Source organism: Chiloscyllium punctatum, chromosome 42 (genome assembly GCF_047496795.1).
Source record: "Chiloscyllium punctatum isolate Juve2018m chromosome 42, sChiPun1.3, whole genome shotgun sequence".
Classification (NCBI taxonomy): Eukaryota; Metazoa; Chordata; class Chondrichthyes; order Orectolobiformes; family Hemiscylliidae; genus Chiloscyllium; species Chiloscyllium punctatum.
In genome coordinates, this window is record NC_092780.1 from 28,905,885 (window position 1) to 29,050,063 (window position 144,179).

Below are 144,179 nucleotides of genomic sequence, written 5' to 3' on the forward strand. Positions count from 1 at the left end.
AAGAAACGGGGGGTGGGGAGAGGGAAGAAACGGGGGGTGGGGAGAGGGAAGAAACGGGGGTGGGGAGAGGGAAGAAACGGGGGGTGGGGAGGGGGGGGGGGAAGAGGAGAAACGGGGGGGGGAGAAACGGGGGGGGGGAGGGGAGGGGAGAAACAGGGGGGAGGGGAGAAACAGGGGGGGAGGGGAGGGGAGGAACGGGAGGAACGGGGGGAACGGGAGGAACGGGAGGAACGGGGGAAACGGGGGGGAGGGGGAAACTGGGGGGGGGGAGGGGAGAAACAGATGGGGGGGGAGGGGAGAAACAGATGGGGGGGGGAGGGGAGAACAGATGGGGGGGGGAGGGGAGAAACAGATGGGGGGGGGAGGGGAGAAACAGATGGGGGGGGAGGGGAGAAACAGATGGGGGGGGAGGGGAGAAACAGATGGGGGGGGAGGGAGAAACAGATGGGGGGGGAGGGGAGAAACAGATGGGGGGGGAGGGGAGAAACAGATGGGGGGGGAGGGGAGAAGAAACAGATGGGGGGAGGGGAGAAGAAACAGATGGGGGGGGGAGGGGAGAAGAAACAGATGGGGGGGGGAGGGGAGAAGAAACAGATGGGGGGGAGGGGAGAAGAAACAGATGGGGGGGAGGGAAGAAACAGATGGGGGGGAGGGGGGGAGAAACAGATGGGGGGGGAGGGGGGGAGAAACAGATGGGGGGGAGGGGGGGAGAAACAGATGGGGGGGAGGGGGGGAGAAACAGATGGGGGGGAGGGGGGGAGAACAGATGGGGGGGAGGGGGGGAGAAACAGATGGGGGGGAGGGGGGGAGAAACAGATGGGGGGGAGGGGGGAGAAACAGATGGGGGGGAGGGGGGAAACAGATGGGGGGAGGGGGGGAGAAACAGATGGGGGGGAGAAACAGATGGGGGGGGAGGGGAGAAAAAACAGATGGGGGGGGAGGGGAGAAGAAACAGATGGGGGGGGGAGGGGAGAAGAAACAGATGGGGGGGAGGGAAGAAACAGATGGGGGGGCGGGGGAGAAACAGATGGGGGGGCGGGGAGAAACAGATGGGGGGGGAGGGGAGAAACAGATGGGGGGGGAGGGGAGAAACAGATGGGGGGGGAGGGGAGAAACAGATGGGGGGGGAGGGGAGAAACAGATGGGGGGGAGGGGAGAAACAGATGGGGGGGGAGGGGAGAAACAGATGGGGGGGGAGGGGAGAAACAGATGGGGGGGGAGGGGAGAAACAGATGGGGGGGGAGGGGGAGAAACAGATGGGGGGGGAGGGGAGAAACAGATGGGGGGGGAGGGGAGAAACAGATGGGGGGGGAGGGGAGAAACAGATGGGGGGGGGAGGGGAGAAACAGATGGGGGGGGGAGGGGAGAAACAGATGGGGGGGGGAGGGGAGAAACAGATGGGGGGGGGGAGGGGAGAAACAGATGGGGGGGGGAGGGGAGAAACAGATGGGGGGGGAGGGGAGAAACAGATGGGGGGGGGAGGGGAGAAACAGATGGGGGGGGGGAGAAACAGATGGGGGGGGAGAAACAGATGGGGGGGGGGAGAAACAGATGGGGGGGGGAGAAACAGATGGGGGGGGGGGGAGAAACAGATGGGGGGGGGAGAAACAGATGGGGGGGAGAAACAGATGGGGGGGAGAAACAGATGGGGGGGGAGAAACAGATGGGGGGGGGGAGAAACAGATGGGGGGGGGAGAAACAGATGGGGGGGGGAGAAACAGATGGGGGGGGGGAGAAACAGATGGGGGGGGGGGAGAAACAGATGGGGGGGGGAGAAACAGATGGGGGGGGGGAGAAACAGATGGGGGGGGGAGAAACAGATGGGGGGGGGGAGAAACAGATGGGGGGGGGGGAGAAACAGATTGGGGGGGGGGAGAAACAGATGGGGGGGGGAGAAACAGATGGGGGGGGGGAGAAACAGATGGGGGGGGGAGAGAAACAGATGGGGGGGGGAGAGAAACAGATGGGGGGGGGAGAGAAACAGATGGGGGGGGGGGGAGAAACAGATGGGGGGGGGAGAAACAGATGGGGGGGGGGGAGAAACAGATGGGGGGGGGGGAGAAACAGATGGGGGGGGGGGGAGAAACAGATGGGGGGGGGAGAAACAGATGGGGGGGGGGGGAGAAACAGATGGGGGGGGGGGGAGAAACAGATGGGGGGGGGGGGGGAGAAACAGATGGGGGGGGGGGGGGGAGAAACAGATGGGGGGGGGGGGAGAAACAGGGAGAGGGAGGGACAGGGAAGAGAGAGAGAGAAAGGGGAAGGCAGAGGGCGGGGAGTTGGCTGAGCGAACAAGGAGCCGAGGGCTGGAAAGAGAAGAGCGAACTGAGAACGTAGCGCCATTATTGCAGCGCCCTGAAGCAGGAGCACCACCTCCGGGAAAGGCACGAAGGAGGGAGGGGGATGAAAGAGCCGTAGACGGCAGGCAAGAGCGACACCCCCCCAAACCTCCTCCTCCTTCTCCGCGTGTGTCCTCCACCGCCCTAGCCCAGTTCTGCTCTGCAAAGAAAAACAACTCCCTCCCTCCCTGCTTCAATGCACCAGGCTGGAGGCTCCCAAGGTCAGCGGCGGCTCCCTTCAACCCCCCCACCCCCGGGGGGAGCGAGTCCCCCGCTCCCTCCCGGAGGCTCCCTTCCCGCTGCCGTGACACCGGAGCGCGGCTGCAGCCTGCGCCCAGACATGGCGCCCCAGTTCCGGCTACAGCGAGCTCGGGCACGGCCATGTTACAAAATACAAAACATCATCCTTTTTTATTATTTTTTTTAAAAAATAAGACCAAGCCGGTGCAACCAGAGCGGAAAATGCCGGGGAAAAAAAAAACATTTTTTTTAAACATATTGCATTTGATAAAATGATTTTTTAAATAAAATTCCAACACTAGCAAAAAAAAACCCAAGATTTGAAATATCTACAACGTTGAGGATTTTGTGCATGCTCCCAGTGGATTCTCTGTCCCCAGCCTTTGAGGAAGAGAGGGGGGGGGGCGATGCAGTCGTGTTCGGATTCCGATCCGCCATGTGAGTGCTGTAGCCCGGCTTAGAGCGCGGCACAAACCCCGCCACAAAAAATACAACCCTTCCCCCCACACCCCAACCAAACAAAAATGCAAACCCAACCTCACCTTTTAGAAAAGGCTTATTTTTTCCCCCGAAAAAAAAATTCTACCGCACGAGGGGCGGGCAAGGGGAAAAAAAACCCCAACACTCACCGTCCTTCTCTTCCGAAGATCTTATTTGTAAAGAAAGGGAGGAAAAAGACTTTCAAACAAAAATCTGGGCGAGCCAAAAGGAGAAGCGACTGCAGCGGGAGGATCCGCAGAGAGAAAGGAGGGGGGGGGGGGGGGAGGGGGGGGGTGGTGGAGAAGGGAAGGGGGGGTTGGAAAGAAAAGAGAGAGAGAGAGAGACAGCGAGCCAACGCCGATTGATGAGCGGTCCGAGTCGGTGGGGGCAGCCCGGGAACCTCGCACTCCGCTCGGGAGGGAGAGCGGATGGAAAATGGGAGGCGAGCGAAGGGGGGAGTGGGTTGGGAAGGGGGGTGGTGGTGGTGGAGGAGGGGAGGGGGGGGATAGAGAAGCCGCCAGAGACAAAAGGGGCCGGAACCGAGAGGCAGAGTGAATCCGAGACAGCTTTGCCCTGGCGCGGCCACTCGAACCAACCAGCTTCCTGCTGCTGGTGACAAGAGGCGGCTCCACGGCGTGACCGTGTCGGCACAGCCCCAGCGCCGAGTCCTCGCACACAGTCTGTGTCTGAGCACAGCCCCAAGCCCTCACCCTCTCTCTGTTTGAGCACAGCCCCCAGCGCCGAGTCCTCGCACACAGTCTGTGTCTGAGCACAGCCCCAAGCCCTCACCCTCTCTGTTTGATCACAGCCCCAGCGCCGAGCCCTCGCACAGTCTGTCTGAGCACAGCGCCGAGCCCTCTCTCTCTCTCTCTGTCTGAGCACAGCCCCAAGCCCTCCTCTCACTCACTGCGTGTCCGAGGACAGCCCAGCACCGAGCGCTCACTGTCTGGATACAGCCCAGCGCCGAATTTCCTCCCCCCCCCCCCTCCTCTCTCTCTCTGTATCTTGAGTACAGCCCAGCGCCGTCTCTCGCTGTGTAGGCACAGCCCCAGCGCCGAGCTCTCACTCTGTCTGGGCAGAGCCCAACGTCGTGTTTTTCTCTCTCGCTCTGTAGGCGCAGCCCAGTGCCGAGTTCCCTCTGTGTGTGTGTGTGTGTGTGGGGCTGGGCAGAGCCCAGCGCTGAGTCCACTGTCTCGCCAGAGCCCCAGCGTGGATTCTTCCCACCCCTAGTCTGTGTAGCCCAATGCAGATCCCCATCGCCCTGTGTATGTGTCAGTGCAACCCAATGCAGATCCCCTTCACCTTGTATATGTGTCGGTGCAGCCCAGTTGCAGATCCCCATCGCCCTGTGTATGTGTCGGTGTAACCCAATGCAGATCCCTTTCGCCTTGTTGTATGTGTCGGTGCAGCCCAGTAGCAGATCCCCTTCGCTCTCCCTCAGACTGTGCTCTACGGGCAGGAGCTCACGCACTCTTTTACAATGCATTTTTAAAAAGAAAAAAAATCTCCACTACCAGCCATTTCCCTTTAATAAAAGGTTTGAAAGGGGGTTAAAAATACAATGAAATGCTTTAATCGGGGGAAAAAAGAGCCCTTACCGCTCCGTCTTGCGGAAAAAAACACAAGGGAAGCTGTCTCTGAACTCTCGCCAGATCCGCGGCGCTGGCCCCGGGCGTGGACGCTTTCTAGTCCCCGTTGAGAGCCGGCATGCTTCGCGATACTTCCGACCTCTCCAATCGCCTTTTTCCGGATCAGCTCCTTCCCCCATCCCCCTGCTCGCCACCGACTTGCTCTGCTCTTGTAAGCCGCCTTACATTCAGCCCGTCTCTCGAAGCAGAAGAGGTGTCCCACTGAGAGTGGGTGTTTTGGCGAAGCCATATAGATGTCCAGCGGAGGAAGAGAAACACCATCTCCTCCTCCCTCATTTCTCCCCCCCCCCCCCCCCCGTCTTTCAAGGCAGCAGAATATCTTCTCCAACAAGACGCGAAGTTTTTTTTTTAAAAAGGGTGGAGGTGAAGTTTGCTGCTACTTTGAGTTAGCGGGGGTAAGAATTGCGGTTAAACTGAATCGAAAAAAGCCACTTCTGTTGCACCAAGAGCGACAGCAGAGAGTGTTGTTTGTTCCCCGGACTAATTGCGAGTGTTAAATAGTTAGTTGCAGTGAAGTGCGGCGCTTACACATATAACATTGAGCCCGAGCTTTCTTTGCTACATTTTTATTTAATTTCCAACTCCACCTTTTGCTGTATCGCGCGTCATCCCCAGCCCAGCCAATGGAGATGAAAATTGCCTGAAATAAATTAATGAATTTCCACAGTATGGGGCGGGAATTTTAAAGGGAAAGCTTGTTCCTGGGGGGGGGGAAGGGAAAAAGGAAAAATTAAATTGGAAGTTACCCTTTCTGTTCTGCTCACCAAGGTAATGTCAGTTCGTTGAAATGGGAAGGGTACGCTCAAGTTATCCAGGAGCTCTGAACCAGGGGTCGGGGGGAAGTTTGCACCTCCAAGCTAAACTCGGTTGTGGTAACCCCAAAACGGTTGGCTTGAGTGGACATTTTCCGACGACCGGGGGGGGGTGGGAGGGAAACACCGGATCAAATCCCAGTCGCGTTGCAGGAGTCCCCGGCGAAATCTTCCTGCTTCAGTGTAAAAGTTGGGGCAATCTTCAGTCTTGGGCGAGTGCACTGAACGCTGTGTCACATTGTAACTACATCGACATAAGTTATGTCGCAAGGGGGAGGGGGGAAGAGAGCCCAGACCAAGGGAAATATGAAACAAGGCTTGGTTGGGAATGGAGGAGTTTCCGCGTACCTGTCCATCACAGCGTTGGTGCCTCCTGTCGTGACGATTTAATGGGGAGGTTTCCACAAAGCCTTGCCCCTTTAGAAGCTGATATTTTGCATATATTTGATAAAAGCGTTTTAAGCAACGAGCAATAGCCAAGTCTCACTCATGAGTTACAACCGGGGCAAATTTACAGCGCTCGAATGAAAAAGAGACCTAATTATTTATTGATAATTTCGCACTTTCCATGTCGTCAGCAATTTCTGCCTGCGATTTTCCGTCGGGCGGAATTCTTGCAGTTGCCGTAGATTTGGAGTCAGCAACCATTAAAGTGTAGGCTGGATTGAATGGTTACTAGTTTATTCCATAAGAGGAGTGAATCACACCAGAAAATGGCTCAATGTAGCTTTGTTCGGTATTTTCTTTTGAAAATTAGCCTTCCGTTCTACCTGACCCGCTGGAAAGAAGATGCCCCACTTGCTCCCGGGGTTGCTACCAGCTGCTGAGAGTTGCAAAAGAACAGCACATAGTGGCCCCACCTACAGATTGCATTACTTCCCTCCCCGCCTTAGCTCAGCTCTCGCTGGTTGAAAAGTAGGACTAAAGGCCGAGTTCTCTTAAATCGGGCCGATAGTGCTTCTTCGGTGTCTCCCGTCGCTTTGGCTTTCCTCTGCCGAAAACTAACACCCAGTCCCGTCCAACAAGCGTTTATAATCCAGAGGCCATCCTTATATCAGTTCTGAATTCTCTCTACTGTTTTCAATGAGATTTGAGCCTGATAGAAATACAAATAGAATGGTGCCTTAGAACGTACAAACGATGAATTTATGCTCTTGATATCGTGATTTCTTCAACAGCTCCTGTAAAAGACACGGCCTTTTACCTCTATCACATCGTTTCGAATGGAAACACAAATGGTAAAGTTATGTGTATCAATTTCTATTTCGACACAAATCAACCTTTACTATCTTATGCTCCTATTCACTATATGCCTGTTTCCTGTGTTGAGATCTTTGGAGAATTGTTTTCAGTGTCACTCACACAATATCCTCTAATCCGTACACATCTTGATAGTCCTTAATAGGATACATCGCCAATGACGTTGTACCAATCAATTTGTTCCAATCAAAGTTGTGCAGAGTAAAACCATTGTTTTCCGTGCCCCAATCTAAACTAACCACGGCCTTCATTGTCGTTCGCTGTTAACACTGGGAAATAAAACCATTCTGAGCTACACAACCTGAGCTACAAACCTTGTGATAAAACCATTCTGTTTACAATTCGGGACCTTGGTCTCACATTGGCTCCGATGACCTTCCGTCCTCATAGTTACACGATTACTAAGACCGCTTATTTCCATCTTATTAATATTGCCGCGTTTTGGTTACCTCTAGAGTATTCCTGTGCAATTCTGCTCCTTGTATATTTAAGGTTGCTGAAAATTCTGACCTATCCTTATTCATATTAAGTGCTATCACCCTCTGCTTGCTGAGCGACACTGGCTGCTGGTCAAGCAACATCATTTTAAAATTCACACCCTTCATTTTCAAATCCCGTGCTAGTCTTAACCATGTCTAATTTTGATAACCACCTACAGATCTCCAAGCCACCTGTGTTTAGATTAGATTAGATTACTTACAGTGTGGAAACAGGCCCTTCGGCCCAACAAATCCACACCGACCTGCCAAAGCGCACCCACCCAGACCCCTACATTTACCCTTGTACCTAACACTACGGGCAATTTAGCATAGCCAATTTACCTAACTTGCACATTTTTGGACTGTGGAAGGAAACTGGAGTACCCGGAGGAAACCCACGCAGACACAGGGAGAATGTGCAAACTCCACACAGTCGCCTGAGGTGGGAATTAACCCGAGTCTCTAGTGCTGTGAGGCAGCAGTGCTAACCACCGTGTCGCCCAATTCTGTTCTCTATAACATCACTGATTTTAGTTGCCTCACTATTGGTGATCATGCCTTCAATTGCTCAGGATCCAAGCACTGGAGTATTTTCCCTTAATGTTTCTACTTTGCCTTCCTCCTCTAAGATAATCCTTAAATTTATCTCATTCTACCATCTAGAAGGGCAAGGGCAGCAGAATTGTGCCACATTCAACTTCCTCTACAAATGACCCACCAAACTGAATTGGAAATACATCACTGTTCCTTCACTGTCACTGGGACAAAATCCTGGAACTCCCTTCCAAGCCAAGCATTGTGGGTGTACTTGTGCCCAAATGTTCAATGAAATCCCTGATTTTGGAATGGCCATTTTATGGCTGGTGTCCATGCAGTAGTTTGGTCAAACTTCCTGGCTGGATTGCCATGCCTGCTTCACATTCTCTCTGTGTATGTATTTCTTTTTGCTAGCAGAAGAGCTACACAGGTTATTTGTGGCTTCCCTTCTATGAGTGATTTCCCTTCTCCAACAGTTTATTATTGTACACAATAGAGAAATAATACCTGAAGGATCACTGAGATATGAGACACTGTCCTTATGTTTTGGTGAATATGTGAATTCATTCCCTTGTACTAAATCCTCTCACACCAGGTCTGTTTTATTATAAGATTCTTCACAATGTCTTTAACCTTGTTTATAACTTTCTTTCACATTCTAACTGTAGTGGGAATGGGTACATCCTCTTTTTTCACATATTTTTCCAGATCTGAGTGTTCTGTTATTATTTCCAATTCTTTTTCCTTCTGGACCATTACAGGCTATGATGTTGCCCCCATTGTTTTGTGACTGTCAATTAAATTCGAAGTGGAAAATCAATTGGGTAATATTTCACTGCTAGTGCCCATCCTGGTAAGCAGTGCCCTTTGTTACACAATATTATCTTAGGCCCTTATTGTTCAGTCATTGCTCAGGGTTGGCCTACAGGCCAGTCTTTACTTCACCCTCATGTCTGAGCTCAAATCCACATTAATATCCAATTGTCAAAGCAGGAATAGGATAACACTACCATCCATAGGCCTGAGACTATCCTATTAGGTCTACTGCATATGTCTGATTTCCCCTCTGGATTGTGTACTTGACCAAAGGAGCATACTGTACCCATTCATTGTAGTATCCCACTATTCTCTATCTGGGACAATAGTTGAGCCTCCTTGTCTTGCAAATGTGGAACTGCTGCTACAACTCCCACCAAGTGCTGATTGGGTTTCTCACAAAGGGCCTTAATGGGATATAGCCTGATGACCTTTCTAATACGATAGCTGGTACTGTCTCTCTCGTATGGGTGCCAATCTTGGATAGTTCAGTATACTGGTGGATATGTCGGGTGCAATCTCCACAATGGATGGAAGAGTTTGGTTTGATAATTTGTAACCTGGTGGTGGTATGGAACTGTGAGAATTTCCATCTTGGGATGTGGGACCATTTGCTTGAATTCACAGGAAATGCTCTCAATTCGGATTTTGAATTGCAAATTAAATACCACCTTAAAAAATGGCAAAGATTTTACAACGTGGCAATTGACTGTTATGAGTGATATGGTGCTGGCCTGGGAAAGCAATGATGGTGAAAGGAAGATGAAAGTGGGGACACTACTCAAAGTATTTTCATTTTCCTCTGAACGTCCAGCCTTCTCTATCATCCCTTGTGCATGCCAGGCTGTAATGGGGTCAAGCTGAATGATCCTGGACGAGCTCAAACTAAGAACTATTAAGTATAGTATAGGTGGCTAAATGCTGTCAATTGCATTTTTATAGCGCATTTCATCACTTTAGTGATGATTGAGAGTAGACCAATGGATCAATAATTTTCTAGCTTGAATTTGTCTTGCTCTCTTTTTGGACAGGACATAAATGTGCAACTTCCAACTTTGTTGGGTAGGTGACAGTGTTGTAGTTGTACAAGCCAGAACCTCACACGCCATTTCTTTCTCATGACCAGATCTGCATGATTTGGCAGCCACCTCAGGAACTCTCAAATCCACAGGCCAGGTGGGTAGGGCAGGGACAGTCTCTGCTGATGTGACTTGGACTGCACGAGATAGAAATTATAATGCACCAAGTGTCTGCATGTGAGCATTTGGTAAAAATGTTAAGTTTCCTATTTTTGTTATGCCATGTGAATTAATTTCATACATGTAATGGTAAGGTCCTGGGGAATGTTGCTGAACGAAGAGACCTTGGAGTGCAGGTTCATAGTTCCTTGAAAGTAGAGTCACAGATAGATAGGATAGTGAAGAAAGTGTTTGGTATGCTTTCCTTTATTGGCCAGTGTGTTGAGTATAGGAGTTGGGAGGTCATGTTGCGGCTGTACAGGACATTAGTTAGGCCACTGTTGGAATTCTATGTGCAGTTCTGGTCTTCCTGTTATAGGAGGGATGTTGTAAAACTTGAAAGGATTCAGAAAAGATTTACAAGGATGTTGCCAAGGTTGGAGTGTTTGAGCTATAGGGAGAGGCTGAATAGGCTGGGGCTGTTTTCCCTGGAACATCAGAGACCTTATAGAAGATTATAAAATCATGAAGGGCATGGATAGGGTGAATAGAGAAGGTCTTTTCCCTGGGGTGGGGGAGTTCAAAAATAGAGAGCATAGTTTTAGCGTGAGAAGGGAAACATTTTATATAAGGGATGTAAGGCGCAATGTTTTCACACAGAGGATGGTGTGTGTGTGTGGAATGAGCTGCCAGAAGAAGTGGTACAGGCTAGTACAATTACAACATTTAAAAAGTATCTGGATGGGTTTATGAATAGGATATGGGCCAAATGCTGGCAATTGGACTAGATTAATTTAGGATATCTGGTTGGCATGGTCAAGCTGGACTGAAGGGTCTGTTTCTGTGCTGTATATCTCCATGACTCTGTGATTCTATAGTGGCATTGGCACATCTTGCCCATTATTACAATGTCCTGAATTCTTTCATTTGCTTATTGATGAATGTCAACACATGATGGGATTCATTGAGCAAATATGTAATTTGTCATTGAGGGGTTACATGACTGTTTCATGCAACATGATGTTGGGTTTTGGGTTATTGTCCTTGTGATGGGGGTGGACTAAAGGACTTCATTTGTTATGCTTCCATGGTGTTAGTGTATTCTGAGTGAAAATGGACCAGACTGATTCTGAGATGGTTGGCCCAGCTTCATCCTCCTCTTTTAAGTTCTCTTCCATTTGATAATGAACTCCTTTGCCTTCATCCACTTGCATTTCTTTCTACCATGCAATCATTAGCTTGATGCACACTACTGTTAATTCAGCAGGCCTCTTCTGAACACAGTCACCAGCCTATCTAAGTGCACCTTCAACATTCTGGTGGCTTGATCATGACATTCCTGCAGTGGTGGAGCCTGTCACATGCATCATTAAACAAATGCCTGGATTTCTTATCACTAATGATTCTGTTAAGTTTGAAAATGGATGAACTGGAGTTGGGTTGCACTCCCAGTTGAAAAATAAAAAAAAAATGAAAAGAATTAACATTTCATCTGCTTGTGTACCATGGCATTTAAAATTACACTGTGAAGGTCAGAAAGCTGTTTGATGAGTAGATTATCTGCAAATTTCCCAATCATGCCTCAAAAGAAGTAATGGTGTAATAGTGATGTGACTGGTCTAGAAACCAAAAGTGGTAGCTAATGCTCTGGTGCGCAGGTTCAAATTCTATGCTGCCAAAATGTCAATATTAAGCAAAAATATTAAGCCAAAGTATGAAGATGAGCCATGATCTCATTGAATGGCAGAACAGGCTTGAGGGCATGAATAGTCAACTTCAGTTCCTATTTCTCCAACATTTAAGTCTTGTTCAGAAAAAAATGCTTCCCATTAACTTGCCGCTAACCTTGTTCAAGTAACTGTGCAGCTCTATCTTCGATTCTTTCCATTATGATTCTGAACAAGCAGTTGTAATTACTGTCTCCAAAATGGTCACTTTAATTTCTAGAACTATATTTAGATTTTAGAATTGCTTTGTTATGCGCTGTCGAGAAAAGTGCCTTGAATGCAGGACAAGAATAATTGTGCTCTCTGTATCTTTCACACTGTTTGTATCTCAGTTCGCAAGGTAATGGGGGAAATGTCGGAGATTGGCACCAGATTATGATGCTTGCTCAAAGTGCTGGTGCAGGCACTGTGGGTCAATGGCTTCATTCTGTACTGTAACAATTCTGTGAATCTGTAATAGTTGGGCAATTGAAATCTTCAGATATTATTGCCTATTGTTTATGCACTCAGGCATTTACTTACCTATTTTTCTCCTCTGACTCTTTCCCACTATTTGTAGGTCTTATGTATTTGCTCAAAGTGTGGCTGCCCTATTCATGTTTATGAACTCAAACTTATATGGTCTCTCCTCTCCTCATAACTCTTCTGAATTCTTTAACCAACAATGCTACATTTCTATCTTCTTTATCCCCTTTTCCATCCTGCCAGAAAACTCTATATGCAGGAATATTGAGCTACCATCTTGCCCCTTTTCAAGCCAAGTTTTTGTTGGAACAATTACTTTTTTAGAATCCCTACAGTGTGGAAACAGGCCCTTCAGTCCAACAAGTCTACACCGACCCACCGAAGAGTAACCCACCCAGACCCATTCCCTCATATTTACTCCTGACTAATGCACCTAACCTACACATCTTTGGATTGTGGGAGGAAACCAGAGCACCCATAGGAAACCCACACAGACATGGGGAGAATGTGCAAACTCCCCACAGGCAGTCACCCAAAACTGAAATCGAACACAGGTTCCTGGTGCTGTTAGGCAGAAGTGCTAACTACTGAGCCACTGTGCCGCCCCCAGGCATGACTTCATGCTTCCATGTACCAATCTGTGACCTCAGCTTTATTTGATGTTCTCCATGTATTTAAATATTATACCCTTTATCCTTCCATATTCCTGCATATTACATTTTTAAATTCCTGCTTCCTCTTTTGTTAAGAGTCATAGTCATAGTCATAGAGATGTATAGCATGGAAACAGACCCTTCGGTCCAACCCGTCCATGCCGACCAGACAACCCAACCCAATCTAGTCCTACCTGCCAGCACCCAGCCCATATCCCTCCAAACTCTTCCTATTCATATACCCATCCAAATGCCTCTTAAATGTTGCAATTGTACCAGCCTCCACCATATCCTCTGGCAGCTCGTTCCATACACATACCACCCTCTGCGTGAAAAAGTTGCCCCTTAGGTCTCTTTTATATCTTTCCCCTCTCACCCTAAACCTATGCACTCTAGTTATGGACTCCCTGACCGCAGGGGAAAGACTTTGTCTATTTATCCTATGCATGCCCCTCATAATTTTGTAAACCTCTATAAGGTCACCCGTCAGCCTCCGACGCTCCAGGGAAAACAGCCCCAGCCTGTTCAGCCTCTCCCTGTAGCTCAGATCCTCCAACCCTGGCAACATCCTTGTAAATCTTTTCTGAACCCTTTCAAGTTTCACAACATCTTTCCGATAGGTCATTTGCAAAATTTCTGCTTCCTGTTCCCTGCTCTGAATTTACTTTCATGTCCCCATCCCCAAATCTCTCTGCAAGGATATTTATCTTGGTATTGTACAGTTGTCATCCATTCAGCTTATACCCCAGAATGGGTCTCAGTGCCTCAGCAATCTGATGACGAATTTGCTGCAGTAATAAATTATGAATGTAAAGGTTTAGAGTTAGTTGAAGAGGAGATAGAGACCTATACTCAAGGTACTCAGAAGTAGTTTGTTTTTGTGTTGAGTCCCGATGCCAACTCATTACAACAGACAGTATATACTTCTCAAGAGAATGCTTCAAACCTGCCAGCGGCATCCTTACAGCTCTTGTACAGGGCAACCTACAAGAACATGAGAATCATAAAACATTGTAATACAGAGACAAACTAATTGGCTTTTCAGGTAGGTGCAGTGATATGTAAATGTGAAAAAGATTCCAGTCTCTTGTTAAAATGGACTTGGCATTTGAAGATGTGAAGAAAAAAGAAGGTTGTGTGTAGGAGTGCTATTGCAGTTTAGCCGAAATTTTGGATTCAAGGAGAAGGACACTATGAAAAAAAAGGCACTTGATGTGACATTCTTGATGATGTTTCACTTTTGGCATACTTATAGAGCTGTATAGTATGGAAAAACACCCTTCGGTGCAACTTGCCCATGCCGATGAGATATCCTAAATTAATCAAGTTCCATTTGCCAGCATTCGGCCCATATTCCTCTAAACCCTTCCTATTCATGTAACCATCCAGCTATCTTTTAAATGTTGTAATTGTACCAGCCTCCATCACTTCCTCTGGCAGTTCATTCTATACACACACCACACTCTGCATGAAAACATTGCTCTTTAGGTCTCTTTTAAATTGTTTCCCTCAACCTTAAACCTATGCCCTCGAGTTTTGGACTCCTCTACCCTTGGGAAAAGATCTTGGCTATTCACTCTATCTATGCCCCTCATGATTTTATAAAACTCTAGAATGTCACCCCTCAGCCTCTGACGCTCCAGGGAAAATAGCCCCAGCCAATTCAGCCTCTCCTTACAATTCAACCCCTCCAACATCCTTGTAAATCTTTTCTGAACCCTTTCAAGTTTCACAACATCCTCCCTATAGCATGGGTACCAGAATTGAATGCAGTATCCCAAAAGTGGCCTAACCAATGTCTTGTGGAGTTGCAACATGATGTCCCAGCACTGACTAATAAGCACAAGCATACCAAATACTTTCTTCACTACCCTGTCTACCTGTGACGCTACTTTCAAGGAAGTCTGAACCTGCACTCCAAAGTGTCTGTTCAGCAACACTCTCCAGGACCTAACCATTATTAACATGTTCATATTGACAGGAAATAAAGTATTTTATTATATACCAGAACATTTAGCTAGTTTGCTACTGAGTGAAGCGGGGAAGACCACACAACATGTAATGTCATCGTTTTGTGCAAACAAAACCTTTGTGAATGTACATACCACATGTTCCATAGAGGAGGAATTACAGATAATCAATATATTCATGGGCAGTGTCAACTGATGGATGATGCTTCATATGGAATAGAATGTGGTGTAATGGAGTCCACAATCAGTTGAAGTTAATGCATTTATTTTTAATTTTTCAGGGATGCGAACATCAGTGTCAGGGCCAGCACTTATTACCCTCCATTCATTGCCCTTGAGAAGGTGGTGATGAGCCACCTTCCTGAACAGCTTCAGTCTATGTGGTGTAGACTGAGCAGGACTGAGATAAACATCAGCACTGAGAGATTTGTGAGTACTGTTGGGGATGCCTGGGGTGGTAAACTGGTAGGGAATGGGAACCTGAGGGCAAATTCAGTGCTGGGAACAGGAAGAAGAAATTTAGCAAGTGAATCTTAATTGAAGAAGTTCCAGCATTTTGACACAGTACTGGTGAAGAAATAGCAATACCTTTCCAAGGAATGGATCTGGAGGAGAACTTGCGGGTGATAGTGTCCCCATGAGTTTGCTGCCATGGTTATTCAATGTTGTAGAGGTCAGGGCATGTATGGTACTGTCAAAGGAGCCTTGGCAATTTGCAACAGTATATGACTGGTTGTGGATAGAGTGAGTGTTTAAAGTGCTGCTCAACTGGACTTTGTCCTGGGAGATGGAGGTTTATGATCTTTGGAAACATTGGGGAGAAACTGGATTTACACCCAAAATGGGTGGTAAGTCAGTGCAGTGTTTGTGCCTGAGCAGGGTTTAGGCTGAATTTGGCATTGGCCTTAACCACATTCAAACAGGAAGGTACAGACAACGAGGAGGCATTCAGAAACTCCCCATTTTTTTTATTATTCATACATGGGATGAGGATGTTGTTGGCAGGGACAGCATTTATTGTCCTTTCCTAATTGCCCAGGGGGCAGTTAAGAGTCAAGCACATTGCTGTGGGTCTGGAGTCACATGCGAGCCAGGCCAGGTAAGGATGACAGTTTCCATCGCTAAAGGACATTAGTGAACCAGATGGGTTTTTCTGACAATCAGCAATGGATTCATGGTCAACAATCGAGTCTTAATTCCAAATTTAAAAAAAATTGAATTAAATTGCACCAACTGCTATGGTGGGATTCAAATCCAGGTCCCAAGAACATTATCTGGGTCTCTCGATAAGCAGTCCAGCAATAATACTATAAGGCCCTTGCCTCCCCCAATACCAACACTTACACCAATGGTAGCAATTTAGTTAGTGCCAGCAGAGACGCTCAGATAAAGCTTCTAATCATCAAAGTGGCAATGCTGAAATCAGCAGGGAAGGTAGGAGCCAGGAGTGACAGCAGCCTGCACTTTATTTGCTGTCAATAACTTTCTCAGCCTATTTTCAGTGGCCTCCAGTTAGACATTACTGCTCAGGCAGCTCTTGATCCAAAATAACTAGATAGAGCTGACAGGACTTCATTTACACACTGAGATGCTCCAATCCACAGAACCCCTGGATTTAAATAACTAAACCTGCCAGTTTCAGGCAGAAACCCTTGGAATGTGAGTGTCAATGCACTCAGACAACAATCAAATACAAAAGATAATGACCCAACCGTACAAGTTTAAGATGGACAAAGCTATTCCCATTTCTTGCCCATTGAGTCAGGTGTTGACAACTGTGAATGAGGATTTTAGATGGTGAAATTAATTAGGAATAGAACATTACATGCAGTACAGGCCCTTCAGCCCTTGATGTTGCGCCGACCTGTGAAACCAATCTAAAGCCCATCTAACCTACACTATTCCATTATCATCCATATGTTTATCCAGTGACCATTTAAATGCCCTTAATGCTGGCGAGTCCACTACTGTTGCAGACAGGGCATTCTATGCCCTTATTGTTCTGAGTAAAGAACCTACCTCTGACATCTGTCCTATATCTACCATCCCTCAATTTAATCTAACACTCATCTTACAATATTGCTGTAATGTTGAAAAACTGCAAACAAAATGAGTTGCTAAATACATAAAATGGAAGCATTTCGGTGGTTCATTCAACAATCAATGCCACCCCATAGGGAGGGGGTGAAAAGTAATAGGGCAGTGCTGTTAAGCCAATTGTTCTTGCACTCATTCATCCAATTTCAGGTAAAGCAACAACTGACCACCTTTCTCATATTCAAAGGCAAAATTTAATGGGTTCAGCTTCACTCATTGGTAGTGGTTGCAGAGAGTGAGCAATCATGTCTGATTCATTCCGCCAACAAAAGTCAAATATTTTAGAGTTTTTTTTATTCACAGTGCGTCACTGTTTAGCCCAGCATTTATTACCCATCCCGAGCTGACCAGATGGTAATTGAGAGTCAACCACATTGCTGTGTATCAGGAGTCATATGTAGGACAGAACAGGTAAGGACAATAGTTTCCTTCCCTAAAGGGCATTAGTGAACAGGATGCATATTTCCAACAATCAACTCATAGTCATTGTTAGATTTTTAATTCCAGATGTTCATAGGATTCGGGTTCCACCACCTGCTGTAGCAAGATTCGAACCTGGATCCTGTGATGAAGCTGCTCTTTTAATAACGTTATGCTGTTCTTGGCTTTGTTTTCAGAGAGGTCGTAAATGACACAGACTCCAAAAAGTGTGGGGTTGAAGGATTTTAAGGCCAATTTGATATTAGCTAACAGACACAGCGTCAGGCAGAAGGTCTTCAAATTTTAAAATAAACACTTGTACAGTGAAAGGGGAGTGGCCAGTTCTCCTAGCTTGGCTTTTCTCTGGTTTGGTTTGGTTTTTAAAGTAGTAGAGAAAGCTGCTGGGACTCTCTCTTTGACATCTCTCCTGTAAGACCCAATGTTTGGTTTTACCTTTTGCGCTAAGCAGTGTTTATGGGGATTGTTGCAAATATTTGGAACACCATCATTAAGTTGGGATAACCTGTTGGGTTTTTGGATAGGTTAAGTTATTCTGTATTCTGGTTTCTTTTGTTTGTGTCCAATCGGTAATTTTGTAAATAAGTATTTTGTGGTTTGATCAGTGGAATCTCTCCTGGAATATCCACTTTACACCTGCTTAAAGCAACTAGCAAAGTTCGGGTTTGGGCTACCTTGAAATGTTTTGAAGGGTCTGGCCTGGTCCACAACAATCCCCAGAATGTTACTTTGGTCTCTGAGATAACAGTCCAGTGATAATAACACGAGGCCAATGCCTCCCTTATTTGGTGATGGTTGTAAAGTGGGAAGCTGGATACTAGACTGAGTGGGATTTGAAGCTCATGAGCTTGAACAGGCAGCCAGGAAGCAGAATGTGATTCGGGACCAGGACATGGGGGAATCTTTCCAACACCTGAACGACATGGACATTTGCAACAAAGTTGGGAAAATTGTGTGAGAGGGCTAATGTGGAGATTCTTGACATCAAGAATAAAAAGCTTCATTTTCCAGTTGTTAGGACCAGGCTAGATCCCCTCAAAATCTTTTGAGAAGGTAGCCCAGACCCTAACTTTTTCTTATTTTAAAGATGGTAAGTGGGTGTTCCAGGAGTGATGCATCTGGTCAAACCCCTCGGCTTTAAGCAAACAGAATTTATTCAAACACTGCGGATGAAACGTGAATGATTCAATTCCCTACAGAGTGGAAACAGGCCATTCGGCCCAACAAGTCCACACCGACCCTCCGAAGAGTAACCCACCTGGACCCATTCCCCTACATTCACCACTTATGCTATAGGCAATTTTATCATGGCCAATTCACTTAACCTGCACATCTTTGGACTGGGGAGGAAACCGGAGCACCCGGAGGAAACCCACGCAGTCACGGGGAGAATGTGCAAACTCCACACAGACGGTTGGCCAAGGCTAGAATCGAACCTGGATTCCTGACGAATCGAACTGAATCTAACCTAATCTAAAAGAAAACAGAACTTAGAATAACTTAATTGTTTGAAAATGCAACTGACTCAATGTAGCAACTTAACTAAGGAGCTGTTCAAATTCCGGTAACATCCCATAGATACACCCCTTGGCAAAAGGTAAATTCAAGCTCACGTTCTTACAGGCAGGAGAGATTTCAGAGAGAGAAGCCAGTCAGAAATCATCTGCTAAAGCTTGGAACCTTTCTCCACTGCAAGCAGCTTCTCTGCTACAACTAAACCAAACTAGAGAAACCTGAACTGGCCGCTCCCCTGCCATTGTTAAACTAGGGTCTTTCCAGATATTTTAGCACCTCTGCTTTTATGACCTCTCTTTAAAAAATACCCAAGGACAAAATAACATTCTTAAAGCGACAGCATCATCATATCAATCAAGACCTGATTCTTGTGTTTGAGCTGCAAGAGGCCTTGTATGCATGTTTGGGGACCTGTGATTCTGACGTCGGTGGTGTGTAAGGTGAGGTGATTCTGCAAGATAGGATTTACATGCATTTGGAGAGGCAAAGATGGATTAAGGATAGTCAGCATGGCTTTGTGTGAGGGAAATCATGTCTCACAAACTTGGTTAAGGTTTTTGAGGTAGTTCAAAAATATTGATGAGGGCAGCAGGGGAAATGTTTACGTGGGATTTGGAAAGCCTTTGACAAGTTTCCAATAGACTAATTAGGAAAGTTAGATCACATGGGATTCAGGGTGAGCTTGCCAATTGGATACAAAATTGGTTTGATGGTTGGAGACAGAGAGTAGTGGTGGAGAGTTGTTTTTGGATTGGAGGGTTGTGTCCAACAGTGTTCCATAGCAATCAGTGCTGGATCCATTTTTGTTTGTTATTTATATAAATGATTTGGATGAGAATTTGGGAGATAGGCTAAGTGAGTTTGTTAATGACATGGAAATTCATGGTATAGTGGATAGTGAAGAAGGTTATCTAAGATTAAAAAGAGTGACAGATGGAGTATATTTTGGGTAAATCCAAGGTATTGCATTTTGGTGAAACAAGGGCAAGACTTATACAAGGTCGGAGGTGGTGTTGTAGAACTGAAAGTCCCAGGGTTCAGGTACATAATTCTTTGAAATTTGCATCATATGAGACAAGATGGTTAAGAAGGCATTTAGCATGCTTGCCTTCATTGCTCAGGTCTTTGAATATAGAAGTTGGGATGTCACGTTGAGGTTGTACAGGACTTTGGTGAGGTCTCCTCTGGAGTACTGCATACAGTTCCGGTCACTCTGCTTTGAAAGAATATTATTAAATTGGAGAAGGTTCAGAAGAGATTTAGGTTAGATAGACTGGGACTTTTTCATTGGAGCATTGGAGGCTTATAAAATCATGAGGACTGTGGATAAGCTGAATAGCAAGGATCTTTCCCCTATGGTAGGGGAATTCAATACTAAGGGGCATATATTTAAGGAGAGAAGAGAAAGATTTAAAAAGGACCTGAGGGCAATTTCTTTTTAACAGAGTGTGGTTCTTATATGGAATGTACTGCTAGAGGAAGTACATTATTTTAATGTAGGTTAAGTGTGCTGTCTTTTAAAAATTTTATGTTGACTCATTTCTGCGGGCATTTGACCTCAAAACAAGAAGACGCTTTAGCCCCTTTCAATGTTGCTTTGCTTTCAAAGATGGATAGTCCCACCAATCATATTGCAAATGTTTAAAATGATGAAAGTGATCCTTGGAGATACTTTGACATTTTTGAATTACAAATTCTGGGATCCAGTTTGAAAAATAAACTACATGCCAGAGTGAATATACAAATTAAATTGAGGTCATTGCAGACCTCAGAACAACCATAAAGAACTGAGCACATCACAAACACACTCCGAGGGTTTAATACCAGTGCCTTGAGCCTCTGCTAGTTTAATCTAAGTCATACTTCCCTCTGGTTTGTATTTTTCAATGAGCTGTGACTGGGAGTTTCGCTCAGTTGACTGGATGGTTGGTTTGTGATACAGAGTGATGCCAATAATGCAGGTTAAAGTTCCATACCAGCTGTGTTTACCATGAAGGATTCTGCTTCTCAACTTCTCCCTTTGCCTGAAATATGGTGACCCTCAGGTTAAACCAGCAGCAGTCCTTTCTCTCTAATGACACAGTGGCTATAAGGCCTTGTAGGATTATGGTGACTTTTTTTTTCATGTTTCAACTTCTGTATTTTGTAATATTTGTCAAAGCAGTGCCTGTTCCTTCTTTCCTTCCTTCTATAAACACCTGTAACACACGACTGAAATTTCAAAAGAAAGATCAGAGATGGAATGTGGCAATTGCTTATTTATCTCAGTGCCATATAAGGGAGATTTTAAGGTACTATTGAGGAGATCATTGAGATGAAGGCTGCCAAGCAAACTGCTGTGACCTTTTCAGCCAACCTGGACTCCAGGAATCTAGGGAGTGAAAAGGTGAAAGACCAAATCCTGTTATATGGTGATCTGAATTTTCCAGGAAACCAAGTGCAAAGCTGTTGGTTTGCACTTGCAGCAGCTATTGATCAATCCAGCTTTGGTTAGTGGTGTGCAATAAACCCAGCTACATTTCTTGGTTGCAGTAAAATAGCTTGAAAGGTTATGTAACTAATCCCTAGATTATTTAAATATCCAGGCCAGGATTTTTAAATGCACTTAGCTTTCCCAACCATTCACTAAAGGCAGAATGAAACAAGGTGAGGGAACAGTAAGTATCAACGTCTCCATTCCCACAGTCTAAAAAGATCCACTTGATTCACAGTTACAGACTATTTGCATATTATGTGCATTTTGATCAATATATTGCTTTTCTATCTGAGGAAGAAATCGCCTCTCTACCAACAATATCTATACATGTAAAATTGAATGCCACATAGTGTCCTAATGACCAAATGTGCCTTCATGTTTGGAAAACACGAATAAAGTATCATTAAATCTGGATGATTCTATTTGGTAGAGCCCAATATTCAACCACATTGTCTTAATTCGGTCTCAAGTCTGTCTTCTGGTTGATGCACTGTAGCTACAAAGCTGAAAAAAAGAAATGGTTTCATTGAGAGCTTCTAACTCATTGAAGAGGTTAAGGCCAAGCTATATTCAGTAACCTGCTCTGAAAACCCTGCTCTGAAAACCCTGCTCACGTGTTAACAGCCGTGACAACTCACAACAAAACAGCTTGATCAATTCACAACGTTATTATAAAAGAAGTCATTTGCTCGTTGTTGTGGTTCTGTTCGCCAAGCTGGGAATTTGTCTTGCAAACGTTTCATCCCCTGTCTAGGTGACATCCTCAGTGCTTGGGAGCCTCCTGTGAAGCGCTTCTGTGCTGTTTCCTCCGGCATTTATAGTGGCCTGTCTCTGCCGCTTCCGGTTGTCAGTACCAGCTGTCCGCTGTCGTGGCCAGTATATTGGGACCAGGTCGATGTGTTTGTTGATAGAATCTGTGGATGAGTGCCATGCCTCTAGGAATTCCCTGGCTGTTCTCTGTTTGGCTTGTCCTATAATAGTAGTGTTGTCCCAGTCGAACTCATGTTGCTTGTCATCTGTGTGTGTGGCTACTAAGGATAGCTGGTCGTGTCATTTTGTGGTTAGTTGGTGTTCATGGATGCGGATCGTTAGCTGTCTTCCTGTTTGTCCTATGTAGTGTTTTGTGCAGTCCTTGCATGGGATTTTGTACACTACATTAGTTTTGCTCATGTTGGGTATCGGGTCCTTCGCTCTGGTGAGTTGTTGTCTGAGAGTGGCTGTTGGTTTGTGTGCTGTTATGAGTCCTAGTGGTCGCAGTAGTCTGGCTGTCAGTTCGGAAATGCTCCTGATGTATGGTAGTGTGGCTAGTCCTTTGGGTTGTGGCATGTCCTCGTTCCGTTGTCTTTCCCTTAGGCATCTGTTGATGAAATTGCGAGGGTATCCGTTTTTGGCGAATACCTTGTATATGTATTCCTCTTCTTGCAGTTCTGGTGTGCTGCAGTGTGTTGTGGCCCTTTTGAATAGTGACCTGCTGCAACTTCGTTTGTGCCAACTAGCCACGAAATGACACGACCAGCTATCCTTAGTAGCCACACACACAGATGACAAGCAACATGAATTCGACTGGGACAACACTACCATTATAGGACAAGCCAAACAGGGAACAGCCAGGGAATTCCTAGAGGCATGGCACTCATCCACAGACTCTATCAACAAACACATCGACCTGGACCCAATATACTAGCCACTACAGCGGACAGCTTGAACTGACAACCGGAAGCGGCAGAGACAGGCCACTATAAATGCCGGAGGAAACAGCACAGAAGCGCTTCACAGGAGGCTCCCAAGCACTGAGGATGTCACCTAGACAGGGGATGAAACGTTTGCAAGACAAATTCCCAGCTCAGCAAACAGAACCACAACAACGAGCACCCGAGCTACAAATCTTCTCACAAACTTTGAAAGTCATTTGCTCAGTTTTCCAGTTTTAAAAGATCCTTGGACTGCATCTTTCCCCCAAAAAAAACCTAAACACTTCTTTCTTTGGCTATACCTTACCTATCTACCAAGTATCCTTGAAATTTGGCCACTAGTTCTTGAGTTATATTGTTTACAAACAAACAGAAGGATGGGTGAAAATATTATGTTTGGCCCACCTTCAGCATCGCAGGTACTGAAGAACCAGTCAACAGTGCCCTCATGTGGTGTTTTGGTTGTTTTGAACAAATGCTGTGATGTTCCTAACTCTTAGTTACAAAAAAAAGTTTTATAAAATATATTGTAAATCTGTAAGTAGGGAACTATTTAAAACAAAACATTTTAAATCTATCGGGGTACATTGACTAAGTCAATTATGATTAGGTAATAAATTGAAGCTAGAGAAAGTAAGCAAGAATCAGAAGATTATTTGTTGTTTTTAGAGATATTGGGTGACTGGGATTCATTGTCCTTTTTATTTGTTCATGGATATGGGCATCACTGGCTAGGCCAGTACTTGGTGCCTTCTCTATTTGCTCTTGAAAAAAAAAACAAGACTGAACTATCTTATTGAGCTGCTGTGGTTGTGTTGGTTGGGTACACCCACAATGCCATTTTGGAGGGAGGTCCAGGATTTTCACCAAATGACAGTGAAGGAGAAAGAAATGACAATGAAGGGCAAAAAAGAAGACAGTTAAAGACTGTTTAAACATATATAATCTTTATTTTTAAAAAAGTCAATACAAACTGAAAGAAGTACACCACTTAGATTAGATTACTTATTGTGTGGAAACAGGCCCTTCGGCCCAACAAGTCCACACCGCCCCGCCGAAGCGCAACCCACCCATACCCCTACATCTACCCCTTACCTAACACTATGGGCAATTTAGCATGGCCAATTCACCTAACCAGCACATCTTTGGATTGTGGGAGGAAACCGGAGCACCCGGAGGAAACCCACGCAGACACGGGGAGAACGTGCAAACTCCACACAGTCAGTCGCCTGAGGCGGGAATTGAACCCAGGTCTCTGGCGCTGTGAGGCAGTAGTGCTAACCACTGTGCCACCGTACCGCCTTAGTAATCAAAGGACTATGAATTTATCAGAAAGATGTTTTCATCTCCATCCCTTCATCTCTCAGAATCACAATATATTTTCACAAATGTTCATTATTTAATATGATGCAGAAAATCCTTTTCAATGATGCCTAAGTAAAAGTTGAATAATCTTAAATTGCATTTTTAGAAAGTGTTTGTGTTTTTATGGCTTGCTTTTCCTTTCTTTGAGATATTATGCAGTTAACCTGTACATGAACATCCAAACTCAAATCAGAAAATGAAGTCCAGTTAAACACAAGGAGTTTCTCTGTTGTGTAGAGTCCAACACAGGAAACTGCTATTTCAGTCAGGCATCAACCTCCACTGTTGGGATGTAGGATTCATTAATGAGAAGTGAGGGATGAATCAACAAAGTACATTTGTCAAAGGGATCAAGAGTAAAATGTGTCAGTAAGTAAACACCCAAATAAAAATAGCACGCAAAGGAATCAGGCAACCTATCTGGAACTTGACTGAAGCTAACTGCATTTTATAAAAAAGCATCTCACTTGATTAAAATATTAGACAGAGAATATAAACTGCTTTTGTTTGGAGACGAGCCAGTCATTTAAAAAAAAGATCATTTATAATCTGTTGAATGAAGTCTTTTTAAAGTATGAACTTTCCTTTTTTAAATGGATTGAGGAACAAGTTAGTCACTGAACTGTTCCAGAGCATCACGTGATACCCTGAGAGATTAAGGGGAGGGCTTGGATGGATGCTTAACCCTCTTTCACAAACCACAAAAGTCACGAGAGGGTTGGCAAATTTACAAACTCCAACCCCAACCTTTCATGAACTTGCCTGCACTTATGTTAAAATCAATGGATTTGGGGGACATCTAAGTAATACACATTGAAGAGACAAGTTGGTGATTGTGTCCTCCATGCTTGTTACCACTCCATGAACTCCCCAATGTAAATCTCCAGTCTACAAAATGCTTAAAAGGACATTTTCCATCATACACTTGATTCAAAACTGTAAATTTCATCTGATTTCTCGTAAGTTGAATTGATAAAATAATTAGGAATAAAATAACTTACTTTACAAGGTATATTTGATTGAGTTTCTATAAAGCAATAACCCAAAACGTACAATAGAGTGAAAATTTAAATGTTCTGAGCTTACCCTGTAAAATGATAGGAGAACATATTTAAAAAATAACATTCTATAGGATTTACAATTGCACATTGGAATATAACGTAATTGACAGCAATAACTCTTCAATATCATTATCTAGAGCCACAGTAACATTACTTATGATTGAACAAAAACAGAAGTTGCCAGAGAAAATCAGCAGGTCTGGCAGCATCTGTGAGGAGAAATCAGAGTTAACATTTTCAGTCCAGTGACCATTTATCAGATGAAGGATCTGATGAAGGGTCACCACACTTGAAACGTTAACTCTGCTTTCTCCCCACTGATGCTGCCAGACCTGCTGAATGTCTCCAACAATTTCTATTTTTTGTTTCTGGTCTTCAGCATCTGCAGTTCTTTATTTTACATTATTTGGGATGCAACTGGAATCAAAATGGGAAATGGCATTAATAAGTTGGGTTAAAATGGAACCAACAATTAATGCTTAAAATTCCATTTGTGCCCTGGTTTAAACAGAGAAAACTGCAGAGTCTTTGAGCAAGTGGTATAAAGTTTTATTTCTTCTCAATGAGTCTCTGAACTTGTCTTTTAAATTTGGGGAAAGAGTGATCAGATTTCGGAATCAGTTTGCCATGATCATAATGTGTTTTCATTTAGCCCCAACTACATGCTGGTCTTGTAATTTGATACAAAAACAGAATATGCTGGAAAGGCGCAGCAGATCTGGCAGCATCTTGAAGAAAAATCAGAGTTAACATTTCAGGTCTTGTGACCTTTTCTCAGCAATCTGAGCACTTCTTTTGGTTTTTATCTTGTAATTTGATCTTTGTACATCTTTAAAGCTAAGACTAAAATAAGCATTGATTATGTAATTAGAAAATTAGACTAGAGTCATTCATCATCATCTTTGGCTATTAAGCAGATTTTCCTTAACGAACAAAGAAGAATAAGAAAGACAGAGGTGAATGTTTCTGTTGTCTTGTAAGCCACCATTTGCAAAGTTCTGTCCTTGTAAGGGCCTGACATTCTCAATTTGGCATCATTGTCTCATCATAAACGTCCTTTCCTTCCTTCTCATCAAAGGTAGGTTCTGCTTCATCACTATCCAGCTACAAGTCAAACAAATCAAAGCATTGTTACTTCATTGAATTCCAAGTTGGGTATAGATGCTGCCATCTTGATGCACCTGTGGGTCCCACCATTTTATTGAAAGACATGTTATCAACTTGCTTTCCACATTGAAAAACATAAAAGCTCAAAATCAGACAGCATCAAACAGGAATTGACATCTCAAGTGTTCGACCTGATGTCAATTTTGGAAGCTACTATAAATGAAGAGCTTTTTAAAAAGAATGCAAAAATAGGGAAGAAAAATGCATTTGTAGTAAAATGAAAATATACTATCAGAAAATTAGCCAAAGAAATATAACTTTAAGACATTAGGTGACAAAGCAGAAATCTTGAAAAGGCAGCAGTTATATTAATTGGGGACAAAAAAAGCATAGAGAGAAATCAAAAACAAAATGACACATACAAAATACAAGGAATGTGTGAGTTAAAGGAGTTTAGGCAGAAAGGAAAGAAAGATAATTTGGTGGAGGAAGGAAAGCAGGTTCTTACAAGGCTGTGACCACAGTATCTGTGATGTTCCAATAAGGTCCCAAACTAAGCATCAGCATGCTGTCTACCTGTCTTTAGAAACACTGTCACCCCTTTCCCTATTATTAGCACCTATTGCTAGAGGAAATATAAGAGCAATAATTAGGGTCTGAGAGAATCAATGTAAATAATGCTGACAGAGGCTAGAAAGATAATAAGTTCATGAACTTATACAGAGCTTCATTGGAACAGTGTAAAACTGCAAGGATAGAGGAGTCAGACAATGAGAGGGATGGAAAATTTAAATAGTAAGTCAACTGGGAGCTTGGACTGTGTGGGAATATGAACAGAATGAAAATGCTCAACAAAGCCATAATCTGGTTTGTTTACTCCTGTGTTAAAAGGAAGCGTATGATGAGGATATGAATAAGTATCTCAGGATGTCATTTAAAAAAGCAATAAATGTGGGTGACTTTAATCTTATATTGATTGGGGTTAATCAAACTGGAAAGGCTCCATACTATTTCATTTACAGCAATAAGTTCATAGACTGCATTGGAAATAATTCTGTAGAGCATGGAAACAGGCTATCTTTGATCTGATAATGGTTAATGAGACAGGTTTAATAAATGACCTTAAAATAAAAGATCCCTTGGGAAGTAGTCATCATTACATGATATAATTTAATATTCAGTTCAAGAGTGAGAAACCTGGGTTGGAAACAACTGTGTCTAACTTAAATACGGGGAATTTCAATGAAATGAGGATAGAGTTAGCTCAAGTCAACTGTGGATTGATAATTAGGAATGGGAGTAAACAAGACTTTATAACCAATGGTTCTTAAAGGGAGTATTGCAGATCACCACTGGAAAGGAAAGTTTATTCAAATATTTAGCCAAAATTTTGTTGTTTATGATTTTGGGTCTTGTTTCAGTTTTAGTAATGTCAATGGAACATTTTGTTTTTAGGTTTGCAAATTAATTGCTAATACTGAAGCAAATTTTTCTCATAAGTCATCATAAAAATTGATATTCATAAAGTACAATGACAAATCAACATAATTTAATTTAAAAATGACCTTTATGGGTCTCAACAGAAAAACCTAAACCTAATTATCCACTACCTTTTCTGAGTTCCAGGACATGCCAGAAAGGATTTAACAAGGAGAAGGAGACTTTTTCAACCTGTAAAATTGCTTCCATTTTAAGTATGTAACCCTAATATTGAGCAGATGTCTCAATGAGAACAAACAAGAGAAGGTTGAAATTTTTTCTCCATCAAAATATATAAAAGTTCCCTCAAGCAGATAAAAAGAAAGAGTCAACATATGCCTGGTTCATAAAGAATGGACAGGAGAAACCTGTCTTCTATAGTTTATAAACAAACACTTTGATCCAACTAATCTATGCTGACCAGATATCCTAAATTAATCTAGTTCCATTTGACAGTACTTGGCCCATTTCCCTCTAAACCCTTCCTATTCATGTACCCACCCCCAGATGCCTTTTCAATGTTGTACCAGCGTCCATCACCTCCACTGGCAGCTTATTCCACACATGCACCAACTTCTGCATGAAAATGTTGCCCTTTTAAATCTTTCCCCTCTCACCTTAAATCTATGTCCTCTAGCTTTGGACTCCACTAACCTGGGGAAAAGACCTTGACTACTCACCCTATCCATGCCCCTTGAGAATTTAATAAACCACTATAAAGGTCAGCGTCAGCCTCTCACTCCAGGGAAAATGGCCTCAGCTATTCAATTGCCATTCTGTTGGACATATTCCTGGAAGTTTCATCACCTGACCATTCATTTCCAATTGTCCCACCTTCACTGATGGACCAACACACCTATTAATCAAAGTGCGCTGCCTGTCCAGGGTAATTGAAAGGTACATAAACTCTGTTACTCAATTAGATGAATTGTCAGTTCATATTATTACAGCTAGCAAACAAAATTGATCAAACACATTATTTTTAAGACTAGTATTTTCAAAGTGATTCTTCTCTTTTAGTTGTCATGGTGTCGAGAAGATTAACATTTAATTCTTCATCAGATGCCAAACTATTGTTCCTGTGGATTTTGGCACTCGAGGCTAATACCACCTGCAGAAGGAAAGTTCAGAAGGCTTTCTTACTTCGGTATTTAAATACTTACACTTTTCATCTCTACTTTTGTGAAGATCTTGTTGAGTACAAACATCCTGAAGGGAACGGTCAGGATGAGCACGAAGGGGAAAGCCAAGGCTGCAACAGACTTGTTGATTGCCCACAGAATTGCAATGCATAGAATCTGAATGAAAGTAAACAGGTGCATACGCCTGGTTCGAACCTAGAGAACAAACATTGAAATTTTGAAGTCATTTCAGGAAGAATCCAAAGCCTTTAACATTCAGTCTGTGAGAAATGATCTTGTTAAAAAAAAAAGTTACTTTCCTTTTTTGCAAGTTATTCTAGATCAGATTGTCATTGACTTTGCTGGTACCCTGGAAAGAAAGTGCAATACTCATAATGTCCTATTTTGTAAGCAATAGATGGGGCCAGCCATTCACTGCACTTGTCATTGAAAGTTCTAAGTGAGTTTGTGCTGAATATCCTGTAATTAAGAGTGATCTTGAAGCAAAAGCCTCAGAGGAGTTCTGAGATCTATGTGAAAAAGGCAAGCTTTTTTTTATAAAAATCAAGTGCTTCAGGAAGAGCATTCATTTTGAACCAGAAACAAGTTAGAATGTTTAATCTGTGCCCAATCATGTACAGAAATCAAAATAAAGAGTGAAAGGAAGATAGGATGAACAGAAACAGTGTGAAAGAAGTGACAGATAGGAAAAGTAAAAACAAATTTATTTATGTTAATTTTTAGAGATCTCAATAATTAAAATCTGAAGGAATGAAGCTTTCTATTTGTAACAGTTAATTTTCAGTTTCAAAAAGGTTGTAGGACATGAATTAAGGCCTTTTCCACACTACTAAAACATTAGTGGAATAGACAATTCCTCACTAATTCTGATGAATTTAGTGGTATCTACCCATAAGAACTGCAGCTTCAAGCTGTTCAAAGTATTTCAATACCAAGTCTCTTATTGCGATACCAGCATAATGACTAGAGAATTAGGCCAAATTAAACAACTATTTACTGACTTTGTATCTTAACTGCACATTGATGTTTGCACAAAGTTTCTGTCTACTTTACACTTGGCAGTAAGCCTTACTGTTAGATCTAAAATAATTCTGGTCCATTGTGATCAATATCTGCCTCTTCAGCAGATCACGTGTGGTGCTGGAAAAGCACGGCAGGTCAGGCAGCATCCGAGGAGCAGGAAAATTGATGTTTCAGGCAAAAACCTTCATCAGGAAGCTGAAGGAATTTTGCCTGAAACATCGATTCTCCTGCTCCTCACCTGCTGTGCTTTTCCAGCACCACACTCAACTCTAAACCCCAGCATCTGCAGTCCTCACTTTCGCCTCTTTGGTAGATCATACTGATTGAATGCAAGAACTAACCTTGCGGACATAGACGCAGTCTGGGTGGTACTTAGGTGGGACCAGGAACAGGAGTATTCGATCAAATAGCTGAATTCCATTCAAAGATGTCACTCCCATGTACAAAAAGATTCCAAACAGAACAGCAAGTGGGATCATACGCAAAACAGGTCCGATCAAAATAGACAAACCTGCAAAATTAAACCATTCAACATACTGAGAGAACATTTAATTGATTGATTTACAACCAAGTTTTATACTTGTTTGCCTAAATAGTTGATTCACAATTTGCAGTGAGTGGTCAGATGAGAGCGCTATTGGTGCAAAGTGATGGATACTATTGGTTTCTTACAGGTCTGCCAGTCAAAATAAAGTCTTTGTTATTCAGTACCTGGTCTTATACACATTGTCAGCTCATTGATGTCTGAAGACTGGCAACTTTTCCATTTTCAGAAAACTATTAATTGACCTTTTTAGAAGCTTGAAGGGGTTACAAGTGAATGTACAATGCTATTTGTGACATGTTGCCGAGTGCAAATCAAAGTAAATTCTTCATACTGTAAATTGCTTGGGACCTCTTAAGTTTGTGAAAATTATAAAAGGAATGCAAGACTTCATATTTGTTGCACAATTCAAAACAAAAGCATAACATTTCTCTGGTGCTTCAAACAACATGTGATCTTGACCCAATATCTTGTTTCTGATTTTGATGCTGTCGCTAAGTGAAAAATGGCCCCTATTTTCACCTACATAACTGTATGCTAAAGCAGTTAAGGTACTTCCCAAAAATTAGGTGACTGTGATTAGATGAGGTACTGTTGTACAATGTGCAATTATCATAGTTCCAATTGCACAACACAATACATTTTCTGTTTGCTCACAGCTACCTGACAAAACCTCTGCTCGTACTGCAATTGTCATGAATTGGAGGTATAATAGTACATATTTTGTAAAGGAAGTTAATATGGATGCAACAAATCTTAGGAATGGCTTCCAGTAGCCAATTTACCCTCCCTTATGGATTCAATAGACATTGGAACAAAGTATACTTATCTCTAGAAAAATCTCAGGACACATTGCAAATTCAATGAACATATCCAAGAGTGAATGAAAATTCACGATAATGGTTTCCCTGGAGGTGTGTGTACATCACAAAAAGCCTGAAAGATTGAGCTCCCTCTGTACTAATAGTTGAAACAGTTTAAATGGCTAATTATCTTGAATAAAAGATAACGAGTGGGACTCCACTCTAGATCTAGGCTAAACCAATACCTAATGTGGAAGCATGATACAATAGCTTGGGCATTTTAAAGTTTGGAACTCATTAAGAAATCTGGCTCTAAGTAGACATTCTGAGGAGAATTCATTATGAAAGAAAGAACCACAGCTTCTCAACAGGTAGATAAAGAAAGGTAGAGAATAGCTATACTGATCCAAGCTATCACAAACTAAAGAATTTGAATGAAAAGTCCCAGTTTCAAAATATTTACTCTGCTTTCTACCCTTGGATCTTGTTAGATCGTTTCTGCTTTTGTTTCAGATCTCCAGCATCCACAGTTCTTATTTTTATGAAGAGCTACAACCTGTACAGGTCTAAATATGAAACAAAACAACATCCACTCACTCACGAACAACAAATGTAAGCATGCACAACAAATGTTAATGTATGTATTCCAAAAATTATTAACCTTATACTGTTATTTGTCTTATAATATAAATCATCATCAATGATCCTGTGACTGATCTCTCAGGTCATAAATGCTTCTAAGCGATGTCAACTTGCAAAACAACTTACTGAGTAATGCACCTGAAAGACAGGCTTGCTGCAGTAAAGACCTAAAACAAATCCTTTGAAGAATTATCAAGAATGCAGCTGTACAACATGCACTGAGTTTAAAAAAAAAATCACTCAACACCAGATTATCGTCCAACAGCTTCCAAATAAACCTGTTGGATGATAACCTAGGGTTTAACTTTGACCACCCTAGTCCAATACCAGCTCCTCATATCACAATGTACACTGACTAATTTGTTCTTACTCACCCACTAGAATAGCAACCAGAAGTCCAGTTATTCTCTGTTCCTTTACTTCTTGAATCTGGGGTTTATCACCTGGTGCAACAGATTTGCTCATCACAGTTAAGGCATTAGCATGAGTAACTGTCCTCACGGTGGCAGCACTGAGCCAAGGGACTCCAAAAATGGCACTAATTCCTCCCATTACCACAATCAACAGCAAGTCCACATGGAATCCAGAGCCTTTCACCAGCTTACGATCTGCTTTACTAATGATAAGTCTGAAAGAGAAACAAACCAGTTGGATGGTTGCATTTTAAGAGCAATTTGGAATCACTATTCACTCAAGGAACCATTTATTTAGTGATTATAACCAGAGATAATCATTTTGAAATGGTGACCTTACTTTGTAACATATGGGGTTAATGTCTGTGCATTAGATGTGAGACTACATCATAACTGATATCAGATCACGCGGAATTGGAACCTGAGTAAAGAAGGTTATAAATGAAGGCCTACTGAACTAGTCAATGTTTATTAATATGCAGTAGTCTGGTGTCCAATTTATGCCTGTCTAAGGCTCCTCGAATCTGCTCATATTATTTATGAAAGGACAATGTGGTGTGACTATACAAGAAGATAGTAGGGAGGGTCTTCAAACTTAGACAAATTAGTAGGTTTTATAAAGAAGAGGAGAGGAAGGTCAAAAGACTTAGGGATGGATTTCCACAGCATTATCCTGGCTGGTTGAAAGGCCACCAAACGCAGCATAAAGAGAAATAAATAACACGGTAGATCAGAATGAAACAAACAGAGGTCTGTGTGATGCATGGTTATGGGGCAGTGGGGTTTACAGTGATGGAAATGTACAAAGGACTAACAAATATAAAGGAATTTAAACATAAGGATAAGCATTTTAAATTTGAATTTGGAGGGATTGAAACTAATATAGATCAATAATGAAGGGACAGGAACATAGAAACATAGAAGATAGGAGCACGAGGAGGGCATTTGGTCCTTTGAGCCTGCTCTGCCATTCATCACAATCTTGGCTGATCGAACAACTCAATATCCTAATCCTGCTTTCTCCCGATAACCTTTGGTCCCATTTGCCCCAAGTGCTATTTCTAGATGCCTCTTGAATACATCCAATGTTTTGGCATCGACTACTTCCTAAGGTAATGAATTCCACAGACTCACCACTCTTTGGGTGAAGAAATGTCTCCTCATTTCCATCCTAAATGGTCCACGCTGACCCCTGGTTCTAGCCACACCCACTATCATGAACATCCTCCCTGCATTTACCCTGTCTAGTCCTGTTAGAAATTTATAAGTCTCTATGAGATCGCCCTGTACTCATCTGAATTCCAGTGAAAAGAATCCTAACCTGATCAATCTCTCCTCATACATCAGTCCCGCCATCCCCGGAATCAGCCTGGTAAAAATTCACTGACTCCCTCAAGAGCAACAGCATCCTTCCTCAGAAAAGGAGACCAAAGCTGCACACAATATTCTAGGTGTGGCCTCACCAAGGCCGACGCAAGATGAGTGTTTAGTTCAAACCCACTGACTCCCACCCTCCCCCTGTAAAAACACGATCTCTTACTCCCAATTCCTACGCCTCCGCAGTATCTGCTCCCAGGAGGAACAATTCCACTCCTGGACATCCCAGATGGCCTCCTATTTCAAGGACCACAATTTCCCCTCCCATGTGGTCAACAATGCCCTCCAGCACATTTCCTCCATTTCCCACAGCTCTGCCCTTGAACCTTTCCAACCACAACAAAGACAGAACCCCACTGGTCCTCACCTTCTACCCCACTAATTTTCAGGTACAGCACATTATCCTCCACCATTTCTGTCACCTACAATCAGACCCTACTACCAGAGATAATTCCCCACCCCTATCAACATTTGCAGAGGCCTTTTCCCTCCATAACTCCTTTGTTAGGTCCACACCACCCACCAATCACCTCCACACCCACCACCTTCTCTTGCCACTGAAAGAAGTGTAAAACCTGTGCCCAGACCACCCTCCTTCACCTCTGTCCAAGGCCCAAAAGAATCTTTTCACATCCAGCAGAGGTTTTCCTGCACATCCAAACACCTCACCTTCTGTGTCTGTTGTTCTTGATGCAATCTCCTCTACATTGGGGAGACCAGGACTCAAACTGGCAGAATATTTCTGGGAACACGCACCAACCAATCCCATCACCCTGTGGTCGACCACTTCAACTCTCTCTCCCAGTCTCCCAAGGACATGCAAGTCCTGGGTCTCCTCCACTACCAAGTCCAAGCCAGCCAACGACTGTAGAAAGAATGCCTCATCTTCCACCTTGGGACTCTCCAACCAGATGTCATCAACATGGATTTCACCAGTTTCGTTATCTCCCCTCACCCTACCTCACCCAGATACAACTGTCCAACTCAGCATCATCCTCTTGCACTGTTCTACCTGTCCATCTTCCTTCCCACCTATCCATTCCACCCTCCCCTCTGACCTATCACTATCAACCCCCACCTGCATCTGCCTATCTCCTTCCCAGCTACCTTACCCTGCCCCCATCCTCACCTTTCTATTTATCTCTCAGCCCCCTTCCCCCACCTTCCCCCTCGTCCACATTCCTGATGAAGGGCTAATGCCCGAAATGTTGATTCTCCTGCTCGTCGGATGCTGTCTGACCTGCTGTGCTTTTCCAACACCACACTTTTGAACTCAGATCTCCAGCATCCTCACTTTCTCCTTCTCACCAAGGTTCTGTATAACTAAAACATGACATCCCTGTACTTGAAACCTCTCACAATGAAGGCCAACATACCATTTTCCTTCTTTCCGACCTGCTGCACCTGCATGCTTACCTTCAGCGACTGGTGCACAAGGACACCCAGGTCCCACTGCACACTCCCCTGTCCTGATTTACAACCATACAGGGATTAATCTGCCTTCTTGCTTTTGCTTCCAAAGTAAATAACCTCATATTTATCCAATTTATACTATATTGGTCATTGATTTGCCCACTCACCCAACCTGTTCAGATCATGCTGAAGGATCTCTGTGTCCTCGTCACAGTTCATCCTCCTACCCAACTTACTATCAACTGCAAACTTTGAGATGTTACATTTTGTTCCCTCATCCAAATGATTAATATATATTGTGAAAAGCTGGGATCCTAGCATCCATCCCTGCGGCACCCCACTAGTTACTGCCTGCCAATTTGAAAAGAACCCATTAATTCCTACTCGTCGTTTCCCCTCTGCCAACCAGTCTCCTATCCATCTCAATACACTTCCCCCAATCCCATGCACTTTAATCTTGCACAAGAATCACAACCTTTTGGGACTTTGTCAAACACTTTCTGAAAGTCCAAATATACCACATCGACTGGCTCCCCCTTGCGAATTCTACTAGTCACATCTTCATAGAATTTCAACAGATTTGTCAAGCATAATTTCCCTTTCATAAATCCATGCTGACTCTGTTTGATTCTGCCACTGTCTTCTAAATACTCCACTATAAATTCCTTGATAATGGATTAGAGAATTTTCCTCCCTACCAATATTAGGCTTACTGGTTTTTAATCCTCTGGTTTTTCTTTACCTTCCTTTTTGAATATTGAAGTAACATTGGCTACCCTCTAATTTTCAGGGATTCTTCCAGAGTCTATAGAATCCTGGAAGATGACCACCAATGCATCCATTATTTCTATAGCCACTTCCTTAAGTACTCTGGGATGTAGATTATCAGGCCTTAGGGATTTATTTGCCTTCAATCCCTTCAATTTTCCCAGCACCATTTCTCTACTAATATTGATCTTCCTCAGTTCTTCCCTCCCACTAAATCTTGCACTCTCCAACATTTCTGGTATCTGATTTGTGTCCTCTTTTGTGAAGACAGAGCCAAAGTATGTATTCAGGTGCTCAGCCATTTCTTTGTCCCCTGTTACACATTTCCCCATTTCTGTCTGTAGGGGACCTAAGTTTGTTTTCACTAATCTCTTTCTCTTCATGTACCTATAGAAACTCTTAGTGTCAGTCTTTATATTCCCTGCAAGCTTACTTTAGTACTGTATTTTCCCCTTCTTAAACAGTTCCTTGGTCCTTTTTTGTTGAATTTTAAACTGCTCCCAATTCTTAGACCTATTCTTTTTCTTGATCAATGTATATACTATCTCTTTGTAATCCATGGATTAGCCCTCTTACCCATTTTGCTTTTGTGTTAATGTTGAATTGGTGTGGACTAGGATGCAAGTAGAAGGGCTTTGGATAAATTGAAATCTGTGGGAGACTGGCCTGCTGAGCATGGGAATGGTTGAGTCTGGAGGTAGCAGATGTATAGATGAGAGAACATAAACCAGAAGTGTGACAAAGTGAAGAATTGATAAATAATGCCAGTGTTTTCAATTGTTCCAAACAATTATTAAAATAATCAATCAATAAATAAAACTAATGATCTCATCATAACTCTAATATTTTTCTGATAATTTTAGATTCAAAGATACATCCCTTTGTAGAATCATAAAATCCTTACAGTGTGGAAAGAGGCCATTCAACTGATTGAGTCTACACTGACCCTTCGAGGAGCATCCCACCCTATTCCGAAAACCTGCATTTTCCATGGTTAATTCACCTAACCTGCACTTCCTTGGACACGTTGGGACAATTTAGCATGGCCAATCCACTTAACTTGCGCATCAATGATTTTGCAGTACAAAGGAATTTGAAAGAAAAGGATAATGGACAGTGGATAATGCCATTTCTCATCCTGACTTTCAGCTGTAGTCCTTCAAACTTTGCAGGTTCTATTTTCAGACATAGCTCATTCAACATGAATGAGCGAGGGATTGAACATGACGTTGGCTTTTGAACTCAGTTTTTACTGTGAAGGAAGAAATAGAGGCTATAGAAATCAGTGAAATAAATATTGATATTTTGAATACAGGTCACATTACAGAAGAGGAATTGCTGGAGGTATTAGAAAATATAAAGGTGGATAAATCTCTGGGACCTGATCTGGGTATACCAAGAGGTTGTGGGAATTTAGTGAGGAAATTGCGAGGCCCCTTGCAGAAATATTTGTATCATCTATAAACATGGAAGGGGGGCTAGATGACTGAGGAGTGGCTTTGTTTAAGAAAGGGTGTAAGGAGAAATCTGGGAATGAGAGACCTGTGAGTCTGACATCGGTAGTGGGTAAGCTGTTGGAGAGGATTTGAAAGATCGGATTTATATGCATTAGAGAGGCAAGGAATGATTAGGGATAGTCAGCCTGGTTTTGTGCAAGGGAAATCATGTCTCACAAACTTGAATGAGTTTTTTGAGAAAATAACAAAGAAGATTGATGAGGGCAGACTGGTAGACTTTGTTTACTTGGATTTTACTAAAGGCTTTGATAAGGTTCTGCATGGTAGACTAATCAGTAAAGTTAGATCACATGGGATTTGGGGTAAGCTTGCCAATTTAGATACAAAATTGGCTTAATGGCAGGAGACAGAGAATGGTGGTGTTTTTTGGAATAGAGGGCTGTGACCAGTGGTGTTCCACATGGATCGGTGCTGGGTTCACTTTTGTTTGTCATTTATATAAATGATTTAGATGAGAATGTAGAAGGCATGTTTAGTAAGTTTGCAGATGATGCCACAATTGGTGGTATAGTGGACAGTGAGGAAGATAACAATGATATCTTGATCAATTGGGTCAATGGACTGTGGAGTGGTAGGTGAAGTTTAATTTGGATAAATGTGAGGTATTGCATTTTGGTCAAACAAACAAGGGGAGGACTTATACAATTAAAAGTAGGGCCCTGGGCAATATTGTAGAACAGAGAAACCTACTGGTTCAAGTACACAATTCTTTGAAGTTTGCATCACATTTGGACATAGTGGTTAAGAGGCATTTGGTACACTTGTCCTTATTGCTCAGACCTTTGAGTATATGAGGTGGGATAAAAGGTTGAGGTTATATAGGACATTGATGAAGCCTCTTCTGGAATACTGTGTCCAGTTCTGATTACCATGTTATAGGAAGGATATTATAAAGCTGGGGAGGGTTCAAAAAGGATTTACCAAGATGTTGCCAGGACTGGAGGGTTTGAGTTATTTGGAGAGGCTTTGATAGTTTGAGTCTTTTTCACTGGAGTGTAGGAGGTAGAGGGGTGACCTTGTAGAGGTTTGTAAAATAATGGGGGGTATAGATAAGGTGAATTGTAGGTGCCTTGGGTGGAGGAAGACCCAGAGGAATATGTTTAAGGTGAGAGGTGAAAGGTATAAAAAAGACATGAGGGGCAACATTTTACAGAGAGAGTGGTTTGTGTGTGGAATGAACTTCAAAAGGAAGTAGTGGATACAGGTACAGCCATATGTTTTAAAGACATTTGGGTAAGTACATGAATAAGAAATGTTTGGAGGCATAAGGGCCAAGTGCAGGCAGGTGGAACTAATTTAGTTTGGGATTATGGTCACCATGGACTAGTTGCACTGAAGGGTCTGTTTCTATGCTGTGTGATTCAATGACTCTATGAATATACATTTATCAATACTTCAGGACATTGAAACTGCCTTCAAAACACTTACGTTGTGATTTGAGATTCCATGAAGACAAGGATAAAAACTAACATGGCTGGAAGAGCTGCACATATCATCATCCACCAAGGAAATTGGTTAGTCAGGCTGATGACCCAACCTCTCTGGGAGGAATTTGTCACCTGAAGACCATCTGGAACATTGAGTTTCTACAATGAGAAGAATTAAATTGAGTAAATAGCTTTGTAAAATAAACAGTCATGTATATGATAACCAACATCATTGAGTGAGACAATTTTTTTGTGAGCTCAATATCAGACCTGTTCACAAGTCAATCTCATGTTTAACTACTGAGAACCAAATTACTGATTAATCCACATAAAGGCAGCTTCACTTCATATCATATGATGTTCATTTCCTCACTCTAGAGAGCCTTCCCACATTTATCCCAATTCAGCAAATATTGATCAGGTGCTTGAGTTATAAGTAGAGGTTGGATTGGCTGGGATTATTTTCCCTGGAAAGTGGGAGACTGAGGGGGTGACCTTATAGAGGCCCATAAAATAATAATTGGAATAGATAATGTAGATGGCTGACTGCCTTATTCCCATGGTAGGGGAGTCTAAAACTAGAGGGCATAGGTTAAAGGTGAGAGTGGAGAGATACAAAAGGGTCTAGAAGGACAATTTGTTTCACACAGAAGGAGGTGAGTCTCTGAAATGGGTTGCCAGAGGTAGTGGTCGAAGCAAGTACAATCTTGTCGTTTAAGAAACATTTAGACAGGTTCTTGGATGGAATAGGTATGGAAGGATATGGACTAAACATGGGCAGATGGGACTAATTTAATTATGAAAATGGCAGGGCATGGGCAAGTTAGGCCAAAGGGCCTGTTTCATTGCTGTAGACCTCTACAATTTTAACCAAAGTTTAGGATTGCCAAAATGTGCACATTTGTACTCTGGAGTGCAACTAACCAGGAATATATAACACAGCCACACGGGTGTAAAAGCTAGAAATATCCAATAACAACAGAGAATGCGGGAGATATGCAGCAGGTCTAACAGTATCTGTGGAGACAGTGTGGAGTTAGCATTTCAGGTCAATGAGCTTTTTGTCAGAACTAAAAGCAATTAGAGATGTAACACATTTTGATCAAGTACAGAAGTGCTGAAAGTAGGCAAAACAAAAGTTTAAAAGGTAAGGTGGGTAATAGGGTGGAATTCTACAATTAAAGGTCAGAGGTGTGATGGCAAAAGGTGGTGGGAATGGAACAAATAAAGAAACAGAAGATGGATCTCAAGGAGATTTAAACAGGCCAAGATAGAATTATCAGCAATGGCTGCTGTATAAAGAGAAATTAAAAGCAGGGCAACGGTTATAACCTGCAAACATTGATCTCAATATCAATACTGTAAGGCTATAAAATTTACTATTGGGAAAGACAGGTAGGTCCAGTTTTTTAAGTTTCGTGAGTTTCATTGGAACAGAATATAAACCAAGGACAGACAGGTCAAAGTGGCAGCAATAGGAGAATTTAAATGATCTGAAACTCAGGGTCACACTTTGGGAAACTGAACAGTAACTCAAGAAGAAGATCCTTATCTTTTGTTTAGGCACATAATGGCTTTCCCGATACAACAGTGACTTAATTTATTTCAGACAATACCTTTGAAGCCTCTTTATGTGTTTGGGTATTTTTGAGTGGAATTTATTGGTGATGATTCCGTGTTCCTCATTTAAACTTCCCCAATCCCAACTTTTGTTCCTTTATTTGTTCCATATCCATCTCCTTTTGGTCTTCACCATCAGCCTTTTCACAATTTAACTTTTCTACCCATGCCCATCCCAGAATCACTCCACCCCTACATTCACTGCCTCTATAATTCTTAAAGCTTGTTACAACTATAAAATTTGACAGTTCTGATGGCTTGAAACATTGGTTCTGTTTTGCTCTCTTCACAAATGCTGCAAGACTTGCAGAGAATGTCCAGGGCTTTCTGTTTCTGTTGTTACAATAGAGCACTGCTGGTCTTCCATCTGCTAGTTCAGCTGGAATAATTCGATATTTGAACCAGGGGTCCAGTGAAAGGAACGTAAGCTAACTGTAGAAAACCCACCCATCCTAATCCTATCAAAAAGCTTCTGCATACTCGGCAATAACTTCATAAAATACCACGGACCAGTCTGCTATCTGGAAGTGAATTTTGAGTCTGCCACAAAGGCAAATTCATTTCAATCTCTCACTCTAGATTAGAGTGGTGCTGGAAAAGCACAGCAGGTCAGGCAGCTGAATCATTCCTGATGAAGGGCTTTTGCCCAAAACATTGATCTTCCTGCTCCTCGGATGCTGCCTGACCCGATATGCTTTTCCAGCACCACCCTAATCTAGACTCTGATCTCCAGCATCTGCAGTGCTCACTTTTGCCCAGTTCAAACTTTCACTGTAAGCCATGTTATCTCAAAGCCAACTCGATGCCCAAAGAAATTTTGCTTACCTTCCCAGCTAAGGAAGAGTCTTAACTGACCAGACAGTCATGACTAACCATACTGACCTGTGTGTAAGTGTCTTTAATAAAGAAATCCACCAGCACCATGGCAAAGATGGCAATAGGAACACCAAAATCACCAACAATGCGACGGATCTAAAAAGAGGAGGAAATCCATTGTAAAGTTTACTATAAATTATCAAAAGCCCATTGCCCATTTGATTAACTGATGGAGCAATGAGGTGCAAATGAGAGATTTTTCTGTGAAAGTTTTCTATTGTATTATCGGGGATGCTTCTTGAATAGGAAAGTTCATACATTTGGTGGTGAGGCTATGGGTCTCATGAGATAGGTCTCAATTCATTGCAAGGTAGATATACCACATCTCAGAGTTCACAACCTTGCTACTGGAGCAGTTAGTTCATCCAATAGACAGATAGGAAGTCAAATATGACTGAGAGGATACAAACAAAGTGTTCATAAAATTCAATTACCACCAATCCTTGCTGAAGTTAGAGTGCCCCATGGACAAGGATTTCTGATTTGACTGTCAGGCAGGGCCAAGTTAGTTGCACTCTTGTTCTGAACCATGTGGTTCGTGGATTAGAACCGAAAAGTTAAGATTGACCCTCAGTACCATACTGAATGAGTGCTATGCTCTGTTGCTATTTGGATGACCATGGAGTAAAATGACAGAAAAAGAATACCTGGTCATTATCACATTACTGCTTATAGGAGTTAATTAGCCTTCCTTTCTCTCTCTTTCTCTTTTCCTTTCCCTCTCTCTTTCTTCCTGTTCATTATGAGAGTTGTGCTAAGCAATCATGACAGATGACAGACAGCAATGTGGCAATACTAAGGAAATGCATATTGTCAAGTTCAATAAGAAGGTAAACTCATCATCTAACCAAACCTTATGGCTGCTCTCTCACGAGAGAGCTATGATTGCTGGTGGTTTAACCTAAGGGTCATCACAGCTGAGGTAAGAGGAAATGTTGAGAAAGCAGATCTTTCATGGTAACTTCAGCCAGTGTAGGGTAGTTTGGGATGCCTCAGAAGTTGATTAGTTTAAGAGTATTTGGACATTCTGATTTGATTTGTAGAATTAGATTGGCTCAGCAAGGCCTGAAGGATTAGTTGAGATCAGTAGAATTTAGAATTGAGTTTGTATGGAGGCCTAATCATTTGATGTAGGTGACATAGCCTAGAGAGATTAGTCATAGAATTTTTCCAGTATGGGAAGAGGCCTTTCAGCCTATCAAGTCCATGCTGGTCATCAGACATTCATCTATTCTAATCCCATTTACCAATACTTGGACCATTGCCTTGTACACAGTGGCATTTCACATGTTTCTCTAAATTGTTCTTAAGTGTCTTGAGGGTTTCCACCTCTCTCACCTATTTATGCAGTGGGTTCTAGGTACCCAAAACTCTCTGGGTGCAAATATTTTTTCCTTAAATCCTTTCTAAACCTTAAAACTGTGCCTCCTGGTGTTGACTCCTTTGCTAAGTACCTATCTACCCTACACCTCGATCAGATTCCCTCCCTCAGCTTTGTCTGCTCTGAGGAAAACCACCTCTTTATAGGTGAATCCTGGTGCATTTCCTCTGCATCCTCTCTCATGCAATTATGTCCTTTCCATAGGGTAATGACTAGAACTGCACACAGTACTGTAGCTGGAGCCTAACTAATGTGATATACAACTTCAATCAGTGCGAGTTAAAACAAAAAATACACTCTGTGTTAGGATAAAACAATCCACTTTCATAAATCACTATCTTATAAAATATAGAGGGAATTGGTGTGGGTGGGTTCCATGTGAGGTACTTAAGACATTAACTGTACAGTATAAAACATTTATCAGTTTATCTGTAAAAAGATAACCTTTATGCACCTTAAAACATTTAATTTTTGAAAGATCAGTCTGATCATTCAGACTGATCTTGATCATATAAATAGAGTTAACTGAGCATTTCCTTAGAAATGTTTATTCTGGTCAAATAATGAAAAGTTAAATTTTTAGTAGCGTTACTTACGGTTCCTGGAAAATATTGACTGGTTTTCAACTTTCTTAGGGAAATGGCTATGAAGAAGGTTCCGAACATGAGAACAAGGGACAGCAGAGCTGTGTTGGGCTCCGGTACCTTCCCAATTTGTGTGCCATTCACTGGGGTCGTATTGTAAGTACGAAGCAAAGGGTGCGCCTTAAAAATCTGTTTAATAATAAAACCGCAATGAGTGAAGAAAACCTCTTGCCATTAAATGTATCCTTTTTTTCTGAATAAAAAATATGACATCTTTCAGGAACTTTTCTGGCCAATCTTTGAAGAAAGAATGTGTGAGTAAGTCAGCAGGGAGAGTTTTAATGATCATTGCAACTTAATATCTCATTCCTTTAAATAGAAGCCTAGACTGACATCAAGAGAGACAATCAAAACCAAAAATCAGTTGATTTTTTTTACTACTCACAGGGCCTACACAGCAATGCCATCATATTCTGTGTAGAATAAGACTGCAAGGACATCCATTAAAGTGACTTGGCTTGCGCAAGTAATTCTACCAGACTTCTCCAGCACTTCAATGGCTAATTCATATGTAACGATGAAAAATGTTCTGTACAGATTTGGTTTACCAGTCCTCAATGATTAGAAACTGAATCTCAATATTGACTGGGTGGGAATTGGATGGTTGGGACAGAGGAGAGTGATTAACTGTCATGCCATTGGTATTGTGAGATTTTAATTTTAACTTTCAAAAGCAGCAGACAGTCACAGCTATAAGGAGAGTAATATAGAACAGTATTATACACATTTTAGAGTCTCTTAGTGTCCTGACTGTTCTGCCCACTAGCTTGGCTCAACAGGAGAGGCAAATACCAGCTTAGCCTTGATGAGGTAATTCAAGGTGAATCTACATCTATTTAAAACAGGATCTTTCTTAGCTACTCAGAAGAGCAGGTTCAAATTCTAATCTGTGGGATTTGTAAAGGTGTGGCCAAATGAGTTGCCATGGGTAGTTCTGACAACGACCAGCTACTGCCAGACAGGCAAAGTTAAATTCATCCCGAAATATTTTATAAAACAATATGAAGACATATTAAGACTATTGGACCATACCACCATAAGATATTGGAACAGAATTTAGAAATTTGGCCCATCAAGTTTGCTCCACCATGGTTGATATATCTCTCAAACTCATTCCCCTGCTTTCTCCCCATAATCCTTGATCCCCTTACCAATCAAGAACCTAACTATCTCTGTTTTAAGTATATTCAGTTGTTTGACCTCCGCAGCCTTCTGCGGAATTGAGTTCCACAGATTAACCACCCTCTGGTGGAAGAAATTCCTCCTCATCTCAGTTCTAAAGGGTCATCCCTCACTTTGAGACTCTACCCTCAAGTTCTAGTCTCTCTTTCTCGTGAAAACATCTTCTCCACATCCACTGTTGCCTGGCCTTTCATTATTCTGTAAGTTTCAATAAAGTACCCCTCATCATTCCAAACCCCATCAAGTATAGACCCAGAGGCACCAACTGCTCCTTATATGACAAACTATCCATCTCATGTATCATACTTATAAGCTGAAAATGTGTTGCTGGAAAAGCGCAGCAGGTCAGGCAGTATCCAAGGAGCAGGAGAATTGACGTTTCGGGCATGAGCCCTTCTTCAGGAATGAGGAGAGTGTGCCGAGCAGGCTAAGATAAAAGGTAGGAAGGAGGGACTTGGAGGAGGGGCGTTGGAAATGCGATAGGTGGAAGGAGGTTCAGGTGAGGGTGATAGGCCGGAGTGGGGGTGGGGGCGGAGAGGTCAGGAAGAAGATTACAGGTTAGGAAGGTGGTGCTAAGTTCGAGGGTTGGGACTGAGACAAGGTGGGGAAATGAGGAAACTGGAGAAATCTGAGTTCATCCCTTGTGGTTGGAGGGTTCCTAGGCGAAAGATGAGACGCTTTTCCTCCAGCCGTTGTGTTGCTATGGTATGGCGATGGAGGAGTCCAAGGACCTGCATGTCCTTGGTGGAGTGGGAGGGGGAGTTGAAGTGTTGAGCCACAGGGTGGTTGGGTTGGTTGGTCCGGGTGTCCCAGAGGTGTTCTCTGAAACGTTCCGCAAGTAGGCGTCTCCCCAATATAGAGGAGGCCACATCGGGTGCAGCGGATGCAGTAAATGATGTGTGTGGAGGTGCAGGTGAATTTGTGGCAGATATGGAAGGATCCGTTGGGGCCTTGGAGGGAAGTAAGGGGGGAGGTGTGGGCGCAAGTTTTGCATTTCTTGCGGTTGCAGGGGAAGGTGTCGGGAGTGGAGGTTGGGTTGGTGGGGGATGTGGACCTGACAAGGGACTCACGGAGGGAGTGGTCTTTTCGGGCATCTTCTCCACTTCCCACTCCTCCGCCCTTGAGCCCCACCCCTCCAATCACCACCAGGACAGAACCCCACTGGTCCTCACCTACCAGCCCACCAACTTCCATATACAGCGTATCATCCTTCGTCATTTCCGCCATCTCCAAACGGACCCCACCACCAGGGATATATTTCACTCCCCTCCCCTATCAGCCTTCCGAAAAGACAACCTCAGCAATACATCTTGGTCTTGTATTTCACCCCTCTTAAAATGAATGCTAACACTCCATTTGCCTTCCTAATTGCCAATTAAACCTGCATATTAACCTTAAGAGAATCCTGAACTAGGACTCCCAAGTCCTTTCGTGTTTCAGAATTCCAAAGCCTATCCCCATTTAGAAAACTATCTATGCCTCTATCTTCCTGCCAAATTGTATAAAGTATTAAAAATGAAAGAAAGATGAATTGCTCTTTAGCTTCATCATATCTCCATTCTTATTTAGTCAGATTATCCTTAATTGATTCTACTCATTCATGAGATTGCTATCTGTTTTGTAGGAGGTGTACTTATCTAGGCAAGGGGAGATTTTTCCACCACTTTCCAGACTAGTGCCTTCTGGAATATGTTTTGGGGAATTAGGAAGTGAATTATTTACCACAGACTTCCCACCCTTTGTCCTCCTCTTGTAGCTGCAGTATTTAGATAGTTGCAGTCTCTTGATCAAGCAAAAAGTGCCTGTGGTAAAATGGATACCCTCCCCCTATAGCTAATAAGCTGCAAGCATGGGTTTGCTGACTGGGCAGACTGCATGGTGACACACGTCCCATGTTAACTTCAGCAGCAGTGGGTTAAGGTCCCTGATTGACAATTAAAGTGTCTCAAGTGGCAGTGGGGTAAGAAGCTTGACTATGGACCCTCTAAACTCAAACTGAAATCTGGTGGAGCTGAGAAGGTATCAGAGTTCAGGTTTCATAACCCCACAGGATTAATTGGCCATTCTGCCTCCAGAATGACCACTTACCAGAGTGCAGACTCATTTACTCAGTTCCTTCCCCTTTCATAGTTTGATTAGTTTATACATACCTTGAATAATTTGTTGAAAGTTTCATAGATGAAAATGAGGGAGATTAAGATGGAGAAAATTTCCTGTGTGAATCGGGAGATGAATCGTACCAGGAAACTGCCTTCAAAGGCAACAAGAAGTATCACGATGAGAATCAGCCAGAATCCAATCCACACTCGACCAGTCAGATAACTATAGTTCATTGTCGTAGAAAACTAGAAGACAAGCATGTAGAGTGAAGATCTGAGTGTAATACATTCTCTGACAAAATAACAACTACTTCTGACACAAAAGCTTTGTGATTAAGCATCATTCAGTGTAACACATACGATCTGAGAATTTTAATTTTAGTACCATTTGCTCAGTTTAAGAGTTAAGGTACAACTGTACTCATCATTTGGCTGTGAACCATCTTCATATTTATCCACATTCTGATGGTTTGAGACTTACATTATCCACTTGAATAGTTGGGACTTGATACGAATGAGCATTTGGAAGAAGCATGTGCGTGCATTCTTTTAACATGGAGTGGCCATTGTACACCAACTGCTACACAGTCCTGATGGTTCAAGGTCTCAGTGCATTGGCAGGGATGATCAAGATGATCAGAGACCAGGCTCCACTGTATGGAAGCGGATTAATGCACGCATGTTGTTGCCTCAAACACCACCCCAAATGCCTACCCTCACCATCCTAGGACCTGTAGCCCTGCTTGCTTCTGGGTTGGCATTAGTTTAGAGAGGTTGGTCCACATCAATCAAGGTGAACAGGGATTCACTGTGGAAGTCTGCATGCTTCTCAAATGGTTAACCAGGTTCTCCAAAGCCCCTTGTGGAAATCATGATTTAAGCTCTAGGTCCCACTCCCCTCCCTGTTTTAATTGACATGCTTGTTTGCATACAAGGCATAGCAACTGTCTGACAGATGGCGAGTTTCCATTTTAACCTTCAGGCACACCCCGTGTGTAAACCCCTGATTGTGCAAGTGTGCGGCTCAGAATAAGACTTAAAGCTTAAGGTGAACAGTTGGAATTTTAAGAATATATTCTTGGAGTGTGTGTCCAGATACAAACATTGGACTTTTGCATAAGGGTAATCTATCTGCAGGCCAAAGAGAATTCTTTTTATTTGGTTCACCACATTTCTAATGCTGTCAAGCGAGTAAAGCACTTCTGATGGTTATCTAATCAATTCAGTTTATAAATAGTTAATGGGCATGATTGTGCACTGCATGCTTTCCAGTCAGCTGGTGTGTTGGTTCAACATAGCTGCAACATGATTAAAAATTTGCTCCTAACTTTACAAAGATAAGAAACTTGAGACTTACACGATAATAAGCTTCTTCAAACACTAAGAGAGGACCCGAAAAACCCAATACAAGTAAGGGTTGAGCACCAATCAGACAGAAAATAACTCCTTGAATGGCTGTTGAGATGATCAGCTCAGAAACACCCATGCTACCATTTGTCTTCTCCTCTGGTAACAAGAGTAAGAACAGTTAGGCACAGCAACATTGAGACAATGAATCAGCCAGCAAGAAACAACACAAGTTTGACATCCATATCATATGAAGTTAGAAAATATGGGATTCAGAGTGAGCTTGCCAATTGGATACAAAATTGACTTAAGGTCAAGAGATAGCGGGTGATGGTAATAAGTTATTTTTCAGATTGAAGGCCTGTTACCAGCGGTGTTCCACATGGATCGATGCTGGGTCCACTTTTGTTTGTCATTTATATAAATGATTTCGATGAGAATATGGAAGGCATGTTTAGTAAGTTTGCACATAGCACCAAAATTGGTGTTATAGTGGATGGTGAAAAAGGTTATCTAAGGTTACAAAGAGAAGAGAAATGGGCTGAGGAGTTGCAGATGGAGTTTAATTTGGATAAATGCAAGGTATTGCATTTTGGTAAAATAAACAAGGACAGGACTTATACAATTATAAGTAGGGGCCTGGGCGGTTTTGTAGAACAGAGAGACCAAGCTATTCAGCAACATAATTCTTTGAATTTTGCATGACTTTTGGACAGAATGGTTAAGAAAGCATTTGGTACAACTGTCTTCATTGCTCAGACCTTTGAGTATATGAGTTGGGACGTCATGTTAAGGTTGTACAGGACCTTGGTGAGATCTCTTCTGGAGTACTGTGTCTAATTTTGGTCAAGCTGTTATAGGAAGGATATTATTAAACTGGAGGGGTTCAGAAAAGATTTACCAGGTTTTTTGCTGGGAATGGAAGGTTTGAGTTATAGGGGGAGGCTGGATAGGCTGGGACATTTTTCACTGGAGTGCAGGAGGTTGAGGGGTAACTATACAGATGTTTATAGAATCATGAGGGGTGTGGATAAGGTGAATGGCAGGTGTTTTTTTCCCTTTGGGTAGAGGATTTCATAATAGTGAGGCATATTTTGAAGATGAAAGGAGAAAGCTTTAAAAAACACATGAGCGGCAATTTTTTTATCCAGGAAGTGGTCCATGTATGGAAAGAAATTCCAGAGGAAGTGATGGATGGGGATACAGTTACAACATTTAAAAGAAATTTAGGTAAGTACATGAATAGGAAATGTTTGGGGAGATATGGGCCAAGTGCAGGCAAGATTAGTTGGGGATTATAGTCAGCATGGATTGGTTGGATCAAACAGTCTGTTTCCATGCTGTATGACTCTATCTATCATAGAATCATAAAGTGCCTACAGCTAGGAAGGAGGTCATTCAACCCAAGTCCACATCAACCTTCTGAAGAGCATCCCACCCAGACCCAGCCCCCTACCATATCCTGTAACCCTACATTTCTCATGGCTAATCCACCTAGCCTGCACATCTTTAAACACTGCAGACAATTTCTGCATGGACAATTCGCCTAACCTGCATATATTTGGACTGTGGGAGGAAACCGGAGCACCGAAAGGAAACCCATGCAGAGACAGGCAGAACATGCAAACTCCGCACTCAATCACCTGGGTCTGTGGTGCTGTGAGGCAACAGTGCTGACCACTGAGCCACCATGCAGTTAAGTCTAATGTATAATTTTTGACCTAAAGATGGAACAGAAGTCCGATTCATCTTATTCAGATTTCAGACTATTAAGATTTGGACAATAATTCTTGCATTTTTAGTAAGAAGTTGATCAATTTAAATTGTTAATTTTTAGCACCTGTGGTCATATCTCGATTAACTTGAACAAATAATTGGTGAAGAAATAAAACTACAAATTCACACTATTTCATGAGAGTTTGTGCTTCTGGACATATTTAGTTATGCTCCATCTGTCTATGTTTCACTTAAGACTGTGACAGTTTTTGTCAAGTGCTTCAATAAATTGAGAAACCAAGGTAAACAGCTGAAGTCCATAATGCAGAGACATGGAAACAAAGTCTTGTAAAGTCATATACATCAATAGGTAGTAATGTGTTGATGTCATGTTGTAATGGAGTCAGGAAGGATCGAGGTTAATGATGAAGAAAAGGAGATAGCTTATCATGCAATCATTTTCAGGACTAAGAATTTGAGAGGGACCTGCAAAAGAGCTTCATAGATACAGAATTCAAGTCCTTGACACATTTGGATATTATAGAGAAGTAAAATAGGTTAAGGGAAAAACAAAAAAAAGCATGAAATCTTGCATCTTAGAAGAATGAGATATTGTTGCATTCACCTTTGGCATCAGAGTTACTGTCCTTACAGTAATCCGGGACAGATATTTTAACATTTAGTAATGCTTTAAATTGTATTCTATTCTGCAATGCTATACTCCTTTGCTTCAAGAGATTCTGGGTATTCATTTCTCAATTTGAGGCTCTGATCTCAGCTGTGTTTGGCTCTTCTGCTCTGTTTAAACCTAGGCTGCATTCATCATCATCATTCTGACAGCTATTGATGACAGTGGCTGATGTGCATAGTTACTCAATCCTTCATCATTAAAGCAGTTACCAGTTGAAGACATCCACATCAGATTCTTTAGGTAAGACACTTTCAATAAACATACATTTCTTCTATGATTTAATATTTATTTGCAGAATTCCTGAAGGGACAGAGAGTAATTCTCTCAATGATTTCATACCTAGAAGACCACCAAAGGTGATTGCAGGGGTCAAAGCTGCAAAATAAATGAAAATAATGGCAGCCAGACACTGAGCATTCAGGGCATCCCTGATGTCACTCAGGTATTTGGGATAGCGTCGCTTGATATCCCGGATTACTCCTCCAAACGGTTTCCTAGTTCTTCTGAGAGGATCGTCGTCATCACTTGGCTTTGGTCTTGCAGCTGTAATGACAGATATGTTTATGTTAGAAAGGTTAGACGTAATTCCAAAATTAACCTGCTTCCCATTAGCCATTTTCACAAGGTCTTTGGGTGGATGTTTCTTGGATAATTATTCATATTATCCTGTAATATATTTAATAAGATCTTTAATTCTGTCTATGCTATCTGATGTTGTCGACCACATACTTCACTTTGCTTCACCATTCAATGGCATTTCACACAATTTATTACACATATTTCTCCAATAGTGATTGCTGTTCTGTCTCCCTCACCATCCGCAGTTTCTGGCACTGACTGCTAACTGCTCCACATTGTTTTACGCACTTTGTGGCACTGACAGAATCTTGTACATCTCAGACTGAGCTCAATCCATTCAAGCTCATATTTTCCTACATTGCTTCCTGCCATTTTAATTTTCATAATTCACTCGCCATGCTGCTCAATATCCACAGCATTTGATGTTCATGTTGTTTGGGATCTGCATTGACTATTACTCACATTGTCTGATATCCACAATGACTGCTGACCAAACTCACTTACACTGTCTTCACAGCTGTACCAACCATCCATACCACTCCGATGATAGCATTGAACTGTGGTCTCTAATCCTGGAAGTCATTTCATGCAACTTCTGTTCTCATGCATAAAGCTGCTTTGAGCTCCTGCGCTGATTTTATACTACTGCATTGATCCTTAACCTGATCTCGTCATGGGTCTGCTCCTGGGCCTGGCCAGGCTGGCCATTAACCGGTCCAGGCAGCGAGCTGTGGAGGTGGTCATTATAGCCGACTGCCTGCCCCTCTTCCGCAGTTATGTTTGGGCCCAGGTGTCCCTGGAGAAGGAGCATACGATGTCCCCCAATAGCCTTGACCCCTTTAGGGAGGGGTGGACACTGTGGGAATGGACTGCTTTATTTCTCCCTCCAATTCTGTTTGTATTTAGTCCCTACCATCCCCTTCACTTTTTTCAAGTAAACATTGCTCACTCCGGGCTTTACTTGTCATTGGTTCCTTGACCAGGCGGATGTCTTTCCTGATGGCGGAATATTACTAAAATTCTTTACACTTGATGTTTTCACTGTGTCTTGCACCTGCACACACATAACATGGATGCTGGGGACTATGAGTAGTCGGTAGTGTCGGGGTATTTAAAGAAAGAAAGAGAGAAATAAAAAAGAAAAAAAAAACTTTATCTGTCTGGAAACAGTAATGTAGAGATTAAACATCTCTTTCAAAGTGCTAAAAAGTGATTTCATGTAATCAGAATGGCAAAGCTGTATTCTAAAATAGTGCTGTTCAAAGTGAGTAAACATTGGCCACAATCTCAGCCAAATTTAAAATTGAAATTTGTTCTGAAACACCACGCAATCACACAGAGCATGCAAATAACAGCAAACAGTAAAAGACCCACTGGAAGTACAGCCTGACCCAAACAACTGCAATACCTTGTGCATCTTAATCTAACCAACTTCCAGTGAAGTTACCATGTCTCTCAGTCACTGGTTCATTTCTCATCTACTTGTATGGAGGTTTTCACTCATGATGCAATGCAAAATATAGGTCTATCCAAAATGTAACTGCTATCTTCAGAATACATTTTGTACATTATCACAGTAAAATCCACCATCTCATAGAATTCGTACAGTGTGAAAGCAGGACATTCAGCCCTTCGAGTCCACACTGACCCTCTGCGGAGCATCCTACCCAGACCCATCCCATCCCTGTAACTCTGCATTTCCCATGGCTAATCCACCTAGTCTGCACATCCCTGGACACTATGGGCAATTTAAATATGGCCAATCCACCTAACGTGCACATTTTTGGACTGTGGAAGGAAACCCACCCAGACGTGGAGGGGAACATGCAAGCTCCATGCAGATAATCGCTCAAGGATGAATCGAACCCAGGACTGTCACACAACGAGGCAGCAGTGACACCCCAATCTGGTTTCAATCGATTCTATCAGGAACCATAACTCTTTCCAACAATAATTTTATTGATATATTGACTCTCTCACTGTTTACCAATATTCAATCAAATCTACAGAGTTGGAGAGGAGGAAGACATAAATGTCCAGAATTCTGAGCAAAGATTTTCCTTTCAGGAGGAATATCCAATGGTAAGACCTCTTACCTACAATCAATTTTAGTTTATATAAGGACACTACATGAGATGATTTATGATCCAGAAACCTTGGAAATGCAGATGCTGCATGATGGTGTTCCATGTTATCAGGGATAAGGGCTCTCAATTATGTGCTGTTTTTACAAGAGAGGATTAAAGTGCGATACAAACATATAAAAAAAGATCATTGGTTAGAGTATGAGGAAGCTGCTTTCTCTATTAAAAGTGTCACAATCCAGAGGACACAAATTTATGATAATTGGCTAATCTATCAAAAGGGGAGATGAAGATTGTTATTCTAGCTGGAGTGCACTGTCTAAAAGGATGGTGAAGCAAATTCAACAGCATCACCCAAATGAAAATTAAAGATAAACCTAAAAAGGGGAAAGAAAATAAGGTTGAAGGGAAAGAACAGGGGATTGAGACCAATTGGATAGCTTTTTCAAAGTGTTAGCATGGGCAGAATGGTTTCCTTTGTGCTGTAAGATTCAATAATTTTTATTTCTGGGCCTTTAGATGTGGTGATGGGGAATTTACTTAGGAGTCTGTTCCTTGAATTTGTAAAATATGCTAGATATGTTTCTCTGCAGAGCCTAAGCTCCTTTTAGCATGCAACTTTTATTTATGTAATATTATGAATGTAAAGATACTCTCTTACCAGATTGATCAGCTCTTTCAGCCAATGTGTCTTCCAGCTGGTTCTGCCTCTTCTTCAGCATCTCACGCTGAAAGGGTATGACAGATCTTAGTAGCTCCTCATCGTGAACTTCTGTTGGGGGAATGACAATACTGCAGTCCAGGAACTCACTGATACCATTCAGCAAATCATTGCAATCCTTTGCTTCATACGCCACTTTGTGGAATGTCTGGAGAAACATGAGAATTAATCTAAAATGTCCTTAAATGTCATTGCAATGATTTCCACTATCCATACCACAATCCATTAGAAAGCTGTCTCTTTGCACTTGTTTAAGTGACCTGATAGATCCTATATGGTTTTTGAACCTCAGTCCTATGTCCACTCGATAACCTGAACTGAAATATGGTTTACATTGAGCTGTAAACAAGAAATGAAGGATTTTCACAATTTGTTTCCTTTGAGAAGGTGCACATAATTTAATTTGGACACTGTACTGTGCATCTTCAGTATTCTATGATTTTTCTTTCAGTCTTGTTTGGCAATTGCCTACAGGGATTGACATGAAGGTTGCACTGTCATTAGCCATCAACAGTTATAAAAAAATCTTGCCCGCCACCTCTCTCATTTTCATGGTGATGGTGATTGCAATATGTTAGTTTTCTAAATGATCTCTGCTGGCACTATGAGACATTTATCACTTCTATTAATATGTGATATTGGGTAAGTACCAATTCCTCCTTTGTCTTGGACATGTCTACTGATTAGTGGGAGAAGACACAGTCTTTTTAGTATCTGTAGAAAAAGTAGTGTTCTCAGATAGCAACAATTTTTTTTGCATGTTAGTAATAAGTACAACTACAGTTAATTAGGCCATAAGGAGCTGGTTCAGTTGCATCTGTTCCCTCCAAAAGCTGGAGTAGAAATCCTAAAGACTGTGTATGACATCAGTAGGAAGGGTAGAACAGGTGTAAGATGAACATAAACCCCTTCAGAAATGCAATCATATAGAATAGTATTGAAAATCACACAACACCAAGTTATAGTCCAACAGGTTTATTTGGAAGCACGAGCTTTCGGAGCGCTGTTCCTTCATCAGGTGGTTGTGAAGGTTAAGATCATGCTCACAGAATTTATAGCCAAAGAAGTCCAGTGTCATGGAGATGTGATACAGTAAACAATCTTAGATTAAAACTTTCATCTTTTATAAATGGGATATGCTGGTCTCTGTTCTTTGATGTATAATTCCCAGAACTTCTTTTAACTTACATTCTCAAGATAGTTCAGCTTTTTAGACAATAGGTATGAAGTCTGGCTGTGTCCCAATGCTATGTCAGACTGACAAACTCTCTGGATAGTTTTAAGGTAAAAGTCACACAGCATCAGGCTACAGTCCAACAGATTTATTTGGAATCACTAGCTTTCAGAACACTGCTCCTTCATCAGGTGGTTGTGGAGAATAAGATTGTAAGCCACAGAATTTATAACAAAAGTTTATAGTGTGATGTCTCTGAAATTATATATTGAAAAAGACTGGATTGTTTGTTTCGTATCTCATCTTTTAGAATGACCATGTTGGTTTCAGTTCTTTCATATGTAAATCACAAAACTTCTTTTAAAAGTTACATTCTCAAGTGAACTTTAACAATTGGTGTCATGTCCGCCCATTTTACTTTGCTCAAAAACTGCATGAATCCATTTAGATTCTGTAACTCTGTTTTTTAGATTAGAATCCGTCTGACTATTGCGGCAGAGACAGCCTCACATAGGGAAGCTCACACCTTCAATACATTATCTGGACGGACATGACACCAATTGTTAAAGTTCACCTGAGGGTGTAACTTTTAAAAAACGTTTTGCCATTTACATTTGAAAGAACTGAAACCAACATGGTAATTCTAAAAGATGAGATACGAAACAAACAATCCAGGTTTTTTTCAATATATAATTTCAGAGACATCATACTGTAAACTTTTGTTATAAATTCTGTGTCTTACAATCTTATTCTCCACAACCACCTGATGAAGGAACAGCGCTCCAAAAGCTAGTGCTTCCAAATAAACCGATTGGACTATGACCTGGTGTTGTGTGATTTTTAACTTTGTACACCCCAGTCCAACACCGGTGTCTCCAAATCATATATAGTTTGACATGGATTCATGCAGCTGTTGAGTAAAATAAAATGTAATTCTGCAAAAACAAATTCACCCCATAAGATTATATCAATGCACGTGTCAGAGTGACAGTTTGAGAGTGTACATGTGGGTGTGATTGCACGTGATAGAGTGTGTGTATATATGTGTGTGTAAGCTTAGTTAAGTGTGTGTGAGTGTGATGACGTATGTGTGAGAGGGTGCGTGTGTTGGTGTGAGTGCAGGGGGTGCTCAAAAATTGCATGAATCCGTGTTAAACTCTGTAAAACTATACAGAGGGTTTGGCAGCATTCAAGGAGCAGGAAAATCAATGTTTCAGGCAAAAGCCCTTCATCAAGAATGAGGCAAGAATGTTCCGGGGTGGAGAGGTAAATGGGAGGGGTTGGGACTGGTAGCAAAGAGTACAATGGGTGGATGGGGGTGGGGATGAAGGTGATAGGTCGGAGAGGAGGGTGGAGTGGATAGGTGGGAAGGGAGATTGGCAGGTAGGACAGATCATGAGGATGGTGCTGAGCTGGCAGGTTGGAAATGGGTTAAGGTGGGGAGAGGGGAAATGAGAAACTGGTGACGTCCACATTGATGCCCTGGGGTTGAAGTGCTCTGAGGCAGAAGATGAGGCGTTCTTCCTCCAGGTGTCCGGTGGTGAGGGAGTGGCGGTGGAGGAGGCCCAGGATCTGCATGTCATTGGCAGAGTGGGAGGGGGAGTTGAAATGTTTGGCTATGGAGTGGTGGGGTTGATTGGTGTGGGTGTCCCGGAGATGTTCCCTAAAGCTCTCCACCTCCTCTCCAACCTATTACCTTCATTCCCATCTCCATCCGCCTATTGTACTCTTGGCTATCTTCTCCCCAGCCCCTAACCCCTCCCATCTATCTCTCCACCCCGGAGGCTCCCTGCCTCATTTGTGATGAGAGGCTTTTGTCCGAAATGTTGATTTTCCTGCTCCTCAGATACTGCCTGACCTGCTGTGCTTTTCCAGTGCCACTCTAAACTAGACTCTGATCTCCGGCATCTGCAGTCCTCACTTTCACCTATACAGAGGGTTTGTCAGTCTGAAATAGCATTGGGACACAGACAGACTTCACACCAATTGTGTAAAAACCGGAGCTATCTTGAGAATGTAATTTAAAAGAAATTCTGGGATTTACATATCAAAGAACAGAAACCAGTAAATCCCATTACAAAAAAGTTTAATCTAAGATTGTTTCCTGTTTCACATCTCTATGACACTGGACTCCTTTGGCTATAGATTCTGTGAGAATGATCTTAACCTCCACAACCACCTGATGAAGGAGCAGCGCTCCGAAAGCTAGTGTTTCCAAGTAAGCCTGTTAGACTATGACCTGGTCTTATATTATGTTTAATATTGTCCACCCCAGTCCAACACCAGCACCTCCAAGTCATATAGAACAGCTAACCTTCGATACAATATTGTGTATTAGAACATGACCAACGAAATTCCAATGGGGATTGACTTACTACTAAAACATTTATCCATAAAACTAATGTTACACAGTGTGCAGTCTGATTACGTCAACTCAAAGTTGCATCTGAGTGATGTTGGTTGTGTTATTTCTGCTAACAGGGAGGAGTTTTATGTCAGTTGACAAAAAAATCTATTAATCAGTCAATGGTTGATTTCCCAGTCTGTCTTGAATCACTAAACATCGGGCTGTGTTCATGATGTATTTAAAATCTGTAGTTATAGCTATGTACTGTATATATGGAGACTGCTGTATGATTATTTTAAAGACTGAAACTTCCATCAAAACAAAATACAAATCCAATAACTGAAATTATTCCAGGATACTGTAGTACAGCCATACTTGACGTTTTCATGATAATCTGCTAACCCTGGTGCCTTATTCACATCTACCTAAGCGTCAGAAGATGGGAAGGCACCCTGACTATTAAAATCTTGTAATGTTACAGTAAATGCAAAACCATTTAATGTCTAAGCCTATAAGGCAGTTAAAACTTTCAATGAGTAGAATAGTTCTTCGCTCTGCCTAAGTTGACCAAGTTAAAAATCACACAACACTCGGTTATAGTCCCACAGGTTTATTTGAAGGCACTAGCTTTCGAAACGGTGCTTCTTCATCAGGTGGTTGTGAAGCAGGATCATAAGACACAGAATTTATAGCAAAAGATTACAGTGTCATGAATCTGGAATGATATATTGAACAAACCTAGATTAAGTCTTTCATCTTTTAGAATGGGTTTGTTAGTTTTGGTTATTTAAAATGTAAATCCCAGAACTTCTTTTAAGTCATATTCTTAAGATAGCTTAAGGTTTTATAACAAAAAGTGTCATCTCAGCTCAGACAATGTAATAAAGGTGTGAGGTCAAAATTTTGCTCAAAAAATACATAACCTACAGGCAGTCAATCCGTGTAATATCTTGTAAATCCATTTTAGAAATAGAGCCAGTCCGACTCAAGATTAGGACACAGACAGACTTTAACCTCACACCTTTAATACATTGTCTGAGCTGAGATGGCACCTTTTGTTGTAAAACCTTAAGCTATCTTGAGAATGTGACTTGAAAGAACTTCTGGTATTTACATACTAAAGAACTGAAACTAACAAACCCATTCTAAAAGATGAAAGACTTAATCTAGGTTTGTTCAATATATTATTCCAGCTGCATGACATTGTAATCTTTTGCTATAAATTCTGTGTCTTATGATCCTGCTTTACAACCACCTGAAGAAGCAGCAGTGCTCCGAAAGCTGGTGCCTCCAAATAAACCTGTTGGACAATAACCTAGTGTTGTGTGATTTTAACTTTGTACACCCCAGTCCAATACTGGCTTCTCCAAATCATAAGTTTACCTAAGTTAAGAGATGTTCATTTTCGTAGTGTCTTCTTTCATACAGGTAAACATAATATTTTATTTTTACAAATTTCTTTGTGCAACAAGTTCATTTTTGTTTTTGTGTGTTTTCATTCGTGTTTTCTCCCTTTGGGAAGTAGTGTAAAAGTAGCGGAAACGTTTCCAGGATAATTATCAGCCTGTTGAACCTTGTCATGAATGTTCCTTCCACGGCTAACAAATTCTGCTGTGCACATAAGGCACGGTGGCACAGTGGTTAGCACTGCTGCCTCACAGTGCCAGAGACCTGGGTTCATTTCCCGCTTCAGGCAACTGTCTGTGTGGAGTTTGCACATTCTCCCCGTGTCTGCATTGGTTTCCTCCAGGTGCTCTGGTTTCCTCCCACAGTCCAAAAATGTGCAGGTTAGGTGAATTGGCCATGCTAAATTGCCCGTAGTGTTAGGTGAAGGGGTAAATGTAGGGGAATGGGTCTGGGTGGGTTGCTCTTTGGAGGGTCAGTGCGGACTTGTTGGGCCTGTTTCCACACTATAAGTAATCTAATATCTAATATTGAATACACGGCCTCCGAACCAAATGTAAGGATTCTATTGCTGCATCCATACATTGTAAAAGACTCACTTAATCCAATAGAAACTAGACAATGGCCAGTAATTGGGCTCCTGTCTTGGTAAGAAATATTTGGTTCGGTTCATGGAGCTCAGAACAATATGGTGCAAATTGCACGTGTTGAAAGTCTCAAAACTTTGGGAAGTTATTGTACCTGATCTGACATTAATGTTGAAATTGAACGCCCAACTTCATGGTAGTTCATCCTGGAAGTGCTGGGTCCCAGGAGCACATAAATAAATCGGATAGGGATGGAGATTTCTAAAATTGACTCCAGTTGAACAGCTGTTGCCAGCCGCACAAAGGCCATAGTCGGGGACTTCAGAGATTCAATGCATCCTGTGAAAGGGAAAACATTGAGGTTACTTAGACTATTTCTTGGTATCTCATTTGTATACATAACTAAGCTAAATCTTGGTAACAAACTAGGTTCCAGCTTCAACAGTGGGCATTTTATCTTTCATCTGTACTGCAAGACCATCAGAATTTAATGAAAAAAATTTAATGGCATATCATTTTGTTGCAAATATTTCAACACCATTTGCATTGCTGTGACAATTGCATTTTCTTGATCTTACATTCAAGATCAGAGACATGGTGAACTCGGTCTGGACAATCTCAAAGGCCAACTCCCATCTATAGACTCCATTTACCAAGTCCATTACCAAAGAAAGGTCGCCAGCATTCTCAAAGATCCATCCCACCCTGGCAATGTTTCTCTACCATCGGCGAGAAGGTACAGAAGCCTGAACACATGCACAAGCCAGTTTCGAGACAGTTTCTACCCTAGTATTGTTAGAATACTGAATGGACTCACAAACCCTTAACATTTGACTGTACCTGTGTGTTTTTGTTTTTGCCACTGTTTACCTATTATTTACTTATCTATGTTAGTTAACTCTGTGATCTGCCTGTATTGCTTGCAAGACAAAGCTTTTCACTGTGCCTTGGTACACGTGACAATCAATTCAGTTCAATCCAATTCGATTCTTGTGTGTTGAATTTGAATTCACTGGAAAGAAATAAGTACAGGCAGATAGTGATATAAGGTGAAGATTTAAAACACCAAAACTGAGTCACTTTAAATAAATTTGGTAAACGGAAATGATCATATTGACAGTGATGCCTCTAAGGCTTGGGCGGCACGGTGGCACAGTGGTTAGCACTGTTGCCTCACAGCGCCAGAGACCTGGGTTCAATTCCCGCCTCAGGCGAGTGTCTGTGTGGAGTTTGCACGTTCTCCCCGTGTCTGCGTGGGTTTCCTCCGGGTGCTCCGGTTTCCTCCCACAGTCCAAAGATGTGCAAGTAAGGTGAATTGGCCGTGCTAAATTGCCCGTAGTGTTAGGTAAGGAGTAAATGTAGGGGTATGGGTGGGTTGCGCTTCAGCGGGTTGGTGTGGACTTGTTGGGCTGAAGGGCCTGTTTCCACACTGTAATCTAATCAAAATATAACTGCTCAGAGTCAAGAACGATACTTAAAAGCAGCAAAGTCCCACACCTAAGGAGTTGGAATGTACGATTAAAAACTTTGAATGTTGTGGACTGAGTATTAGAATCAAGATCATAAACAACTTGAAAATTGAACATATTAGAAAAATGGCTTTGAGCAGAAGATAAATAAATTAGAAAAATACTTTCCTATAATATCACATACAGTGGTTTGTTTGCATCGTCACACACCACAAATAGCAATGACAAGTTAAGTTGTTTTGGTGGCTTTAGCATGGTTTAAATATTGACCAAAGACTTCTGTGGTTTCTTTTGAAGGGCACAAACAGATTGAACCTTGCCCCCCCCCCCCCACCACCCCAAGATTTTGTCTAAAGAGTGTTGATCAATATTTCACTTGCATGTCAGCCTAGATTATGAACTCCATTTCTATAAATGGTTGGCAGAGATAGACTCAAGGGATATCTCAAAGTAGAAAGAAATTGCAGCAGGATTAGTTATGGCTTAAATCATATTTGGTAGAAATTGGACAACAAATGCATGGCAATGCAATTCCAGCTTCATTCTATGGCACAACATGTGACTTGCCCGCTGCCCAGTCAGAACACTCTCATGTGGTGCTGCAATTTTACAAGCTTATCGAAATGTTTGTAATTTTGGTTGGAATACATTCGCTCAACTTTTGTAGTCCCACTTAATTCTATCACACATCGCCCCTTCTCACTCCCAGAAGGAGGGAAGGCAGCAGTCTACATGAAAGTTTTGTGATTTATTTCAAACAATAATTTTAATTACAACAATATTATAACACGGAAGGTCATCACCACACTCACCTACAAGAACGATAGTGGCTTCTGTGTTTTCGGTAATTTTATCCATTATTTCTGAATGAATCTTCTTTTCATGGCGTACCTGCATCACATCACAAAGTATTAAAGCTTATGTAGTGACAAAGCATTTTTTAAAAAAAATTCTTGGAGCCAGAAGAAAACACTCACGAATATACATTTTCATAATCACAGAAAGGTCTGCAAAATTATTAAGGTAAGAACATCACTTGCTGGTTTTCAAACAGGATTGAAGACACGTTACACACAGAAGGCATTGTTTATATTATTTACTAATGATTGGAAGATGAAAGAGAAAGTACCGTCACCAAGTTTGTGGGTAACACAAAATTAGGTAGGAAGGCAAGTGATGAAGATGACACAAAAAGGCTACAGAGAGCTACTGATAGGTTCAGTAAATGTCTGGCAGATGGAACATAATTTTGGACATTGTGAGGTTATGCACTTTGGCAGGATAAATAGTGGGGCTGAATATTTTGTTGATGGAGAAAGACAAGACAAAACTGCAGCATTGAGAGATTTGGAAAGCATTGAGTCATAGAGATGTACAATACAGAAACAGAAGCTTCGGTCCCACTCATCCATGCCAACCAGATAGCCGAAACTAATCTAATCCCATTTGCCAACACTTCGCCCATATCCCTCTAAACCCTTCCTACCAATGTATCCATCCAGATATCTTCTGCATGTTGTAATCGTACCAACCTCCACTACTTCCTCTGGCAGCTCATTCCATATACACACCACCCTCTGCTTGCAAAAGTTGCCCCTCAGGTCCCTTTTAAATCCTTTTCCTCTTACCTTGAACCTATGCCCTCTAATCTTTGGACTCCCATAACCTAGGAAAAAGACCTTGCTAGTCACCCTATCCATGCCTTTCATGATTTTGTAAACCTCTATAATGTCACCCCTCAGCCTCTGACATGCCAGGGAAAATATCCACAGCCTAATCCTTGCTTATGAATCACAAAGAGCTGGCACCCAAGATCAGCAAGTATTATGGAAGGCAAATGGAATGCTTGCCTTTATTTAAAAGGGAATAAGGTATAAAAAGAAGGAGGTCTTGCTAAAACTGTACAAGATGCTATTCAGACCACAGCTGGAATGCTGTGAACAGTTTTGGTCCCCTTATCTATGAAAAGATACATTGGCATTGAAGGCAGTTCAGAGAAGATTCACTTGGTTGATATTGGGCATGGAAGGACTTTCTTTTGACGAGCGGTTGAGTAGTTTGGGCCTGCACTCACTGGGATTCAGAAGAATAAAGGCAACCTAATTGAAATAAATAAGGATCTTCAGGGGCTTGACAGAGTAGATGTGGAGAGGTTGCTTTCCCTGGTGAGTTGTCTAGAATGAAATGACATAATCTCAGAATAAGGGGATGCCCGATTAAGACAAGCGAGGAGAAATTTCTTCTGTTAGAGGGTAATGAATCTATGGAATTCAATACCATCAATGGTTTTGGAGGATGTGTCACTAAGTACATTCAATCATGTGTTAGACAATTTTTAAATTGGTACCATAATCAAGGATTATGGGAAGAAGACAGAAAAGTGGAGTTGAAGATTATCAGATCAGCCATGATCTCATTGAATGGTAGGTCAGACTCGATGGGCCGAATCTACTCATGCTCCTTTGTCCTATCTTATTTTATTGTACTTTCCTAAATAAGCTAACAGATTAACTTAATTCTGCCCATCACAGTTCTCCATTTCATTTCAAGCCTAATTGTTCTCATCTCGATCTGTGATTATCATTAGTCTGGACATTTTAATAGTCATTTTAATACACTCACCCTCATTTGTCAAACTGCAATCAAATCTAGAATGCTAAATAGGATTGGCATACAGCAGAATATTTTACTTCAGGCAATGTCTGAGATCCAAGATGGTTTTTGGAAAAATATGAGGAAATGGTAGAGTTTTGGCTGTATCAATGTATTAAAGAACCTTGGTGAGAGTGCCAGCCTTTTTGTGGGTACTCCTTATTAAGACATAAGTAATCAGTTTAAGTGTTTGATAAAGAGCAAATCCAACATTTACTGTTGAGAGGTGTTCAAGATTGCATGCATAATAAAGAAATATTGTAATTAAGTCAATCCTCTATAGTAGACGTAGTTTGTTAGGACCATGTATTTCATTTTTTGCTTTTAAAAAATATGGTCTGAAATAAGCATTGTTTTAAAAACCAGTGTTTGAAAGAATAGCTGCAGCTTGAAAAGCAACTAACCTGGCATTGTACACAACGTTTTGAACATGTACGAACTGAAGTTCAGATTGCAGACAATCTGGAGCTGAGAGCATGTATTGATGCTGTTCTTACTGGCAAAAAAAAATTGATTGGACTGTGGGCAAATGGCAGTTTTCAATGAGACCATAAGACCATTGCGGTAGAAATTAGGCCATTTGACCCATCAAGTGTGCTCTGCCATTCAAACATGGCTGATAGGTTTATCAACCCCATTTTCCCACTTTCTCCCCGTAACCTTCGATCCCCTTGGCAACCAAGAACCTATCTCTCTCCGTCTTAAATATACTCAATAACCTGGCCTTCACAACCCCCTATGACAATAAATTTCACAGATTGACCACTCTCTGGCTGAAGAAATTTCTCCTTATCTCCATTCTAAAGGTTCTTCCAAGGCTGGGCCCTTGGGTCCTCATCTCTCCTGCCATTAGAAACATCTTCACAATGTCTACTCTGTCCAGGCCATTCAGTATTCCGTAAGTTTCAATTAGATCCCCCCTCATCCTTCTAAACTCCATCGAGTATAGTCCCACAGTCCTTTCTGTTCCTCATATGTTAAATCTTTCATTGCTGGGATCAATTCTCGTGAACCTCCTTTGGACCTGCTCCAGGGCCAATACATCCTTCCTGAGATATGGGGCCTAAAATTGCTCACAATGTGGTCTGACCAGAACCTTATAAAGCCTCAGACGTATATCGCTGCTTTTATATTGTAGTCCTCTCGAGATGACTGACAACATTGTATTTGCCTTCCCAATTACTGACTCAACCTGCAAGTTTACTTTGAGAGAATCCTGGAGTAGAACTCCCAAGTTCTTTTGTACACCAGATTTCTGAATTTTATCCCCATTTAGAAAATAGTCCATGCCTCTATTCTTCCTACCAAAGTGCATGACATCACACTTTCCCACATTGTATTCCACTTGCCACTTCTTTGCCCACTCTCCTAACCTGTCTCAATCTTTCTGCAGTCTTCCTACCTCCTCATTACTACCTGCCCCTCCACCTATCTTTGTATCACCTGCAAACTTAGCCAGAATGCTCTCAGTTCCTTCATCCAGATCATTAATGTATAAAGTGAAAAGTTGTAGTCATAACCCTGAGCTTGTCAAACACCATTACTCACCGGCTTCTATCCTGAGAAGGACCCTTTTATCCCCACTCTCTGCTTTCTGCCTGACAGCCAATCTTCTGTCCATGCCAGTACTTTGCCTCTAACACCACGGGCCCTTATCTTACTCAGCAGCCTCCTGTGCGGCAACTTATCAAAGGCCTTTGGGAAATCCAGATAGATAACCTCCATTGACTCTCTTTGGTCTCACCTGTTCATTACCTCCTCAAAGAATTCTAACAGATTTGTCAGGCATGATGTCCCTTGATAAAACCATGCAGACTTTGCCTATTTTACCATGCACTTCCAAGTACTCAGAAATCTCATCCTTCACAATGGACTCCAAAATCTTACATACAAGTAAGGTCAGGCTAATCGGCCTATAATTTCCCATCTTTTGCCTGACTCTTTTCTTAAACAGGAGGGTTACATTAGTGATTTTCCAGTCCTCTGGGACCCTCCCTGAGTCCAGTGATACCAAAAAAAACACTACTAAAGCTTGCACTATCTCTTTAGCTATCTCCTTCAGAACTCTCAGGTGTAATCCATCTGGTCCAGGTGATTTGTCCACTTTCAGACCTTTCAGTTTTTCTAGCACCTTCTCATTGGTAATGGCCACTGTACTCATTTCTGCCCCTCCCCAACTCTCTTGAATTTTTGGATGTTAGTCCTGTCTTCCACCATGAAGACGTATGCAAAGTACTCATTCAGTTCCTCAAACATTTCTTTGTTCCCTATTACCAGTTATCCAGCATCATTTTCCAGCAGCCCAATGTCTATTTTTGCCTCCCTTTTGCCCTTTATATATCTAAAGAAACTCTTGCGATCTTCCCAAATATTACTAGCTAGTTTACCTCATATTTAATCTTCTCCTTCCTTATTTCTTTCTTCATTGTCCTCTGTTGGTCTTTGTGGCCTTCTCAATCCTCTGACTTCCCACTGCCCTTTGCCACATTATATGCTTTCTCTTTTGTTTTTATGCTGTGACTGACTTCCCTGGTCAGGCATGGTTGCCTCATCCTCCCTTTGGTATGCTTCCTTTTTCTCGGGATGAATTTCTGCTGTGTTTCCTGAATTACTCACAGAAACTCCTGCCATTGCTGTTCCACTGTCTTTCCTGCTAGGCTCCTCTCCCAGTCAATTCTGTCCAGCTCCTCCCTCATCACTTTGTAGTTGCCTTTATTCAACTGCAATACAGATACCTCTAATTCCACCCACTCCCTCTCAAACTGCAAAGTAAATTCTATCATATAATGGTCACTGCCTCCGAAGGGTCCCTTCACCTTAAGCTCCTCATCAAGCTCCGCATTGCACAGCACGAAATCCAGAATTTCCTGTTCCCTAATGGGCTCCACCACAAGCTGCTCCAAATAAAACTATAAACATTCCACAAATTTCTTTTCTTGAAATCTACTACCAACCTGATTTTCCCAGTCCACCTGCTTACTCAAAGCCCCATGATCACTGTAACCATGCCTTTCTTACACGCCTTTTCTATCTCTTATGCCCCAAATCCTAACTATTATTTGGAGGCCCACAAGGCGGCCTTTGTGTGGAGCCACAGAAAATGGGGGAGATACTTAATGAATATTTTGCATCAGTATTTACTGTGGAAAAGGATATGGAAGATATAGACTGTAGGGAAATAGATGGTGACATCTTGCAAAATGTCCAGATTACAGAGGGGAATGTGCTGGATGTCTTGAAATGGTTAAAAGTGGATAAATCCCCAGAACCTGATCAGGTGTACCTGAGAACTCTGTGGGAAGCTAGAGAAGTGATTGCTGGGCCTTTTGCTGAGATATTTGTATCATCGATAGTCACAGGTGAGGTGCCGGAAGACTGGAGGTTGGCAAATGTGGTGCCACTGTTTAAGAAGGGCGGTAAAGACAAGCCAGAGAACTATAGACCAGTGAGCCTGACCTCGGTGGTAGGCAAGTTGTTGGAGGGAATCCTGAGGGACAGGATGTTCATGTATTTGGAAAGGCAAGGACTGATTCGGGGATAGTCAACATGGATTTGTGCGTGAGAAATTATGTCTCGCAAACTTGATTGAGTTTTTTGAAGAAGTAACAAAGAAGATTGATGAGGACAGAGCAGTAGATGTGATCTATATGGACTTCAGTAAGGCGTTCGACAAGGTTCCCCATGGGAGACTGATTAGCAAGGTCAGATCTCATGGAATACAGGGAGAACTAGCCATTTTGATACAGAACTGGCTCAAAGGTGGTGGTGGAGGGTTGTTTTTCAGACTGGAGGCCTGTGACCAGTGGAGTGGCACAAGGATTGGTGCTGGGCCCTCTACTTTTTGTCATTTACAGAAATGATTTGGATGCGAGCATAAGAGGTACAGTTAATAAGTTTGCAGATGACACCAAAATTGGAGGTGTAGTGGACAGCGAAGAAGGTTACCTCAGATTACCTTGACCAGTTGATCTTAGCAGGACTTATACACTGAATGGTAAGATCCTAGAGAGTGTTGCTGAACAAAGAGACCTTGGAGTGCAGGTTCATAGCTCCTTGAAAGTGGAGTCGCAGGTAGATAGGATAGTGAAGAAGGCATTTGGTATGCTTTCCTTTATTGGTCAGAGTATTGAGTACAGGAGTTGGGAGGTCATGTTGCAGCTGTACAGTACATTGGTTAGGCCACTTTTGGAATATTGCATGCAATTCTGGTCTCCTTCCTATCGGAAAGATGTTGTGAAACTTGAAAGGGTTCAGAAAAGATTTACAAGGATGTTGCCAGGGTTGGAGGATCTGAGCTACAGGGAGAGGCTGAACAGGCTAGGGCTGTTGTCCCTGGAGTGTCGGAGGCTGAGGGGTGACCTTATAGAGGTTTACAAAATTATGAGGGGTATGGATAGGATAAATACACAAAGTCTTTTACCTGGGGTGGGGGAGTCCAGAACTAGAGGGCATAGGTTCAGTGTGAGAGGGGAAAGATATAAAAGAGACCTAAGGGGCAACTTTTTCACGCAGACGATGGTACGTGTTTGGAATGAGCTGCCAGAGGATGTGGTGAAGGTTGGTACAATTGCAACATTTAAGAGGCATTTGGATGGGTATATGAATAGGAAGGGTTTGGAGGGATATGGGCCGGGTGCTGGCAGGTGGGACTAGATTGGGTTGGGATATCTGGTTGGCGTGGACCGGTTAGACCAAAGGGTCTGTTTCCATGCTGTACATCTCTATGACTCTATGACTCTATGACCTTTGCGGTTTCTCAACTCTACCTACACAGATTCTACATCATCTGACCCTTCTTTGTTTAATTTCAGTTTTTACTAACAAGGCAACCCCACCCCCTCTGCCCATCTGCCTGTCTTTTCGATGGGTTTTATAATCCATAGATATTCAGCTCCCAATCCCGATCCCATTGCAGCCACATTTACGTGATGCTGACCACATCATTCCTGCCAATTTCGATTTGTACAATACCTTCAGTTCTGTATTAACCGTCTCTCTTCTCATTGTTACTCATTTGTCTGGTGTGTTTGAAGTTTGATTCCGAACCTTTTCCAAACACTCTGTCCTATTTAGTGTGCTGGAGACTTTAATATCCTCTCCTGAGTTCTCCTTTCTTTTCATTTTTTTTCATATTTTTCAATGGACTTGAATCCACCCCCATAGTTGTTCACTTGCAACTTTGCTTCCTATTGGTCATTATACTTTTTGGAATGTTATCCTTCCCTTCCCTGCCTGCTCAACCCTTTCTAGTTTGAAGTCCTGTTGACCACCCTATCTACCGTTTTTGCTAGTTCAGGTGGAGACTGTCCCAACAGTACAGATCCCTCCTGTCCCAAAAACTGATGCCAGTGCCCTATGAAAAGGAACCCATTTCCTGCACCACTCTTTTAGCCACATGTATATTTCCCTTATTCTTGAGTCCCTATGCAAATTTGCACATGACTCAGACAGTAATGTAGAGATTATAACTCTTGAGGACCTGTTCTTTACTTTGGTTCCTAGCCCCTGATAGTCCCTGAACAGGTCCTCTTTCCTAGTCTTACCTCTGTTGTTTGTTTTTTGTTCAGATGTGGACCACAACAATGAGAGAGACTCTTTGCTGACTAACATCTGTATGGTTGGTTCTCAACTGGCTGAGCAGATTGGAGCTGGAAACAAGTTACAAAGACAGGGAGAGAGAGAGAGAGAGAGAGAGAGAGAGAGAGAAGAGGGGGAGGGGGAGGCAAAGAGAGAGAGGAAAGGCAGCCCATAAGCTCTCTGTTCTCTGCAGTCAAAAACCCAGTTTAAACCTGAAGCAAACGTTAGTGATTGTAATGAGTTCAGCAAGGTGGACCTCATGGAATCGAACTTCCATGATCAGGGCTGTTAATCTGGTCCAATCAGGGAGCCCTGACTAACCGATAAGAACAGGGGTGTCCAGGGAGAGGTGGGCGCCGCAGGGAGTGGAGTGCATTATTTCCCCCTCCAACTCTATTTTGATTTAGTCCCTACCCTCCCCTTCACTGTTTTGATCACACAGCATTGCCCTGTGGTTTGAAGGGCAGTGCTTGTCACTGGCTACTCGGGTGTTTTCCTATCTTCCTGGTGGTGGAAATTGAATAGAGATTCGTACACCTTGTGTCTCTCACTGTGTCTCACACCTGCACACACACAACATGGGTGCTGGGGAAAAAAATTAGCACTTAAAAAAAAGAACAGGAGTGTCAGACATCCTGTTCATTCTCAGGGCTGGCTCTGAGGGAGCTGGATCAGTGTCAGTGACTTGCCACATATAAATAAAGGGTGGCTTGGTGATGGGATACCAGCTTCTGTGGAGTTATTTCACAAACCAGTTACTTTTCCTGCAATAGTTGCTATGAGTTTTGACTTCTAAATTGATAAATCAGAGTCATTTTGCAAGGGAACAAGCCACTCTTATTATTTACAAACCAGCGGGAGCATCCAGAGAAGGTAACTGAACACCAAAGGGTCTAAACAACAGAAGAAAGCTTTGTTTGTGTGTCAGGGGAGTTATAAAGGAATGAGACCTTTGTTAGTCATGGTATATGTCAATGGTTTATATCTAGCCACCTGAATCTATAGGCTAACTACTTGCAATAAATATTAATTTTTAGTTTGTACAGAAATGTGGTCTCTATTCACTTTGGGCCAAAAGTCAGGTAAATTAGGGTGTACGTTTTAAAAGAATTAATATTTGCTATGACCCTGAAAATAGTGGAGCTCAATTTACAGTGTGCTATGTCAATAAGTACAGTCAGTTCTGTGATAATATGTCTTTTGTTTAATGTGAATTGGCTGTAATGTGATTGGTGAATTGGGAACGCTGGTCCTAAAATGTGAACATGTAAAATGTGTTTTGGCTATAACATGATTAGATTGCCAACACTTTAAGTGTTATTTGTATTGCGTGATTTTTGTATAGTGCAGGGTAGCACAGGAATGAAACTCTCACATTTTTGAGGGAATGACTGTAGTAATAAGTTATCCATTGACAAAACCATGCGATTTTATCATATTCTGGGGCTGGGTTAATGACTTTGGTGTAGCTAGCCTCATTGGTAAAACCTAGAATGACCGTACTGAATGGAGTTAGGAGTCTTTCTTTTCTAATAGCTATGTAAGCCAATTCTCTAATGGACAAGCAATGGCAAGATCACCAGGTCCTGTAATCATAGAATGTAAAGTTTCTTTTGGTTAAACTGTAGATACATCATTGCCTTTGAAATTTCTTAGGTCGTGCATTTTGTAAAACTGACTATGTTTCATGAAAGTGGGTAAGTGGGCAGGTAGTTAGACAATAGCTACAAGAGTATTTATTCAGGGAGTAACTGTGACATCCTGCTGGCTTCATTCCTGTGTGATGTTCTTAGGGATTTGGTTTGCCACTGAATGTCTGTGGTTGTGTTGGATGGTCAAGACAAAGTTGATAAGTGAGTTTAACTTATTTCAAGATTTGCTGAGATTTATTCTTAATAATCTGAGTAATCTCAACCTTGGAAACTGCTGATGCTCAGTGGCAGAATTGGACTCTTCAGTTATAGCATAATCTTTTTGCACATCCAGCTAAAATTAAAAATGTGTAAATGGGAAGTTACTACATTCTCGAACAACATTCCATAGTGCTTTCCCAATTAGACTACACTAATGCTCCTGGGTGCAATAGTGCAAAATCCAAACTCATTTTGCAAATAACTCTTACTATGAAAGAAACACTACACTTAAGTCTTTTTTAGATTGTGATCTGTATTTCTATGTTGAACTTGTTGGACTATTCATTTTCACCACTGATAAACATCTCTGAATGTTTTGCTCATAGATCCAAATAAAATCCTTTAAAACAAGCTCCCTGGTAGTGAACATTATCAACCAAATTTGGAATTGAAATGCTGACTTGCCTCTTTTCTTGGGGAATGGAGTTGGGTTTCAACATCGTGTTCACTTGAAGTAAGCTGGGCTCCATCATCTTCAATCATTTGGTGCCTTTGACTATAAAACATTCAAATCATTTATTGTATGTTGATATAAAACGTTACACGTATTTCAAGAAAAAACTGGCAGTATATTTATTTAGTGAAATTGTTTTCTATTGTCTGCTATTTATACCTATTGAATTACAGAAGATGCATCAGAAAAGGGCATTCAGCCTACGATGCCTATGTTGTCTCTGTGATAGAGATGTCCAATGAGGGTCAATGGACTCAAATGGTTAACTCTAGTTTTCTCTTTACGGATGCTGCCAGATCTGCTGAGTTCCTCCAGCACTTTCTGTTTTTGTTTCGGATCTTCAGCATCTGCAGTACTTTCTTTCACTTTAATCCTACCTTTCTGCTGTTTCCCTATTACCTTGTAAATCTCTTCTCTTCAAGTATTTAGCCACGTTTTAAATGTTACTGTTGAAATTGTTTGTACCATTTTTTCAGATCGTGCATCACAACGCTCCACTGTATCAAGGTCGCTTTTATTATGTCACCTCTAGTCATTTTGTCATTCATCTTAACTTTGAATATTGGCTCTTCTTTCATTTGAGGAAAAGTTTCTCTTTTTTTACTCCATCAAAGCTACTCATTAGTCGGAATGCCTCTATCAAATATCTACTCAATTTTCTTTGCCATAAAGGACAACCCCCAGGTTTTCCACTCTCTCCATTTAATTCTAATCCTTCAACTCAGGTCCCATTCCAGTCAATCTCTTCTGCACCACCGCTAAAGCCTAGAGGTCCTCCCTAAACTATAATGGCTAGAATTGAACATAACAGTCCAGTTGAGGATTAACCAACATATTCAATGATTTAAGATAATTTTCTTGCTTTCCTCCACTCCTTTATTTGTGTGACTCTGTCAGTAGCACTGTTAATTCTGAGTCAAAAGGTGATGGGTTCCAACCCACTTCAAAGGATGGAACATAAAAGTCTTGGCTGACAGTCAGATGCAGTACATTAAAATGAGATCTTGTTTGCTTTCTTCGGTGGATTTAAAAGGTTCCATGCCAATGTTTTGAAGAAGTGTAGGAGTCCTGACCAAACATTATTCCTCCAACCTTGAGAACTTCATCAAAAACAAGTTAGACTAACACAATTTTTAACAAATCTATACTAACTTAAAGTTGTTCATCCATATTTTGTCCTACTTTTAGGGCGAAAGCAATTCAATTGTCAGCATAAGATTTTCACTCATCCCTGGTAAACATTTCAAGACTCTGGTACATTAATTGGCTCTGCTACTTTCTCTCATTTGCTGATCTCCCCTGTCTCCCCAGAGCATCAGGTATCGCACACAATTCATGTATTAAACAGAGAAAGCTGCAACAAAGCACTTGGTAAGAGCTGATTTACATTATTATTACACTTATTATAAATTTGAAAATTTGTTTTTTTTTAACCATTGTTCTACCTGTCCAACTTCCTTTAGTTTTCCTTTTCTAACATATTATATTTTTCTCTTTTTGGAATAACACTGTCAGTCTTATAACTTCAATCCAATATTCCCTCTGTCTCTTTAAAAGTGCTGTGCCTGGTATTGCAAAAATGATCAGCTTTGAGGAAAAAAAAACTGTGAAATGTGGATATTTGCTTCATGCAACAACGCCAAAGAGAACAAGTAAATTAGTTCAGACAGAATGCCCATCCTCTACGCTCCAACCCCAGAACTTCCAGATTAACATCCGAATGTATAAAATATCACAAATGCATAAATTTGTAACTCCCCCCCATCTAAGAACTGTAATTGGTTTCCAATTTCACTTCACAATTAGTTTAAGCTATTTGCCTATATGCTCATAATTCAGGATGGATTTTACCTTTTTAATAATAATGGTATCTTTTACTGAATAAATGAACAATAAAATTAACTTATTAATTTTAATTACCTCAAGATATCTACCTAGCATGTTCTTCATAATTTTAATGCATGTTTAAGTACATATTGAAATGGGGAAAACCCATCAGTTTAAAATTTCAAAACTCTTACACCAGCCTTAGGGTGGTGAAAAAGATTATTTATTTCTCTGGAATGTATAATGTTTCACTTCACATTTTCTTTTTGGCACTTACTGATACACAATCTGAAATCAGATGAGACAATTCAGTTGGGGATCAGATCCTCAGTCTAGGTGCAGTTTGGCCAATATTAGTAACACGGGGTGGGGGGGGGGAGTGTGGTGATTGCTGATTTTACTGGAGAGAGAAGGAATCATTGTGCGTCAGGGAGGGGAGTGTGTGGATGGGGAGGACAGAAAAGGAATCCACCATACTACGTACAGGCTGAGAAACTGCATTTTCAAATGATGTCTGTGCACAGTCAAGATTATTTTATGAACTGGAGAACAGAGGTTTAATTGTGGCTGCGTCACAGCGCCAGGGTGCCGGGTTCGATTCCAGTCTCGGGCAACTGTGTGGAGTTTGCACATTCTCCTTGTGTCTGCATGGGTTTCCTCCAGGTGCACAATGCAAAGATGTGCTGGTCAGGTGAATTGGCCATAGTGTTAGGTACATTAGTCAGAGGGAAGCAGGTCTGGGTGGGTTATTCTTCGGAGGATCGGTGTGGACTGGTTGGGCCGAAGGGCCTGTTTGCACACAGTAGACAATAGACAATAGGTGCAGGAGTAGGCCATTCTGCCCTTCGAGCCAGAACCACCATTTATTATAATCATGGTTGATCATCCTCAATCAGTATCCTGTTCCTGCCTTATCCCCATAACCCTTGATTCCACCATCCTTAAGAGCTCTATCTAACTCTTTCTTGAAAGTATCCAGAGACTCGGCCTCCACAGCCTCCTGGGGCAGAGCATTCCATGCACCCACCACTCTCTGGGTGAAGAAGTGTCTCCTCAACTTTGTTCTAAGTGATCTACCCCTTATTTTTAAACTGTGTCCTCCGGTTCGGGACTCATCCATCAGCGGAAACATGCTTCCTGCCTCCAGAGTGTCCAATCCTTTAATGATCTTATACATCTCAATCAGATCCCCTCTCAGCCTTCTAAACTCAAGCGTATACAAGCCCAGTCATCCCAATCTTTCAGCGTAAGATAGTCCCGCCATTTGGGGAATTGACCTCGTGAACCTACGCTGCACTCCCTCAATAGCCAGAATGTCTTACCTCAAATTTGGAGACCAAAACTGCGCACAATATTCCAGGTGCAATCTCACCAGGGCCCTGTACAGCTGCAGAAGGACCTCTTTGCTTGTATACTCAATTCCTCTTGTTATGAAGGCCAGCATGCTATTAGCTTTCTTCACTGCCTGCTGTACCTGCATGCTTGTTTTCATTGACTGATGTACAAGAACACCTAGATCTCGTTGTACTGCCCCTTTACCTAACTTGACTCCATTTAGGTAGTAATCTGCCTTCCTGTTCTTGCCACCAAAGTGGATAACCACACATTTATCCACATTAAACTGCATTTACCATGCATCTGTCCACTCACCTAGCCTGTCCAGGTCACCCTGTATTCTCCTAACATCCTCCTCACATTTCACACTGCCACCCAGCTTTGTGTCATCAGCAAATTTGCTAATATTACTTTTAACACCTTCATCTATATCATTATGGTACATTGTAAAAAGCTGCGGTCCCAGCACTGATCCCTGCAGCACACCACTGGTCACCACCTGCCACTCCGAAAGGAAGCAATTTATCACGACTCTTTGTTTCCCGTCAGCTAACCAATTTTCAATCCATGTCAATATTTTGCCTGTCATACCATGTGCCCTAATTTTGCTCACTAACCTCCTATCTGGGACTTTATCAAAGGCTTTCTGAAAGTCCAGGTATACTACATCCACTGGATCCCCCTTGTCCATCTTCAGAGTTACATCCTCAAAGAATTCCAGAAGATTAGTCAAGCATGATTTCCCCTTCATAAATCCATGCTGACTCTGACCTATCCTGTTACTGCTATCCAGATGTGTCGTAATTTCGTCCTTTATCATTGACTCCAGCATTTTTCCCACCACTGAGGTCAAACTAACTGGTCTATAATTCTCTGTTTTCTCTCTTCCTCCTTTCTTAAAAAGTGGGACAACATTAGCCACCCTCCAATCCTCAGGAACTGATCCTGAATCTATAGAACATTGGAAAATGATCACCAATGCATCCACGATTTCTAGAGCCACCTCCTTCAGTACCCTGGGATGCAGACCATCAGGTCCCGGGGACTTATCAGCCTTCAGACCTAACAGTCTCTCCAACACCATTTCCTGCCTAATATAAATTCCTTTCAGTTCAGGTCCTTCAGCCACTATTACATCTGGGAGATTGCTTGTGTCTTCCCCAGTGAAGATAGATCTAAAGTACCAATTCAACTCTTCTGTGATTGCTTTGTTCCCCGTAATAAATTCACCCGTTTCTGTCTTCAAAGGCCCAATTTTAGTCTTAACCATTTTTTTTCTTTTCACATACCTAAAAAAGCCTCTACTATCCTCCTTTATATTTTTGGCCAGTTTACTGTAGGTAATCTAATCTAATGTAATCTAATGTAATCTAATCTAATCAATTGTGATTCTCACCTGCTTCCCTCTGACAGAAATATGGATTTCAACTTTCATTTATTTGTCTATTTGATTTTTTTGTGGGATGAATTGTTGACTTTTTTGCCATCCCTAATTGCCCTTGATGATATTGATATAACTTCCTGAGGTACACGTGATGCAGGCACACTCAAAACATTGTTGAGAAGGGATGTCCAAAATTTGATCCAGCGATCATATGGTTCCAAGCCAGGTTGGTACTTAGCTGAGAGAGTGATGTTCCCATGCTTCTTCAGCTCTTGTCTTTCTATGTTGTGGAGGACATGGGTTTTGAAGAGGTGTTGTTCAGAATCCTCTACGTTGCGGCAGTGCGTCTTGTAGATGGTACAGAGCTGACCGTGTGTGTAGAGTGAATGTTGCAGATGGTGGTTGCCTACCAACTGGGCTGCACTGTGCTGTATAGCATTAAGCTTCAAGTGATGTTGGAACAGCACTCATCCAGGCAAGTGGAGAGAGCATTCCATCACACTCCTGACTTGCAACTTGAGAATGGTGGACAAGGCTTCACAAGCCAGGTGGTGAGTTAATCACTGCAGAATTTCCAGCCTGTTGGCCTCCTGTTGCAATATTTATTAGTTTCTTGTCCTTGGTAATTCTCAGGTCCTTGCTCATGGGAGATTCAGTGATGTTATTGAAACTCAAAGAAATGGTTATTTTTTTCTCCTGTTGGAGATAGCCATTGCCTGGCACTTTTGTCACGTGAATGTTACTTACACTTATTAGCCCAAACCTGAATCTTGTCCAGGGCTTTCTGCACATGGATATTTCTGCATCCCAATCTGAGGAGTTACAATTTGTCTTGAACATTGTGCAATCATCAGCAAAAGTCCCTGATCCCTGATCCTGGGGTGACGATCATTGAGAAAGCTGACGTTGGATAGGCTCCAGAGACCATCCTGAGGAGTTCCTGCAGAGATGTCCTGGAAATGAAAGGACTGACTTTCAACAATCACAGACATCTTCACATGTGCTGGGTATGATTCAAACCAGCGGAGCTTTATCCCTGATCCCCATTGACTCCAGTTTTGTTCAGGTTCCTCGATGCCACACTCAGTCAATGCTGCCTTGATGTCAAGGGCAGTCACCATTACCTTACCTTTGGAATCCAGCTCTTTTGTCCATACTTGAAATGTGCTAAAGATTGTGCGTTCATTAGGAACCAACGTCACTTCTGAATTTTTGATGTCAACAATGAAACAGTTAAATGTGTTTGACCTAGGGCACTGCCATAAGAAACTCAGTTGCAGAGCAGTGACGTCTCCTGAACTGATATGATTGGCCTCCAAAAGCCATAATCATCCTCCTTTAGACTATGCATGACTCCAACCAGTGTAGCATTTATCTGAATTTCCATTGATTCCTGACTTGACAGGGCTCCTTGATGCCACAATAGGTTAAGGGCCACCTTAATGTCACTCTCATCTCACCTCTGGAGTTCCCGTCTTTTGTCATGTACTGAGGTCAGGAGCTGACCCTAGCAGAACTCAAATTGAGTATCAATGAGTAAGTTATTGACAAGCAAGTCCCACTTGATTGCACAGTCAGCAACATTTTTCATCACTTTGCTGATGATTGTGGGCAGGGTAATGGAGCGGTAATTGGTGGAGCTGGATATGTCCTGCTTTGTGTTTCTGGACATCCCTGGAAAATCTTGCACATTATTGGGTATATGTCAGTATTGTAGCTGTGTTGGAACAGTTTAGATGGGAGTACAACATAAGTCTTCAGTTCTATTGCAGGAGTGTTTTCGATGACCAATGTCCTCTGCCTTTCCATGATATCACATGGCATGAATCAAATTGCCTGAAGGCTGGCTAACTGTGATACCTCGGGGGAAGCTGAGATGGATTATCCACTCAGTGCTTCTAACTGAAAATGCATGCAAAATCTTTTATCTTCTCTGATCCACTGATGTGCCAGGCTCCCCCATCATTGTGGTTATCTGTGGGGCCTCCCCCGCCAGTGAGTTGTTTAATTGTCCGCAACTGGGTACAGCAGGACTGCAGAGCATGGATACGATCTGTTGATTGTGAGATCACTTAGTTCTGTCTATTGTATGCTGCTTCTGTTAGTTGGCATTCAAGAAATCCTGTGCTGTAGTTTCACCAGATTGAAACCTCATTTTTATGTATACCTGGTGCTGCTCCAGGGATGCTTGCCTGCTGCATAGCATGGTTGATCCCTGGCTTGATGGTGATTACAGAGAAGGGGATATACCAAGCCATGGGGTTGCTTTTTTGTGTTTGAATACAATGCTAATGCTGCTGATAGCCTTAGTGATGCCTGGATTTGCTGTGAGAAGGATAAAAATAGAGCTCAATGCTGGTCAAGGCTGGGGATGAACTGTGTCAGAAATTACCAAAAGGCTAATCAATCCACCTGCCATTAACTTATTCGGAAATGTCATTTAACAAGGTTTCAGATGTTTGTGCCTTGCTCGTTTTGTAGATCTCATTAGCTTAATGGCTTGAAGGGGTTAATGGCACAAAGAGGGCAAATTATCAGTGTATATTGTGCAAAACCTCTTTCCTAATGTTTCTTGCAAATAAATTAAATAGAGTTGGTGAAGCCTACTAATGTCTCTAAGCAGTAATGAGGAGTCCCAGTTTAAACAATACAATTCTTTAGATTAACATGTCAGTCAGAAATGTTACTCAATAGATTGGAGGGCTTAAAACTAAGCTTCTTACCTTTATAGTAATTATTTTCTACTTTCACAGTTACCCCCTATAATGAACCTATAGGTAGCTGCAGACAGCTCACCCTGAGTATTAGGAATCGTATGGAAATGTGGTCAACTTACCTAAGTTTCTGCAGCAATACATTCAGCACACTGACTTTATTTTCTGCCCTCATCTGATCCTTGGCAATCATCTCTTCGACTATGTTAACACAAATACCAATAAATGTGATTTCCTTCAGGTCTAGTAGAACAGCACCTATGAATGAAAACAAACAACGTTTATGACTGGCTTTTGCAAACGTATCTTGTAAGTAGAACAGAAATTCATCAGATTAGCATTGGACTAGGTGATTACATTGGCAGATATACCTACCTTTGCTGATGCCCCTTTTGAGTTCCAGGAGACTCCTGAAGGTGAGAGAAGGGACATGCGCTTTACCCCATCGGTCTGTATCCTTGTCCAGATCCTCTTCATACTTTATCCATCGTCCAGTCTCTTGCCAGTATTGATGTTTGGCTTCATCCATTTTCAGTTCATCAAATTCAACAAATACCTGAGGTATCTGAGATACCGTAATAGGGATTGAAGTGACACAGAATGGTGAGCATCATCATTCTCTTTGCTGAAGGTACAGCATTCTAATTAATGCCCTCACAGTCTACTGGATATAGTAACATCCATCAGATTCAGGCTGGTTCTCAAAACTTTGCACTCCAAATCTCTCCCAGTGATGCTGTTATCGTTGCTTGGAGTAGTATACAACATGGATGTGCTTTACATTTTTCCTACCATTAAGGTTGTAGAATTTAGGCAATTTAAAAGCAGGGGTATAAGTGATTGTTATCATAAATTGTGCAAGTTTTCACAGGTGGAGGTGTGCAGAGTACTTTCGAGTCACCGTGATTAACCTCAGTGAAAACGATCTTATCCTCTTGCGCAGATATACTTTGCAAATTCAGAGACCAGAAGTTCATTGTAATAATGGATTCAGGAACTCTCCTCACTGGGAGACAGAAATACACAAGGCAACTCCTTCAATGAGATAAACAATTAAATGGAGAAACAGGAAAATGCTGCTTTTTGGAGATAATGGTGAATAATGGTACAAATAATAAATAATTAAAGGAGCCTTGCTAATTGGGAGATAACAGGATTCCTGCAATGAAAGAACAGGAGAATATCCTCATTGAGGAAAATTTAAACACTGTTATGATTGTCAGGAAAATGGATGATAAATATTTAACTTCTATCATTTGGCTTTAATACTTGAGTCTCTCAGGGACTAAAACATGGCTTTAAAAAAGACAAATGTTCACCTAAAATGGTTGCTATGATTGCCTGACCAGGCTAAGGTCATTGAAATGCTCAATAAACAAGGATCTAGTCTGAGCCAAAATTGGTATCGTCTAAAAAGGTCAATGAAACTAAAATCTGTAGCTCCCGATTATTCCAAATGTTTCTGGAAGTTACATGTTGTGATGAAAGATCATAATATATAGGAGTAGAATTAGTCATTTGGCCCATCAAGCCTGCTCAGTCATTCAATCATGGCTGATATATTTCTCAACCTCATTCTCCTGCCTTCACCCTATAATCCTTGATCCCCTTACCAATCAAGAATGTCTATCTCTGTCTTAAATACACTTGGTGACTTGGCTTCCACAGCCTTGTACGGCAATGAATTCCACAGATTAACTACCTTCCGGCTGAAGAAATTTCACCTCATCTCAGTTCTAAAGTTCCTTCACTTTGAGGCTATGCCTTCGGGACATAGTCTCTCTACCAGAGGAAACATCTTCTCCATGTCTGGACCTCTCAGTATTTGATAAACTTCAATGAAATACCACCCTCATACTTCTAAACTTCATTATGTACAGACCCAAAATCCTCAACTGCTCCGCATATGGCAAGCATTTCTCTCCCAGGATCACTCACGAAGGGCCTCCTCTGGACGCCCTCCAAGGCCAGCACATCCTCCTTAGATTTGGGGATGTCTATGGAGAATTCAACTTGGGCAAAAAATGGGCGCACTGAGGAATATGCAAGTTAATCTTTGTGTATAGCTTTTTCTGCCCTGTAGAGGGCGAAGATGAGGAAAGATGGATTTGTCAGGAAAAACTGGAAGGAACTCTCTCTGCCTGTTTCTCTCATCATCTTAAAGTATCAATTCTGAGTGAAAGAACAGCTGTTCATGCAGACCTCAAGAATACCTGAAAACGTTGTTACTGCTGTGGAAATAGGTCAGCAGCTAAACAGCTGGCAGTCAGCCGTCCCTCTCATTGCTTAAGGGCTTCAACAAATTTAAGCTGCAACTGCTTTTAGCTGCCTGTCTGTTCTGGACATCACTCCCTTTTCCCTTCTTTGTAAGCTAACTGCCTGTGTTTGTACATGTGCTTGATGTTGCACTTTCTTAGTTTTTCAGGTTTTAATTGGTAATGAAACTCCACATTGTATACATGCAATGATCAGTAAGTGATATTAAATGCTAAGTTTCTAAATTCAGTGAGGAATTTGACAGAACTGTAGAATACATTTCCCAATGTGACTCATTGCTTGAAGAGTCACATCAGAATCAAAACATTAACCATTGTACAAAGGTGCTCCCCTTCATTGATGGTAATAGCAGAATGAGGGATATACTGGGACATGAGGTTAGTTTTGTGAAATACAATTTGGCTACTGTTGCACATAGTTCACAACCTCATCATTATTTAGTTTTTAGCAACTAGTTTTATTCTGCATCTATTCCATTTAACTCAGTGGTGATTGTATTATCTCACACAAAGAGGACATCTCTATATGAAGATAGGATCACAGTAGTCACCCCTACCAATAGTGTTATTGATGGACAAATTTGGACAAGTGGTTTGCTGATCATAGTGTCAATTGAGCTTTTCTGACTTGAGGGTTCTCTCATGTGCCATAGTGCAGTCTGACAGCTGTGTCCTTCAGGATTCTGCTAGGTTGGCAAACATTGGTGTTTAGTGATGAACATCAAAGACTACAACACAGATCACCTTCTGTGTTTCTTTTGTGTGTTACAACAGTTTGGAGGAGGCCAAGTCAGAAATTTCATTAGCCATGCTTGATTTGATGCAATGAGAATTCAGGCAGTTCAGAGCCAGTTTTGAAGATTCACTGGGTCATTTCATCCTGACTGTACACCATTGAGGCACCACCACTATCCTGCTTGTGGGACGTGACTTATTCAGGGATATTGATGAAGCCATCTGGGACATTGGCTAAAGGTATAATTTGGTCAGTATGGCAATGTCAACTTACTGCTTCAAAGGTCTGCAGGACAGCCCTGACTGTTTTGGCACAAGACCTCAGATGTTAATAAGGATGACCTTACAGGTTTGATGGAGATGGGATGTGCCTTTATCCGTTCTGGCACTAGTAAAACTATACCTGCTTGTAATTGTATTCTCTGTGACCTGTAGGCTCTCTGCCAGCTTTATCTTGACTCCTTCTAGGACCTAATCAAAAACAGAATCAACATCAGATGAACAATTTAAAAAAAACAGACAAAATGTTTTAATGTTTTCCATTTGAGGGAACATCAGACTTTTGACTAAACTTCAAACATTTCAATTTTTGTTTTATTTTATGTCTTTTCTTACACTGTATTAACTAACTAGCTAAACATATATATCAAATACTGGATATAATTTCTGATTAATTTCCTTTTCTCCCCTTCTCTTGGATTAGGTTTAGAGGGACCTTTTGAGTCTCATGATTCATATGCAGAAATAATGCGCATTTGTCAGTATCCATAGCTAGGTTGTCCTAGAACAGATAACTGGCCTGTTGCCAAAGGCTACAACTCAAGGGATGCCATGCCACATCAAACATGACTGAGCAGAAGACCCTTCTGCTCTTACTGTCTGCTATTAGTGCATTGGAAGGATTTACAGGTTCGGCTATGTTATAGTGGTACCTTCCATGAATAACTGCCCCAGAGTGGGATGCAGGGGCGAAGCCACTGACCGCTTCAGCAGAATATTATTTGCCTTAAATTCTCTGTCCTTTTCCATACTAATTATTACCTCTCCCTACAAACCAGAATGTTGAGTGAGAGACTTTTGCAGCTTCACACTATTTGTTGCCAGTATAAGTGGGTGAGAGTTTAACTCATTCACAAGTCACTCCTTTGTCCACTATTTTGATGTTCACCCATTTATTTTAATTCCTTCTTCTGAAACAATGGACAGTGAAATCTGAATAGCTGAAATTTCTAAAAGATAATTTCTATGTTGATACGCAGTTAAACATTACTGGGTGTAATTTCTTCATTTTGCATTACTTTTGCCTATCTTTATGGAGCTTACTATCATTGATTGGACTTTCAGTAAACTTTCACCAAACAGTGTCCAAGTATTTAGAATAGAAAGATGTAGAATGTGATTAAACTCTATGGAATAAATGATGGCTGTGTATAGCATCACGATGGAGGACACTGTTAGCCATGATATTTCGACAAGGAGCAGCCCAATTTATAGAATAAATTGTTAATCAGGAAGCAAATTCTTGAGTGTCATGATTAGAATATTTTGGTTAATCATTCAATGATAGTTTTCAGATTTATGTAATTTTTTTCACTGATACTTTGCTTAAAATTGATAAAGTAAAAATGTGTCTTTTCACATCTGGTCTGTTTTCCTCAGTCTAACTGAACATAACACAAAGTAAATGCATGCAAATTTGCTTAGGGACATTTAAGATTTGTTTTTCAACAAACCTCTTACGATTCATTGTAACATGATTTCAAACAAGAAATGACATCACTAGCAGAACTGAGCTGAGACAGAGAAGCTAATAATTCAGACTGCATCATGGGAAGTTCATATGTATTTCAAGAGATTCAGTTTGAGGACAAAGGAAATCATAATCCAAAACTGTATGTCTCTTTACAACTAGGACTCCTGATATTGATGACTTTATTGGATAGCCTGGACTAGAGACATGCTTGGAAATCAATCTGTATAGGAACACTGACCAACCCAATTCAAGTTGGTCCTGCTGCATCACCCTGGCCAGCCTATGAACTTGAGCCGTTGTCATTGCCTGTTCTTTGCTGCTGCTGCTGCTGCATTGTTACCGCCAGTTCTAAGAATTCCTAGATCACTGTCGCGACCAACACTGTTGCTAATGCCATTACCATAGTTTACTCTTCATTCCTGTTTTTCCTTGTTTCGCCTTGTTTCTCCATAATCACTGGTAACTCTTTAGATAAATAGGTACTGACAGAGGGAGAAATTTTCTTCAGTGAAGCATGTGTAGTGAGGTCAGAAAATTAGCCAGAAGAAATTATGACTGCTGCATAGAGGAAATTTGCTCCTTAATGTATTTCCTGTAAATAGGATCTATGTTTCCATAAAAACAATGTCAATGACAGAAACTGGTTAAAGAAAGTCAATTTGTGACATTTTGTCTGAGATGCTTATTGAAAAGCTTCATTATATGATTAGAAATTTCATGATAAGGTGAAGTGGTAAATTAGGGTAAGGGATAGGGCAATACAGATGCAATGGCAGCCATTTAAAGTGTTATTTCAAAATAATATATACATTTTATAGAGTCATAGAGATGTACAGATGGAAACAGGCCCTTCGGTCCAACTCATCCATGCCGATCAGATTTCCCAACCCAATCTAGTCCCACCTGCCAGCACCCGGCCCATATCCCTCCAAAGCCCTTCCTATTCATATACCCATCCAAATGCCTCTTAAATGTTGCAATTGTACCAGCCTCCACCACTTTCTCTGGCAGCTCTTTCCATACCCGTACCAACCTCTGTGTGAAAAAGTTGCCCCTTAGGTCTCTTCCCCTCCCATCCTAAATGTATGCCTTCTAGTTCTGGACTCCCTGACCCCAGGGAAAAGACTTTGTCTGTTTATCCTATCTGTGCCCCTCATAATTTTGTAAACCTCTATAAGGTCACCCCTCAGCCTCTGACGCTCCAGGGAAAACAGCCCCAGCCTGTTCGGCCCCTCCCTATAGATCAAATCCTCCAAATTCCCAAGGGAGGGTGAATCATCTGTAGTTAACTAAGGAAGTTAAATGTAATATCAAATTTAAAGAAAAGCATATACAGAGAAAACTTGATTATCAGAAGAACACGGCCGGGGAATATATCATTCGGTTAATCAAATGCCGGATAACCGAATGCTGGATAACATAATTAGCCAAACACTGGGACCTTGTGATCGGATAATCCAAAATTCGGTTAATCAAATGCTGGATGGCAGGTCAGCAGAGTGGGCAAGAATACAAAAGTAGAAAAGAATGAGTAAAAGGTTAAGGAGGAGGGAAACATTAGAGTATGAGAGAAAGCTAGCTAAAATATGTAGAGATAGTAAGAATTTCTAGAGACATTTCAGAAAGAAAAGATTTAACAAGGTGAATGTTAGTCACATACAAAATGAGTCCGCAGAACTAATCATGAAAAATAAGCATATGATAGCTGAATTGAATAAGTATTTTTTTTATTGGCCTTTACTATAAAGAATGTAAATAATATCCCAGAAATAGTCAGAAAATGGAAAGGAGGGGGAGTGATACTGAGCAAATTATAGTAGCTGCAGGCTGTTACGTCCCCATACCTGAAAACTTTCACCCTAGGATCATAAAAGAAAGCGCTAGTGAGATAGTTGATGAGTTGGTTTTAATTTTCCAAAATTCCCTAGATTCAGGAAAGGTTCCGTTACATTGGAAGATAGCAAATGTAACTCCTTTGTTCAAAAACAGAGGGAGACAGAAAGCAGATAACTAAAGGCTTGTTAGAGTAATACCTGTCTTAGAGAAGATTTTAAAAGCTATTATTTAAGATCTTATAAGGGGATTGTTAGAAAGTTTTCGATAATCACAGAATCAATATGACTTGTTCAACTACTTATTGAAGTTCTTTGTTTAAATGACACATGATGTGGATAAGGGAAACTCAGCAGATGTACCATATTTAGATTTCTGGTTTAGAAGGATATGGGCCAAATGCTGGCAAATGGGACAAGATTTATTTAAGATATCTGGTTAGCATGGATGAGTTGAAATGAAGAGTCTGCAGGTACAGAAAATAATTAGGGAAGCTAAGAGAACGTTGGTATTTATTGCAAGGGGAATTGAATACAAAAGTAAGGATGTTATCTTTCAAATTATAGAAGGTACTGGTGAGATTACATCCGGAGTACTGTATATAGTATTGGTCACTTTTTAGGGAAAGGTGTACGTGCACTGGAAGTAGTTCAGCGAAGGTTTACTAGATTAAATGCCTGGTATAGGCTGGTTAGCTTCTGAGGAAAAGTGGAACAGGCTAGGTTCGCGTCAGCTGGAATTCAAAAGATTTAGATGATTTGAATGAAACAAATAAGATCCTGAGGGGTCTTGACAAGGTGCATGTTGAAAGCATGTTTACTCATGTGTGAAAATCTAGAACTAGAGGTCACTGTTTGTTCATTTATAACAGATATGAGACAATTTTCTTTCTCAGATATCATTGGGAGTGTTTGGAACTGTCTTCCTCAAAGAGGAGTGTATTTGGATATTTTAAAGACAGAAGTAAGACAGAAGTAATGGGATGAAGGTTTATTTGATGGTCAATGGAAATGTAGAGTAATCCAATCCTGCTCCATCTTATAGATAGCAGAGCTTACTTAAGCACCAAGTGGCCTACTCCTGCTCCTAATGGGCATGTTAATATGGGTCATTTTGTTTGGCTCAGATATTGAAAAACACTTGACTGAGTTTAATTGAGTGTCCTGGAGATTCTCCTGGTTCTATAGCTGTCTTCAATGGTATATTCATTGGTCTTAGCTTATTCTTTGTGAACTCGATCACCTATAACATTCTTGCATCATTCTAGGGCTACTAAGTAGGAGAAAGTGAGGACTGCAGATGCTGGAGATCAGAATCAAGAGTGTGGTGCTGGAAAAGCACAGCAAGTCAGGGAGCATCCAAAGAGCAGGAGAATCGACTTTTCAGGCAAAAGCCCTTCATCAGGAATGAGGCTTGTGGGCCAGGGGGGCTGAGAGATAAATGGGAGGGTAGTGGGGTTTTGAGGGGGAAGGTAGTTGGTCTTATGATAGATAGATGAAGGTGGGGGAGGAAGGTAATAGGTCAGAGAGGAGGGTGGAGTGGGTAGGTGGGAAGGAAGATGGACAGGTCAAGAGGACAGTGCCAGGTTAGAGGCTTGGGACTTGGATAATGTGTGGGGAGAGGAAATGAGGAAACTGGTTAATTCCTCATTAATCCCGTGTGGTTGCAGGGTCCCAAGGTGGAAGATGAGGCAACCTTCCTCCAGGCATCAGGTGGTTAGGGATTGGCGATGGAAGAGGCCAGCCTGGAGGAAGAAAGGTTGGGGGAGGGGAGTTTACAATTAAGCAAAAACATCATTGAACCAGCCACATAGGAAGTGTTCCTCTCACAACGGGTTGGAGTCTGGGAATTTTGGGATCAGTAACAAACTTCTTTTATTTCAAAAACCGTCTGCCATCTATAATGCACAAGTCAGCTTGTGATAGAATGCTTTCCAATTGCTTGTACGGGTGTACTCCAACAATGCTCAAAAAGCACCACACCAAAGTATTACTTGATTCACACCTAAAACACTCAGCTCTTCCACCACTAATGCACAGGCAGAGTAGTGTGTGTTACCTACAATAAAGACAAAACACTGTAAATCTGAAACTGCTGAGTTTCTCCAGTATTCCCTATGTTTGTATCTACAAGTTGCACTGTAGCAACTCATCAAGGCTCCTTCATAAGCATCTTCCAAATCTGTGACTTCTAACACTAAGAAGGACGACAGCAGCTGCAACCATCACTTGCAAGTTCTCTTCCAAGTCATACACCATCATCTTTCACTGTTGCTGGATCAATGCCTTTCATAATTCTCCTTAATAACACTGTGGCTATACATACACCAGGTGGACCACAGTTCATGAAAGCAACTGACCACCTTCTCCAGTGCAAGGAAGGGTGGGCAACAAGTCCTGGTCTTGCCAGTGATGGCCACATTCTCTGAACAGAAATGCCACTGTCTATTAGTAGGCAAACCACTACTGATAAACACAGCAAGGCATCAGATTAAACATACACTGCATCTCACTATTTTCTTCAAACGAGACACAACAACCATTTTGAAACTTCTAGTCAGTGAAGTAAATTTTGTGAGACCATTCAGAGTACATTGGAAAATTATCGATGCAGTAGATTTTTTGACAATTCAAGTAAATGGAATTAAAATTGCACAACAGGACCTGCGATTTTCCCCGACATGTCCTAACTGTGAGATCTTTACAGTGATACAGACCATTGTGAAATTCACTACATTGTTTAGTTTTATATTTCAAGTAAACTGTACTATTGCTGAACAATTCTTCAGAGTCCTAATGATATGTAACGACAGTCCAAGAAAAGAATTGGTTTACCACTGCTTCCCCCATTGTCACATTGTACTTGTGAAACTGATTGATCATCATTTTCTGTTTGTTCCTCCCTGTACCATGGCTTATGACTTCACGTCCGACGAAGATTTGTAATGTTCTCTTGATAGTCATATTTTACAATATGTAGCAAGCCCCTGGCTACAGTTAGTTCCTTGCAAGACATATTGCAGGGCCTGCCTTACTAATTACAGTCATTGGAACTATTGTTTGAATATGAGGTATCCTTAACGACGACAAAACTCTGGTTAGGTCTCAACTGGTGAATTGCATTCAGTTTTGCATAGCGCAACTCAGCATGGATATCAATAAGAGCAGTGCAGGAGAGGTTTATTAGAATAGTACCAGGTTTGAGAACCTATTCATCATAGGCCTGTCAAAACCCACATGTGAGCTGTAGTCACTTGGGTGAATATCAAAAATAAAAGCTCTTTGAACTAAACAGCACAGAATCCCTCACATTGTTCAAAACACAACAGAGAGTTCCAGAACCCACTAGGCATTGAAGCTTTGGAAAACGCATTCATATAATCTTATCTTACATGCGTTTACCCAAAAATGCGTTTACCCGTTGCGCCGAATAGATCCTCTGATTTATTTCCTTAGCCTATTTAGTCAGCTCGTCTATTCTTCCAGCCTATAGTAATGTAGACAAATATTTCTCAGGACCCAGTGAAGAAATTGCCTTACCTGCAGTATCCAAAGTACCTCCAGCAGCCGTTTCTGATATAACTAAAAGGTAATTTCAATCTGCATCGCTTTTTTCCTTCTGTCATTTTGATTTAAGACAGTAAGTGATTGCAGTTTATCTAGAATGTTAGTGTAGTTACCATAAACTGAAGCACTTCAGTCTTTCCATTGTCATTTGTTGATAGTAAAGACACCAATAATTAAAGCCTGTGGCATCCTGTTTATACTGAACTGTATATCATCGAGTTTTCCCAGATGGCACTGTGATATCCCAAACTCTTTATTTAGATTCAATATTAAATTTATTCAAATGATGAATTAAACAAGGGAAATAATACCCTGCATTGAATGACTATTGATCTTATCTGATTATCCAGTGTACAGTGTGATAGTCACATAGCCAACAATGATCAGACACTGATAATTTATGTAAATTAAACTATAGAACATTGGCACTATGCCAATTCTTTTCTATTTTCTTTTCCTTATTCTCCCGATGATGCTTAACAGTAGCGCAGCCAAACCTTTACATATTAGCAAACATAGAGACTATTAATTTTGGGGATTAGTTAGCACAATACTGTTATTTGAGTTTCTAATCACAGGTAAGATGAAGTTGTTAAGTGCAACATTTCCTGTTGACATGTGATTTAATCTAATTATACACAGCTTTCTTTAGTCATAGGCATGTGCGGAGATTTATATTGTATGTGCATCTTATACTAAATCTTATTAACTAAGACACACAGTCAAAGAAGGCAATCTGCATGCAGGGTTAGCACATTATTATCTTCAATTACAGAGCCCATTATTACAAATCCATATGAAAACAATGTAGTAAGTTACCAGCCTTCCTCATGCAAACTGTTATTAAGGACCTAAGGAATATTTCAGAAACTTATTTATATATGTACAATGTTTTTGAGCCTAACATTTTAAAAAATATTTATTTGTGGGTCTTGGGCATCGCAGGCTGGCCAGCATTGATAGCCCATCCCTATTTGCCCTTGAGAAGGTGGTGGTGAGCTGCCTTCTTGAATCGCTGCAGTCCACTTGCTGTGGGTTGACCCACAATACTGGTCGGGAGAGAATTCCAGGATTTTGATCCAAGGACTGTGAAGGGATGGCGGTATATTTCCAAGTCAGGTGAGTGGCTTGGAGGGAACTCGCAGGTTGTGAAGTTCCCAAGTACCTGTTGCCCTTGTCCTTTTAGATGGAAGTGGTTGTCAGTTTGGAAGGTGCTGTCTAAGGATCTTTGGTGAATTTCTGCAGTGCATCTTGGAGGTAGTATACACTGCTGGTACTGAGCTCCAGTATTGGAGGGATTGAATGTTTGGAGATGTGATGCCAATCAAGTAGGGGGTTGCTTTGTCCTGAATGGTGTCAAGCTTCTTGAGTGTTGTTGGAACTGTACCCATCCAGGCAAATGGGGAGTATTCTGCCACACTCCTGACTTGTGCCTTGTAGATGGTGGACAAACGTTGGGGTGTCAGGAGGTGGGTTAATCGCCACATTATCTCTGGTCTCTGACCTGCCTTGTAGCCACTGTGCTTATGTGGTGAGTCCAATTGAGTTTCTGGGCAATGGTAACCCCAAGGATGTTGACAATGGGGGATTCAGTGATGGGAATACCATTGAATGTCAAGGGGCGGTGGTCAGAGTGTCTCTTATTGGTGATGGTCATAGTCTAATATTTGTATGGTGCGAATGTTATTTGCCTCTTGTCAGCCCAAGCCTGGATATCATCCAGATCTTCTTGCATTTGAGCACAGACTGCTTCAGTATCTGAGGAGTCATGAATGGTGCTGAACACTGTGCAATCGTCAGCCAATCATCACCCACTTCTGACCTTATGACAGAGGGAAGGTCATTGATGAAGCAGCTGAAGATTGTTGGGACTAGACACCAGCCTGAGGGCCTCCTGCAGAAATGTCCTGGAGCTCAGATGACTGACCCTCCACAATGACAGCCATCTTCCTTTGTGCTAGGTATGACGAACCGTCGGATCATTTGCCCCCTGATACTCATTGATTCCAGTTTTGCCAGGGCTCCTTGATGCCACACTCACCTCACCTCTGGAATTCAGCTCTTTTGTCCATGTTTGAACCAAGGCTGTAATGAGATCAGGAGCTGAGTGACCCTGGTGAAACCCAAACTGGCCGTCACTGAGCAGGTTATTGCTGAGCAGGTGTTGCTTGATAGCACTGTTGGTGACCCCTTCCATCACTTTACTGATGATAGAGAGTAGGCTGATTGGGCAGTAACTGGTTGGATTGGATTTGATCTACTTTTTGTGTACAGGATGTTATTGTATGGCTAATCAATAATTACTGGCATTGATAAAGTGTGATTTCTGTGTAGAAGACATGCCTTGTCATGAAAGTGGGAAGTAGTGTGTTAATGTATTAATAACTTGGAAATGATTGACGAGTAATCGTATTAAGCAAGTTACTTACGTTGAGTGTATGAATCATCTGCAGAGGCTATTTGTGGAAGGTTTATGTCTTTGCTGTAAAACAAAGGACAACAATAGTATGAGAATCCAGCGCAGAGTGTAAAGTAACTACAGTAACACCTCGACATACGAATGACCCCGTTCACGAACAAATCGGTTTACGAACAGGATTGCACATAAAATTTTGCTTCAACGTACGTACGAAATTCAAGGTACGAACGAAGGTACGAACGCAAAAAGCCCATGTGCGACCACGTGGTTTCATTGTTCTGCTTTGCTACGCGCTTGTTGAACGCAAAAGGTCTCAGGCCCCACGTGATCTCATTCAGTTCGTGCGCTGTGAACAGCCATTCAAGCATTTTTACGCTATCCGAACAATGGGAAAAATTGATTCAGTTTGCGAAACTTTTCGATTCGCGAACCGGGTCCCGGAACAGATTAAGTTCGTAAGTCGAGGGCTACTGTATTAGACAACTGGGGAATTCCTCCATTTTTTTTTGTTAGGAATGATTGGATTTTTATGAATATATCATTTTGTACCCTTGCTCTTCTAAACTTTAGTTTTCCTGCACTTTGTATCCTTTAATCAAAAAATCAACATGATGAAATGCAAGACTCATATTAAATATATAAATCTAACTCCTCAAACCTAATGAGGCTTAGATACTTATCTATTGCCACAATGTAGTGACTTTCAATTCAAACCACACCTGCATTAATTCCATACTCCTGAACAAATGGAAATACACACAGCAAAACACCAGTTGGCCTATTAAACCTGCCCCATACTCTAATGTAGGCTGGTCTCCATAGCTAGATACTTCGTACCCATCCACCACACCACCCCCACTACAATGACGTAATCTCCTGGGACAGGCATAGAATCTGAGGAAATCTCAGGATCGATAAAAGAAAAGAAATTCTGGAGGAATCCTCCCTGGCCACCTGTGCAGATCAAAACCTGCACAGAATATGTGTTATCTGTAAAGTTATTTATCTTCTATATTAAGCAATCGCTGCACCAATTTAAAATCAGCTCAGCTCCCTCTGGAAAACTTGCAGAGAGACTGAACCAGCCAGCAACATATTCCAGACATATTCCATTGCTCTCAGGGATGAGAAGAACAACCAAATAGTCAGTGTATTCCCTTGTATAGTTTACATGCATGACTACCAATGCCCCACAGTCTCTACAAGAATCTTAATACCCAATCTTAACCAGCTTAATACCCAATTCTTCCATATTTTTATAAATATATCAGGTTTGAATCTAAGTTTGAAAATGAAGAGAATGATACTCTCTGGTGATAGTAAGCTGATGGGCTAAACGGAGTTGGAAAATATCAAGGACTTGGAATGTTGAAGCAGAAATAGCATTCATAATTTTAAAATCCTAAGAATTAATAGTAATTTGTAGCCAATTAGTGTCTGGTGACTGTCCTGTTGTCTGATTTACAAGGTCCCGAGGCGCTGGTACCAAGGCTGAGTATCTCACTGAGAGTCACCATTTGAAACAAAAAGGAGACTGCAGTGATTGAGGGAATGTTGGGGATGTCAGGAAGTTACATCGGGTGCAAGAATATCTCAAATAAAAACAGAAAACAATCTCTCCCATCTTCCATCCTGTCACACAACTTCATTTTGTCCTTGTATTTATCCCTTACTCAAAAATATTTAATTTCTGACTTTTCCCAGTTCTATCGAAAAAGTTGCGGGCCACAGACATAAAATATTAACACCTTTTTACAGACATTCCCTGAGTATTTCCAGAATTTTTATGTGGTGATTTCATAATTCAGGATCCACAGTTTTGTGCTTCTCAATGACTGCTAGAGTGGATTTCTAATTATATAGATATAAACAAGCCCCGAGATATCACTTACTCAAATTCAACAGTGCCCCTTCCTGGCGGACGGGGTTTATACCTGGTATGAGGCTTCGGGCTTCCTTCCGCTTCGAATGACTACATGGAGACAGTAAAGGCAGAGAAAAGAGAGTCAGTATATGTCTCCACATCGTTGGTAACAGTCATCAGTCAGCTACAATTCACCAAAAATTAACCATCAAGATGTCAGCTATATTGAGTTTTCTTTTCATTCTTCCATGGTTGTGGATATTTCTGGAAATGCCTGCATTTGCTACCCATCCCTAATTGCCCTTCAAATGAATTGCCAATTTCAGGAGTAATTAAGAGTCAACCACATTGCTGTAGGTCTGGAGTCACATATGGAGCAGACCAGGTAAGGATAGCAGGATAAGCCATGATTGTATTGAAGAGCAAATCAGGTTTTACAAGCTGAATGGCTTACTTCTGTACCTATAAATGGACCAGATGAATTTCTACACACTCGATTAGAGTTATCATGGTCACATTATTGAGGTTAGATTTATATACCAAATATATGAATTGAATTTTAATTCCACTAGACACTGTAATGAGATAAGAACCATATCCCCAGAGTATTATTCTGGACTGCTGGATGGATAGTCCAGTGACATTACATTAAGACAGTTATTTAAACTGAAGAAAGGTTTAAAACAGTTTTCCATAAAGATCTGTTTTATTGTTAATATTCATCCACAGGATGTGAAATCATTGGCTGAGCCAGCATTTTTGTCCATTCCTTATTGTTCTTGGGAAGGTGGTGATCAGCTGCCTTTTGAACTGCTGCAGTCCATTTGCCGTGGGTAGGGAGGGAGTTTGAGGAATTTGGCCTACCAATGTTTACGGAATGGTAGCTTAAAAATGTGTTGCTGGAAAAGCGCAGCAGGTCAGACAGCACCAAAGGAGAAGGAGAATCAACGTTAAGCCAATCGTCGATTCTCCTTCTCCTTGGATGCTGCCTGACCTGCTGCGCTTTTCCAGCAACACATTTTCAGCTCTGATCCCCAGCATCTGCAGTCCTCACTTTCTCCTAGTTGATTTTAAGGAATGGTAGCATGTTTCCAAGCCAGGATGGTGACCGGCTTGGAGGATAGTGTTTGCATGTATCTGCTGCCCTTATCCTTCTAGACAGTAGTAGTCGTTGGCTTGGAAGGTGCTGTCTAAAGGGTCTTGTTGAAGTTCTGCACTGTATCTTGCAGATAGTACATGCCATTGCTACTGATCATCAGTGGTGGAAAAGTCAAATGTTTGTGGATGTGGCGAGAATCAGATGGGCTGCTTTATCTTGGATGGTGGATTAGTGGTGCTGGAAGAGCACAGCAGTTCAGGCAGCATCCAAGGAGCTTCAAAATCGACGTTTCGGGCAAAAGGCCTTCATCAGGAATGGTGTCAAGCTTCTTCAGTGTCTTTGAGCTACACTCATCTAGGCAAATGGGAAGCATGCCATCACACTCCTGACTTGTGTGTTTTAGAAGGTGGGCAGGATTTAGAGAGTTAGAAGGTGAGTTACGTGTTACAAGATTCCTAGCCTTTGACCTGCTCTTGCAGCCACTGTATTTATGTAGCTAGATGTTCAGTTTCTGGACGATGATAACCACCAAATTTTCAATTTTGAGGAATTCAGTGACGGTAATGCCATTGAAAGTCAAGGGGCAATGGTTAGGTTCTTTCTTGTTGGAGATGGTCATTTTCTGGTGTTTGTGTGGTACGAAAGTTACTTGCCACTTTTAACTTATGTTGCATTAGGAAAGAGTAACTCAATAGCAAAACTCGCAGAATGTACCAAGGGTATAGTTAACACTGAGGAAAACTGAAACATGACATAATAAGCGTGAGCAGATTCTTTCCAGTCACTGAATGACGTGGGAATTGTTGCGAAAGTTGGGAGAACTGCAAGAGATTGACAGTGAGGAGCTTCTCACCATTGAGAGTAAGTCCCATTTTCTCTCAACATTTTTAACAAGAATTGTACAGCAGGATGGCATTCTCTCCAGTGAGTAGTGAGAGGTCTATTTACATAGAGTCATAGAGTCATACAGCATGGAAACAGACCCTTTGGTCCAACCAGTCAATGCTGACCAAATTCCCAAACTTAACAAGTCCCACTTGACTGCATTTGGCCCATATTCCTCTAAACCTTTCCTATTCATATACAAATGTCTTTTAAATGTTGTAACCGTACCTGCATCCATCACTTCCTCTAGAAGTTCATTCCACACACGAACCACTCTCTGTGTCAAAAAAGTTGCCCCTCAAGTACTTTTTATAACTTTCTCCTCTCATTTAAAGAAAGTATGCCCCCTAGTTTTGAGCTTACCCACCCTAGGGAGAAGGCCATTGCTAGTTACCTTATCTATGCCCCCCACAATTTTATAAACCTTTGTAAGTTAGCATGAATCAATTATTACATCATCTTGACTCGTTGATACGCTTTATCTCATTTTCCTACCGGCTGGTTGGGAACGAGACAATGGCAATTCCCAACTTGAAAGTCAGAGCACCTGGTGACTCCACTCACCTCTTATTCTTCTAGACCTCCATCAGTCACCATGCTCCCTGGACACAGACTGCATGTACCCCTGTCCAGTGGAACCTCCAGGGCCCCTTTGGCAAAATGGGGTGTGTCATGTCCAGGGTAAACAAACCGCAATCTGCAGGGCAACTGCAAACTGCCAATGCTCGATCAACTACAAGGCAAAACGTTTTAAAGCTGGCACTGTTACCAGCAAAGCTGGGAGGTTTCAGCACTGCTCAACACTTCTGCCTGTGGCAAGTGGGAAATACAATTAGCAAGGCATCAGAAGGCAATGGTGTGTAGATAGTGAGGAGAGTTTGGAAACCTGCTAAGGCTCTTGAAGAGAAGCCCTTCATGAAATTTGTCAACACTGAGTCTTAGCCAATATCCTGTAAGGTTCAGTTGATTGAAAAACTGGCTGTTAACTGGCAAGTACAGATAAATGTGAGTTGATGCACTTTGACAGGAAAACAGGAATGTCACCTGCAGCTGAGAATATGAAATAGGAAATTTCTTAGAAGAGCAAAGGGATCTCGGGATGAGGGTGAACAAATCATTCAAACCAGATTTGGAGGAGGGGCAGCACGGCCAGTATGCTAAGAAGGCACTGGGATTTATTTCCAGGAGAATTGAATTCAAATGTAGTGAAATCATGAAAGAATCAGAAAATATAACTGCAGCGAATGCTTGTTGATACCACTCTTGTCAATATTGCAAAGATAACCTTGGTTCCATCAGTGCTACAGGTAGAGCCTGCACTATGTGATCTGTCTCATTGATCATACACCATATTGCTTTTGTAATGTCCCGATATGGGTCACTCACCTGTTCTCTGTGACTTGCCACATTCAAAGCTTGACATTGATATTTAGTGGGTTTTATTATTTTATAGCAGCTTCCAAATCACATCCTGAGTCCTATGAGGGGAATTTGTTTGTGCTGAATCAAAATAATCCCTAGAGTATGGAAACAGGCCATTAGGCCCATCAAGTCCACTCTGAAGAACATCACAGCCACACCCACCCTCCTACCCTATCCCCACATTAACCCACATGGCTAATCCAATTAGCCTGCACATCCCTGGATATTATGGGTAATTTAAAATGGCCAATCCACCTAACCTGCACATCTTTGAATTGTGGGAGGAAACCAGAATACTCAGAGGACACTCAAATGGACACATGGAGAGTGTGCAGACTCCATAAAGACAGTTGCCCAAGGGTGGAATTAAACTCGGGTCCAAATGAGACAGCAATGCTAACCACTGAGCCACTGTGTCAACCCCAGTCTATTGGTCTCAAAAATTGCTTTAAGAAGAAATGATTTTGCAAATGTGCTGCATGTTTATGACAATGTTAATGAAGAAGACATGGAAATTTCAATGTACAACCTTGGAGTTTAGAAAAAATTGAACATTTTAAAAGAAGTGGTCATTAAAAGTACAAGGAAAATTTAAAATTGATGTAAGAATATAAAATAGCACAGGATTTAAAAAATCCATTTTCCAATCAAGACTGCTGCTTCTATCGATTGCACACAACCTTTCTTTCCTCTCTACTTCACTTATTAATCCTCTCCAAATAAAGTTCAGTGTAATGGACCATAGCCCTGAATTACTTACATACTATACTTTTGAGTAAAACTGTTTTTCTTTTTAAGCGTAACAAAAAGACATTTGAGCCAAAAATCATTTGGAACATATATTCTGTGCATGTATTTCAGTGACTGGAAAATTTCAGTTCATGTTATACTCAATGAGAGCGATTATGGAATGTCACACCTGGGGGATGTCAAGGAACCTCAGACAGAGACACTTCAAAGGAAGAGATCAATGCAAAAAGTAAACTATAATTCCCTGTGGTTGCAGAATATCAGAAGCTAATTACCACACAGCAGAAACCACATCCCGTGAGTTATATTCCAGATAATGGCTACAATATGAGACAAAAGAAAGCAGTTCAGGGTGAGAGACTTGTTTGCTTCCCCCTTGCAAGGAAACTGAAGGATGTAAAAACACACTGAAGACAGGTTCTGCACGTGATAGTCTGGTATTCTAGCTTTAGTGCTAGCCTGGTGTGTGCTGCAGTGGTCATAGCTGAAGCACATTTGCTAGACACCTCTGCTCTTGCAAGTGAAAGAAAATAACTCTTTCTCCCTCTCTCTTACTCTTTCTCTCTCTCTCTGCAATTACTAGAACCAAGTCACAAGCTCAGCAAAGCTATTGTCAAAAAGAAAATAAATCCTTCTGGCTAACTTGCAGAAATAGGAACTTCCAGATCAACTGTTCAGCTGCTGACATCTATGCTACCAGAACCACACAAATTAGCAGCCACGTGTTTCATTGTCTCCTCCTCATGGAACAAGACAAAGATTGATTTTACATCTTAAATTTTAAGTGCTATGTGTATCTTCACTCCACATTTCTCATCTGCTATATGTGTATGTGTGTTGCATTCTATTATTCTTCCTCGCATTTTGTAATTAGTCAACTCATTATTTGTTTCATCCCAAAAAATATCTGGTTAATTTGGCTCCTTTTAAAACACATAAACCAGGAACTGGGAATGTTATTCATGAGGAAAAGGATCCCTTTTATTTAGTTAATGATTGTGTGATTAACGGAGGTGAGATAGGGCATTATTGAATAAGGAATGGGAGCTAGTCAGTGATGTTCTGTTTGGAATCATGATGAAATAGGCCCCTTACCTGCAGACTGGTTGTAGCGATACTTACCACTGTCAATTAAATGACACTCCTGTTGAGTCAAACTAGTTTTCTGTCCCCTACAGATTCCTCACTCTCTAGACAGCGTGTCACGTCTGAAGGAATATTTGATTTGCTTAGCCCAGAGCTTTTAATCTTGTTCCTAACAACTAACTTAGCAAAATATATTAAAGGTAAGGCAACAATTGGTGCTGTAATAAGGTAGGATTGCAGAGGAATGAAAAACATTGCAATTAAATGTCTTTTGCTTGATATGGACCTCAGTGAAGGACAGAGGTAGTTGTAGTATATAGACAGAAGCCTTGCTCTCCCTAAGTTCAGCACATTGTACACAAATACCATTCAATTACTTCTAATCTCAGCCTGAACTCTGCATCTGCTGACTCATAGAACTCAACAAACGTTGACAAATGGATGTATGAGTTATGCAGGATGTCCCAAGAGTGACAATGTATTTATTTTTTGTTCCAGGTGAAATCAGCATGTAGTGTCCAAGGACATATTAATGATCAGTGAAACTAAGGTGGTAATGGCTAAGATGTTCAGTGATTGGAAAACACAGTGTGATATACACAGCAAGACTTTACCTGACCCCCATGTGCTGTCTTCTTTTCACGCTTATGATTGGAGCGTACTTTGGGGCTGCAGGACAATAACTCGCAAAAGTCTGTGAGAGATTTGTTAAAAGGAATATTAACAAGAAAATATTTTGACTCCATAAAATCGCTTTGCTCAATGCCAGTATTTGTTCCATTTTCCTAAAAATTGGTCTTAGCATCGTCTTTGATATCTTGAAAGTAATTTACAGATTTAGATGAATGGAAATGGGAAAACACTTGTAAATACAATTAGTTCTGTTGAAAAAATGTGATTGAAAATTTGACAATTAACTCTTTTAGCCTGATCTTACTTATTCTTTTATCCTGGAGTTTAATGTTATAATACTCTTTCCTACATCAGTTGAATCCTCACATCCTGAAGGCTGAACTCACAGAATTCTTAGCTAAAGGCATACGAAATAGGGGCATGAAAAGATCATAGGCCTTCCAGTTTATAGTTTCTTCAAGTAACGTCGTGACTAATCTTCTATCTTAACCTCTTTCCCCCTTCTCTTCCTTTTAAACCATGGACCCGCTAAGTATTAAAACATCAATCCTGAATGTATAAATGACTGAGCATTCATAGATCAATGGTTGTGAGGATTACAAATGCTCATAACCCTCTGAGCACAGAAATGTCTTCATATCCCAGTTCTAAATGGAACATCCTTTATTTTAAGACTATGCTACTCGCTAGCTCTAGACTTTCCAGTGAAGGAGATTATTTTATTGACATTGACCCTATCAAACCCCATAGAATTTCAATGAGATCACCTGACCCTTCATTTTTCTAAACTCCAGTGAATATCATGATTCTATTTTTTCTTCTCTCATCTCAGGAATCAGTCCAGTTAACCTTCAGTGCAGCCTCTTTAAGATCAATATATTATTGCTCGACCAGAACTGTAAACAATGCTTTAGGTAGGTGGTCTCACCAAAGGTTCACATAACTGCAGCAAGACTTCTTTTCCCTTATATTTCAACACCTTTGAAGTAGTCCTGGAGTCCAGGAACTGACTAAATCTTTAATCCTGGAGCTAGCTTTCTTCAGCTTTAAGAATGAAATGGTTTCAAATGTTGAAAGTTCATTCAGTTACAGGTGGTACAGGATGTTTGTCTGATACCTGAGTCGAATGTGGTTGTGGAAGTGGCTGATAATTGATCAGATTTTTCTGGTTGGATCTGCCCTTCCAGTGACTGACTAACATGCTGGTCATGAGCAAGCACTTTTACTACCATTTGCCCAACATCTTTATTTTGCTCTTAATGGAGATCAGAGGAGAGGTTTCATCAGCACTTGAATTGCTGCTCATTTCTTCTTGACCTTTCAGATTTCTTTAGCCTTCAAATCGGTTCCCATGGATTGGACATTAAACTGCACTATTTAAGAAAGGCCATTGGAATTGGTAGGGTATGGTGGGTCAGTGGGGGGTGCTGGAGAGAAGGCAGAAAAATATAGGGCAGTTGGTCAATAATAGGGAAAATTGCTGGAGTCTATTATTATGATAACAATAAGCAATTAAAAAATAAGTAGTCAAAACAGATTTATGAAGGGGAGATAGTATTTGACAAATCTATTAAGAGGTTCTTGAGATTGTAACTAGCAGGGCAGATAGGTTGTAAAGCAATGGATATAGGTTATTTTAATTTTCAACAAGCATTTGATAAAATGCCACTCAAAAGTATATTAAACAAGATCAGGACTCATAACTGGAGATAATGTATGAGCATAGATTTAGAACTATCTATCAAACAGACCATTTTCTAGTTAGAAGGCTGTTACGTGTACAATGTTTGCACCTCACCTGACTACAATCTGCAACATGAAGGGACTGTGTGCAATATATTGAAATTGCTGATAAAACAAAACAAAACTGCAAAGTTAACTGTGAGAAGGATAACTGGCGTCTGCAAAGGGATAAAGACAAGATTGGGTGACAAGAATATGATAGATGGACTATAATAAATTAGATAAAACATTAAGTAAAAAGAACCAGATTTTATTAAATGAGAGTAACAAAAAAATGTTGTTTTTCTGAGGGACCTGGGTATCTTTATACATAAATCATCGATAACTATAATGTGGATAGATGAAGACAGTTAGGAAAGCAATTATTATGCTTGCTTATTACAGGACAATTGGAGTACAAGAACAAAGAGGCATTACTACAATTCTACAGGAATTTGGTGAGACCACATTTGGAGTACTGTGCACAGTTTTGTTCTCCCTTTGCCAAGAAAGGTTATAATAACCTTAGAATATTCACTAGACTGATTCCTTGCCTGCAAGGATTGTCCTATAGGGAATGATAAGTGGTCTGGATTTCTATGCCCTGTGGTTTAAAAGAAGGAAAAGTGATCTAATTGATACATGTAGAATATATGAGGGGCTTAATAGACTAGATGATGGGAGGATGGCTGGGACATATAGACGGAGGAGTCACAGACAGAATAAGGCATCATCATTTAAAACTGAAATGGAGAGAAATGTTTTCAAGATTCATTAACCATAAGAATTTTCTACCCAAGATAATTAAGTCTCATTAGTCATTGAGTGCATTCAAGACAGGGATTGATCGTTTTTTTTGTGTACTAAGAGATTTAAGATGTGTGGAGATAATGTGGAATTGGTTCAGCCAAGGTCTTAGTTATTGGTGAAGCAGGTTGATAGGCTAATTGGCTACTCCTGCACCCATCTATATGCTAGACATTGTAACTTTTTGCTAAATTATCACTTCAATATATTAACAGGTTTTCCCTTTCTGTGATAATTAACTGTAAAATTTTATTTTCATATTAACTAACAATTATCTGCAATACAGTCACCAGTTGAACCTGTTTTTAGAATGTTAGAATATATATGGTCTACTCACAATCAGAATAACTATCATCATCACCATTCCATCTATTCTCTGTAGGCTCAAAGTCAACATCCTCAAAACTCGCCACTTCCAAAGTTCTGTCCAAGTCATCTGTCTCTTCATCACTGAAGTATCCTCTAATGGCTCTGGGAGAATAAGGATCCTTTCTGGCCTTAAGCAAAACAATGAACATCACTTAACTGTCTTAACTGTACAAATAGGCATAGGTGGTGAGACATCAGGATTTGAGGATTGGAATGTGAAGAAGTTTGTCCCAAAATCATATGTTCATATCTTCAGGTGAACTGCAGACTGTATGATACTTTGTGTATTGCAGATGAGCTCAGGAAGCTAGGAAATTGTTTGTGATACAGTACACCTAGATCTCCTTTCTTATTGTTTTGCTTCAATAATCCTCCTATTGACAGTTGGAATGCCAGGTTAATTATTTCATGTTCATGTTGATTAGCTCTGGAGTTAGCTTTCCACAACTGGAAACTACTCCTGCTGTGTTGAGTTGAAATTTTCATATTGGAAGCCAATTGTATTCCATCAGATGAGGTTGAACATTCCCAAATATCAGAAAATTGGCAAAGTAATGCAACCTTAGTCTAAAGACTTTTTGAAATATGATTTTCTAAGATCCTCCAAATTCCAATGCTCAAAGTACTAGTGAGAACAAATATTCTAATTGTCACCTTCATTGGATTCTAGTGATTGATTCTTTTTGCTTTTGCTGAGGTGTCTATTCCATTTACCATCTATATATTGAGCACGTCAATGCAAAATTAACATAAATGACTGTCACCGCTAATAAGAAAAGAATTTGACAGTCTATATTGACGTGTTAGCTAAGTATGATATTATAGTTACAGTCTCTTGTGTTCCCTAAATGTTGCTGAGCTGGATGCTGTATTATGTCTCATGGTAGGTATGTCAGTGTGCCTTTAATAGATATGCTCATGATGCCATTACTATATCATAGCATGTGGTCAGATTCCATCTTACCTCTGATCCTTGAAGCATAACACTCTACTGGAAACCTGCCCCCTGTTGTAACCGCATAGTATAACAGTAGCCCAGACATCTATATGGCTGAGGAATGCAATATTTATACATAAAAGTTAGTTGAAACAAATGTCTGTTGGATTCTTCAATACCATGATCTCCACATCCAGTTTTTTTAAGTATGGGAGATATCATAAGTATTGATGTATCAGGTAAAACATCCTATTGGAGACCACCTCACACCATTAGATCCTGTAAATATTAAAGTATGTTACACACTAAAGGTCAATTTGAGCTTTTGACTAATTTGAAGTTTGGGGATTCAGGAAAGTGCAGGAAACTTGGAAGTCAGAATGTCTCAGCACATGGTGAAGTTTTAACTCCCACAGTACGACTGATGTCACTAACAGGTTCTTTGGTCGGAATTCAGCCTGAGTGGCAGGTTCGGATGTCATTGGGCAAGGGGAACTCGAGAAAGTGATACAGGACTAGTTTGGCTCATGCACCAATCGAAAGGATTGGGCATGGTTGGGAGAAAGAAGGGAGATGTCTGATCACTTTACCCCGGGGAAGTGAAGAGCTCTGATCTTTGACCGTGTGGTGGGTTGGTAGATGAACAGTGTCGGATCCTTAATCCTGAGTTGGATATGAAAGATTTAGAGGGATATGGGCCAAATGTAGGCAAATGGGGCTAGTTTCATTTGGGAAACCTGATCAGCATGGACAAGTTGGACCAAAGATTATTTTTCCGTACTGTATGACTCTTTGACTCTAGGAGTGGGTTCATATGGAGAAGGGGTTAATGTGGCTGCTAATGTTTTGGGCAGGATGAATTTGGGGAATAAAAGGTGGAAGAATTCTTACCGTTGTTGATGTACTTCAAATTTCAATCCACTCATCACAAGTGAGTTAATCCACCCACATGTTGTCTCAGATCTGTAAATCCCAGCTGGTTGCACTACTCTTGAACTGCTATTTACAGGCATTTAATTGTCTAACTGCACCCAAACAAAGCTGCTTATGGGTTCATAGGTCAAGAATCTCAGAAAGTCTACTCTTGGATTACACCCCTTATTTGTACCATTTACAAATGTAATCAATATCTATGGTTACTTTCACTCCTGAAACAAATCATGTGGCCAACCGAATATTACAGATTTGAAGACTAATCAAAGGGACCTAGTTAAAGTGAGTGAGGGGAAGCTTGATTTCATTGGTATAAATGGGAACATAAAACTGAAGAATGTAAAATAATGAGTGCTAGCTTATAGTCTGGTGGGAATGTTCCACTGGGCTAAACTTCACCTCAGTGGATATGGTGTCTATTGTGCCATACCAACCTCACATTTCTTCGTGTTCCATATCATTCTCGCACTTATACCTTCACCACACTATGTTCACCATTGTGCTGATGACACACCTTTCTCACATAATGCTCCAACATGGCCACACTTATAGTGTTATCACTGTATTATGTTGATACCTGCTGCTGCTTCATCCACAGCTGTACCTTCTGTCATTATTCTCTTCCATAACTTGCACCTAAGTCTCACACTTACTCCTTTTGTCTTTGGTGACCAAAACACTTTGTTAAGGCATTCACATTTGGTTCTCAGACAACAGTACACAATTCCATCAAACTGGGAGGCTACTGCTCTAACAAGGACAACAAAAATTGATGACTAGATCATATGGCAAGTAATCAGTACGAGAGACCTCCTCCCCTCTGTTACGAAAGTGATATGCATGGAACATTCTGTTGAACATTGCTTCTTCAACAAATATAAAATACATGAAAAGCTTCCAGCAAATTTCTTCAAAGACTGTGCCTTTTTCATTTCAAGGACAGGGTTTTTCTATTGTCAGTGAAACAGTTAATATGTTAAATCCATGACTTTGTAAATATCTAACCTTCTGGAGATCATAGGATCCTCTGTTTGCCATGTTGCTCACTTTCGAAACACTTATCCCAGTGTATTAATATTATCCTTCTCCTTTCTTAGACAGAGTTTGGTGACAGCATTCCTAAAAATATAAAAATCACTAAATTAAATCAATAGTTAAAACTTCAGCATCTTGAACTAAAAAGCATCATTAACATCATAAAGCATCCCAGACTGGTACATAGGAAACAAAATTTGATAAAGCTGCATCAGTCAATTTCAGAGCAGGTGAAGACAAGCTTGATTGTGAGGAGTAATTTGAGGGAAAGACTTCAAGGAAGGAGAGAGATGAAAGCAATTCCAGAGTTTTGATTATCACTTAGAATAATTAACTGAAGTTATGTCAAAAGGGCATCAAGTTGAAACGTTAACTCTTCTCTCTTTCTCTACAGATGCTGTCCTACATGCTGAGTATTTCCAGCATTTTAAATTTTTATGTTAGAGGTTTGTAGTGATGTATTGGAACAAGTTACATCTGTACACCAATTCTTCAACAACAGACTTTCTTAACATTATGTACCACAACCAGAAGTGGAGCAAATCACGGTATAAGATTTTCAACCCATTGAGCTAGTTCTGCGTTTGAAAGAGATTATCAGTCAATGTGGACATCCATTTCAACATCCAAATCTAATAAAACAGATTTAAGTCTTTCCTTTAGCATCATTTCACTGCTGAGCGAAATGTTCCACAAGTAGGTTGTGAGAACTACAATCTACCACTGAGATGAATTCACTGTCCAAAGATTATTCCATTTATACCCAGTCCATTTGATGTCAACCAAGTTTAAGTTAATTCTCATTTGAATAACTGAAGTTTGTATCATCAATAAACCCATTAGAGATGCCTTAGGTACAATTACCTGACCAGTTGGTGTTATTCTAATTTGAGTAATCCAAGAAAGACCAATTAAACTAGAACTCAGCCTAAATCAGCCTGACTACGATCAATCACTGTTCCCACCAGAGTCATTCCATATAGATACTCATTCTAGGGACATGGGGATCACTGGCATTCTCTTGCCTTTGTGAGGATAGTGGTGGTCATTCTTTTCTGCAGTTTGTGTTCTGAAGGTTATCTTACAATATTGTTTGACAGTTAGTTCCAGGATCTTGACTTAGTGACAATGAAACAACAATGATATAGATGAGATTGGTGCATGACATGATGGGGAACTTTTGGGGACATGGGGACATGATGGTGTTCTTGTGCAGTTACTGTCCTTATTTTTCTAAGTGGCATACTTCATAAGTTTGGGAGGTGCTGTCAAAGACATCTTAATTACTTTCTGCAAGGCCTGCTACTAGAGTTAACATCGCTCTAGTTAACAAACATATCCACATCTGACCTCATAATGGAGAGCAAGTCATTGATGAAGCAGCTGAAGAAGTTTTGGCCTCGAATACCACCCTGAGGAATCCCTGCTGAGATGTCCTTAGGCTGAAATCATTGACCTGCAATAAATCCAATATCTTCCAATGCACTAGGTATGACTCCCACCTGTGAAGAGTTTCACCCTGAATCCCATTGACTCCAGTTCCGTCTTTTGCTGGTGCACCTTACTGCTACACTTAATCAAATGTTGCCTTGATGGCAATGACAGTTACTCTCACCTTACCTCTGGAATTCAATTATTCTGTCCTTCTTGAACCAAAGCTATGAGAGGTAAAGAGCTGATTGGGCCCAGCAGAACGTAAAGTGAGTGTCAATGAATAGGTTATTCCTTTATCTTTGCCATTTGATAGCACTGTAGATGACTCCTTCCATCACTTTGTTGGTTATTGAAAGTGATCTGACAGGGAGATAATTGGCTGGGTTGCCTTTGTTATACTTTTGTTCACAGGTCACATCCAAGCAATTTTTACATTTTTAGGTAAATGCCAGTATTGGAGTTATGCAACAATATCTTGGATAGAAGTGTGACTACTTTTGCAGCACAAATCTTCAGCACAAGTGTTGACAAAATTCTGTCCTCCAGAAGTAGCCATAACCATAGCTAAGCTTCTCTAGTGCAGCTGCAACACTGGCATCTACTCAACAATGTGAAAAGTTGTCTAGGTATCTCTATGTCAAGTGCTCTGATGTTGACAATTACAAGTCCATTTGTCCGAACACAGAATGCCTGAATGGTGAATGTATGTGTATGTTCTTTATCCGAGCTTCACACTGCGTCCCTTCATACCAGAGCTCAAATTTGAAAAATTCCTGATTTGACAAATAATTTCTCTAATAAAAAGTCAGTATGTTGTCTTTTTAGAAATCTCCTGATAGAGAATTGCAGTTCGATCATATCACTAACAATAGACCTTTTCATACATGACACTTGCCAAGATTTGTTCAGCACTAACTACCTTCAAAAAAGGATGCAACATGAATGGAATCAATGTCATTAAATAACATTGGCAGAAGTGGGTACTGCAGATGCTGGAGATTAGAGTCAAGATTAGAGTGGTGCTGGAAAAGCACAGCAGGTCAGGCAGCATCCGAGGAACAGGAAAATCGACATTTCGGGCAAATGCCCTTCATCAGGAAACATCGATTTTCCTGCTCTTTGGATGCTGCCTGACCTGCTGTGCTTTTCAAGCACCACTCTAATCTTGACTCATTAAATGACATGTCCACTCACAGTTATCACAAACTCCCTCACTGCTGCTTATTATAAGGAACTCATTTGGATTTATGATTGTGACCTCCAGCTGCTTTCTGAATAAATGCATCTTGCAGTATGACTCTTGAGCCATATACACCAGAAAGAATCCAAATCAAAGAATCTGCCAACATATCGCACTAAAGCTCAGATAGGGTCACTCGTGTACAGCCTGAGCTTTGCTGGTAATGTAACTGATCGGGATTACCACACACATCTTCAGGACAGGAAGAGAGAAAAATGAAAAATTGTTACAAAAATGTAGCCTATTTGACATGTAGGAAATTCCCAACAATAACCACCATAGACTTTTAATAAATATTTTAATTGTGAACTTAATTTAAGGATTATTAACACTTGCAAAGCTCATAGGCATCCACTCATGCCCCAACCAAAAATTGTTGATGACAGTTTCTGAAGTGCAAATTCCTTAATCTTTCAGGCATTTAAATGGATTTGTAAGTGGTGCCAATGTTGCTAATTCACCTAAATGTCACTCTGACTTTTCCAGTGACAGTGTAGGTATTTTCAAGTCAACATGACCAGAGATGTTACGTTTCTACTCACATGTGGAACAGATAGGGACTTGAACCCAAGCCTCATGGCTCAGGGTTAGGGGCACTACCAGTGAGCCCAGTGAGCCCTAGTGACAGTGTGAAGTTATCATAAATAGATCAGTATTTTTGTAGCAAGTCATCGTCACTAGAGGGCAGTGTAGTATGAAGTGTTTAAGGAGAGGTGTAATTAAAAATCTTCAATTGCCAAAGTTAGATACAACAGCAGTTGAATGCATGATGGTTTGTCATTTCAATTGTTTTTATTACTCAACAAACCTCTCTTTTGTTTCAATGTGAAAGGCCCATGAGTAGCATCTAAATTAGGAAACAGAAATTTAATTCAAAAAAACACAAAAGAGGGGAAAAAAAACTGGCTCACTGAGATGATCCATTCAAACGAACCACACACAATGCTCAAAATTATCAATAACAATATTACTGACCAAACAAATAAGACACGTTATCGAAAATACAGGCACAATAGAAACACAGAATCTTAAAATGGAACAGCACCGAGGAAGGCCATTCAATATAGTGTTGCTTTTATGACTATTCAGTTGAACCCCTCCCCTGCTCTTTATCTCTTTCAAATATTTATCCAATTTTCATTTGTGTGTTACTTCTGGCTTTTTTGTAATATTCTGAATGTTCTTTGAAAGAGTGCAAATCGTAATGTAAAACAGTCCTTTTAGGAAATGCATTTGAGATTATAACTAACTGTGTAAAATGGACTAATATACTTTAATCACTGGAACTGTATGCACTGTAATATTACAGGAAGAGTAATCAAATGAATGTGCTCTGGCAATAGCACTACTAATAATGTAGAGGTTATAATTTCCACTGGAATGAACTTTATCCAGTTTTCTTTCCATTTCCAGAGAAAGATGAATAAAGATAGAACTTTCAAGAGTGTAATTTCTAACTTTTTGTCTGCAGCTTTCAAAAAATAGTTGAGAAAGATCTCCAAGCTTTCAAAGAGCAATTAAATTGATCAACTGTACCTAGTTACAGCCTATAGCTCACACAGACAACACAGCATTTAACATTCGATGATGTATCTGATAATGTAGATGTAGTTCTCATTTACAAATTGTTACAGCACTCACTGGATTAATTAGCACAGTATTAATTAGTTTTGATAGAAATCTAGCTGCTAATACCCATTACTAGGGGAGAATACAACATCCTCTCAATCTCTAGTTCATTTTTTATTGCCCCAAGGTGAATTCAACATGTTTTGTTCATGCCTTTTAGAATGCTAAATGCATACAGTACATTCTCAGTCAATTATTGTTCTGCCAATGGAATACATTAAATTTTACAAGTTTCTATTTGTACTGAGAGTCTTAATCCTCTATGAATCTTCACCAAGAAAGGTTACATGGCCTGGAAACGGCATGGCTTCGAATCAAATGCCACCAACACACATTTTGGTACTAAATTCACTTTATTGGTAAGAATTTTATATTTACTGGATAATTTCAATGATCAATTAATAATCACATAAAAATCTTTTCTTTCCACTATCATTAGGTGACTTTACTTAATGTTATGTTCTTGTGTCTATTGGAGAATGCTTGTACAGTATAATACTCTTTCTTGCTACCCAGAAAATATTAAGGCCTGGAGCACAGTTATCCTATCTGTAGGAATGTAGAGGACAGAATCCAGAACACAGAACTGGTAGTATTGATGAGACCACAGCTTATTGTGATTTTTGGGTTGTCATCATTGAACAGTGTTCAGAGAAGAACAACAAATGTGAGAGCAGAACATGTAAATCTCAGGTAAGAAGACAGATTTTCAGTACTCTCAGACAAAAAAAAAGAAATGAGGTGAAAAACTTCTTAAATCTTAAGAAAATACATGAGGAAAGAAGGTTGAAAATGTTAGAAGATCTCAATTGAATATCACACAGCCTCAAGCAAAGATTAATTTCTTCACTGCCTTCCCCACTAACACAGAATCACTTTAAAAAACTTTTATTTTAATAAAAATAATAAAAACAATTAAAATTTCTTTATAAATATCTAGTTGTGATCAAAACATTATAAGGCAAATGTGCAGGATGGAGCTGATTGAATGGCATTTGGAACATGATAATTTCTGAATGGCTGATGAAATGGAAGCTCTGAGTTAAGGTTGGCTACTGATCAGAGCTGAATAATTTAAGATGAAATAGTAGATTGATATGGAATTGTATATCATCTACCTTGTCAGCAAGGAGAATCTTTTCAAGAGATTCAATAATTTGAATAGCATTCATGATAAAATAACTCATGGATTGTACAAGAATTAGGCTTGAAGGGTCAGTATAGATTGTAGGCAAAGCTATTGAATGTATCAACTTGGTAATGGTAGTGAATTCAAGTGCCAAAATCATTGCACTGTGGAAATAATATTAGGATAAGCACAGGAGTCAGGCAGAGGATACAGGGTCAGATACAGAGGCAATGTCTTTATTGTAGTAATGTTTCTCATTACATGTGTCATGTTTTGCATGTATTAGAGCAACGGCCTTAGAACAGGCATTTTTGCAGTGGGAATCTGACAAAGAGGTTCCCCTGTAACATCATTTATAGCCAACCCTACGTGTTCATTATATCACACCAGAGGGAGACCTACAAAAAAACACACACTCTTCTGCACTTTGACTGACCAGCAGTTTAAAAGTAAATAGCATATGATGAAACAATCATACAGGTTCCTCCTTTAAAGAACAATATTCAGTAATCAGAGATTCAGGACAATTTCGCACATTGTGTTTCCCCTGGAAGTAAATGACTGAAATGTCTCAGAATTTAAAAAACTTAATTTATTTTTTTCTGTAGGTGTAAGTGATACTGACAAGACAAGACATATTGGTGATTTTAATTGTTGCAAGCTTTTTAAGAATCAACTCTTGGTATGAGAATGGAGTTGCATATAGGCCAGACTGAGCAGATGTCACAGGTCCCTCCCCAAACGGCTTTAGAAAATTAGATGAGTTCTTTTTAACATAACAATCCAAGAGCTCTCATGATCATTGTTGTAAAGCAAAGTGAAGATGTCGTGAGTTTCTTAATGTTAGTGCTATATTTATCATATTGAATGTACTTTTAAATTCAATGTTACATTAATATTTATTTATTGTTGAATTCTAGATTCTAAGTTATGTGTAAAGTCAATGTTTGTATTTTTGTTAGGTCCCAATTATTATTTTATACAAACATGAATGTCTCAATAGTTGAGTAAAGTTCATAGTCTGAAAGGGTTTCATTGCAGATTGTAATACTTTAGTAATTTTCTGCTCTACAGTCAGTCAGCCTGGTGCACTGACCTCAGTCTCCCAAACAACACCTTAAACAGATTATCGGATCATTATTCCATTATAATTTGTGGAACCTTGTAGTCAGCAAATTGGCAAAAATTACGCAGTGGTCAGACTTCATTTAAATATTGAATTGGTCATAAAGAACTTTGAGATGACCCAAGGTACTAAATAAATGCCTTTCCTTTTAATTGAGTTGTGTATTTATTATAATCCAATTTATTTTTAATAAGTGAGTTTGGGAGTGGAAGGATCAGCTATTGACAGAAAGACCCAGCTGGGTGTTACACTTATAGGCATTTTTATTAGGGTTGTATCAGGATACTTAACAAATACAACATTTTGACACAAACATCTAGCACACTTACATCAAATTCCTGTTGGCACAATTTCTATTTTGCTCTTCTTTTTTAACATTCAATTCAACTGTTTTAGTGTTTATATAAAATAACACACAAGGGGTGTGTGTTAATCATAAAGTGCTCTCATTGGGATCCCCACCGAAAATAAAATCCTCTTGTCCTACAACCAAAGCTATCCACAGTACAGATCTTAACAACATTGAGATTGTGCTGCTGAGTGGTTGGAATCTAAGCTCCAAGGATGTTTCCCAGGAAAAGGATCATTCATGCCCAGTCAGTAACAGTCCAACAGAATGAACAGCAAGCATCAAGAACCATCTGCATTGGCAAACGCCTTTACTAATTTCATGGGCTCTTAGCCAGAATCCAGTATGTTCAATGCCAATTATTACTTATTAAATTATTTACTACTTTGTTCTAACAAATAATTAGCCAGTTATTGGGTTTCTATTGAGAACATTAAAGGACTAAATTTTTCATGATTGTTCCATCTATGTTTCTTCATGCAAGTCTAAATAATTAGTGGATCTACAAAAAATAGTTAAGAGAGGTGAGACGGTAACATACTAAATCAAGTAACCAACCTGAGCAAGGCACAGACCTGGACCAGAGCAGCTTGTACAACTCAAAGCCCTAACTCGAGACCAGGGAGCAGTTGGTTCATAGCGAAAATGGAACAGGAGGACACAAAACTATTTGACACGAATAATTATCCAAGTATACAGAACCACACACCACAGAAGTATTCGGTACATTGAATTATCCAGTGCATGGAGGTATCCACTATACAGTTATTGAGTACACAGAGCCATGTTATTTGGTTTCATGATGTATCCAAGCTAATGGTTGGATGACTCCGCATTCATTTACCTATTGTTATAGAATCTTTTCAGGCCATATCCAAAACTGTCTTCCTGTGGACAAGTTGGACTTTGAGTCTTAAACTTCAAAACTGCAATGGAAAATGTCTGACATTTTACTATAAATTCTGTGTTCCATGATCCTACCCCTCTAGCTACCTGGCGAAGGAGCAGTGCTCAGAAAGCCAGTGCTTCCAAATAAACCTTTTGGGCTAGAACCTGGTATTGCATGATTTTTAAGTTCAACATTTTAAATTTCAAGGTGAAGTAGTGGGGTGGTGTGCAACCTGTTCTTACCCTTGGAATTTGTATTGCTTTAAGCAGTGCTCTGCATTCTCAACAAAAGTAAAATGAATGACAAAAAATATTGGATTTATGTCTTCTGCTATTCTGTGTATTCAATAATGCTTAAAAATTGAAAATGATATTTTCAGTTCAATCAAAATAAAGCTTACCTTTCGGAAGGAATCTGCCTGTCCAGGTATCCAGCAGTACTGTCACTTCTCCAAGATTACACTGCAGTGGCAAGGAGATCCGTTAATTGTGGATCTTGCAGCTGTTTAGAGTGCAGCACCTTTGGGGTATTGAGTATGTCACCCTGAGCAAGTAACCTGGAAGACCAGAATACAAACTCATGGAAGTTCTCTGCCAAATGTCTGAATTATTGAGATATCCATAATCTCAAACTCTCATCATGTCCTCAGTGCTTTCCATGCACTGACTGGGCCAGATTATGAGTCTGAACTCCTTCAGTAAGCTAGAAGCAACTTTATCTGTGTTAAACATTTCAGCTTTAGGCTTTTCCATCGTCAAAGATCCCCACCCTTACTTAGATGTCCCCTCAACCTAAATGCTTTGTCACTTTATGATGCGTGTGGTAAACAATTTAAAAACTACTTCCTATAAAAAAAAAACATTTTAGCTTTAATGCTAGTAGGGGGACTCCTCATCATTCTCTGAAAAATACACCAGCAGCAGTCACATATTCATTATATTGACTGGCACCGAGTAAGGATGTCTAAAACTTCCATAAGTTCCAGTTACACCTCAGCACGTTTGCACACAAGTACTGCAAGAGGCTCTTCGCATCAGATATTGTAGAACAGCCAAGATATTGCTGAGAAAGCAATGGTGTGTGTGTATGACATTCATTGGTATTAAAGTATAAATTAGTTAGCAATTTTTAATAAGATTGAGGTGGCTAGTAAACTGCAAATCACCGTAAATTACTGATTGATTTGTGCTGCTTTATTGTTAGTTTTGAAAAGAATAGCACCTTCCCATCGCATTAATGAATTTCTTTTAATTATAGATTAATTGCTCATTAAGCATTACATAGTTCTGTGCAGTAATTAATCACATAAATTCTCTTTGTGAAGACAACAATGATTCCTAATGACTCCCAACTAACCTCTCCTGTCCAGAAAATAAATAATTATAAGTGTAGTGTCTCATATTTTCAGATTACAAATTGTTCTAGAAACTTTGAATAATGTCAAATTTAAGAGTTTTATGCTTTTTTCTTGCTTTTTCATTTTTGCTTTGACTTGTGCTCATTGCAGTCTTTATTTTTATTGCATTACTTAAATTGACAAATATTGAATTCACTCAATTTCATTCACCCTCCTTTTCAGACCTCTCTCTGTTTATTACTAAAACCCAAATTTTGTTGGTTCGGCGGTTCACCAGGACCACCAAAGCTGTAATTTGTTTCTTATTGATTCGTGGAATGTGGCAAATTGTCCAACACAAATTGCCTTTCAGAAAATCGCAGTGAACCATCTTCTGGAACCACTGCAGTTCATGTGACACAATTATATTCCAGTACTGGTTGAGTAGGGAGTTCCAATATTGTTACCTGGCAATGATGGAAGAACTGTGATATATTTACAAGCCAGGATGATAAATGACTTGGAAATGAGCTTGCAAGAAGTGGCTTTCTCATACACTGAACGCCTTTGTTCCAGAGGAAACATCACAGAAGCGCTTCACAGGAGGCACCCAAGCACCGAGGATGTCACCTAGACAGGGGACGAAACATCTGCAACACAAATTCCCAGCTTGGTAAACAGAACCACAACAGTCCTTGTTTCCCAAATGGTAGGGCTGCTAGTTTGGGGGTGCTTTTGAATGACCCTTAATGAATTGCATTCGCACAGCTTGAAAGTGATATACAGTGCAACCATTCGTGTTGTTGGTGGTTGAACTGAATATTTAAGGTGGTGAATGCAATGGTACTTTCACTTTCAAATTCAAATAACTCAATAGGCAAAATCTTTTAAAGATACAAGGACAAATCCGATTAATTTGACATATTGAGATAACCCACTCTATCTAAATTTAGCCCAAGCATCACTGTCCTACACATCATAGAATCCCTACACTGTGGAAACAAGCCATTTGGCCCAACAAGCCCACACCAACCCTCTGAAGAGTAACCCATCCAGACCCCTTCCCCAACTACTGCACCTAACCAACACACCCTTGAACAATGTGGGAAATTTAACATGGCCAATTCACCTAACCTACACATCTTTGGATTGTGGGAGGAAACTCACACGGACACTTGCCCGAGGTTAGATTTGAACCCAGGTCCCTGGTGCTGTGAGACAGCAGTGCTAACCATTAAGCCACACATGGTCAGTAGAATCTTTTGGTTAAGAAAGTTTTAGACTTCTGTGAAAGTTAAGTGTCTTAAAATCTCTCAGACTCTATGAGGATATGTCAAAGTTTATCAGTGTTTCTTGTATGTTCTGCTGGACATGGAGTATTTCCTATAATGGATTACAGATCATCCTGAAAATTAACCATCTCTCAGTTGTATGGCTGGAAATTGTCTTCAATATCTACATGTACCATCTATTCCCCCTAAGCTTCATTCTTTTTGGAACAGTGTCTCTGTTATCTGGCTTGAACCTGATGGCCTGGATCTTAAGATCTTAAAAGAAGTGACTGCAGGCATAATGGATGCAATGCTTGGAACTTTTCAAAATTTGCTAGATTGTGGAAAAATCCCAGTGATCCCTATTGAAAAAAAGAAGAGGCAGAATGCAACAAACTTTGGGAAAGCTTATTTGTCACTCTGTGCTTATTGGAATCCATGATTAAGGAAGAAGTGACAGGACATTTAGAAAATCATAATTCAGTCAGGTAGAAACAAAGTGTTGGAATGAAATGAAAATTGTGTTTGACAAATTTATTTGGGTTCTTTGATGTTGTAACACTTTGGATGGATAAGGAGGAAGCAGTAGATGTCGTGTTTGGATTTCAGAAAATGCATTTGATGAGGTGTCTCCTCAAAGATTAAGGCTTTGCCCATTGAAGATAGAGATGAGGAGAATTTCCTCTCTCAGGCAGTTGTGAATCTCTGGAATTCCTAAACCCCGGAAACCTATGGAGTTTGAGTTATTAAATATATCCAAGGGTTGAGGTTAAGATATATACTTGAACTATTCAATTGAAAGAAGTTGTGGAGCAGAAAGGGAATTGAATTGAAGACAAATTCATTTCAGTCATGATCTTATTGCAAGGCAGAGCAGGCCTCCTCATGCTCCTATTTCTTATGTCTCTGTGTTGCTCACCTGAAAGGGTTGGTCTCTTCTTTGTCCAAAGGGACATGCTGTTACACAAGAACGTAAGAACTAGGAGCAGGAGTAGGCCATCTGTCCCTTCGAGCCTACTCCGCCATTCAATAAGATCATGGCTTTTCTTTTCATGGACTCAGCTCCACTTACCCGCCACTCACCATAACTTCTAATACCTTTACTGTTCAAAAATCTATTTATCTTTGCCTTAAAAATCTTCTTCTTTTCTTCGTCTCCCAGATCTTTAGTATAAAATTAATTCCTCTGATTCCTGAGTTAATTCCTGGCAGATGTTAAGAACATCACTATGTTGATAGAGCAAACCCATCAATTGGAAGAGAATTTGTATCCAAATGTTTACATTGGCACAGTGTGGATAATTGTGAAGTCTGAATTTTCTTACATAAAATATTACATTGAATGTGTTTTATTATAACCCGCATATTGCAATCTTTCAGAAGTGCTTGAACATATCTAAGCCACTAGACAAATGCCTAGTTGTCTGACATCATAATTTGGATCATCCTCATCTTCATCACTAATATAATCACAGACAGTGTTGGCAAATTTTTCATCAACATTCCACAAGCAATTGTCCTATGAATCATTAAACGAATTTATTCCATATTTTAGAATTGATTTTTGACAATATTGGGATCAAATTCAGTTCTCTGAATTTCTCTGACCCATTGGCATAATGTTGCTAATGAGGGTGCTCACATATTTCTGCCTTGAGTGAATGTCTCTTCACCATACAACCTTTGGATACTGTCCTTGAGAGTATTCTTCATATCCACATCCAAAGTCTGAACATTTATAAGAAGGCCAGGAATAATTGTTGCATTGGTGTGGGCTCAGCTCACATCACAGACTACATTCAAACATACCTCAGATAAGCAAACTTTTTAATTCCTGTAGTCCTCCTGGTCTCAAATTTCACACTTCTTAGATTCATTTTTTGCAACCACCTGCACATACCCACACTTCCTCATGAACATAGACAACAATGCTTTCTTGGAATGGGTGGACTTTTCATGAATCATGTGTTCCATTTGAGACTCACCTTCAGTTGTGAAATATCATCTTTCTTCATTTCTTCAAAGGAGGAGGGGGGTCATCGTGTCAGATGGCTTCATGGATAATTTCATGACCATTTTCTCAACACTTGCTCACCCATTCAGCCACTTTTTCATCAAATCATAGAATCCCTACATGGTGCGGGAACAGGCCCTTCAGTCCATCAGGTCCATACTGACCCTCTGAAGAGCATCTGACCCAGACTCTTGCCCCTGCCCTATCCCCATATCTGCAGTTTAAATTGAGTTGCGTACTTGGTGTACTTGTGTCATGATAGAACAAGTGGTTCACATTAGTCTTGTTGATGGCTGGGAAATTCTCACTTGAATTGTCTAAGATTCACATTAATGAAAGCAATCACTGGTTAAGTAATTAAGATCCATAACAATTTGATCCTTGACAAGAGCTTCCTTAAATTTTAAGAGGTATATGAAAAATTATGTTTCTTACGGCCAAGTATCATAGAGTTGATGGTTACGTATGATCAAATTTTTACATGAGTTCATTCAACAACAAAACACTGGGCAAATATAATGGTTTAGGTTTTGTTAGAATCCCAGGGAAAGGAAGGAGAAATACCAGAATGTGAGCAATCAAATGATGGAGGGTCTCTTTGGTATTTTTCAAGGCAAGATTATCAAAAGTGAAGAACTGAAATCCCATGTGAAGTTTTCATGAGATTTGGTGACCCACAGTGTCTGCTGGAGATTGCTGAGAAACCCATGGAATCTGTCTTGATTACATTTGCTATTTGATATGTTCCATGCAATAGTTAACTTCAGTTTGTCTGTTTTCCATATTTAGCTCAGGCTAATTCTTGTAGTTAGAATATAAGTTGTATAAAGTGGCTACTGATTCCTAAGCAGATTGTAACATAAATTCAGCAATCTGGTCCAGGATCATAACAAATATGCAATGTCATTTGGCCCTCATTGCTTACTGTAGGCAAAGCAAATAGGCATTTTGTTTTGACAGACCTTTTGTAAAAATATCCCCAGCTCAAGCTGAGACCAAATCACTTTAAACCATCTTTCTGTATAGTTATAACAATGCATCTACTGTCGTAATTTGGCAGCCAATCAACAGATCCCATAACAATTGGTAAGTATGTCCAAAGTTCAAAGACCAGGCAGGTGCTCTGGTAGCATGTCACACCGGAGACATCTTATTTCACTGGGACATCTCTAAGTTCTTCCAGCAAATTATCCTAGAGAAAAACAAAGAATATTAAAACACATCAGCTCAATAGAGAAAAATGTTTCGTTTGCCACTCATGATACTAAAATCCAATATTTAGCCTTAGGTTAAAATAATTATAGAAAACTAATTGTCTCAGGCTGAACGCTTCAGTTCAGACAACCTTGGATCATGATACTGAAGATCATTTGAAATGTGATCCTAATATTGTGGTAAAACCATAGGCTCATAAATGCTCGCAATATTTACGAAAAATTGTTGGTTTCAGAATTTGGTGAAAGTTAATTGAAAGCTTACCTTTCAAATTTTCCTTCAGCCTTAGATCAGAGGTCAAATGCACCCTAAGGCATGGATTCAAATACTATTCAAGACACTGAAGCACACCAACTAGACTAATACATCAGTTGAAGGTCTATTGGAAATCACCAAGACTAAGAGCCATAGTGCAAAGAAAGCAGAGGGAGCAAGCCTGAAGGCTCCTCGTCGTACAATGGCTAACTCTGATCCAGCAGCACAGTGAAACAGTCATTTGCACTGCTGCATGTTCTCCCGGTGTCTGCACAGGTTTCTGATGGGTGCTCTGGTTTCCTCCCACAGTCCAAAGATTAGATGGATTGGCTGTGCTAAATTACCCATAATGTCCAGGGATATGTAGGTTGGGAGCATTAGCTTTGGGACAATGCAGGGTTACAAAGATAGGATAGGGGAAATGGGTCTGGGTGGGTTTTTCTTTGGAGGGTTGGTGTGGACTTGTTGGGCTGAATGGCCTGATTCCACAATGTAGGGATCCTAAGATGAAGCTCTGCGCCCACTCTCTCCCTCTTAATTGTTCTGTACAAGTTGTCATTATCTGCAAACCGTTACATTCTAGCATTTTGGCTGCCTGGTGATATAAGCTGCTATGTATAAGAATACTTCTGGTATCTGTATTGACTACTTTTTCAACACTGTCTCATTCCAAGATAGTAGAACAAGTGTTTATAACTAAAATCTGACAAGTTGCTGGACCCCAATGTACTTCATCCTGGGATGTCAAAAGAAGTTACTGCTTTCATCATCAATGCATTAGTGTTAATTTTCCAAAATTTCCTTGGTCCAGGAAATGTCCCACCAGATTGGAAGATAAGGGCATCTACCACAGGGAAAATGCTGAAATCTATTAAGAAGATCATAACAGTCTATCTGGATGCATCAGGGCTTGTTATGGCAACTGCTCTGCCCAGGACTATAAGAAACTACGAAAATTGTGAACAAAGCCCAGACCATCATGCAATCCAACCTCACATCCATCTACACTTATTGCTACACTCAGATAGAGAGTGTGAAGATAAAATCCACTACAAGAGCCCTGTGCTTAAACAAGGGAGACTACAAAAGGTTGAGGGAGGAGTTGGCTAAAGTAGACTGGAAACAAAAGATTTTATGGTGGGACAGTGGAGCAGTGGAGGACTTTCAATATTCCATTGAAAAGGAAGGGCTGTAAGAAAAGGGGTAATCTGTTATGGGGGTCTAAGGAAATAAGGAAAGCTATCAAATTGAAAGAGAAGATGTACAAAGTGGCCAAGCTCAGTGGGAAACTAAACAATTGGGAAAGCTTTAAAGGTCAACAGAAATCCAAAATCCAAAGAAAAGTAAGATAGAACGTAAGAAAAAACTAGCACAGAATATAATGACAGTTAGAAAATGTTTCTATAAATATATAAAACAAGAAAGAGTAGCTAAAGTAAACATTGGTCCTTTAGAGGATGAGAGGGGCATTTGATTATGGGGCATGAGGAAATGGCCAAGTCATTGAACAGGTACTTTGTGTCAGTTTTCACAGTGGAGGGCATGAATAATATGCCAGATACTGACAAGGAGACAAAGGTGAGGACCTGGAAACAATCATTATTACGGAAGAGGTAGTGTTGGGCAAAATAGTGAAACAAGGGATTGACAAGTCTCCTGGCCCTGATGAAATGCATCCCAGGGTGTTAAAGGTGATGGTGGGGGAAATAGCAAGTGCACTTGTGATAATTTTCCAAAATTCTCTAGACTCTGGCACATTTCCAGTAGATTGGAAAACAGCAACTGTGACACCACTGTTTAAAAAGGAAGGTAGACAAAAGATGGGGAACTATAGACCATATAGCTTAACTTCTGTTGTGGGCAAGATGTTTAAGTCTATTATCAAGGAAAAAATTGTAATGCTTCTAGGTAAAAACTGTCCCGTTGGGCAGACGCAGCATGGGGTCATGAAGGGCAGGTCATGCTTAACTCATCTTCTGGAATTCTATGAAGATATTCCAAGCATGGTGGACAACGGGAATCCAGTAGATGTGGTGGACCTAGATTCCCAAAGGTCCTTATACAAGGTGCCACACAAGAGACTGCTGCATAAGAGAAAGATGCATGGCATTACAGATTAAGCATTAGCATGGGGAAAGGATTGGTTGACTAATGGGAAGCAAAGAGTGGGATAATTGAGTGCAATTCTGGTTAGCAATCAGTAACTGATGTTCCTCAGAGATAAGTGTTGGAACCACAATTATTCCCAATTTACATAGATGATTTGGAGTTGGGGAACAGATGTAATGTGTCAAAGTTTGCAGATGACACTAAGATAAGTGGCAGAGCAAAGTGTGCAGAGGACTGTGAAATTTTGCAAAGGATCATAGATACTTTAAGTGAGTGGGCAAAGGTCTGGCAGGTGGAATACAATGTTGATAAATGCGAAGACTTCATTTTGGTAGGTGTAACAGTAAAAAGAACTATTACTTGAATGGTAAAGAATTGCAACATGCTGCTATGCAGAGGAACCCGGGTGCCCTTGTGCATGAATCAAAGAAGGTTGGTCCGCAGGTGCAACAAGTAATTAGGAAGGGATATGGAATTTTGTTCTTCATTGTTAAAGGGATTGAGTTTAAAAGCAGAGAGGTTGTATTGCAACTGTATAGGATGCTGGTGAGGCCACACCTGGAGTACTGTGTGCAGTTTTAGTTTCTTTACTTGAGGAAGGATGTACTGGCACTAGCAGGGGTGCAAAGGAGGTTCATTGGTTGATTCTGGATTTGAGGGGGTTGGCTTATGGGGAGAGAGTAAGTAGACTGGGATTACATTCATGGGAATTTAGAAGAGTAAGGGGGGGTCCTTAAAGAAACATATCAAATTAGGTAAAATAGATGTAGAGGGGATGTTTCGACTGGTGTGTGAAACTAGGACAGAGGGCATTGCTTCAAAATTAAGGGAAGCAGATTTAGAACTGAATTGAGAAGGAACTTCTTCACCCAGAGGGTTGTGAATCTATGGAATTCCCTGCCAAGTGAAGTGGTTGACACTACTTCAGCAAATGTCTTTCAAGCTAAGATAGATTTTTTTTGAACAACAAAGGAATTAAGGGTTCCTGTGAGAAGGCAGGTAAGTGGAGCTGAGTCCACAAAAAGATCAGCCATGATCTTATTGAATGGCGGAGCAGGCTCGAAGGGACAGATGGCCTACAAAAATGTATAAACACACGTACCAAAAGCTTCAAGAACAGCTGTTCCCTGCTGTTATTAGACTGCTGAATGGAACTCTCAGGTTACAAATCTAATGTTGATCTGCTTTTGTGCACCTTCTGTGCAGCCATACCCTTGTATACCTCACTTTGTTCAATCACCCTATGATCCGTATGGCCTTGTATGTTATAATCTGCATGTACTGCTCGCAAAACAAATCTTTTTACTGTACTTAGGTACATGTGACAATAATAACTCAAACCAAATAACAAAGCATTTAGAAAATCTGAATGAAATCAAATAGAGTCAACATGGTTTTGTGAAAGGAAACTTGGATCTGACGACTTTATTAGCATTTGTTGAGGGAATAAAGAGTAATGTGATAAAGAGGAACTAGTGAACGTACTGTACTTAGATTTCTAGAAGGCATTTGATGAAGTGCCACCAAAAAAGATTACTGTGCAAAATTAGAGCATGTGGTGTAGGGTGGTACATGTTAACATGAAGGGGATGAACTGGTCGATTTCAGTTTGATTGGATGTGACACTGGTGTGCCACATAGTTCGGTGTTGGGGCTTTTCTTATTTAAAATGTATTTCCGTAATTTTAATAAAGGGTCTTGAAAGTGTGATTGCTAAATTTCCTGATGATACAGGGTTAGGTAGGAAAGTTGGTTGTGAAGCAGACATAGGCATCTGCAAATTGAACACAGATTAGTGAGTATACAAAAGAAATTTGGCTGATGAAGTATAAATGTGAACATTGACAGGAAAATAGAGTCATAGTCATAGAGATGTACAGCATGAAAACAGACCCTTCGGTCCAACCCATTCATGCTGACCAGATATCCCAACCCAATCTAGTCCCACCTGCCAGCACCTGGCCCATATAGAAAAACTGTATGCTATTTAAATTGATAGAAATTGCAAACCCTGAGCTATAGCAAGATCTGGGTGTCCCGCTACATGAGTCATAAAAAGTTTGTATGTAGATACAGCAAGTAATTAAGATGGCATTTTCTATTTTCCTGTCAATGTTCACATTTAGACTTCATCTGCCAAATTTCTTTTGTATACTCACTAATCTGTGTTAAATTTGCAGATTCCTATATCCACTTCACAGTCAAATTTAAGGTGGCAAATGGAATCTTGTTAAGGCATTTGAAATATAAAAGTATAGGTGTTTTGCTACAAATGTACAGAGCATTGGTAATGCTACATCTACCGCACTGTGTATAGTCTTGGTCTCATTATTTAAGAAAGGATGTAGATACATTAGAAAAGTTCAGGGAAGGTTCACTTAGCTAAAACTGGAGATGCTGTGGTGGTGTGGTAGGAGGGGGAATGTGTAATGAGGAAAGACTGGAAACAGTACCCATTGAAAGTAAGGGGTTTGAGAGGTAATTTTATTAAAATATACAAGATCCTGGTGAGAGTTGGCAGGATGGATGCTGAAAGGAAGTCTCTTATGGGCGAGTCTAGAACCAAGGGGCAGGTCGGAGTTTATAAATAAGGCACCTCACATTTAGGACGAAGATACAGGTAAATGTTTTCTCTCACAGGATCATGGGTGTTTGGAAGTCTCCTTCACAGAGACTGGGGAAGGTAGGGTGATTGAATAATTTTAGATAGATTCTTGACTACGAAAGGAGTCAATGGTTATTGAGGATAGGCTGGAATATGGAATTGGGACTGCAATAATCTCAGCCAGAATCTTTTTAAATGTAAAGTAAGCGAGAGGGACTGAAGGGTCTGCTCTTGGTGTTAATTTGCATGTATGTATTTTCAATTTTCTCAGTGTGAGAGTGACATGACCCCTACAAGGCTTAAAGGGAATCACTAATTAATCTCCTTGTAGAGCTTGTTGAGTATGAGTTCCGTTGGTAACAGGCAATGGCCTGCCCAGCTAGAACTCATCACCTGAGCCCTTTCTTAAGCACACCCAGAGTATTCTTGTGGTACAGTAGCAGTGCCCCCTACCTCCTGGGCAAAGATGCCTACATTCAAGTCCCAAACTGCTCCAGAGGTGTTCACGAATATTTCTGAGCAGCTTGGTTAAAAAAATCTAAAACAGACCCAGGGATCAGTCTACAGAGCTGTCTGCCCTGGGCTGGGATTAACCTATGCACAATAAGTAGTAGCTCTATTTTGATGTTCAACAACAAATGATGCCCTTTTTAGCCAGGCTTCCTGAATTAAATCAATTCATCTCAAGTGATATAGAAATCAAGAAAAGATGGCATTAACTTCATACCAAGGCTAGTCTCTGCATACCTCCCTCTTCAAGAAGCACATCTGTTTATATCAGATTAAACAAAGCTTTCAATATCAAATTTTAAATACAAGCTGACAGACATGGGACTAGATTAATTTAGAATATCTGGTTGACATAGACGAGTCGGATGGAAAGGTCTGTTTCCATGCTGTACATCTCTTTGAGAAAGTGAGGACTGCAGATGCTGGAGATCAGAGCTGAAAATGTGTTGCTGGAAAAGTGCAGCAGGTCAGGCAGCATCCAAGGAGCAGGAGAATCGACGTTTCGGGCATGAGCCCGAAGAAGGGCTCATGGATGCTGCCTGACCTGCTGCGCTTTTCCAGCAACACATTTTCAGCTCTGTGCATCTCTATGACTCTATCGAACAGTTAAATATATGCATGTGATAAAGCCTGCAACATTGCAATTTCCTGCATTACATTGGTGCCTATTTCCAAATTATGGTACATTTTCCTAACTTAATTTTGAACTGTGTGAAAATGACTGGAAAGGCAAGTTTACACTCTTGACCAGTTTTTGCTGGCAAAATGATCAAATGAATGAGATAGAAATGCAATCCAGATGCACTTGCCATTTAGATGCTCTGATAGAATAAGCTGACAGGGGTGAACATTAAACATTGTTTTTAAAGGAGAAGGATATAATTAGGAAAGGAAGAGAACATTGAACAGAACATGTTCAATGTCCTTGACACTAAAGACTAGTTTCCAATATACTATTCAGGAGCCATTGATAACATTTGGAACATATTTTTGCTATTCAGATGTGGGAATTGCCCATAATATCACCCACAGTAAAGAGAACTATTGCTACAAGCTGCACTTAACGTTACCATGGAATGTTAACTGCTTTGGACTAGATTGTATGGTTTTTAAGCATCTATTCAAGACATCCCAAATTTTACAATAGCTACTCAAGACATTTTGTTTATAAAATTTTGGTCCAAATTTTCCACTTAATGCTGTGTTTTATGCTCTAAAAGCATTAGTTAGCACTTTCCAGCTAATATGTATAATTTTAACAGTCGACTCAAGTAAGAGTATTTTTGTTGCTGAAATGAGTGAAGTTGAAAACTCTCCAAACTTCTAACGCCACAATTTGTGGAATTAGTATCTTAATTATCAGTTGGCAAAGTTGCCACATGTGAAAGAGTGGTAAATGAAAAAAAAGTGGTTCTTGTGCTATCAGAAAAGTCACTGGCGAATAAAAGAAAATTTATATCTCAACATGAACCAAGGGAGACAGTCATTTGTGCATGACAGTTAAGCAATAAAATATAAAATTATTAATCGCTTGTGGCACGTGGGTGTCATTAGCTGGCTAGAATTTATCACCTGCTCATAGTTGTCCTGGGAATGATAGAAATGAGTTGCCATTTTGAACCACTACCATTCATGTGCTGTCGGTAAACCCACAATGCTCTTAGGGAGGGAATTCCAGGATTTCGGCCCAGCGACAGTGGAGGAATGGTGAGATATTTCTAAGTCAGGATGGCTTAGAGGGGAACTTGCATGTTGTGGTGTTTCCATATTGCCTGCTGCCCTTGTGCTGGCGAAAGATCAGTGGCAAACTTTTGCAGTTCACCTTGAAGATAGTGCTGCTACTGAGGTTGAGAGACTGGGATGCTTGTGGGTGTGGTGCCAATCAAGCAGGCTGGTTTGTTTAGGATGGTGTCAAGCTTCTTGAGTGTTGTTGGAGCTGCACTCATCCAGGCAAGTGGCAAGTATTCCATCACACTCCTGACTTGTGTCTTGTCGGTGGAAGGACAGGCCAAAGGGAGACAGGAGGTGAGTGGTATTCCTAGCATCTGACCAGCTGTTGTAGCCACTATATTTATATGGTGAATTCAATTGGGTTTCTGGTCAATGGTAACCCCAGAATAGTGGAGGAACCAGCAATGGAAAGGTGGTGGTTAGATTGTCTCTTATTGGAGGTTGTAATTGTAAATGTTACTTGCCACTTGTCAGCCCAAGCCTGGATATTGTCCAGGTCTTGTTCCATTTAAACATAGACTAATTCAGTATCTGAGGTGTTGTGAATGGTGCTGAACTTTGTGCAAAAATAGTCATAGAGTCATTGAGTCATACAGCATGAAAACAGACCCGTCAGACCAACTAATCCACACCAACCAGGATCCCAAACTAAACTAGTCCCACCTGCCTCTGTTTGGCTGATATCTCTCCAAACCTTTCCTATTTATGTACTTAATTGCATGTCTTTTAGAACTCAAACCCTCTATTCCCAGCAACGTTCTGGTAAATATTTTCTGAACACAATTTAATAAAATCCCTCCTACAACAGGGTAACCAGAACTGCATTCAGTATTCCAGAAGAGGTCTCACCAAAGTCCTTTACAACCTCAACATACTCATAGGCCTGAGCAATGAAGGCAAGCGTGCTTAATGCCTTCTTAACCATCTTATCCATCTGTGATGGTAATTTCAAACAATTATGTGTCTGAATCCCTTAGTCTCTCTGTTTTACAACACTGCCCAGGCCCTACTATTAACTGCATAAGCCCTGCCCTTGTTTGTTTTACCGAAATGCAATACTTCACATTTATCCAAATTAAACTCTTCCACCACTCCCTAGCCCATAACAGTCCAAGTAAACAATATCAACTGCTCTGCCCTTATCAATGTTTTTGGTTATTTCCTCAAAAACCTCAACCAAGTTTGTGATGTGTGATTTTTCTCACACAAAACCATGTTGACTATCCCTAATCATTCCTTGCTTCTCCAAATGCATGTAAATTCTATCTTTCAGAATCACCTCTCACAACTTACCCATCACCAATGTCAGAATCACAAGTTTCTCCTTCAGACTTTCTTAAATAAAGGCACAATATTAGCCACCCTCCAGCCCTCCGGCACCTCGCCTGTGATTATAGGTGACATGGATAATTCTACTAGGGACCCCGCAATTTCCTGGAAAACACTTGATCAAGTCCCAACGATTTATCCACTTTTATGTTTACTAAAACGTCGAACTTCCTCTTCTATAATGTGATCTGTTTTCAAAACATCAATATTTATAACCTGAGTTCTCTAGCCTCCATTTCCTTCCCCACAGTAAAAACTGATGCAAAATATTCATTTAATATCTCTCCCTTCTCCTGAGGTTCAAGAGAAAACAACCAGTTGATCTTTAATGGATCCTACTCTCTCTTTAGTTGCTGTTTTTGTTCTTGTAGCACTTGGATTATCCTTAAATTTATCTTCTAATGCGATATCATGTCCATTCTTTGCCTTCTTAATTCCCCCTTAAAAATGTCCCTAAACATTTTATACTCTTCAAGAGAGTCATTTGATCCCAGTTGTTTATATCTAGTGTATATTTTTCTTTTTTTCATGACTAGAACCTCAATATCTTTATTCATCCATTGTTCCCCAATTTTACCAGCTTTAACTTTTGCTCCAGCAGGAATATACTGGCTCTGACCTCTCATTACCACACTTTTAAACACATCAGCTCTCCAACCGCAAACGGGTCTACTCCAATCAACTTTTGAAAGTCCTGGTTTCATGCCATTAAAATTTGCCTTACTCCAGTTAAGAAATTTAACTTTTATGGAAGGCTTAGAGTAAAACTAATAGTATTATGATCATTAGTCCCAAAGTGTTCCCCGACTAACACTTCATTGCCTTGCCCTGTCTTATTTCCCAAGAGAAGGTCAATTTTTTCTCCTTCTCTAGTGGGACCACCTGCATTTTGATGAAGAAGCTTTTCTCGAACACAATTCCTCACCATCTAAACTGTTTCCACTATAGCAGTCTAAGCTAATGTTTGGATTATTAAAATCCCCTACTATTTTAACCCTATTATTCTTACATAGATGTGAGAATTCTCTACATATTTTCTCCTTAATTTCCCTCTGACTATTGGGTTGCTTATTGTACAATCCCATCAAGATGATCGTTCCTTCCTTATTTCTGATTTCCACCCATATATTTTCACTGGATTGGATATTTCCTTTGAAATACCTTCTCTAATTACAGTAGTAATGTTTTTTTCCAATTTAACAACACTACTGCCCTTATTTCTTGCCTCCTTTTCAAGCCTTCCTATAGTATCTAAAACCCAGAACATTGAGCTGCCAATCCTGTCTTTCTCTCAACCAAGTTTTTGCAATAACTATGACGTTCCAGTCCCACATTCTAATACATACCCCGAGTTCATCCATCTTACCTGTAAGATCTTTTCCATTGAAATAAATGCACTTTAATTCTTTAGAGTTACCTCATTCCCTTAATTTTCTTGTCTGTCTTTCCTAATTACCTTGCTTTTTTCTGATTCAGAACCATCCTCATCTGTCTCTATATCATCATTGCTACTTAAGAAAGACCCATCCCCCTTCTCTAACAGTTTATAGGCTTGCAGTATAAAAGTAGCAAGCTTCTGTTAGGATATTGGTCTCTTTCCAGTTCATGTAAAACCCATCCTTTTAGAACAGATCTTTTCTACCCTAGAAGATATCCCAATGATTCAAGAATCTGAATCCCTCCACATTGCAACACCTCTTCAACCACTGATTTATCTCCCTTGTCCTTTTATTCCTTCCCTCATCAGAACTTGGCTCCAGGAATAAATCAGAGGTTACTGCTTTTGAGGTTCAGTTTTTTTAACCTTTTATCTAACCTCTTACATTCAATCCTCAAAGCCTTAGCCCTTTCCCTAGCTTTGTTCTACCTTCTCACTTTCCCCTTTGACAATACGCTTCAAGCATTTTGAGACATCCTTAATCCTGGCACCAGGAGTGCAAGACACTATCCGAGATTCATGCTTACTGCCTCAGAATCTCCTGTCTGTGCCCCTGACAGGACAGACCCCTATAATAATAATTCTTTTAAATCTTGACAACTCCTGTATAACATAAGGTTCATTCTTAATGCCCAAGATTTGACTGCCATTTCTACTTTCCCTTGAGAGACTATCTTATTCAACAGTACCCAAAACAGAATATTTGGTTTGAGAGAGGAGACTTCTGAAGTACATTCTTACCTCTCTTAATAGTCAACTACTGGTCTCCTTCCTTTCAGAAGGATGTTGTGAAACTTGAAAGGGTTCAGAAAACATTTACAAGGATATTGCCAGGGTTGGAGGATTTGAGCTACAGGGAGAGGTTGAATAGGCTGGAGCTGTTTTCCTGGAGGTTTATAAAATCATGAGGTGTATGGATAGGATAAATAGACAAAGTCTCTTCCCTGGGGCGGGGGAGTCCAGAACTAGAGGGCATAGGTTTAGGGTGAGAGGGGAAAGAGACTAAGGAACAACTTTTTCACACAGAGGGTGGTACGTGTATGGAATGAACTGCCAGAGGAAGTGGTGGAGGCTAGTACGATCACAACATTTAAAAGACATCTGGATGAGTATATGAATAGGAAGGGTTTGGATGGATATGGGCCAGGTGCTGGCAGGTGGGACTAGGTCGGATTGGGATATCTGGTCAGCATGAATGAGTTGGACCGAAGGGTCTGTTTCCGTGCTGTCCATCTCTATGACTCTATGACACTATGATTTGACTGATCCTACTGTGTTATCACTGCTCTAAATCTACTAGATATCACACTCTGTGTTTCTTGAATGCCTAAAAAGAAGAAGCTTTCAGTTGCACATTAGATATAAAAATAAACTATCCTTCCTTACCCACAGATTTGAACCGTAATCATGCAAAAGATTAAAAATAATTAAGCATATAAATCTTAAAACAGGTCAAGCATTTAGCTGAAACAATAAAAAAAAGCCTCATCCTCAAGTCCTCCAACTATCAGCTTTCAATCTCAGGTTTAAAAACGTTCTCTCCAAACCCATCCATGTGTAGGCCTCTCCATAAGCTTCATATGTAAAACAATCTTCTTCTTCACATTTATTTTGGTGTAAAGTTTTAGAACATCAAGTTTCTCCAGATTGAAACTCAACAAACACTTGGAGGCCTTTCCCACTCAAACTCTGTTTAAGAAAAAAGCTTCTCCTTTGAAGTTCAAAAAAAGTTTCAAAATAAAACATTTTAAAAATGATTTTAAAAAATAAAAAAATCTTACACTTCTGACATAAGAAATCTGCAAGAAAGCCTCAACTAAGGAGCATCTGCAAGATCTGCTACTGTCAGCCAACCATTTCTCTTCTCTCGCAGAATTATAGAGTTGCACAGCATGGAAACACACCCTTTGGTCTAACTCTTCCATGCTGAATGTCCTAAGTTAATTTAGTCCCATTTGCCAGCATTTAGCCCATCTCCCTCTAAACCCTTCCTATTCATGCACTCATCCAAATGCCTTTTTCATGTTGTGATTCTTCCTCTGGCAGTTCATTTCATACACACACCACCCTCTGTATGAAAAAGCTACCCCTCAGGTCCCCTTTAAATCTTACCCCTTTCATCTTAAACCTGTGACCTCTAGTTTTGGACTCCCCTACACTGCGAGTAAGATCTTGGCTATTCACCCTATCCATGCCCATCATGATTTTATAAATCTGTGTAAGGTCATCCCTCAGCCTCTGATGCTCCAGGGAACATAGCCCCAGCTGATATTGCTTCTCCCGATCGCTCAATTCCTCCAGTCCCAGCAACACCCTTGTAAATCTCTTCTGAACCCTTTCAAGCTGAACAATGTCTTTCTGATAGCAGGGAGACCAGAATTGAATGTAGTATTCCAAAAGTGGTCAAACCAATGTCAGCCTGTATAGCCGCCATGCGTTCTGACCTTATAATGCAGGGAAGGCTCTTTTTTGGTGATTAGATTCCTTACAGTGTGGAAACAGGCCCTTTGGCCTAACCAGTCCACACTGACCCTCCAAAGAGTAACCCATCCAGACCCATTTTCCTCTGACTAATGTACCTGACACTACGGGCAATTTAGCATGGCCAATTCACCTGACCAGCACATCTTTGGATTGTGGGAGGAAACCCACGCAGACGCAGGGAGAATGTGTAACCTCCACACAATCACCCAAGGCTGGAATCGAACCTGGGACCCTGGTACTGTGAGGCATCAATGCTAACCACTGAGCCACCATACTGCCCAAGGTCATTGAGGAAGCAGCAGATTTGCGTGGAACAGGTTTTAAACCCACTGACCTGTACTATATTTTCTTTTCAGTTTTATCAAAAGGTCAGAAACAGTGATATTGAAACAATTGCACACACTCATTTGTCTACATGAAGATCCTATGAAACTGGTTGTGTAACTGTTTCTTGAAGTAGTCTCCAAATGCAGGTTGTGTAAGAGACCGTTAGTTAGCTGAGGCAGTCAAAGTTTTTAACCCTGTAACGATAGCCCTATTAATGACCTATACTGGATTAGTGGTGCTGGAAGAGCACAGCAGTTCAGGCAGCATCCAACGAGCAGCAAAATCGACGTTTCAGGCAAAAGCCCTTCTTCCAGCACCACTAATCCAGTATTTGCTTTCCAGCATATGCAGTTATTGTTTTTACCTATTAATGACCTAGGCTACCAAATCAGGTACAAGTCGAAGCAGCAAGGTCAGCCAAATGTTCATCATCTGCAGGTAACAGCACTCAATTTCCAAGATTGAAGCTATCGTGTATATTCAATGAATACCAGTAAAATCAGGCATGGTTGAGGTGCACAGTGAATAGAGAGAGAAATCAGCAAAGAAACACAAATAGCTGAAGAGAGTGATTAAAAATAAAGATGTGGAGGATCAGTTCACAGAATTGGGGAAATGTCAGATTTCCCCAAACCTTTCACACAAGGTTGTTCCATTTGCTAATAGCTGCCCTCACTCTTCATTATCAGAAATTTTGTATCATTTAAATTGTCTGCTTTAGACTAGTGATTAACAGGGTAAGAAGCTGCATGTATGAGATTAAAGACAGCTACCTAACACTGCATTTCAAATGCCTTATCAATAGAAGTTCTCAGTCCATCTGCAGATATATCTAACTAGCCTGGGTGCTTGCGTCAACTCCAAGGTCTTATATACAATTTGTTTACATCATTGTTTAAATTTAAAATTCAAACCAACTGCAGGATTATTAGCTTGTTTTGTTCATTGCACTTGACAAAATACTCGTTGAAAGTTTCTTCATTCTATATGATTCAGGCATTTACAGAAATGTCATATTCTTTTAACAATATCAGACACAATGTTCACACACACACATAATGATTAAACGGTTTGAGATACAGTTAAATGTTCATGAAATTTAAGGCTTAGATCGATTACATCTGGGTAGTACTGAATGTGTGAGGTCATTTCTTTCGGAACAGAATGTAAGAAAAATTGGGATAGGTAATGTCTGTCAAATTCAGCAAAATAATTTTAAAAGTTGTAAGCAAGATGTCATTGAGAAATTAATTCGCAGTTGAGCAAAGATTATGAGAGGCCAATTGATTTAGGTTAAGATCATTAATGATAAGTTTGTGTAACATTGCATAGCTGTAGAGTTACATCACAAAGGGTTCAGGCACTAATGATTTTAACATAATTGCAGTACATAGCATTATCATGTTTGCGGAGACTTGACTTGACTGAAACAAACACCAAGTGACTATATTTGGGAATTTGGTTCAAAGTAGAAATTTGAGTGGCGAGGGGGGCAGGGGGGATGGGGGTGGCAGAGGTGGGAATCCTTTAAGTAAGAGTAAATCTCCAGAGAGAGAGGTGATTGGGATAGGGTAAGAGGCTTGGATTGAGAGGTCTACCTGCAATGAGACCAGTGGTGGAGTGATGTCATGAACCATAATCAGATGCATGTGTTGGGAAAGCAGTTTATTGTGTGCAGGATTAAAATAAGCTTTATTGTCATATGTACTCAATACAGTGAAAAGTTTATTAGTTGTCACTTACAGCAGCATCTTAGGTATAAAAGTACCTAGATCCAGATTCTTAAGTAGTGATTCTTAGGAATAATTTAGAAAAATACAAAACAAAAGGAATAAAATAGAAAAATAAAGGAATAAATAGTTCAGAATTACACTCCTTCCACCCCAGTTTCCACCAGCACCTCGCCTCCAAACTACAAAAGGATAAAAAGGAAATTACATAAATAGAGTTCATCCTCTGAAGAAGGGTTCTTTTATACAAATACAGGGCTTTTGCAAGGTCTCTGCAAGGTTCCACAGCCAGAAGTCCTCTCTTGGGCACTGCCTCTGCTGCAGCTGAGTCCACACTTCAGGCTCTGTCACTGCCACAGCCAAAGACCCCTGAGTCAGATCCTGAGTCCATGCTGTGGGCCTACCACAGTAGGAGTATTTGGCAAATATTTGTAACCTTTAACCTTTAAGGTCTTTAATTTGTGTTTAGGCCCCTAGATTTTCTCTCTTTTTCTTTGAATAGCTTGTTAAGTATAAGATAGATACTGGTGTAAAAAGAATTACAATAAAGTGTAAAGAACAGGGATTCTAGAGAATTAATTAATACATTAAGTAAGATACAATAGTGATGGCAAGGTGGGTGATGTATTGCTACTGCAGTATGTAGGAGCTGCTGGACACTAAGTGATCCAGAGTGGATACATCTGTGGTATGTGTTTGCAGTTTCAAGAACTTTGGATCTGATTTGAAGATCTCAAATCTGAGCTGCAGATGTTGCACCACAGCAGAGAAGGGAAATGTTCCCTGGAGGTGGTCACACACATCAGATTAAGTATTTTAAATTCAGTCTGTGATCAGGGACAGGAGGGTGTGACTGCAGGTGAGGTAGATATGAGGACCCGGGGTTAACATAGGAGAACTTTGGACTCTGCAATTGTCCAACAATTTTAAGGTCCATGAAAACTGTGTGTATGGGACGAGGAATTGTAGCAGAGAATGAGCAAATTGACCATGGCACCATGGTAAAGGGAGCAATTCAAGATGTGGGAGGAAACAGGACCTTAGATGTTACAGGGAACAGTCTAATTAGGGAGATAAATACTATATCTGCAGCAGTGAGCATGAGTGCTGAAGGCTGTGTTGCCTTCTCAGTGTCAGGTTTAAAGACGTCTCCTTGGAACTGGAGACAAATTTGGAGTGAGAGGGGAGAAATCCAATTGTTGTTGTCCATGCTGCTCCAAATAACATTGATTGGATATGGGGTCTAATAAAAGAACTTGAACAGTTAGGAACTAATTGAAAAGCAGAAACTATAAGATAGTAATCTCAGGAAAACTGGTACACAGTAAAGTAGTGGAGGAGGGATGGGTTTTAGTTGATGGGGGGCGCTGGCACCAGTACTGAACTGTTCTGGTTGGACAGACTTCACTTGAGTAGTGCTAGGACTAGTGTCCCGGCAAATCAAATAATGAGGGCTGCAGTGATAATGTTAAGCTAAATAAAGAAGCGGAAGTTGCAGGAGAAAGGATACATAGATTTACAAAGCAAAGGATATGGCAACATTACAGAGTACCAATCCAGATAATGGTATCCAAAGTGGAACAGGAAGGGACAGAATATATGAACATAGAAAAACTGCAGGAAAGAGTCAAAATAAGGGGAAAAAGGTCAAAAGGCTAATTTAATGATGCATCACTTAAATGCATGAAGTATCCAGAATAACATAATTGAATTAATGGCACAAATAGAGATTCATGCATATAATCTTGTAGTTATATCAGCAATGTGGTTATAAGGAGATACAACCTGGGGTTTATAAATATTCAGAGTTATACGAATTTTCAAAAAGACAGCAGGAAGAAGAAATGTGGTGGATGTCTTTTTTGGTTTGAGACAGAAAATATGTGATATCAAAAAAATGATCTTTGATCAGAAGATGTAGAATTCCCATGGGCGGAGATAAAAACTAACAAGGAAAGGAAGATTAAAGCAAGAATAGTCTTTCGACCCAACAGTAGCTATACTGTAGGACAGAGAATAAATCAGGAGATAATGCGAGCACATAAAAAGGTAGTAGATTGATCATGGATGGCTTTAATCTTCACATAGATTGGGAAATCAAATTTGCAGAGAATTCCTGGAGTATACTTGTAATAGTTGACTGATAAAAAAACATAAAGATGTAGAAAATCAACTTTGAGATTAAACTAGCAGATAGTCTCAAAATGATATTATTTCTTTACATATATAACAAGGATAAGAGTGACCAAAGTGAACATTAGCTACTTCGAGAATAAGGTTTGAGAAATAATGATAACAGAGGAGTTGAATAATTACTTTGCATCAGTCTTCACTAATAGCATTCCAAAAATATTAAATAATCAAGGAGTAAAAAGAGGAGTGTATAATAACTAACACTGGACAAAAAGTATTACTGCAAGTAGTAGGGCAAAAGGCTCTTTAGACCCCTATGTCTGAAAAGTTGTATCATGGGATATTATAAGTCCCAGAGGATTGAAAAACTGCCAATGTAACACCTTTATTTAAAAAAACAGATGACTACAAGTCAAGCTAGCTGAGCATCTGTTGCTGGGAAATTGTTAGAATCTACCACAAGGGATGCAAAGCAGAGCATTTAGAAAGGCATAAAGTAATCAGTTAACATGACTTAATGGAGGTGAAACCACACCTTACAAATTTATTAGAATTCTTTGAGGAGATTACAAGTTGGATAAATAAAAGGGAACCAGTGGATATCGTATACTTGGATTTTCAAAAGACAATCAATATGGCACCATGGTTAATATTACTTAATAAGAGTAGAGCCCCTGGTGTTGGGTGTAGTATATTAAAAATAGATAGAGGATTCAATAAGCAACAGAGAACAGGAAGTTGGGTTAGGAGTTATTTTCAGGATGGCAAACTGTAACTTGTGGAGTGCCACAGGGATTACTGATGGGGCCACAAGTATTTCCAATGCATATTAATGATTTAGGTGATGAAAGTGACTGTATTATCACCACATTTGTAGATGACACAAAAGTAGGTGGGAAGGCAAATGGTGAGGATGACACAAAAAGTCTACAGAGGATAGAGATAGATCAAGTGAGTGAATAAAAAACTTATTAGATGGAATATAATGTGGGAAAATGTGAGATTATGCACTTTGGCAGGAAGAATAGAGGATCTGAATATTATTTGAATTGAGAAAGAAAGCAAAAAGTTTCAGCACAGTGGGATTTGGGGGTCCTCATACAAAAAGTACAATAAGCTGGCATACAAGTTCAGCAGGTAATAGGGAAGGCAAATTAACTGTTGTCTTTATTTTAAAGTGAAAGGAATATAAAAATATGGAAGTATTGCTAAAACTACACAAGGCACTAGTCAGATCACACCTGGAAAACAGTGAACTCTTTGTTCTCTTTGTCCGAAGGGTCTGTTTCTCTGCTGTACGATTCAATGACTATGACTATACAGTTGCATTATAGATAGTAGAGACAAGGTTACTACATTGATCCAGGATATGAAGGATTGTCTTATGAGGAAATAGGCTGAGTCTATATTCATTGGAGTTTAGAAGAAACTTAGATGAGATCAAGGCAGAAGAGGACACTGTTCTGAAACAGTGCAAAAAAGCAGAAGGCAGCAGCTTCATAAATAGCAGGGGAGAGACCAGGGTCAGCAGCTTCTAAACATCTGTGAGAATAGTAACAACAGCTTCATAAAGAGAAAAGCAGTCCTGCATAAGAAGGGCTGCAGAAGAAAGAGATAAAAACTGGTGGTAGAGAATCCTTTAAAATGTTTCCACTTGCCACAACTGAAGTGTGACATCGTGGTAAAACAGGTAGATGGTTAGTGGATGTCTCTTCTGCACCTCTTTTAATTGGCCAATTGGTTTGAATCAGGAGACGTTATTTTGCAGTTGAAGGACACCGTAAGGAAATTCACCCTTAAAATATTTAACATCCAACTTAATTAAATAGAATACAGATGGCTAGACAGGTGATGAGTTGTACCTGTAATATGTAGGAGCTGATGAATGCTGATGTAATCCATGGTGATCACACCTGTAGCAGAGTTTATTCCTTGTGGAGCTTCAGCTCAGTTTTAATGAACTGCAATCTGAGTAGAGTATACTTCAAAACATCAGGGCTAAGGGAGAGATGTCTGGACACCATGTTTCAGGGGGAAGTTTCATCTTTACATTAATTATATAAAATTTGTTCAATGCTCAGAGACGTAAGGGTGTCACTGCGAGTGAGGCAGGTATAGGGATTCAGAATTCAGCTGTGGGGGAGCTTTAAGCATCCTTCTGTCTAATTGTTACCCTCATGTTAATGAGGGCACAGACTACAGGGTAAATGAGCAAACTGACCACAGCACCATCATGGCAGAGAACACCATTCAAGTGGGGGGAGAAAAGAGCAATGCGATAGTAGTATTGGATAGCGTAGTTAGCGGAACAGATACTACTCTTTGCACAAGGATAAAGAGTCTCATTGTTATGGACCAGGCCAGACTCCCTCAAAACATTTTTAAGAAGGTAGCTGAGATCCTACGTTTCTAGTTGTTTCCGACAGATGTATGGTGGATATCCCAGGGGTGATGTGGCTGGTCAAAACACTTGGTTTCAAGTAAAACAGAATTTATTTACACACCAGCGAAGGAAACACAAACAAACGAGAACACAATTTAGAAAAACAATAATTTGAAAACCTGACTGACACGATATCTGATTTCCTGCAACATCCCATAAGCACATCCCTTGGCAAAAAAGTAAATTCAAGCACAGGTTCTTACAGGAGAACTGTCAGAGAGAGAGAGAAAGGATCCACTGGGGATTATTTGCTGAAGCGTGGACCCTCTTTCCACTGCAGCTGTTTCTCTGGGTCCCCAGCTAAAACCAAGCCAAACTGGAAATGTCCCTGAACTGGAAGAACAAAGAACAAAGAAAATTTACAGCCCAGGAACAGTCCCTTTGGCCCTCCAGGCCTGAGTGATCCAAATCTACTGTCTAAACCTGTCACTCAATTCCTAAGCATCTGTATCCCTCTGCTCCCCACCTACTCATACATCAGTCCAGATGCATCTTAAATGAATCTACCGTGCCTGCCTCTACCACCTCTGCTGGCAACATGTTCCAAACACCACCACCTCACCACCCCCCCTCCCCTCCCCCCCCCCCCACCTCTGTGTGAAGAACTTGCCGCCATGTATCCCCCTTAAACTTTTCACCTCTCATCTTAAAAGCGTGACCGCTCATTACTGAATCCCTCACCCTGGGAAAAAGCTTATTTCTATCCACCCTGTCTATACACTTCATGATTTTGTAAACCTCAATCAGGACCCCCCTCAATCTCCTTTTTTCTAATGAAAACAAACCTAACCTACTCAACCTCGCTTCATAGCTAGCACCTTCCACATCAGGCAACATCCTCGTAAACCTTCTCTGCACCCTCTCTAAAGCATCCAGAACTGTACACAGTATTCTAAATGCGGCTGAACCAATGTCTTGTACAATTTTAGCATGACTTGCCAGCTCTTAGACTCAATACCCCGTCCAATGAAGGCAAGCATACTATATGCCTTATTGACCACTCTATCCACCTGTGCAGCAACCTTCAGGGTACAATGGACCTGCACTCCCAGATCTCTCTGCCCATCAACTTTTTCCAAGGCTCTTCCATTCATTGTATAATTTGCTCTAGAATTAGACTTGCCTAAATGCATCACCTAACATCTGTCTGGATTGAACTTCATCATGTCTGGATTGAACTCCAGGCTGGCCACTTCCCTTTCATTGTACAACTGTTTCAAAAAAAACCTAAAAGCCTCTTCCTCTTCCCTCAGGCAGTATCTGTTAGCCATTTGCAAAGATCCCAACACCCAGACAAATCAGAACCTCTGTCTTTTACAAACCCTCTTGAAAAACATCAATGATATCATAAGCTTGTTAAAAGAACAATACAGTCACACCATAGACTGTTTTGTCTAACTGGTGCCAAGGTGCAGAACATCCCTTCTGAGCCAGAGTAAGAGGGGAAATACTAATTTGTCATGGTCCACTTCAAATGGAAGACTAAGAAAGAGATCTTACTGAGGGTTTCTGTGCCGACTAAGTTAAAAAGCAGAACCATAAAGATAATAATCTTTAGATTACTCCTCTGAGTATTTTCCAAATTGGCACAGGATAAATATGATTAAAGAAGTAAACATGTGGCTCAAAAAGTGATGTCAAGGAAATGGGTTCTGATTTAAACTCATAGAGATGTACAGCATGGAAGCAGACCCTTCGGTCCAACCTGTCCATGCCAACCAGATCTCCCAACCCAATCTAGTCCCACCTGCCAGCACCCGGCCCATATCCCCCCAAAACCCCCCCATTCACATACCCATCCAAATGCCTCCCAAATACTGCAACTGCACCAGCCCCCACCACATCCTCTGGCAGCCAACCCCATACACACGCACCACCCCCCACATGAAAAAGTTGCCTTTCAGATCCCTTCCACATCCTTCCCCATCCTTCCCCTCTCATCCCAAACCCACGCCCTCTAGTCCCGGACTCCCCGACCCCAGCGAAAAGACCCCATCCACTCATCCCATCCATGCCCCTCATAATTTTGTAAACCTCTATAAGGTCACCCCTCAGCCTCCAACGCTCCAGGGAAAACAGCCCCAGCCCGCCCAGCCTCCCCCCACAGCTCAAATCCTCCAACTCTGGCAACACCCTTGTAAATCTTTTCTGAATCCTTTCAAGTTTTACAACATCTTTCCGATATGAAGGAGACCAGAATTGCACGCAATATTCCAACAGTGGCCTAATCTATGTCCTGTACAACAGGACCTCCCAATTCCTGTGCTCAATTACCTGACCAATAAAAGAAAGCATACCAAATGCCTTCTTCACTACCTGTGACTCCACTTTCAAGGAGCTATGAACCTGCACTCCAAGGTCTCTTTGTTCAGCAACACTCCCTAGGACCTTTATGGGACATTGGCTCCAATTCTGAGGAAATAGAGAACTCTTCTCCTGAGGTGAGCTTCATTTGAGCCATGACAGGACCAATGTGCTGGCAAATCATATATTTTGAATTGTAGTAACCAGTTGTGGGTTGAGTGCGGAAAAGGTTTGATGAACATTAGCTTAGAAAATCACAAAGAAACAAGAAAGCAGAAATGAAGAGGTAAATGATAATTAAAATGTGACATGAAGCGGGTAGAAAATATATGGAGCAGAAATTAGAATCAGAGGAAGTAATTATGGCAAAAGATCAATGCTTCAGACTCTTTATTGGGATAAATGTAAAGTTGCTATTGTCCCACTTACTTGTTACAAAAGGGTAACTGGTGGCAGTTTAACCTGAGGGTCACTACACATCAGGAATAGGCAGAGAGTGGGAAGGCAAGTCCTTTATGTCACCCTCAGCCTGTGTGGGAATCAAACCCAGGCTGTTGCATCAGACACCAGCTGTCCGCCATCTGAGCTAACTGACCCCCTTATTTGAATGCACACAGCATTTGTAATGAGATAGTTTTGGTTGACAACGCAAAGAGAATTAAATAAATCTGACTTGATAGATGGACATATGGTTACACGATGAACAAAACTGGGAACTCAATATTCAAGGGTATTCAACTTCCAGAAGTGTAGCAAATGAGGTGAGATAACTTTGTTAATAAATTCAGGTATCAGTGTGGTGGTATATATTAGCATAGACGCAATAGATCATGACATCAAATCAGTTTTGGGTGGACATAAGGAATATTAAGGACAATAAGTCACATGGTGGCTCAGTGGTTAGCACAGCTACCTCACAGTGCCAGGGACCCGGGTTCAATTCCAACCCCGGACAGACTGTCTGTGTGGGTTTGCTCCAGTTTCCTCCCACAGTTCAAAGATGTGCAGGTTAGGTGAATTGGCCATGCTAAATTGCCCATAGTGTTCAAGGATGTGTAGGTTAGGTGCATTAATCGGTGGTATATATAGGATAGGGGAATGGGTATGCGGGATACTCTTCGGAGGGTCAGTGTGGACTTGTTGGGCTAAAGAGCCTGTTTTTACACTATAGGGATTCTAGATGGAGTTGTCTATAGGTTCCTTGAAGAGTTGCATCATTGTAGGACAATGTATAAATTTGGAAATAATGGAGTCATGTAAGAAGGGCAGTACAGTTGTTATGAGTATATAAAGTAGACAGGCAGGGGGCTGAAAGAACACAACAAGGCAGCATCAGGAGGTGAAGAAGTCAACGTTTCAGGTATTGAGTGGACAAATAATATGGTCAAGACTAATATGGAACAAGAATTTGCAGAGTTTGAAAAGGATTGTTTCTCGAGCAGCATGTGGCAGAACCTACCAAGAAACCGGATATTTTAAACCTGATAATGTGTAATGAGGATTATTAAACAATCCCATTGTTAAGGATTCTCTAGTGGACAGTGATCACAAAGTAGTAGAAATTCAAATCCCATTTGTGCAGCGACAGTTCAAGTGCCAAATTAATGTCCTCAATTTAAATAAGGGCAATTACAAGAGTTACAAAGAGAGAGTTGCCTAAAATCGACTAAAATAATAGACGAAGGGAAAACTCAGTGGAAGATCAGCGGCAGATATTTAAGCAGATATTCATGCTGAGCAAAAATTCATTCCAGTCGAAAAGAAGAACTTGATGAGATGGATGAACTACCATTTCTAATAAAGATGATCAAGGAGATGATCCAATCAAATACTAGGGCATACAAAATGGCAAAACCTAGAAGTAGGCCAGAAGATTGGGTATGATTTAGGAATGAGCAATGAATGACTAAAAATGTTCTGAGTATAGTACAATATGTGGAAATGCTGATGTTGGACTGGAGTTGTCAAAAATCACATGACACGGGGTTGTAGTCCAACAGGTTTATTTGAAACTGCATGCTTTTGGAGACCCTGCTCCTTCCTCAGGCAGCTATTGAGAGAGAATATGTTCGACGTAGAATTTACAATAAAAGATCAAAGGGTCATACAACTAATGCGAATGTATTGAACAAACCTAGATGGCTATTAAATGTTTGATCAGTTAGAATGGAGGGGCAGGTTTCAATTGTGTAAATCCCTGCCCCAAGATAACTTCAGGTTTTATTAGAATAAAGGTCATGAGGTGGAGGTGCTGATGTTGAACTGGGGCAGACAAAGTGAAAAATCACTCAACACCAGGTTATAGTCCAATAGGTTTATTTGGAAGTACAAGGTTTCGGAGCACTCTCCTTTACCAGGTTGCTAGTGGGGCAGGATCACAGGACACAGAATTTATTGTAAAAGATCAAAATATGCAATGTATTGAACAAACCTGGATTGCTGTTAAGTCTTAATCATTTAGAATGGGGTTGCAGGTTTCGATTCATTAACATGTAAATCCCAGAACTTCTTTCAAGTCACATTCATGAGATAACTTAAGGTATTTTTTAGAAAAAGTGACATCTCAGCTCAGACAATGCACTGAAGGTGTGAGGTTAGAGACTGTCTGCATTCCAACCTTGAGTCAGACTGGGTCTATTTCCAAAGTGTGAGTTTCCAAAGTGTGAGTTTATAAAATGTCAGATGGGCTGACTGCCAACAGATTGTGTGCGTTTTTAACAAATTAGAGTGTATCTGCAAATATAAATCTGCAATTGCAAATTCACCCCATGGACTTATATATATGTGTGTGTGTGTTGTGTGTGCGTGCGTGTGCATGTGAGGGAGAGAGAGTGAGACAGTGTGTGTCTGTGCATGTGTGTGTATATATGTGTGTGTCAGAGAGAGATAGGGTCTGAGTGTGAGTGTGATTGCGTGTAAGAGTGTGTGTGTATATATGTGAGAGTGTATAGTGTAGTGGGGTCAACTGTAGTGTGACACAAACCCAAGATCCCCATTGAGGCCATTGTTATGGGTACTGAACTTGGCTATCAGCCTCTGCTTGGTGACTCTGTTGTTGCATATCCCGAAATCTGCCTTGGAAAACGGTCATCCAAAGAACCAAAGCCATATATCCTTGACTGCTGAAGTGTTCCCCAAATGGGAGGGAACATTCCTGTCTGGCGATTGTTGTGCGGTGTCCATTGATCAGTTGTCATCGCTTGATCTCACTAATATACCATGCATTGGTGCATCCTTGCCTGCAGCTTCTGAGATGTACAATGTTAGCCAAGTCACATGAGTACCTGCCACGTACATAGTGGATGGTGTCCCCATGTGTAATGGTGGTATCAATGTTGACACTCTGACATGTCTTGCAGTGGTTGCCATGATGGGGTTGTATGGTGTTGTGGTTGATGTTGTCCTGAAGGCTGGGTTGTTTGCTGTGAACAATCGTCTGTTTAAGGTTTAGTGGTTGTTTGAAGGCAAGAAGTTGCCTTCTGTCACAAGATTTACAGATTTCCTACAGAAACTCAGCACCCATGGACTAATCAAACCAGGAACATTCCTCATCACAATGGATGTTTTGGCATTCTACACCAACATCCTCCACAATGATGGCATCGCTGCAATAGCCTCTGTAGTCAATACCAACAACTGTCAATCTCCGAGCACCATTTGTCAACTCATCTGCTTCCTCCTTGACCAGAATGTCTTCACCTTCGACAACCAGTTCTTTATCCAGACACACGGAACAGCCATGGGGAGCAAATATGGCCTCACCTGGGACCTTGGGTTCACGTCACACTACAGGTCACCCCACTACACTATACACTCACAAACACACTCATACACATGGGCATACACACACTGTCTCTCTCTCTCTCACACACATTCACACACTCTGTCTCTCTCTCTCTCTCTCACACACACACACACATACACACACACATACACACACACTCTCACAATCTTACACAAACACACACACAGACTGTCTCTCATACACACATACTCTCTCACCGGCATATACTCCCTCACACTTGCGCACACTCTCTCTCAAGCACACACACTCTTGCACACAGTCACGCAGATGCTCTTGCACACATGTACTCCCTTACACTCACACACACTCCCACTCAAGCGTGTATGCACATACACACATATACATACACTCTCTCTCTCTCTCTCTCTATCGCTCTCAAGAGCATGGACACACACACACACACACATACACACACCACACTGTCTTTCTCTCTCCCTCCCTTCTTGAACAGGGAAGAAGACACATTTTTATTTTCTACTGGAACCATACCAGAATTCTGATATGTTGAGTTCTGGGTGATGTTGACCAATACTCCACTAT

The 144,179-nt window shown here is 40.9% G+C and overlaps 2 protein-coding genes across 18 annotated transcripts in view; both read right to left on the reverse strand.

Annotated features, from left to right (window-relative positions):
* The window catches only part of ubtf (upstream binding transcription factor), a 71,816-nt gene extending 66,885 nt beyond the window's left edge, over positions 1-4,931 (reverse strand). For 6 of the 12 annotated variants that reach the window (XM_072561723.1, XM_072561722.1, XM_072561720.1 and 3 more), the window contains exon 1: positions 3,209-3,342. The gene's annotated coding sequence lies outside the window, so the exon portion shown is untranslated. The other 6 variants (XM_072561713.1, XM_072561717.1, XM_072561716.1 and 3 more) reach the window with 6 other exon arrangements.
* An 18,828-nt stretch (positions 4,932-23,759) lies between these two features.
* Positions 23,760-113,231, reverse strand: LOC140465853 (anion exchange protein 2-like). 6 transcript variants are annotated; one of them, XM_072561706.1, is made up of 23 exons: positions 113,001-113,231; positions 104,775-104,888; positions 101,868-102,027; positions 98,983-99,062; positions 93,197-93,234; positions 91,273-91,325; positions 82,095-82,162; positions 79,056-79,245; positions 78,803-78,938; positions 71,372-71,462; positions 61,637-61,715; positions 59,510-59,694; positions 53,784-53,991; positions 50,799-51,002; positions 48,063-48,211; positions 46,757-46,951; positions 43,377-43,553; positions 41,406-41,495; positions 38,905-39,062; positions 32,363-32,616; positions 30,341-30,510; positions 28,998-29,171; positions 23,760-26,352 (listed from the first exon to the last, which is right to left on the reverse strand). In XM_072561706.1, exons 2-23 carry the CDS (start codon positions 104,805-104,807, stop codon positions 26,272-26,274), a joined length of 2,973 nt encoding a protein of 990 aa, XP_072417807.1. In that variant the 5' UTR covers positions 104,808-104,888; positions 113,001-113,231; the 3' UTR covers positions 23,760-26,271. The 6 variants fall into 6 exon arrangements, with proteins under 6 accessions (XP_072417807.1, XP_072417806.1, XP_072417809.1 ...); XM_072561705.1 differs by having other exon boundaries at positions 93,155-93,234; XM_072561708.1 differs by lacking the exon at positions 98,983-99,062.
* Positions 113,232-144,179: the final 30,948 nt, after the last annotated feature.

Bases quoted from the DNA above. Each gene is read 5' to 3' on its own strand.
- LOC140465853 (XM_072561705.1), bottom strand. From the start codon at position 104,807: ATGGCAAACAGAGGATCCTATGATCTCCAGAAG. The intron at 79,246-82,094 runs GTATAGTTTTAC...ACGGTATCTCAG, and splicing joins GAGAATACAATTACAAGCAG to ATACCTCAGGTATTTGTTGA. The intron at 46,952-48,062 runs GTAAGTCTCAAG...CTTGTCTTCTAG, and splicing joins TTGAAGAAGCTTATTATCGT to TTTTCTACGACAATGAACTA.